General features: G+C 44.9%; 4 protein-coding genes, 1 long non-coding RNA gene and 5 other non-coding genes across 28 annotated transcripts; 4 read left to right on the forward strand and 6 right to left on the reverse strand.

Moving 5' to 3' along the window:
• Positions 1-3,434: 3,434 nt before the first annotated feature.
• On the forward strand, positions 3,435-24,648 carry RCC1 (regulator of chromosome condensation 1). 8 transcript variants are annotated; one of them, XM_055398224.2, is made up of 12 exons: positions 3,435-3,546; positions 8,320-8,464; positions 14,326-14,407; positions 14,945-15,052; positions 16,304-16,491; positions 16,669-16,848; positions 17,639-17,735; positions 17,848-17,970; positions 19,092-19,247; positions 19,517-19,636; positions 19,984-20,136; positions 21,293-24,648. In XM_055398224.2, the coding sequence occupies exons 3-12, from the start codon at positions 14,335-14,337 to the stop codon at positions 21,457-21,459; spliced, it is 1,365 nt and encodes a 454-aa protein (XP_055254199.2). In that variant the 5' UTR covers positions 3,435-3,546; positions 8,320-8,464; positions 14,326-14,334; the 3' UTR covers positions 21,460-24,648. The 8 variants fall into 8 exon arrangements, with proteins under 8 accessions (XP_055254199.2, XP_055254198.2, XP_088700294.1 ...); XM_055398223.2 differs by lacking the exon at positions 3,435-3,546 and adding an exon at positions 4,789-4,904; XM_088844168.1 differs by lacking the exon at positions 3,435-3,546 and adding an exon at positions 4,789-4,904 and having other exon boundaries at positions 14,945-15,010; positions 21,293-24,646.
• A 2,256-nt stretch (positions 24,649-26,904) lies between these two features.
• On the forward strand, positions 26,905-50,953 carry TRNAU1AP (tRNA selenocysteine 1 associated protein 1). 2 transcript variants are annotated; one of them, XM_055397864.2, is made up of 9 exons: positions 26,905-27,023; positions 27,656-27,753; positions 33,813-33,912; positions 34,524-34,576; positions 37,295-37,426; positions 38,712-38,831; positions 41,712-41,874; positions 42,086-42,119; positions 49,383-50,953. In XM_055397864.2, the coding sequence occupies exons 1-9, from the start codon at positions 26,997-26,999 to the stop codon at positions 49,517-49,519; spliced, it is 864 nt and encodes a 287-aa protein (XP_055253839.1). In that variant the 5' UTR covers positions 26,905-26,996; the 3' UTR covers positions 49,520-50,953. The 2 variants fall into 2 exon arrangements, with proteins under 2 accessions (XP_055253839.1, XP_088700330.1); XM_088844204.1 differs by lacking the exon at positions 38,712-38,831.
• LOC129537966 (uncharacterized) lies at positions 50,952-53,832 on the reverse strand. 2 transcript variants are annotated; one of them, XR_016039202.1, is made up of 6 exons: positions 53,521-53,832; positions 53,057-53,094; positions 52,468-52,560; positions 52,095-52,179; positions 51,572-51,765; positions 50,952-51,069 (listed from the first exon to the last, which is right to left on the reverse strand). It is a non-coding gene; the product is annotated as an uncharacterized LOC129537966 (long non-coding RNA). The 2 variants fall into 2 exon arrangements; XR_008682136.2 differs by lacking the exon at positions 53,057-53,094 and having other exon boundaries at positions 53,521-53,830.
• LOC129538767 (small nucleolar RNA SNORD99) lies at positions 51,141-51,214 on the reverse strand. The gene has a single exon (XR_008682308.1). It is a non-coding gene; the product is annotated as a small nucleolar RNA SNORD99 (small nucleolar RNA).
• Positions 51,942-52,067, reverse strand: LOC129538758 (small nucleolar RNA SNORA61). Its single transcript, XR_008682299.1, has one exon. It is a non-coding gene; the product is annotated as a small nucleolar RNA SNORA61 (small nucleolar RNA).
• Positions 52,288-52,418, reverse strand: LOC129538752 (small nucleolar RNA SNORA44). The gene has a single exon (XR_008682293.1). It is a non-coding gene; the product is annotated as a small nucleolar RNA SNORA44 (small nucleolar RNA).
• Positions 52,861-52,995, reverse strand: LOC148778485 (small nucleolar RNA SNORA16B/SNORA16A family). The gene has a single exon (XR_016036102.1). It is a non-coding gene; the product is annotated as a small nucleolar RNA SNORA16B/SNORA16A family (small nucleolar RNA).
• An 8,753-nt stretch (positions 53,833-62,585) lies between the features above and the next one.
• Positions 62,586-66,591, forward strand: RAB42 (RAB42, member RAS oncogene family). The gene is made up of 2 exons (XM_055397700.2): positions 62,586-62,858; positions 63,504-66,591. Exons 1-2 carry the CDS (start codon positions 62,620-62,622, stop codon positions 63,925-63,927), a joined length of 663 nt encoding a protein of 220 aa, XP_055253675.1. The 5' UTR covers positions 62,586-62,619; the 3' UTR covers positions 63,928-66,591.
• Positions 66,592-71,207: 4,616 nt separating this feature from the next.
• On the reverse strand, positions 71,208-96,072 carry TAF12 (TATA-box binding protein associated factor 12). Of its 10 annotated transcripts, none has more exons than XM_055397992.2 (7): positions 95,967-96,067; positions 84,713-84,797; positions 83,768-84,019; positions 82,103-82,180; positions 77,562-77,676; positions 73,182-73,270; positions 71,208-71,696 (listed from the first exon to the last, which is right to left on the reverse strand). In XM_055397992.2, exons 2-7 carry the CDS (start codon positions 84,782-84,784, stop codon positions 71,661-71,663), a joined length of 642 nt encoding a protein of 213 aa, XP_055253967.1. In that variant the 5' UTR covers positions 84,785-84,797; positions 95,967-96,067; the 3' UTR covers positions 71,208-71,660. The 10 variants fall into 10 exon arrangements, with proteins under 10 accessions (XP_055253967.1, XP_055253966.1, XP_055253975.1 ...); XM_055397991.2 differs by having other exon boundaries at positions 95,898-96,063; XM_055398000.2 differs by lacking the exon at positions 84,713-84,797 and adding an exon at positions 91,394-91,504 and having other exon boundaries at positions 95,898-96,063.
• A 3,926-nt stretch (positions 96,073-99,998) lies between these two features.
• On the forward strand, positions 99,999-100,131 carry LOC129538760 (U11 spliceosomal RNA). The gene has a single exon (XR_008682301.2). It is a non-coding gene; the product is annotated as a U11 spliceosomal RNA (small nuclear RNA).
• Positions 100,132-119,084: the final 18,953 nt, after the last annotated feature.

The following is a 119,084-nucleotide window of genomic DNA, read 5'->3' on the forward strand; positions in this document are numbered from 1 at the left end:
AAGATGAAGTATTCTGTAAATGTCAGTCAGTTCACATCCATTGAAAGTGTCGTTCAAGTCTATCCTGGCTGGTTTTCTTCCTACCTATCAGTAATATTGAGAGTAAGGTATTGAAATGTCCACCTGTCTTTGTGGATTTGTCTATTTCCTTTAGAAAGTTCTATCAGTTTTTGCTACACGTTTTTGGGACCTCTGTTATTAGTTGCATATATTTAGGATTGTGCATTTTGATTTTCTCCTTTACCATAGCAAAAGTACTTTCTTTTTTTAAATTTTTAATTGGAGGATAATTGCTTTACAATATTGAGTTGGTTTGTCATACAACAACATGAATCAGTCATAAGTATACATATGTCCCCGCTCTCTTGAACCTCCCTATCATGCCCCCCCAACCCAAACCCACCCCTCTAAGTTGTCACAGAGAACCAGGTTGAGTTCCCTGTGTTATACAGCAACTTCCCACCAGCTATCTATTTTACATATGGTAATTCCCAGGTAATGGAAATGTAAAGAATCCATCCACCTGCCAATGCAGGAGAAGGAAGAGATGCAGGTTCCATCCCTGGGTTGGGAAGATCCCCTGGAGGAGGAAATGGCAACCCACTCAACAACAACAATGTATATGTTTCAGTGCTCCTCTCAGTTCCTCCCTCTCCCTCCCCCACTGTGTCCACAAGTCTGTTCTCCGTGTCTGCATCTCTATTCCTGCCCTGCTAATAGGTTCATCAGTATCACTTTTCCAGATTCCATATATATGCATTAATATACAATATTTGTTTTTCTCTGACTTACTTCACTCTGTATAACAGACTCTAGGTTCATCCACCTAACTACAACTGACTCAATTCTTTATTTCAATAATACTCTGCTCTAAAATTTACTTTGCTATTAATATAGCGCTCCAGCTTTCTTTTGATTAGTGTTACCAGAGTCTCTTTTTCTGTCTTTTTACTTTTAATCTATTTGTGTAGAGTTGACCCTTGAACAACAAAGGGGTGCTCCTGTATTGGCCCTCCATATCTGTGATTCTGCAACTTCAGGTTTAACCAACTTCCGATTGTGTGGTACTACAGTACATAGTTCATATTTATTGAAAAAAATATGAGTATAAGTGGACCTGTGCAGTTCAAAACTTGTTCAAGGGTCAGCTGTGTTTGTTTATGTTCAATGTGTATTTCTTGTAGACAGTGTGTGGTTGGGTCTTGCTTTTTCTATTTATTATGATAATCTCTGTCTTTTATTTGGAGTGTTCAAACCACATTTATTTTTCTTTTTTATTTCATTATTTTTGTCTGTGGTGGCTCTTCATTGCTGCACTCAGGCTTTCTCTAGTTGCGGTGAGCGGGGGCTACTTTTTGTTGCAGCTCGAGGGCTTCTTGTTGCGGTGGCTTCTCTTGAGGAGCACAGGCTCTAGGGCACAGAGGCTTCAGTAGTCGAGGCTCGTGGGCTCTAGAGCACAGGCTTAGTAGCTGTGGCGCACAGGCTAAGTTGCTCCACTGCATGTGGGATCTTCCCAGACCAGGGATTGAACCGCCGTCTCTTGCATTGCAAGGTGGATTCTTCACCACTGGACCACCAGGGAAGCCTCCAGACCACGTTTATTTTTTATCACACATCTGTTGGCTTATAGTTTATAGGTTTATAGTTCGAACATTTTTTACCCATTATTTCTTCATATATTTTAAAAAACAAAAAGCATTTTATTTATTTATTTGGCTGCACGGGGTCTTAGTTGTGGCATGAGGGATCTTAGTTCCCTGACCAGGGATTGAACCTTGGCCTCCTGCATTAGGAGCATGGAATTCCAGCCACTGGACCACCAGGGAAGTCCCCTCTTCATATATTTTCTTTTCCCACTTCCTCCTTATTTTCAGGGTCTCCAGTTACCTGTAGAGTAGGCCACTTATTAAAGTTATTCATAGTTCACTCATACTCTTTTCACTTAAAATTTTTTTCTATGTTTCATTTTGGATAGTTTCTTTTGCTATGCATGAGGTTCACTAATCACTGCTTTTCCAATATCTAATCTATTATTAATCCCATCCACTATATTTGTCATCTTAGATATTATCAACAAGTTCACTTTGGATCTTTTTGTATCTTCCATGTCTCTACTTAACTTTTGGACATATGGAATACAGTTAGAATAAATTTTAATATCATTCACTTCTAATTCTATCATCTGTGTCATTTCTAGGTCAGATTCAATTGACTATCCTCCTTACTATGGTTTATGTTCAGTAAATAAAATACAACAATAATAGAGTAAAAATTAATATTTATGTTCAAAGAAGATAAGATAAATGGGGCCAAAGAAGGCTTCATGGAGATGGCAAAATTAATTTACCCTTAAATATATATATATTTGATGTATATGTAAAAATATATATATATATATAAAGAATTCAGCTAGACAGGAAACAAAGCACTGGTAGGAAAGGTGAGAAAGGTAAGAAAGTAGGAATGAGCATGGGCACGTTGAGAGGACAGTGCAGAGGCCAAGGGGGAGATGGGAAAACAACAGCTTGGGGCATTTGGTGCTCCTAGCACAGCAGTGAAGAAATATGTAAGTCTTCAGACTTAGAAAATGAGCTTATGGATGCCGGGGAGAAGGATGGGGGGAAAGGATAGCTATGGAGTCTGGGATGAACATGTACACACTGCTATATTTAAGATGGGTAACCAACAATGTCCTTCTGTACAGCACAGGGAATTCTGCTCAGTGTTATGTGGCAGACTGGATGGGAGGGGAGTTTGGGGGAGAATGGATACATGTATATGTATGGCTGAGTCCCCTCACTGTTCACTTGAAACTGTCAAACATTGTTAATCAGCTATATCCCAATACAAAGTAAAAAGTTAAAAAAAATGTATATATATATGTGAATCTTTACAGATTTTTAAGCAAGTCAAAGTCTCATAGTCATGATTTAGGGAGACTAACTTGGGGATCTTGATGGAATGAAATGAAGGCCAGGAGGGTGCTGCTTTAGACCAGAGGGGCAGAAATAAAACATGGAGAGGAAAGGGAAGAACCAGGAAAGATATTGAAGTTTGAATGAGAAACTTTTAACCTTGGCTTGAAGGATGAAGGGGGGGATCTTCAGCCGTGGAAAATGAGTCTTATTTGGTGTATTGAGTCTTCTGCGTAGAGCCATAAGACTAAAACATAGCATAGAGGTCAGTACCAGACCAGATGGGCTGTCCTCTCAGTTAAAAGGTGGCGGCTCAGCCCTGAACAAGATTTCTGAATTTCCACTTGTGTCATGACCCCAAACAACTTGTTTAACTTCTTTTTTCCAACTGTCAAGAGTTTTGTGAGGAACAAATGGACTAATGGATGGATGTGTATCTGAAGTTCAAGTTAGAGGTTTTACACAATAGGTAATAATACTTATTTTTATAATTACATCAAGCCATGTGAATGAATAAGATCTTGGAGGAAGACAGCAGAGACAGAGATCCCAGAGTTAAAACTTGGAGGAATTTCACGGCATCTCATCCAAAAGGGGAGTCTGTGATGGAGGCAGAAGTAAACTTGAGGAGGTAAGAAACCCTGAAAATGGGGAGTGCTTTGGGGTGGGCTCTGTATGAAAGAAATTCAGCTGGTAAACACTCATCAGGAGCTTCCCTGGTGGCTCAGATGGTGAAAAAAAATTAATTAAAAAAAAATCATCTGCCTGCAATGTAGGAGACCTAGGTTCACTCCCTGGGCTGGGAAGATACCCTGGAGGAGGAAATAGCAACCCACTCCAGTATTCTTGCCTGAGAAATCCCAGGGACAGAGGAGCCTGGTGGGTTACAGTTCATGGGGTCACCAAGAGTCGGACACAACTGAATGACTAACACTTTCACTTCAAACACTCATCAAAAGTGTCCATCTAGAGTTCAGGAATGATAGCATGACTTTCAGAGTCAAGAATCTACATGAAATGGAGAAAACATCCTTCTGCAGAGGTCATTCCTTTGACCTGGGAAACCCCCAGACACAATGAATAGGCCTGAAAGGTGACCACGGGGAACTTGAAATCCTGAAGAACTGTCTGAATCCATCCTGAAGAAGGAGCATGTTAACACGAGAAGGGTAGGCAGCTAGCGTTTTCCATCACTAGCTCCCAACCCCAGTTCACACCCTCCTCTTCCTTCTTATCTGGCCTCCCTGCCTCACTCTTGGTTCCCCCCATCCAAGCCCATTCTCCATTTTGTTCCAAAACAAAAATCTGCTCCCATCACTCCTGTGCTCAGATCCCTTCCAGAGTTCCCTGTTTCCCCAGGATAGAGGCTGTCTCCTTAGATGAAACCGCTAAGTCCCTCCCACGGCACCCTCTGCCCACAGACTTGGGCAGATCCCCAACCCACCAGAGACTCTTACCGCTCCCTGCCCTCGCAAGGATGCTTCCACTAGGATGCCCTGCCCTCTTAAACTTAACCTGGAAAGCCTTCCTTAAGTCCGGCTCAGCTAGATAACCCCGTGTGTACCCTCGTCACAGCAGCAGTTGTTGACAGTCTGACTTCTCATCTTTCTCTGACGGAAAGCCCCTTGAGAGCAGGGACGATCAGTGTCTCTTTTATCCGTACAGTCCCTTCCATACCATATTTTTGTCCCAGGCAAACCCTGATTTCAAGCAGTCTTTCTGGTTGTCAGTCCACTCGTTGCAATTTAGAGCCTTCAAAACACACACCCGCTCTGTAACCCCGGGCCGGGGCGGAAAGAGCCTGGTGGCGAGCGCCTTAGCCGGATCGCGCCACCCGCTCCTCCCGGGGCGGCCGCCAGGGGGCGCCGGGCTCTTTGTTTTCTTTTCTGGCCCGGGGTCGGGGCCGGAGGCCCGCAGAGCGCATGCTCTGGGGCAGTTCGCGGCCGGGCCGGCGAGCGGAGGAGTTGCTTGTGGCGGACCTGCAGCGAGGTAGGTCGCGCAGTCACGCACGGAGGGTCGGGGCGGAGGGCGGCGCGCGGGGCGGGCACAGCCCGGGGGCGCCGGCGCGCGGCGACGGGCCGGGGCCGTTGCCCGCGCGCGTCCGTGAGGCGCGGCGCCGGCCCCACGTGAAGCCAGCGCGGCTGGGAGGCGCGGGTGCGGGCGCGCGGGTCTGCGGCCCCGCGGGGCGCCCCGCAGCCAGCCCGCCCGCCCGGGCCCCGCCTCGCCCGAGCGAGGGCCGCGCGGCTCCTCCGCCGCCGCCGCCGCGCCTCGCACGCCCGGCCCGCGCCGCCCGCGGGGGCGGGAGATTCAAACGGCCCGAGCGCGGCCGGCCGGGGCTTTGCGCGCGGCCGCGGTGACCTCGGCGCCCGCGGTGCGTAGAGCCGCGCGCCTCCCGGGCCGGGGCGGCCGCCCCGGCGGTGCCGCGTTTCCGGAGCGGGAAAGTGATTTTCAAAAGTCCAGCACTGGTTTGGAGAATGCGGTTTGCGGAGCGGGGTGGGAATCCCGCCCGGCAAGGGTCGACTCGAGGAGCTCGAGGGTAGGCTGCCGAGGGTCTGCGTAGGGAGCGAAATCTCAGCGTCAACAGGCACCGCCACGACTGTTGACCAGTGGGAGAGGTGTGCCGGGAACTCCGCATCAACTCATCTGTCAGCAGATTAATCGCTGGCGGTCTCCTCCGTGCCGCGCGTGCAGGGCTGGAGAAAATGGTGAAAGGGCTCCGGGTGGCCGTGATCGAGCTCCCTGCCTCCCCTGGGGAGACCGATGTGGGGCCACAAACACTGTCCAGGGTGATCCCCAAGGTGTGCCCATGGAGCCGGGGCGCTCGCTGCTCCTGGCAGATATTAACCAAGGTGCTCCGAGTGTGACTTGAGTGCCTATAGCAGAAGTCGAGTGTAGGGAGTGTGGATGGGGAACTCGGATGTTCACCCAAGCCTGGGCAGGAGGATGAGTGATGGCTTTCCAGCCGAGGTGACTCTTGGCTAGGGTTTTGAAAGAACAGAGGAGTTATTCAGGCGGACCGAGGGTGGAGGGCTTCTGGCAATCCAGGCAGGGAACACAGCACGTGCAAACGCAGGAAGGCGTGGGTGAGTGTTGTCATCAGAGGTACCACGGTGTTTAAGTCTGATTGGCGCACAGGGTACCAGGAGAGGAAGAGCAAGATGATCGAGCAGGGGCTGGGTCTCCAAAGGTCTGGAGTGCAAGTGCTGGGTGGGGCGGAGAAGGCAGCGACGATTTTACCCAAGAAGGGCGTCAAGAGTGGAGTCTGGAAAGGTAAACTAGAGTTCTCCGTGCTCTTGTTGGGAAGCCATCCCAAGAGCAGGAATCCTGTTCAACTTTGCAACTTCCTAGTTGGCTACCCCTGGGCCATCCACCTAACCCCCCTGGGCCTTGTCCTTACCTGTAAAATGAAGATAGGAGAGTTACTCATATCCTGTAAAACTGTGGTTCTAACACTTGGGGTAAGGTGTAGCCTCATTCTGCTGGGGAAAATGAATTCTGCTAGGCTTCCCTCTGTATTTTGGGGCTTCCCTGGTAGCTCCGTTGGTTAAGAATCTGCCTGCGATGGAGGAGACCCAGGTTTGATCCCTGGATGGGCAAGATCCCCTGGAGAAGGAAATGGCAACCCACTCCAGTATTCTTGACTGGAAAATTCTATGGACGGAGGAGTCTGGCAGGTTACAGTCCATGGGGTCACCAAGAGTCGGACACGACTTAGCAACTTAAACCACCACCACCCCCTCTGTATTGAAGGGGGATCCTGGTAAGGAGCTCTTGGGTGAGGTCTACCAGTTCAGTGCCTGACATCAGGCAGGAAGGAGTTGCTCCCCCATTGTTTGTTGACAGACAAACAGAGCCTCTCTCCTCCCTTCCCTCCCAGGGGACTTCCCTCACAAAGAGATTCTTCAACTATTGCGTCTGTCTGGCAAGTGTTTGCCTCCTGACATTGGGGTGGCTGGGTGGGGACAGCTGCTGTGGTTGGAGAGGAGAGGACGCTGTCTCCCTTTGCAGAGATGAGGTCACAGGGGGTCACAGCAGGAACACAAGGGCCCTGTAGACTGTCTAGTCTACCAAATGAAGAAACAGGCCCAGGGAGAAGTGGGAATGGGGGATGCTCTGGTCCTGGTGGGGAGTGGTCGGCAGACCTTGGCTGTCACCCCACTTCTGTGTGGCCTGGGCCCCCTTCCCCTGAGCCTTCACTTTAATATCTATAAATACCAGGATGTTCACACCTCTGAGGGCAGGGTGTGAATATTCCAGGATTGACTGGCACATGTTGTTCAGTCGCTAAGTCATGTCCGACTCTGTAACCCCTTGGATTGCAGCACGCCAGGCTCCTCTGTCCTCCGCCATCTCCCAGAGGTTGCTCACATTCACTTTCATTGTGTTGGTGTTGCTATCTAACCATCTCATCCTCTGCTGCCCCCTTCTCCTTTTGCCTTCAATTTTTCCCAACATCAGAATCTTTTCCAATGAGCCAGCTCTTTGCATCAGGTGCCCAAAGTATTGGAGCTTCAGTTTCAGCATCAGTCCTTCCAATGAATATTCAGGGTTGATCTCCTTTAGGATTGACTGGTTTGGTCTCCTTGCCGTCCACAGGACTCCAGAGGGTCTTCTTCAGCACCATAATTGGAAAGCACAGTTCTTCACCTTAGGAGCCAGTTAGTGGAAGTTGACTCTGTATCTCACTTACTGAGACTGTATGAACTCCTTGAAGGTGGAAGCTGTGTTTGTCTGTTGGGGAGTGAGGGGTGGGGACAGAAGACTGGGACTTATACCCAGCCCAGACTCTCAATGTCTAGTTAAGAAAACACCCAGGGACTTCCCTGGTGGTCCAGTGGTTAAGACACCACATTTCCACTGTAGAGGGCGCAGGTTCAATCCCTGGTCAAGGAACTAAGAAAAATAAATAAATAAAACCCAGAGTGGTTAGAGAGGAAGTCTGTCCAAAGGAGTGATTTGTGCGGTAGAAAACATGCATGCAGGTCATGGGTACAGGGCTCCACCTTTCAGAAGATGCCCTTTCATCCCCTGCGTTGCCTCCGGGGTTGTTCATAGACACTGCAGTGCCTGGAGTCCTCCCTTTGAGAGATGAAGACTCTCAAGTTCAAAGGGGACTCGGGTGGGCTGGCTCTGCACCGCGCCATGGAGCTGTGCTTGTGGTCCTTCCACACGTGCTTCAGCAGATTGTCGCCCTCCTGGCCCACTCTCCCAGGCCCTCACTGCTTCCGAGTCTCCCCTTTGCTCTCACCCAGCGTCTTATCCCTTTCAGCAGGCTCCCACCTTCTGCTCCTTGCCTTTGGCCAGGTTCATAGGGGATCCTGGGGAGCCCTGTCCAGGCTGCCTCGATCGCTGCCTGGATCATGACCTGCCTTTAGCCAACTGTTCTTTTACTTTTAATTTTCAGATATACCTGGATTCCATTCCTGGCTCTCTTTTCCGGCTGTGCCAACTTCAGCAAGTAAATCTTCTCTGCGCCCCAGTTCCCTCAGCTGTTAAATAAGAGTGATAGAGCCCTCTTCAGCTTGTGAAAAGTTAAAGGTTGTTAGAAGGTAGGTGTGGCCAGTGCCCCAAAGAGACTCATCTGAAGGAGCAGATTGGTTAAATAATTATGATCCAGTCTGTCCTAATTTCTCGGAGAGAATGATTCCTTTAGGATTGAGAGAGGGATCCGAGATAGTGTAGCTGTGGAGGCAACTTTGAGTAGAAGTTCTTGCAGTAGCATAGGGCTGGGGTGGGATGGAGATGTACTTGGTAAGGAGAGAAGAGTAACAGTCTAAGACTGTGAGAAGGGAGGGTGTGACAGATAAGATGAGGCCAGAAGTTGTGTCAGTACCAGACCCTGGAGGTCTTTTAAAAAAGATCATGAGTGTCTGGTAGAATCATATATATATATATTTTTTTTTTTTTGGTTAATGATCCATGACACCGAATACCTCCTATAGACTTTGTTTTTCTGTCTCTACTCCAGGCCTTTCCCACAGGTCAACCCAACGGCAGCACCAATGTGCTGATACCATTCTGTTTCCTGTTGTTTTTTTTTGTTTTCACTTAACTTCTTGTTGTGAGTACTTTTCCAAGCTCCTTCTCAGTCTCCCTCCCGAGCAGAGCTGACGGGGAAATACGCCTTTGGCGGGACAGGGCCCCAGACCCAGTGAACCAGTGCCAACCTGGCCAAGGGTTATGAGCTGTTTACTGGAAAGAGTGGGTCCCTGTTGTATCCCACAGTCCTTAACCCATCCAGCTCTGCCACCTTAACATCCCTTCTTGGTCAGCTCCTGCACACTTCACACTTGACAAAAACTCGAGGTGGACCTTTCAATCTCCTCCCTGTTCCCCAGTCTTCTCAGTAACTGGAAGTCTACCATCTACCTAGTTGCTTAAGCCAAAGCCTACGAGTCCTTGTGTTGGACCAAGTTCATAGGGGGACCAAAGGGGCTCTGCCCAAAATCCCCTGGGTTTTTTAGGATGAAATAGTCATTCTGGGTTCCTCCCCACCCTCATTCCCTACATCTAATCCACTGGCAAGGCAAGTCTGTCTCCTAAATTTTGTATTTTTCTTTGTTGCCTCAGACCAAATCATGTCACCAACTTCTCTCATTTGGATGCCTGCAATCGTCTCCTCTTCCAATCCCTTCCAGAACAATCATTAATGAGACAGTCTTCTTAACGTTTGCCTGTTTTCCCTACTAGGCCTTTTTCGACCCGGCCCCTGCTCCCCTTGTGCCTCTGATCCATCACTGTCCAGCTGCAACCTTGCTGATCTCCCCAGGTTCCTGAGTACATCACATGCTTTTGTCCAGGCCTTCCCCTGCTGGCTTTCTCTGCCTAGTATTTCAAGTCTTAGCCCAGATGTCACCTATCTGACCTATATCTCCTCCCCATCCCGGTTACTCTCTTTTTTTTTATTGTGATAAACTATACATAATATAAAATTTACCGTTGTAGCCATTTTTAACTGTACATGGTTCAGTGGCATTAAATACATTTACATTGTTGTGTTCCTGGAATATTCCTACTATATCACCTTGCCTATTCATCACACCACACTGTCTGTAATAATACTCTCTCTGTGTGTGTCTGTGTTTCTGTCTGTAAGCTCCACGAGAGCGGGGAGAGGGTTAGTTGCCTTTTTCCTTGCGACCCCTGGCCCAAAGCCAAGCAGTGGTAATAAGCATTCATGGAATTGAGTCCATGCTGCTACGTACCGTGTGCTTGGCACTGCAGAACCCTTTACAGACATTTCATTCCTTCTGGACAGCAGCCCTTGAAGTGGTCATTGCATCCCTTGTACATGAGGATACATACAATTCAGAGAGGCTAGAACTGGCAGAGAGGCCAAACATGGTTGCACAAGCAGGGTTGAGCAAACCACAGCTCTATCCCTGATGCAAAGAACTGGCTCATTGGAAAAGACCCTGATGCTAGCAAATATTGAAGGCAGGAGAAGGGGACGACAGAGGATGAGATGGTTGGATGGCATCACTGACTCGATGGACATGAGTTTGAGTAATCCGGGAGTTGGTGATAGACAGGGAAGCCTGGCGTGCTGCAGTCTGTGGGGTCGCAAAGAGTCGGACACAACTGTGCAACTGAACTGATCCCAGTGAAGGTGCATTTCTAGTGTGGGAAGAGGGGTCTCAAAGAGGCTGGTTGGAAGGGAGGAGTGCCACCCTGGGAGAATAAAAGTTAGGTGAAACACAGAACTGCCACCTCAACAAAGTCAAAACTGGGCCGGTCTCAGCCTGTAGAAGCTCAACCTGCAGAGGCTCAGCCCACACAGCCTTGGGGCATTCTAGGCCTTTGGCTGCTTCCTTGTCTTCGGCACTTTGTTCTCCTCCCCCAGGGCAGCCAGCAGAAATGTGCCTGGAGGTTCCTGGCCGGTGACCTCATGTTCATATACTGTGGAATGGGGACCTGGAGAGGCCGAGGCTCTAGGACCTACTGGAAGGAAGGATAAGGTGCTGTTTAGGCCCACAGCAATGGCAAGCCACTCCAGTACTATTGCCTAGAAAATCCCATGGATGGAGGAGAGCCTGGTAGGCTGCAGTCCGTGGGGTCGCTAAGGGTCGGACACGACTGAGCAACTTCACTTTCACTTTTCATTTTCACACATTGGAGAAGGAAATGGCAACCCACTCCAGTGTTCTTGCCTGGATAATCCCAGGGACGGGGGAGCCTGGTGGGCTTCCATCTATGGGGTCACACAGAGTCGGACATGACTGAAGTGACTAAGCAGCAGCAGAGCCTGAGAAGGGTTCTTAGAATTCTCTTGCCATTTATAGCCTTGGTTAAAGTCTCCATCCTTTTTCTATAAAACGGAGGAGAGGTGGTTAGATTAGATTAGCTGTGCCTAAGCATTACCTGGAACAGACTCTAGATGTTTAAACACCAGCATTGATTTATTGAGCCCTTACCCTACCCTGTAATTGTATGTGTGCATGCTAAGTCGCTTCAGTCATGTCTGACTCTTTGCGACCCTATGGACTATAGCCTGCCAGGCTCCTCTGTCCATGGGATTCTCCAGGTCAGAATACTGCAGTGGGTTGCCATGCCCTCCTCCAGGTAATCTTCCCGACCCAGAGATTGAACCACCCTGTAATTACTTTTACAGTATTGGCTCATTTAGTCATAGTCATAACAAGGTGTAGGTACTGTTGTTGTTCAGTTGCTCAGTCATGTCTCTTTGCAGCCCCATGGACTGCAGCACGCCAGGCTCCTCTGTCCTCCACTATCTCTCGGAGTTTGCTGAAATTCATGTCCATTGAGTCAGTGACACCACCCTTACGGCAGAAAGCAAAGAAGAACTAGAGCCTCTTGATGAAAGTGAAAGAGGAGAGTGAAAAAGTTGGCTTAAAGCTCAACATTGAGAAAACTAATATCATGGCTTGGTCACTTCATGGCAAATAGATGTGGAAACAGTGGCAGACTTTATTTTGGGGGGCTCCAAAATCATTGCAGATGGTGACTGCAACCATGAAATTAAAAGATGCTTGCTCCTTGGAGCCTAGACAGCATATTGAAAAGCAGAGACATTACTTTGCCAACAAAGGTCCATCTAGTCAAGGCTATGGTTTGTCCAGTAGTCATGTATGGATGTGAGAGTTGGACTATAAAGAAAGCTGAGCGCCAAAGAATTGATGCTTTTGAACTGTGGTGTTGGAGAAGACTCTTGAGAGTCCCTTGGACTGCAAGGAGATCCAACCAGTCCATCCTAAAGGAAATCAGCCCTGAATATTCATTGGGAGGACTGATGTTGAAGCTGAAACTCTAATACTTTGGCCACCTGATGTGAAGAGCTGACTCATTTGAAAAGACCCTGACACTGGGAAAGATTGTAGGCGGGAGGAAAATGGGATGACAGAGGATGAGATGGTTGATTGGATGGTATCACTGACTCAATGGACATGAGTTTGAGTAGGCTCCAGGAGTTGGTGATGGACAGGGAGGCCTGGCGTGCTGCAGTCCATGGGGTTGCAAAGAGTTGGACACGACTGAGTGACTGAACTGAACTGAGTCAGTGATGCTATCTAACCATCTCATCCTCTGCTGCCCCCTTCTCCTTTTGCCTTCAATCTTTCCAAGCATCAGGGTCTTTTATTTCATGGCAGCACTCACCATCCACAGTGATTCTGAGTAATTACTATCCCCATTTTACTGAGGAGGAAACTGAATGGTGAAGAGACTAAGTGACTTTGTCCAAGGTCAAACAGCCAGAAAGTAGCTGAGTACATAGCCTGGCTCCTCTTAACCACCACTTACTCTACCGCTTTTGCATCTGGATAGCTGCAAATTGCCTGGGCCCTGCTGTCGATTTCCAGAGGGATCACAGAGTTTGGGAGCCTTAAGGCTTAGACAGCCGTCTTTCATAACCTTAAAAACCAGGGCTCAATAAAGATTTCAGAAACTGCTTATGTGGAGGAAAAAGGGCTTTTGACCCAATTTGGGCTGGGTTGAAATTGAGACAGTAGGGCAGAGTGTCTGTTCTCAGTGGCCTTGAGAAGGCCACAGCAATTAGTTGAAGCAAGGAGGCAGTCAGGGCTGACGGCTCAGCTGCCCTGGATCGTGCGAGCTGCCACAACCCTTCATGTCACCCAGAGGTGATTTCCTTTCCCTCTTTTGTAATGTTAGTGTTAGTGTATATACAGTGTTTGTCTCTTGTTGGATGGGTTTAAATGAAAGCCAGGTTCCTCCTAGGAGTGGTGGCATTTTGGATCAAAGGGCACAGATGGTTTTGTTTTTTAAATGTATTTAAATTTTGGCTATGCTGGGCTTCCCTGGTGGCTCAGTGGTTAAAGCGTCTACCTCCAATGCGGGAGACCCGGGTTCAATCCCTGGGTCGGGAAGATCCCCTGGAGAAGGAAACGGTAACCCACTCCAGTATTCTTGCCTGGAGAATCCCATGGACGGACAAGCCTGGTAGGCTACAGTCCACGGGGTCGCAAAGAGTCGGACACAACTGAGCGACAGAATGGAACGGAACGGGTTTTCATTACTGCCTACAGGCTTTCTCTAGTTGCAGTGAGTCTGGGCTACTCTGTTGCGGTGCATGGGCTTCTTATTGCAGTGGCTTGTTGTGAGCGTGGGCTCTAGGGCATGTAGGCAGAGTAGTTGTGGCACATGGGCTTAGTTGCCTCACAGCATGTGGAGTCTTCCCGGACCAGGGATCGAACCTGTATCCCCTGCATTGGCAGGTAGATTCCTAAAGACTGGACTGTGGTTGAGAAAGTGGTCTGGTTTGGTTTTATTTAAGGAAAATAGCTGTGAGTGTGTGTTTGTGTGGTCTGATTATAACAGTAATGTATCACCGGAGTTACTAGTGGTTATGTTGGAGTTGGGAGGAGTTGTGATGTTCATTGAATTTTTTAATAATAAAATTTTAAAATACATGTCATGCTGTTTGTATCTTAGATTAAGATATAAAGAAAGAAGTAAAAATTGTCCATAATCCCATTTTCCAGAGGTTACCGTTATTAATATTGAACGTATTTCCTTCCACATATTTTTATATGTGTATGCTTTTTCTTTTCCACAAGTAGGATGATGGCCTGTTTTTCAATCTGCTTATGTTACCTGGCAATGATTCAGTAAATAAATCTCTGAAAACATCACTTATAATGGCTTCGTACTGTTTTATCATCAGTATACCACATATTATTTAGCCAATCCCCTACTCCTAAGTACATGGGTTGCTCCATTTTTTGTTGTTTTTGTTTTTTTAATGTTATGAAGAATACAGTAGAGAATATTAGTGGAACTTAATCTTTGGGTTTATTTATTATATGGTTCTTCTCAGGTAAATTCTGAGAAGTGGAATTGCTAGGCATTTCTTTTCACTTTTTTTAGGGTTTTTGATAAATATTGCCTGAATAGAGAGCCATTTCTGACATGGAGTCTTTGCCTGGTTTTTCAGGACAAGAAGATGCCACCCAAGCGTATAGCTAAGAGAAGGTCTCCCCCAGAAGATGCCCTCCCCAAAAGCAAGAAGGTGAAGGGTAAGTTGGCCCTCAGTATGGTTGGCCTCTTGGCATCCCCAGAATCTGGAACTGGGCTCCTTTCTCCCTGAGATTTGAAGCCAACGGGCCAGGAAGTCCAGGAACTCCACCCAGCTGGAGGGTCTCCTGTAGCTCACCGATACCCACCCTCTGAGAATGATAAAGGGGCAGAGACTTGCTTAAAAGCCCTCAGGTACGGTGAAAAACTGGACCCTATGGCTTTGCCCTAGGCAGTAATGCCTAGTTAAGACCACTGACCTCCAGACTAGGTTTAGGTCCTGGCTCTGCCATTTTCTAGTTTTATAGCTGTGGCAAATCACTAACCTCACTGAACTTAGACTACCCCATTCATAAAACGGGCAGTCTCACCAGGCTGCCATGAGGCAAATGAGCTCTTGTCCTGGTTAGCGTTCGAGAGAAGTGCCTTTGGTCTCCTCTCTGCGGGACCCTGGAGGGAGTCAGGGAGGAGAGCCACCCCTGGTCTGGGAGGGTGGGGGGAGTGTGGACCCACACTCAGACAGTGTCTGTCTTTTGCAGACCCTCGTAACCAGGCAGTGAGGGCCGTTGCCTCCCGCCGTGTTCCAGGCGCCCGCTCCTGCCAAGGTGCCTGCGGGCTGTGCCCTCCTGACCAGAAGGCCCAACCAGGTGGCTGCCTGCCCAGAGCGCCCTCTGCGCAGCCGCAGCAGTCCTGGCAGCCGTGGCCACACCCCTAGGGGGAGGAGCTGGACGCCATTGGCTGTCCGGGGCGCTGGTGGCCACACCCCCCGTTGGCCGGCAGATGGCCCAGCGCCGCACACTGATTGGCGCCTACCTCTTCGCAAATACCTGTGCGGGTCTCTTACTCCTCCCTTTCCTCTTCAGCTGCCTGTCTGCTCCCCCACAGAAGTGGAGTTGGGGTCTGTGCCTGTGTCCAGTGGTTAAATCACAGCCTGAGGATGGAGACTAGGGACTGTGCTCTGACCATGTAGGCCTCCTCGGTTTGGTTTCGCTGCAAACTCTACTCGTTATTAGCTCTTATGACACTCTCTGAGGCTCTGTTTTCCTTTTCTATAAAATGGGAGCCTGAAATGGAAGGCCTACAGCATAATGTGGGGGGCTGCAAATCAATTTAACATTCGTAGAGTAGGCAGTGTTAGATGTCATTAAGCCCTCTCTGTTAGTTGGTTCCTGACCAACAGCCAATCAGAAAAGCTATCTTGTGCCCCACTTCTCCTCCCCACCTGGAATTTTTTCTCTATATCAAGTATATTATTGCCATTTCCTTCCACTCACATTAATAATGTGCTTAGGTGGGCACTTTCCTGGTAGTCCAGTGGCTAAGACTCCGTGTTCCCAGTGAAGGGAGCCAGGGTTCCACTCCTGATCAAGGAACTAGATCCCACAGGCCACAACTAAGGACCCTGCATGTTGCACTGGGACCGAGCATAGCCAGATAACAGATTCTTTTTTTTTTAATGTGCTGGAGTTTTTTGGTTTTTAATTTAAAATTAAAAATTTTTTTATGTGAGTCATATTTTAAAGTCTTCATTGAATTTGTTTCAGTATTGCTTGTTTTGTGTTTTGGTTTTTTGGGTATGAGGCATGTTGGATCTTAGTTCCCCCACCAGGGATTGAACCTATGCACTCTTCTATTGGAAGGCAAAGTCTTAACCACTGGACCACCAGGGAAGTCCCTAAAGTGCTCAGTTTTTAATCTTCACAAACATTCTATGATTTAGGTATTTTTCTTACCCTCGTTTCACAGATGAGGACGCTTAGGCTTGGAGAGGTCTGGCTAATGTTCTGTGTCAGGGCACGGATTTGAACCCAGGTCTGTGTTATCCCACAGCCTGTGCAGCGATCTCTCCTCTCTCTTATCATCCTGCACGCTCAGGGGCTATCTTCTTTACCCCTCAGTCTCCCATAGGTCCCACGGCACAGAACCAGGTATGGTGCTGACACTGGGCCAGGGCGACGTGGGCCAGCTGGGGCTGGGCGAGAATGTGATGGAGAGGAAGAAGCCGGCCCTAGTGTCCATTCCAGAAGACATCGTGCAGGCTGAGGCTGGGGGCATGCACACTGTGTGCCTAAGCAAAAGTGGCCAGGTAGGTCAGAGTGGCACCAGATGGGACAGGACCTGGGACTGGGGGCCTTGGGGAAGGAGCTCTGAACCATGTGCATTACTCTGTAGAGATGGAGCTGGCTAGATAAACAGGGAGTGGCCTAGACAGGAACATACTGAGAGGCCGGACCTTGCACTAACTGGGGCATCCTCCGCACAGGTCTACTCCTTTGGCTGCAATGACGAGGGTGCTCTGGGAAGGGATACGTCAGTGGAGGGCTCAGAGATGGTCCCTGGGAAAGTGGACCTGCAAGAGAAGGTGGTACAGGTGTCAGCAGGAGACAGTCACACAGCAGCCCTCACCGAGGATGGCCGTGTCTTCCTGTGGGGCTCCTTCCGGGTAAGACTGGGTCTGGAGGGTGGCTGTGGAGCTGGTGAGCAGAATTAAACACAGCCATGCCCCTGTTGTGGAGAGATTGAGACCCTGGGAAGAGCTTGGACCGAGACCTAGGTTTCTGGTTCTTCATCCAGGCCTGTGCACACTATTGACTGTTCCTGTGACTCTGAGGTTATGATGTTGTGTGTCATGGAAAAGGAGTGGGTCAGGGATTCCTTTGGTCTTTGGCTGAGCCAAGAAGCCTGCTGACCCATCTTCTCCCTTTTAACGCCCCCTCCTCTTCCCAGTCTCCTTCCACAGTTCTCAGAGGCATATCTCAGAATTTTCAAGACAGGAGAGTGTGGTTTAAACACAGATTCAGCATTAAAATTGTTTTGGTACTTTGTTATTCAATCTATTTTGAAATGTCAGAAATAAAGGAATTTGATATTTCCTCGTTGGAGCTCTTTTAACACTTTTTAATGGAGAATTTCAAACATGTAAGAGTAATCAGAATGCTATTTTGAACTCTTACTTACTTGCCTGAACAATTATCAGCTTATGACCAAACTTGTTTGATTTTCACTCCCTTCCATTTACCAACTCCTTTGTTATATTTTAATGCAAACCACAGACCACGTATGATTTCACTCATGAGTATTTCACTGTGTGATCTGGCTCCTGTGCACCTCTCCATCCTCACCTGGCACCAGTGCCCTTCACCACGCAGCTCTGGGGGTGCCTGCAAAGCTGGATCTGGCTGGTATGAGACAGGCAGGGCTGGCTGAAAACTGACCCCCCCCGCCCTTTCCAGGACAATAACGGTGTGATCGGGCTCTTGGAACCCATGAAAAAGAGCATGGTGCCTGTGCAGGTGCAGCTGAGTATGCCTGTGGTGAAGGTGGCCTCAGGTGAGCCTGGGTTCTTGCTCTGGGCAGGAGTTGGAGACCCTTTTTCTGGGTCTGGCCCAGCCTTGGGCCTTACAGACAAGCCCTGCATCCCCTGCTTTCCTCTCACCCTCAGGAAACGACCACTTGGTGATGCTGACAGTTGATGGCGACCTCTATACTTTGGGCTCCGGGGAGCAGGGCCAACTGGGCCGTGTACCTGAATTATTTGCCAATCGTGGTGGCCGTCAGGGCCTCGGTAGGTGTTTGCTTGTTTTTATTTTTGTCTGTGCTAGGTCTTGATTGCTGCATGGGCTTTTCTCTAGCTGTGGCAAGCGGGGGCTGCTCTCTAGTCATGGTACTCACCTCGTTACAGTGGCTTCTCTTGTTGCGGAGCACAGGCTCTGGGGCACGCAGGCTCCAGCAGGCATAGCTCCTGGGCTCAGCAGTTGCGGCTCCCAGACTCTAGAGCACAGGCTCTATAGGTTACGGCATGTGGGATCTTCTGGGATCAGGGATTGAACACAAGCTTCCTGCACTGGCAGACAGATTCTTTACCACTGAGCCACCAGGGAAGCCCTTTGGTAGCTGTTTTGTCAATTTAGTTTCAGTTTAGGTTCAAAGGATTCATTAACAAAAGAAACCACTCATCACACACAAAAAGCTGTTGTTTTCACCTGTGCATCATAAGATTTCCTCTGACCTCAGGGCGTTGGCCAGACCTCCAGGGGCTTAAGAAATTCCAAGACCCACTCCCTTTCTTAAGTGTCACTTGACTTACTGGTAACAATTGGTGTGTTCACAAGTAGGCATGTAGTCCAAGCAGGGCCCAGCAAGGTCAGATGTCAGTCAGAGGCCTGCTCCCCTACTTCTGAAGCCTGAACAAGACTACCTCCACTTTAATTTCCCTAACAGTAGGTAACTTAGGTTCCTCTGGTGGGGCAGGTTGGCAAGCCACTCCCTGCTGAAGGTCAAAGGCAGAAGGGCTTCTCTTGTGTTCAGGCTTGCATCAGGTGGACCTGCAGTGATAGTTAAGGAATCCCCAGACTACCTCAGAGTTGAATCTTGGCTCTACCCCTTACTGGCCGAGGGCCCCCAGACACAGTTTCCTCATCTCTAAACTACCTGCCTCACTGGGTTGTTGTGAAGTGAGCGGAGTTCATATGGAAGGCTGTCTGACACACAGTTCCATATAAATGTTACCTCTATGGCTGTGGGAGTCTGAGTGAGGCACGGGCCTCAGTTTCCTCTTCTGTATTCTACGGAGAAGAGTCCCTGCTTTCGCTGTCTGTGAGGGCTTCAGCAGTGAAGGAGACACAGTGGGGCAGAGACAAGAGGCCCTGTGTGTGTCGCTGACCCTGACCTTCTCTCTGCCTGCAGAACGACTCCTGGTTCCCAAGTGTGTGATGCTGAAATCCAGGGGAAGCCGGGGCCATGTCAGATTCCAGGATGCCTTCTGCGGTGCCTACTTCACCTTCGCCATCTCCTCTGAGGGCCATGTATATGGCTTTGGCCTCTCCAACTACCATCAGCTTGGTGAGTCCCAAGCCCATCATCCAGCGTAGCCCAGAGTGACTTGGGCTGCAGTCCTGCCTCCACCACCCATTCCTTGTGTCCCCTCCGTGTGGGGGTCCCCTAACCTCTCAGAGCCGCAGTTGTTGTGGTTTTTAGTATCTGTTTTTGGTTGTGCTGGGTCTTCGTTGCTGCACTGTGGCTTTCTGTAGTTGTGATGAGGGAGGGGATGAAGAAGGCAATTCTGTGGATAGTGTCACCCCTGACAGCTCCATCCTGGCCTTTCTCCCCAGGAACCCAAGGCACAGAATCCTGTTTTATACCTCAGAACCTAACATCCTTCAAGAACTCCACCAAGTCCTGGGTGGGCTTCTCTGGGGGCCAGCACCATACAGTCTGCATGGATTCAGAAGGTAGGGGGTCTAGATCCATCTCTGGGCTGCAGGTGAAATGTTCCCTGGGCACAGGCCCGACCACACTCCATAAACAACAATTCTTGGAACCTGGGCGTGCTCCATGGATTGGGCTAACTGTGGGTCTATGAGGGTCACCCCACCCGCCAGCATCCTGGTGGGTCTTCCACCTGGGAGTTCAGTGGGGGCCTGTGGAGGTTCTCCCAGGCCTCCCTCCATACTGAAAGAGACACTGCAGATCTCCTCACCACCTTGGGATTGGGGGACCCTCTCCCATGGATATCGGTACTCACCTGGCCTACCTGGAGCATGCCCTCTGCTATTTGTCTCTCTCCCTCCTCCCACAGGAAAAGCATACAGCCTGGGCCGGGCTGAGTATGGGCGGCTGGGCCTTGGGGAAGGTGCTGAGGAGAAGAGCGTGCCCACCCTGATCTCCAGGCTGCCCACGGTCTCCTCAGTGGCTTGTGGGGCCTCTGTGGGGTATGCTGTGACCAAGGATGGTGAGTGGGACCACCCACAGCCAGTCCAGTTGGGGTCTGGGGGTCATGATTCTTACCAGAGTGCCTGGCAGGCTCCATTGCCCACCATTCGATGGAACTGAGACGTGGAGAGCAGTATTTGTGATGATGTTATTTTTGTCCTGATTATTAGAAGTTCTGGCTTCAATGACATAAAGTGGGTAAACACATTATTAAAATTATTTTAATATGTTGGAGCCAAGGGGATATATTAATTACTGAGGCCCAGATAGGCAAGGCTTCCCGGGTGGCTCAGTGGTAAAGAATCTACCTGCCAATGCAGGAGATACAGGAGTCGTGGGTTCGATCCCTGGGTTGGGAAGATCCCCTGGAGGAGGAAATGGCAATGCACTCCAGTATTCTTGCCTGGAAAATCCCATGGACAGAGGAGCCTGGTGGGTCACAGTCCATGGAGTCACGAAGAGTCAGATACAACTGAACACACAGGCAAGGACAGGCAGAAGGACTGGAACCCAGGTCTCCAGACTCCTAACACGGGCATGCCTTTACAGTCTGTACCTTGGTGACCCTTTTATATACAACCTAGTAACCGCCAGCTTCCAGGGAGTTGTACTTATAATATCATTAGGAGAAAGTAGGCTTAGTAGTTGGGGTCCTGGCAAGCACAGCAGAGGACGATGTGGACAAGTGATCGCCAAAGCCTGAGGGAACAGACTTAGAGGCCTTGAGAAAGTGGGCTGGCAGAGGTGCTTGATCCAGGACTATCTGGAAGGAGTTCCTGAGGAAGTGGGGCTTTTACTGCACCTTGAAGGTTTAGTCCTTAATGGTAAGAAAAGGAGAATGTCCAGAATAGTTTCAAAGGCAGGTGGTTCAGGGAATGGAGGTGATGTAGGGGTTTGGGGAATGATCAGTCATTGTCAGGCCTTGAGTGCTGTGCCTAGGAGCAGGGAGAAGTCTTTGTCAATGCGTAAGGGCTGTGGTCTCTGGTTGACAAAGCTCTTTCTTGTCCATCGTCTCCTTGCCTCCTCCCAGCTTCTCTGAACTCCCTGGAGGCTGGGATAGTACCAGGCTGCCTCAGGCCAACCCCAGAAGGCACCCTCATGTGCCAGGCTTCTCACCCTGCAAAAAGCTGGGGCTGAGGATCCTCGAGACAGCTGCCCGTTTCTCTCCCCTGTAGGTCGTGTTTTTGCCTGGGGTATGGGCACCAACTACCAACTGGGCACAGGACAGGACGAAGACGCCTGGAGCCCCGTGGAGATGACAGGCAAACAGCTGGAGAACCGTGTGGTCTTAACTGTGTCCAGCGGGGGCCAGCACACAGTCTTACTAGTCAAGGACAAGTAGCAGCTGGTGAAGCCTCTGAGGGCCTGGTTCCCAGCCCCCAACTCCTTCGCGGAACAGGGAAGCCGTGACGACTGCGCATTCCCGCAGCCCTCTCCCAGCCCCAAGTACTCTGTCACCTCCTGCCTTTTCCTCATCAGCAGAACAGAATCCTTCTCCCCTCTGCGCCCCCCTCTTTTCTGGAATCATCCTGGGACCTACAGGATGAGAGTGGGATAGATGAAAGAGAGGGGAGGGGTTTTTATCAGAAGGAACATTGCTCACCCCACAGCCATATGGTCAGACCTTCTCTGTCATCCCTACTTCCCATGGTACTGGCTGACCCTGGTTTTGCCTCTCCAGAACCAAAACTTCCTCCCCTTTGTGTTTGGTGACCATATACGTTAAGAAGTCGGGCTCCATCAAGCCCTGCTCTAGTCCTGTGCCACTCTTCCCGTCCTTCACGACTCACAGGCGGACACATGGTACAGTCATCAGACCCAGCTGTCATGGACCTATGCCTGGGGGAAACTGGAGAAGGGGCAGGGCTACCCAGCCATGGGCAACCCCAAGCCAAATATTTGGCCCTGAACAGGTGCCCATGGGGCAAAAAGAAAAGCAGGGCTCCTCCACTTAATCAAGAAAAAAGCCAATCAGCCTTTCTCCCAGAAGCACAAAGCTTTCTGTCCTTCAGGCCTTGTCTGCAGTCTCCCCCATCCAGCCTGCCTCACCTGCAGCCAAGGGCCTGAAATCTGGAAAGGCAGCTGTGCCTGCAGGGCAGGACTTGCAGGGAGAGGGGAAGGAGGGCTTTTATAAACATTTACAGCAATATTGAGAGTAAAGGGTTGGAGGGGTGGAGGCTGGTCCCCGAAAAGGGTTTTCAGTGGCTGAAAAACAGGAAAGGGTTTTGATTTTTTTAATGTAAAGTATTTTGGAGGGGAGAGTGAAGTCTTTTAACACTTTGAATAAATTTAGAGTTTTATAAAACAGGCCACTTATTTTCTACGCACTCCCTGCTTTTTTAAGGGAGCACCTGCTGTGTTGGGAAGGGCAGAATGACCCCATGCCTGTAGACCTGGGGAAGACTAGGACTTCAGTGATGTCAAGAAGTCCTGGTATGTGCCAGCTGTTCATTTTTTGTTGTTCGTTGTTTTGTTTTTGTTTTTTGTATGGAACAGTGGCTGTTCTAGACAAATCAGAGAGTTGATTGGTTTTTGTTAGGTATTTATGTTTCAAGAATCACTGGATTTTTAAAAAATTATACGGTATGTGAGACATGGGATGGATCTTTTAATATCCTAATTTGAAACCAAGATTTTTGAGTACATCTCTCGGAATACTTATACAAAGTTTAACGATGTATCATTTCAAAAGCTAGTGTAACTGATCAAACATGATTAATTGCACAATAACAACTTACACATAATGATGTAGATTTTCACAGGCATTTGAGCAACCAAATCATAGAGCTGACCTGTCCAGTATGGTGGTCAATAGCTACTTGTGGCTGTTTAGATTTAATTTAAATTTGTAAAAATGTAAAATGAACTTTCTCAATTTTACTAGCCACATTGCAAGTCCTCAGTAGTCAAAAGCAGCTAGTGCCTATGGTTTGGGGGCTATGCAAATACAGAAATTTATAGAATGTTTCTATAATTGCAGAAAGTTACAGTGGACAGTGCTCAGTATAGGAGATCTATATATGTACAGCAGGAAAGTTTTATTAACACCAGGAGGATTCTTGATGTCAGCTACTCTTGGAAAAATGAATATGATGTAAAATAACTTAAAATGTATTCTGTGATTTTTTTTTTTCCCTCAAACTTTTAGTTTCAATGCAGATCCTATCCTGATAAGAAATTGACTTCTTAGAAGGGAAAAAATCACCACTTTCGACTTTAATATTTTCATTGTAAAGAAGCACTGTGTGTCTGCTCTTCCCTTCCCCCTCCCCCCAAAAAAGGCCATTTGGATTAGATTTATTGACGTTTTCCCTTTTGACATACAGCAGATTGAAAGTACCCTCTCCTTAAAAACAATTCTTGTGAATTGGAACTTAAATGGACCAGGCACTGTACTAAGCACTTTGCCCACAATAATAGCTCATTTCGTCCTCACATCAGCCTTGTGAAGTCAGAATTGCTGTCCCTCAGGAAGATGTCCCTGGGAGTTCAAGTGACTAACTTGAGATCAAGCTACCTTTCTTTTCCTTGTAGTGAAAGTCACTCAGTCGAGTCCAACTCTTTGGGAGCCCATAGGCTATACAGTCTATGGAATTCTCCAGGCCAGAATACTGGAGTGGGTAGCCTTTCCCTTCTCCAGGGGATCTTCCCAACTCAGGGATCGAACCCAGGTCTCCCACATTACAGGCGGCTTCTTTACCAGCTGAGCTAGCAGGGAAGCCCTGATATGTATTGTATGTAACAGTTATAAAGCTCTCTTTAGGTGCTTTATGTATATTAGAAAAGTATCAGGCACAAAGTAAAGGCTCCACAAGCCTCTGCTATTACAACCGTTGCACATTTCAAAACTCCCTGTGGTTCATAATTGCCTTGTTTTTCACATGCTTACATTTTTGGTATAAGTATTGTTCAATAATTCAGTGTCAGAGTCTATCAGAAGTGTAAATCTCATTTTTTAAGTTTAAACGTATCAAGTACTCTTAAGTTTTACCTTTTCCCCTATCCTCCTCCAACCTGAATTGGTTACCCCAAAACAAATGTAATCACCACATATGGCTCAGCTGTAAATACTGTTTACAGTCATAATAATGTAGCTGTTCAATGGTTTAACAGATTATAATCAGAAGACAGAAAAGTGTGTATGTCTGAGGGACATCCCTAAAATATCTGAAACTACAAATGAATAGAAATTATATTATTGAGGGCTTCCCTGGTGTCTCAGTGGTAAAGAACCTTCCTGCCAGTGCAGGAGACACCGGTTTGATCCCTGATGGTGGAAGATCCCACATACTGCAGAGCAACTAAGCCCCCACTACCACTATCGAGCCTGTGCTCTAGAGTCCTGCGGCCCCAACTACTGAAGCCCTCGTGGCCTAGGGCCTATGCTCCGCAACAAGAGAAGCTACCACAGTGAGAAACCTGTGCACTACAACTGGAATGTAGTCTCCACTCTCCTTAACTAGAGAAAAGCCGGCACAGCAACAAAGACCCAGGACAGTCAAAGATGAAATAAAATTATCTTTTAAAGTATATTATTTAGAAATACGCATATTTTAGGGGAAAGGTTTGGAAGTGGTTGCCTCAAGGGACTGGGAGTTTGGGGTAAGGGATAGGTGGGGTAAGTAAGGGACAGCTGTTTATTGTTTGACATAAAATCAATTTTTTTTTTCTGGTGTCTCAGTTCAGTCGCTCAGTTGTCTGACTGCAACCCCGTGGACTGCAGCACACCAGGCTTCCCTGTCTATTACCAACCCCCGGACCTTGTTCAATCTCATGTTCATCGAGTCGGTGATGCCATCCAACCATCTCATCCTCTGTCGTTCCTTTCTGCCTTCATCCTTTCCTAGCATCAGGGTCTTTTCCAATGAGTCAGTTCGTCACATGAGGTGCATCAGTCCTTGCAATGAATACTCAGGACTGATTTCCTTTAGGACTGATTGGTTTGATCTTGCAGTCCAAGGGACTCTTGGAAGTCTTCTCCAACACCACAGTTCAAAAGCATTTAGCCTTATGGTCCAACTCTCACATCCATACCTGACTACTGGAAAATCCAGAGCTTTGACTATATGGACCGTTGTTGGTGAAATTAAAAGACATTTGCTCCTTGGAAGAAAGCTATGACCAACCTAGACAGCATATTAAAAAGCAGAGACATTACTTTGCCAACAAAGGTGTCTAACATATCCCCAACATTCTTGTGGGAATTTGATTAGAAACAGCAAAGAAGGAATCCTGTCTGATAAAACTTAAATTTTAAATTAAGTATGTAAAAATCTTCCACATGTAAAATGAAATTTAAAAATAGTAAAAAGCACAGGGGGTTGGCAGATAATGTTATTTATCAGTTACAATTCAAAGGCCTCCAACTGCCATGTTGGAGAACTTATTAGAAGCCAGGCATTAGGCCAAATGTTTTTCCAACTTGTCATTTTCTCTTCACAACAAACACGGTTTGGGACTTCGCTGGCGGGCCAGTAGCTAAGACGATTCCAATGCAGGGGGCATGGGTTTGATCCCTGGTCTGGGGATTGAGATCCCACATGCCACACTGCTTGGCCAAGCAAAACATGGCACAAGGTAAGCACTGCTATTTGTTGTTGGTTAGTTGCTAACTCAAGTTCGACTCTTCGACCCTATGGACTATAGCCCATCAAGTTCCTCCTTCCATGGGATTTCCCAGGCAAGAACACTGGAGAGGGTTGCCATTTCCTTCTCCAGGGGATCTTCCCCATATATGGATGGAACCTGTGTCTCCTGCATTGGCCAGTGGATTCTTTACCACTAAGCCAGCAGGGGAACCAAGTGCTGCTGTTACCCAAAATAGTGAGGAGGGCTGGAATTTGGGCTCTGTTCAAATCTATAGTCAAAGCACCTAAACACTACACTACTGTGGAAGTGAATAGAATAAAACTGGAAATTTGGCAACTTGTGGTTAGATCTAAGACTGGATCCACCAGTTCTTGACTTTGGGGCCAAACAAAAGTTTGGGATGTATATACATACTGTCAAGGGCTGAAGGGACCCATCAGCCCAGAAGGAGCCTCGGAAATGGATCCTCAAGCACTGTTAGAGATGACAGTTCTCATAGACGTTTCACTTTCTGGGAAATAGGTATTAAACTGAGGTGAAGGCCTGGGACACTCCCAGGATTGGGAAGTCAAATTGTCAGGATTATCTAGAAATGGTGTTTACTGAGGGCCTTCTGTGGCAGGTCACTGTTTTGGGACAGGTTAAAACTGGCGGTTTGGATTAGTATCGGAGAAGTGAGACGCTAGAAAGTGACAAGACTTGGGGACTGATTGGTTTGAGATGACACAGTTGCCCCAATTTACACTAGCTGTAATTCTGCCCTCCCTGCTCCCCAGGGAATGATGGAAGAATCCCAGCGCAGCAGTCAACAGAAATCTCTTGCAAACTGGGAAATGCAGTGTGAAGGGGTGGCTGGAGCGGACCAGTCAGTAATTTGCCCGAGTGAATGGAACTGAATCGTTAAGACTCCCAAAGGAGATCTTTCACTTGAAAAAAAAAAAAGTGCTTACATTTGCAATTTTTTTTTTTTTTTAACAAGGAGCGTAAAATTCTGTAATTTTATCTATACGTGTGTGTTTAAATAGAAACCCGAGAAAGCCAGTCACCCGCTCCACCCACAGCCCGGCGCTGAGCAGGGGTCTGCCCCGCCCCTCCCGCGGGCTCCAGTCTGGACCCGCCCGCAGCGAGCCGGAAAGACCCGGAGCGGCGCGTGGGCGCGGGCCTGGGCGCCGAGCTGCGGAGCATGCGCAGAAGGCGGCCGAGGCGCATGCTCCGTGGAGGCTCCAGCCGCGCCGCTCCCGCGTCCGCGCCAGCCCGGGGGGCCCACAGAGTCCCGGCGGGGCCGCGGGCATGGCGGCCAGCCTGTGGATGGGCGACGTGAGTGAGGGCGGCCTCCCGGGTCTGTGGCGCAGGAATGTTAGCGTCGCGAGGAAGAAAGGGGCCGAGCGGGGAGGGCCCTCGAAGCTCCAAAAGGGTGGACGGTGAATGGGGAGGGGAGTTGTCTTAGGCGACGCCGGCGCGACTGCCAGTATTTAGGTGCCGAGGGGCCAAGACTGAGGGGAAGGGTCCTCGTTGGGTCCTCAAAGGGTGGAAGTGCTTGGAGAGGGGCAGTTCTCGCAGGTGTCGCCCAAGTGAGTCCCAGCGTGCAGGTGAAGGGGCCCCGCCTGGGTTCGCGGAGGGGAAAAGGAGGATTTGGGGGCGGATAGAATGGGAGGAATCCTAAGGGTTGAAGAGCGCCCCTGGTTCTGGGACTGGAGGGATGGATTGCTCCATCCCAGGGGGGCGGCTTCTACAAAGGAGCACATTTAAAGGGAAAGAAGGCGAGGGACCGGGAACGCAGGGGTTCAGATCATTCTGCGCATGGAAACCTCTTCCCCCGCACCCCCAGGCCCACTCCCGCCCGCCAGCAGCGTGCAGCCCACCCCGGGCTGAGGGTGGAGGGGCTCCGGATCCGGGAAGCGAGGAGTCTGGATGCTGGCCCTACCCGCTCTGCTCTTGTGTTTACGCAGCTGGAGCCCTACATGGATGAGAACTTCATCTCCAGAGCCTTTGCTACCATGGGGGAGACAGTGATGAGCGTCAAAATTATCCGAAACCGCCTCACTGGGTTTGTCCTCTTCAATCTTCGTTCTACTTTATAGATCGCGCTGCGTGTGTCATCAGGAGGTTAACATCGCGGAGGGTCAGGGCTTCTGACCTAGTAATAGTTGTCATAATGATGTTAACATTTGGGAGCGTACAGATGACTTGAGCCAGTCTGGGTTTGAAAGCTCTTGTCTGCTGTGTGTGACTTTGACCAAGTGACTTAATCTCTCCCTCTTGACTGTAAAAATAGACATAATGAAAGCACCTACCTCATAGAGTCCTGGTGAGGATTAAGTGCCATTAATTCATGGTCAAGTTTTACCACAATGTCTGGTATGTGGTAAATATAAATAGATTATGATCTGCTAGGTAATAAGCACTTTAAAATCACAAAAACCTCTGAGCTAAGTACTGTTATTAGAGAAGCTTAATAGCTGTCTTAAATTTACACAGCTTTTAAATGAGAAGCCAGGACTTTAATTCAGCTGTGTTCTCGAAGTTTATGAGTACCCTTAACTCTCATGTGAAACATTACCTATGTGCTGCTGTTACTAGATTTCCTGGACACATGACTGAAATAACCCAGAAATAGTCCCTCTTCTCATGGATTTTACTACATTCTAATAGGGGAATGAGACAGTAAATACCTACACGAAACAAAATGTGAGGAATACTTTCACAGAGGGAAAAAAAAAAAAAGACTGTGTTTAGTGAGTATTTACTCTGTGCCGAGTACTAAAGCAGCTTGCTAAACCATCAGTCAGTTGAAAAATGATGGGAGATATGAAGTGCAGCCTTGTCTTTGGCTGTTTGGTAAACAGGTACTTTCTTATTCTTACAGAAAACCCTGATAAATCAGCTACTGGCATGAAAATACATTCTGTAATACTTTCCAAAACACTGACATAGGTTCTCATGTTTTAATCTTTATGAAGAATTGGAATCATCCTTTCCTGCCATTGGGCTTCCCTGGTGACTGAGTAGTAAAGAATCTTCCTGCCAATGCAGGAGACTCGGGTTCAATCCCTGGGTCAGGAATATCCCCTGGAATAGGAAATGGCAACCAACTCCCGTACTCTTGCCTGGGAAATCCCCTGAACAGAGGAGCCTGGCCGGCTATAATCCATGGGGCCACAATAGAGTAGGACATGACTTAGCAACTAAACAAGAAATAACAACCATTGATTACTAAACCCTAGCTGTTTTTTATGGTGGCACCAACATACAGATTACATGTGCTCTCTGCCTTGTAAGAATACTGTAAAATAAATAAATGTAAATTAAAAACAAAGAACAAAATACAGGGAAAAAATAAGACCCAAGAAAAAGTAATGCACAATAAAGCATAGTGCTTAAGAATGTAGTGATCGTGACTTGCCATAACCTTTTCCAATGTTATGTAATCCTTAATGACAGTTTTTTAAATTCAGCAAAGAAAAATATATATACAGTCGCATGTGGAGTAACCACATCTCTTCCATCACTGGTGGGACTAGAAAATGTTACAGCCACTGCGGACAAGTATCTGGCAGTATCTTTTTATTTTTTTCCTTTTAAAAAAAAACACAAAACTTGATTTTTGGCTGCGCTGGGTCTTTGTTGCTGAGCACGGCTTTCTCTAGTTGCTGTGAGTGGTGGCTACTCTCTGGTGCATAGGCTTCTCGTTGCAGAGCAGAGGCTCTACTCAAGTGGGCTTCAGTAGTTGTAGCACACGGGCTTAATTGCTCTGAGGCATGTGGGATCTTCCCTGACCAGGGTGGATTCTTAACCACTGGACCACCAGGAAAGTCCATACACCTTCAATACATCGGCCTTAGCAAGTCTTGCTGCTGCTGCTAAGGCACTTCAGTCGTGTCCGACTCTGTGCGACCCCATAGACGGCATCCTACCAGGCTCCCCTGTCCCTGGGATTCTCCAGGCAAGAACACTGGAGTGGGTTGCCATTTCCTTCTCCAATGCATGAAAGTGAAAAGGGAAAGTGAAGTCGCTCAGTCGTGTCCGACTCTTAGCGACCCCATGGACTGCAGCCCACCAGGCCTCTCCATCCATGGGACTTTCCAGACGAGTACTGGAGTGGGGTGCCATTGCCTTCTCCTTAGCAAGTCTAGTCCTAGGTATTTACTCAAGAGAAATGAAAACGTGTAACTACCACGAAAAGGACTTGAATATGTATAGCACATTTTGTGTGGGTGTGTGTGTGCGCGCGCGTCCATGTGTGCAAGCTCAGTCACTCAGTTGTGTCCGACTCTTGGTGGCTTCTCTGCCTACGGAATTTTCCCGACAAGAATACAGGAGTGGGTTCCCATTTCCTACTCCAGGGGATCTTCCAGGCCCAGGATTGGACCCGCATCTCTTGCATGTCCTGCATTGGCAGGCGGATTCTTTACCAGTGTACCACCTGGGAAGCCCCATAGCATGTTGGACAATGGCCCCAAACTGCAGTCCAGGTACCTGAATAGGTAAATATATAAATACTGGTATAGTCATACAGTATATGACTGGTGTACACATACAGTTTATGTATATGTATGGTGTACGTGTACAGTATACGACATACAATTTCCAGAATTTGCTTAAGTTCATATCCTTTGAGTTGGTGATGCTATCTAGCCATCTTATCCTCTGCCACCCTCTTTTCCCTTTGCCTTCGGTCTTTCCCAGCATCAGGATCTTTTCCACTGAGTCAGTTCTGAAATACACAAAATTAATCTGTGGTGGAAATAACTCAGCATTTAGAAGAATTTGTGCATTTCATTGCACGTAACGTAAAAGGAAAAAACTGTACATAGTAATTGAACTCTAGTTAATAATAAGCATGTTAAAATAATTGAGAAAAGTGTACTAATATCTGCAACTTACTTTGAAATGTATCAGAAAATAAGGATGATACCTGTATTTTCCATCTCCTGCAAATGTTATCATACTTTCATTATTTTTAAAAAAAATAAGAAAAAATATCAACAAAAACAAAAGATGATAAATGGGTAAGGATGTGGATGGATGGATTGTCACTTGGTAAAGTAAATATTAAAAAAAAAAGTGGTGGGTGTGTGTGTATATATATATATATATATATATAAAGGTGTTTGCTATGGCAGCTGTTTTAATTTTTATGTTTAGAATTTTTCATAATAAACTGCTGGGGAAAGAATACAGTCAGATTATCCTGAACTCAAGTCCAGCCTTTGGCAAGTACCAGCTGTGTAGTTTAAGGCGTATTGTATAATCCTGAGTCTCAGTCTCTGCATCTAAATGGGAGCAGTAGTTTGCTTCCCTCATGGAGTTTTTCTGTGAGGATTAGATGAGATGGTGCATATGAAGTGGCGAGCACGGTGCTTGGCCTATAGTGACTGCTCAGTAACAGTCAGCTCTTACTGGTGGCGGTCTTTACATCGACTTAAATTCTAGCACACGCAAGACAGAAGACACTTTGCCCCACATTCTTCTAAGCATTAACATTTATGGAGCTCATAGACTGTGTTCTTAGATCCCTGGGCTCCGGTACTTCCCTTGCCCATACCTTTTGGCTTGGTGTCCATAAGGTTATTTGAACTGAGTGTCATAGTTCCAGAAAAGTCTGATTTATTTCACTGGTGATAGATTTAAGAATGTTGTTAAGGAAAACAGTTTTCAGTATAAATCTCTTAGGAGAAAGGAATATCAGAGGATCTAGCCACATCTACCTACTTATGTCCCTTCAGTTCAGTTCAGTCACTCAGTCATGTCCGACTCTTTGCGATCCCATGAACTGCAGCACTCCAGGCCTCTCTGTCCATCACCAACTCCCGGAGTCCACCCAAACCCATGTCCATTGAGTCGATGCCATCTAGCCATCTCATCCTCTGTCATCCCCTTCTTCTCCTGCCCTCAATCTTTTCCAGCATCAGGGTCTTTTCAAATGAGTCAGCTCTTCGCATCAGGTGGCCAAAGTATTGGAGTTTCAACTTCAACATCAGTCCTTCCAATGAACACCCAGGACCAATCTCCTTTAGGATGGACTGGTTGGATCTCCTTGCAGTCCAAGGGACTCTCAGGAGTCTTCTCCAATACCACAGTTCAAAATCATCAATTTTTCAGCACTCACCATTCTTTATAGTCCAACTTTCACATCCATATATGACTACTGGAAAAACCTTAGCCTTGACTAGACGGACCTTTGTTGACAAAGTAATGTCTCTGCTTTTTAATATGCTGTCTAGGTTGGTCATAACTTTCCTTCCAAGGAGTGTCAATTTCATGGCTGCAGTCACCATCTGCAGTGATTTTTGGAGCCCAGAAAAATAAAGTCCCTTATGTCCCTTCAGTTCAGTTCAGTTCAGTCGCTCAGTCGTGTCCGACTCTCTGCGACCCCATGAATCACAGCACGCCAGGCCTCCCTGTCCATCACCATCCTTATGTCCCTTCAGTTCAGTTCAGTCGCTCAGTCGTGTCCGACTCTCCGCGACCCCATGAATCACAGCACGCCAGGCCTCCCTGTCCATCACCAACTCCCGGAGTTCACTCAAACTCATGTCCACAGAATCGGTGATGCCATCCAGCCATCTCATTCTCCGTCGTCCCCTTCTCCTCCCGCCCCCAACCCCTCCCAGCATCAGAGTCTTTTCCAGTGAGTCAACTCGTCTCATAGTGATGCTTTAAAAATAGACCACCAGGAAACTCACAGATATCCCCCCAATTAGGTCTGGTCTGTGGATTTACTTTGTCCAACTAGATTTTAAGTTTCTTAAGGTCAGGTACCATGTTCTTCAACTCTGTATCTGCCTGGCTGGTGGTAGGTTATCAAAAAAACTTTTTAAATTAAGAAAAATTTAAATTTACAAAGAGTACAATGTACATTCATATAACCACCACCTAATTTAAAAAATTGTTAATATGTTGCTATATTCTCCTTATCTAAGTGTCTATAGAGATTTGAGTAGATCAATGTTTTCTTTTTGCTGAACCACATGAAAGTAAATTATAGGCATGATGACTTTTCTCTTCTAAATGTTTGAGTATTGTTTTTTTAATGAATTAGGATCCAGTCAGAGATGAGATCCTCTATTGCATGTGTCTCTTGTTAATGTAGAAATGCCCACTTCTTTCTTTTCTCAGAATGATGACTTTTTGAAGAGGTAAGATTGTCTTACGTTAGGTTCTACATTCTGCATTCTGGTCCTACATTCTGAATTTATTTGTTTCCTTGTCGTAGTGTTCTGTTCATTCTGTCCCTAATATTTCCTGTGAGCTGGACATTAGATCTGAAGGTTTGCTTGGGTTGCATAGGAGTATTTTTTTCCGGCTGGGCCAGGTCTTAGTTAGGACACACGAGATCTTCATTCTTCACTTGTGCAGGATCTTTAGTTGTGGCATGCAAACTCTTAGTTGCAGCAAGTGGGATCTAGTTCCCTGACTAGGGATGGAACCCACGCCCCCTGCTTGGGATCTTGGAGTCTTAGCCACTGGACCACCAGGGAAGTCCCAGGAAACATTTTTGGCAAGAGTTCTTCATAGGCGATACAATACATGAATAAATGATTTACTAAATGAGTCTGGTACTGGCCCGGATTGGCAATTTATAGACCTTATACTCAGGTCTATAAATTCTGAACTGGAGTACAGCATGGAACAAAAATAATAATGGGCTGTCATGAGAAAAACATTTTTTCCTGCCCTCTAGCCCAGACTTAGTCTCTCATCTAGGTGTTACATCTTGTGTGTGCGTGTGTTTCTGTCCATCTGGGAAAGCTTGAATTACTCTTTGTTTCAATTTTTTAATGGGAGGAACATTGCTTTACAGTGTCGTGTTGGTTTCTGCCATACAACAACTTGAATCAGCCATGATTAAACATGTATCCTGTCTCTCCTCCCTCTTGAACTTTCCCTCACCCCTCCTTTTCTTAAATATTTATTTATTTGGCTGTACCTGGTTTTAGTTGCTGCATGCAAATACTTATTTGCGGCATAAGGGATCTAGTTCTCTGACCAGGGATGGAACCCAAGCCCCCTGCATTGGGAGCTTGGAGTCTTAGCCACACGATCACTATCAAAGTCCTTAGATATCAGATCTTTAACCATTCCCTTTTTCTGTTTTCTCTCCAGGATCCCGGCTGGCTATTGCTTTGTAGAATTCGCAGATTTGGCCACAGCTGAGAAGTGTTTGCATAAAATCAACGGGAAGCCCCTTCCAGGAGCCACACCTGTAAGGACACTTAGATAATGATAATGTTGCCATTTTTGTTACCATGGATAACTGTCATTTGTTGAATCCCTACCATATATTTTATTTAATCCTATAACAACCCTAAACAGTAGGCATTGTTATCTTTGACAGACCAGGAAACTGAAGCTCAGGGAGATGGAATAACTTGCCCAAGGCAACACAGGTAGTAAGTGGCAGAACCAGGATGCAGGCCGAAGATTGGTTGCCTCTAAAACCCATGCCCTTTCCACTCTGCACCGCTGCCTCTCTTCACAGAAGACTTGAACCTCTAGACCTCTTGCTTGATTGACAAAGTAGAACAGGCTGGCAGCTGTGAGGACACGTTTCAAGAGAGTTGCATTCTGCTCTTCCCACAGTTACTTAGCTTACAGCTGCACCACGCTGGCACACCTGGGCTCATAGAACCATGGAGCTGGCAGTGCTCTTAGCGGTCATCCGTGCATCCCCCTCCTTTTAAACAGGAGAAAAGGCTGAGGCTTAGAGAGGGGGAGATGTTTTGGCCAAGGTAATTTATTTCAGTTTTTTTCCAAAAATTGTTGATTCTTGAAACACCTTTCTCTGTTTTAGTTTGTTTGTTTTTCAATTTTCAGGCAAAGCGTTTTAAACTGAATTATGCCACTTATGGGAAACAGCCCGATAACAGGTAAGTAGAGAGTACTCACAAGGTAGCTTCAAGTACTGGGAAATGTCTAAATAGAGACAAGATGTGTTCACTGTGCTGGTCACTTCTAGAGAGGAGGATGGGGAGCTGAGTTTGGCCCCAGTTTGCTTCCCTCCTGAAGACCAACCCCTCCCATCCCTGTTGGGGGATGCTTCTAGTTTGCTAATGTCAAGGCCCTTGTCTTCTCTGTATTTGCTCCCTCTCCTAGTCCTGTGACTGCCCATGGTAATGACATTTTATTCAGTAAGAATTGCTGTAGCAACATAATTGTATTGAGCATTTCAGATTGCTTTGAAAGCTGGAGAACAGTGTATCAAAAGCTTTAGATAGATTTATTCCCTTTGAACCCATTTTCAGAATTTATTCATATGTGTAAAGATTATTCCTAGGTGGCACTAGTGGTAAGGAACCCACCTGCCAATGCAGGAGACATATGAGACATGGGTTTGATCCCTGGGTTGGGAAGATCTAGAGGAGGGCGTGGCAACCCACTCCAATATTCTTGCCTGGAGAATCCCATGGACAGAGAAACCTATTGGGCTACACAGTCCATGGAATCGCACAGAGTCAGACACAACTGAAGTGGCTTAGCACGCATGTGTAAAGATTGGCCTTGAAAATGTTCGTTGATGCTGGGAAGGATTGGGGGCGGGAGAAGGGGACAACGGAGAATGATGCTGGATGGCATCACCGACTCGATGGACATGAATTTGAGTGAACTCCGGGAGTTGGTGATGGACAGGGAGGCCTGGCGTGATGTGATTCATGGGGTCGCAAAGAGTTGGTCACGACTGAGCGACTGAACTGAACTGAACTGAATATCACTTATATGTGGAATCTTAAAAAAGAACTTACTTATAAAACAGAAATGGAGCCACAGATGTAGAAAACAAACTTATGGTTACCAGGGGATAAGGGGACGCAGTGAATAAATTGGGAATTTGGGATTGACTTGTACACACTGCTGCTGCTGCTGCTGCTGCTAAGTCACTTCAGTCGTGTCCGACTCTGTGTGACCCCATAGACGGAAGCCCACCAGGCTCCCCCATCCCTGGGATTCTCCGGGCAAGAACACTGGAGTGGGTTGCCATTTCCTTCTCCAATGTGTGAAAGTAAAAAGTGAAAGTGAAGTCGCCCAGTCGTGTCCGACCCTTAGCGACCCCACGGACTTCAGCCTACCAGGCTGCTCCATCCATGGGATTTTCCAGGCAAGAGTACACTAGTATATATAAAATAGATAACTATTTAGGACCTGCTGTATAGCATAGGGAGCTCTACTCGATGCTCTGTAATAGCTTATATGGGAAAAGAATATACAAAAAGAATGGATATGTGTATATGTATAAACTGATGCACTTTGCTGTACACCTGAAATTAGCACAACATTGTATATCAAGTACAGTAAAAGTCTTTTTTAAAAAGAGAGAAAATGTTCATTGAGATACTACATATAATGGGCAAAATTGGGGGAAAATCCAAGTAATCTAATAATAGGAAAGTGGTTTAAGTTACAATATGTTCAGTTTTTGGAATATTGTGTATCCATTAACGTGTCATGTTGTAGCAGAATACTCACATGTCAAGATGTTGGTGAGATGCTGTAAGTGAAAAAAATGCTAGAAACTAAATGAGTTGTATCCAGTTTTCATAAATTCAAAGGAGGAAGCTAAAGCAGAAGGACAGAAATGCATATCAGGGTGTTCATGGTGATTCCCTTTGAGTTGGGTTGTTGGTATTTTATTTTTCTTTGTCCTTTTATATATTCTGATCTTATACAAGGAATATGGATCATACTTTAAATAAAATAATAATGAGTTTATTATTCTATTACAGGGATTGGCAAACTGTGGCCTAATTTTGTTGTTACCTGAAAGCTAAAAATGGTTTTTACTTTTTTTTTTGGCGGTCCCTCAGAGTTTGCAGGATCCTAGTTACCCAACCAGAATTAAACCCAGACCGTCGGCAGTGAGAGCACAGAGTCGTAACCACTGGACCGCCAGGAAATTCCCTCTGTATTTTAAATTATTTATTTATTTATTTGGCCATGCTGCTCTACTTGCGGGGTCTTAGCTCCCTGACTGGGAATCAACTCTATGCCCCCTGCAATGAAAGTGAACCACCTTAACTACTTGAGTAACTTAACTACCGGGCCACCAGGGAAGGCCCCTGACCCCTCTTTCATTTTTAAAGGATTGTGGAAACAAAAAAGACAAAAAGACAGCAACAGAAATCAGAGGTGCCTCTAGAGAGCCTACAATAGTTACTGTATGGCCTTCACAGAAAATTTTGCTGACCCTGTCCTGAAAGTTAAGGGATTTCATGTTAGCCCATCTCTAGAAGAGAAGGTTCAGTTCTCATGCTCCCTGTACTTTTCACCGTTTGGCTTAAAAGTATGCAGTGAATGCAGAATCTCTGACTTTATCTTTTGAGCATCTCTGACTTGTCCCCTGGTCTGCACTCATGTAATGCTTGAAGCCAGACAGGTTTTTTTCAGTGGGTGAGGGGCTTGGGGCAGGAGTCTCCCTCCGAAACTCTTCTACCAGGACTGCCAAATCAAAACAAATGAGGACTTGGTTAAGGACCCATCGGATGTGTTGTTCTCCGACGCGGCACGGAAGAGGTTTATCTAGAATGGGCCAAGAGAGCTCACAAGAGCAGAAGCTTTCTTCTTTGTGTCTGAATCTCGTTCTCTCTTCTCAGCCCTGAATACTCCCTCTTTGTGGGGGATCTGACCCCAGATGTGGATGATGGCATGCTGTATGAGTTCTTCGTCAAAGTCTACCCCTCCTGTCGGGGAGGCAAGGTGGTTTTGGACCAGACAGGCGTGTCTAAGTAAGGCCTTCCTTTTATTGATGCCTACCCTGTTGGTTGCAGCATGAATCTCATAGCTGAGGGTGTGATAACAAGGCCGTGTTGCATGGTGGTGAAGAGCTCAGGCTCTGAAGCCAAACAGCCTGGTGCAGATCCCAGCCTCAGTACTGCCCAGGGATTATGCAGCAGACAAGCTACTGAACCTTTGCCCCTGTTTCCTCATCTGTGAAATGGGACTGATTAATAGCCTCTCATGGGGGTTGGTGTAAGGATGAAATGTTGTAAATAATAGAAAATGCTTTATAGGTATTTCCTTTTTTATTATTGTTACTTTAAAAGTAGAAAGACCTCAAGAAGGGTTTATGTATATAATTTTTCTCCATTATGGTTTATTACAGGATATTGAATATATGTAGTTCCCTGTGGTATACAGTAGGACCTTGTTTATCTATAGTAGTTTATATCTGCTAATCTCAAATTCCTTCTAATTTATCCCTTTTCTATCCTCTTGCACTTTTGATAACCATAAGTTTGTTTTCCGTGTCTGTGAGTCTCTTTCTGTTTTGTAAGTTAGTTCATTTATATCATATTTTAGATTCCGCACATAAGTGAGATCATATGATACATGTCGGGAAAGATTTCTTTTTGATCTCAGTAGTAGCTATGAGCTTGGACTTTGAATTCTGCTTCTGGTATGACTTTGGGCAAGTCATTAAACGTCTTTGAAGTTTGGTTTTGCCTTCAATAAGATGTGGATACTCCCTTCATCAAGTTGTTGAACAGTTTATTGAGATAACTCTGGGAAAATACTCAGTGTATTGCCTGGGAAATAATAAGTGGTCATTAAATGTTATCTGTCATTCATTTATCCCCAAGTGGGATATGAGTTCAGGAGGGCAGGAACCTTGTCTGCTTGTGACTGCTGAGTCCCAGTGCCTTGGGTAGCACCTGGCATGCAGGGCAGGCTTGGTAAATACTTGGCCTTCTATGACTGTTACTACTGCTGTTTCTACTGTAATAATAATAATAATGATGCTTTCCAGTAGATTGGGAAGGAAGCTCTTGTTTGGGGAGAAGCCACATCAGGATGGCATGGAGGAGGCTGGTGAACCAAAGTGGGCTCCTCCAGTGCTGGGGTCTCACACTGCTCTGTGACACCCCTCTGTTTCATGGGGCGCTCAGGCCTGCCCATGTGGTTTGATGGGCGCGCTCTCCCTTCTCAGCTTCTTTTCCATTCTTTGGTTTTACCTGTATCACATTTGTGATCTAAATAGTGCGTGTGTATGTGTGTGTCTTTTTCCTGCAGGGGTTATGGTTTTGTGAAATTCACAGATGAGCTGGAACAGAAGCGAGCCCTGACAGAGTGCCAGGGAGCCATAGGACTGGGGTCTAAACCAGTGCGGCTGAGCGTGGCCATCCCCAAAGCGTGAGTCCTGCGCTGGTGTGGGAACCGAGATATGCCTCGTCGGTTGCTGATAATCAGGGCATCCGCTTGCTGATTGGGAGGCTGCCAGGAGACTCAGTGCAGGCCACAAATAATGAGTGCCTGGTATTTGCCAGGCTGGGTGCTGGAGATGAGCCAGCATCACTGTTACCCCTGCAGAAGCTTACAGCTGAGGAGAGAGCTATGACTGGGGGAGGCAGGCACATTCAAAATCGCCATAGCAATGCTGGAAAAGCAGCTGGGCTCTGCAAACTTAGTTTATGTGCTCTTTGCCCAGTAGAGCTGCTGTTGAAACATACAAGCCTCTTATGAGTGCCCCTTGCTATGGGAGTGGCTAAGAATTAATGATATAGGGAATATGGTATAGGAAATTACCACAAGCCACGCCTTGTGGCCAAAAGAAAAATAATGGTATAAGTAGGATAGAATATTATATACATCACTATTGTACCTGTCACTCTGGGCAGAAAACCCTTCCTCCTGTGCATATCCAAGCATGTTTTATACTCAGATATAAGAGTTTTTCTCTGCATTGAATCTTCCATCCTTTGGCCCAAGCAGTGGTTCTCAACTTGAGGACATTGGCAACACCTGAAGATAAATTTGATTGTCACATCCCATACTGGGAGAGGGGAGCCTCTGGAATCTAAGTACAAGCCAGGTATGCTACTAAACATCCTACAGTGCACAGGACAGCTCCTGGAACAAAGAATGGTCTCCTCTGCCACCCAAAAGTCACTTTTACGAAGGCTGAGAAACTTCGTGTTAAAGTATATAAATGGATACACTCTTCGGGCAGAACTTCCAGGTGGCCGTGTTTTTTAAGACAGCAAAAGATTTGGAGGCTCTTTGCAGTTTAGCCTCAGCGATTCTCCCCTCCAAATGTTAGTTGTTCTAAACTCTACTGTATTATGTAAAAACAGTAAAGAAAACATTGAAAAGAAAGAAAGTTCCTCGTTACTCTCAAATGACCGCTTATACTTTCTGGGTTCCCTTTCAGGTTTTTCCATAAGCTTCTGTTCTGTATAAATGTAGATATTGATGTAGATACACACACACTGCATGCATATGGATCAGTTTACATGTGGTAGATTCATTGCTTTATTCATTTTTGATTACAATAACAATGCTCACTCTTTTTCTTCCCCGGTTTACTCAATATACACACTCACTTTGCCATAGAGTTGCATAGTTGTCATCATTACAACATTTTTAATAGCTGCAGAATATTCTTTTGATTGCATATTCTGTCTAGCTCGTCCTCTGATATTTACTATTTTGGTGGCTTCTGCTGTGTCATCCTTTATTCAGTCAGTGATAACTGAGTCCCTGCCCTAGGCTTTGAAGTTGTAGCTATAAACAAGAAAAACAAAGTCCCTTCTGCAGAGCGGTTATATTCTGTTACATCTGTTTCTTCATTGAGCATTGTTGTCAGCATTTGATGCCTGCCTCTGGGGAGGTGCCCTCATGCGCTAAGAATTGAGTTATAAGAGTTGAGTGATAAGAGAGTCAGACTTGTGAGAGCCGAGTGTGGAGAAGCGGAAATGTGTAGCCCCAGACCCTGTGCCTTCAGTGGCCCGAACGTGCCATGAGGGTGGCAGACTCTGTGGACACATGGGTCCGGGGGCGGGGCCATGGAGGCAAACACGAGCAGTTTTCAGTGTGGCCGTGGGCAGGGAGAGGAAATCTCTGCCATCAGACTTCATTGAGCCTCCCCATTGGGAGGTGATGCTAAGGCAGTCAAATGGGGCCTAACTGCTCTGGCTGAGTCCTCACCAAGCCGACATTGAACACACGAGGAACTTGGGAAGAGCTCATCACCTGTGGTTTTTTAAGGTTTTCAAAGCAGTGGATCTTTTGCAGGCTTGACATTCTGCCTTTCTTTAGCAGTGGCTGGGATAGCTGTGGAATCAGAAGAAAGCTTTCTGCTGACCTTGGGCCTCAGCCCTGGTTGGAGAATGCAGGAAGGGGGAGATGGATAGGAGACTTGTGTCTGCAGGGCAGGTGCTGTATGAACTGTGTTGTGGTAGGGGTGCAAGCCTTGGAGTTAAAATTTGGCTCCAGTCCTCTGTGTGGTCTTGGGTAAATCACTTAACTGTTCAGAGGCTGTGTTCTCATATTTACAGAGGGAATAATAAATAATAGCTCTGTCATAGAGCTGTGCAGGACTTAAAGTAGGAGACCATATATGAAAAAGAATGGGCACAAATCCCAAGTACCTACTCCACAAATGGTATCTCTGACTACAGTTCCAGGCTCCTGAAACACTTTATATTTTTGCACAGAAAAGGTGATAAGATATTTTGTAATTTGAAAATGCTCCTTGGATCATTCTAAATCCAGATTATCCAGGCCATGTTTATCTGAGCCTTTGTGGCTGGCAGAAAAACAGCCCCCCAAGATCTTGAGAAGGGGAGAAGTCAGTACTAATAAAGTTTGTAAGGGAGACAAACCTAACCATTGAAAGTGCCTTTTTTTTCTTTTTAATTTGGTCATGCTGTGTGGCCCACAGGATCCCAGTGCCCCGATCAGTGATTGAACCGGGTCCCGTGGAACTTAAAGTGCAGAGTCCCAACCATTGGACCACCAGGGAATTCCCAAAAGCTCCTATCTTTAAAGCTGGGTTCTGGAATCAAACTGCCTGGGTTTGAATCTCTTACTCAGTATGACTTTGGACAAACAATGTAATCTCTCTGTACCTCAGTTTTCTCATCTGTGAAATAGGATTAATTATATATTTACTGTATAGCACCATTGTGGGGATTAAACGAGTTAGTCTGTATAAAGCACTTAGAACAGTCCCAGTCATATAGTATTATGAAAAAGTTTGCTCATCTGTTTATTTTTCTTTCTTCCTTTAAGGAGCCGTGTGAAGCCAGTGGAGTATAGTCAAATGTACAGTTACAGCTACAACCAGTATTACCAGCAGTACCAGAACTACTACGCCCAGTGGGGCTATGACCAGAACACAGGCAGCTACAGCTACAGTTATCCCCAGTATGGCTACACCCAGAGCACCATGCAGGTAACCATGATTTGGCCAGTCTGGCCCCGCATCCTCTAGAGACCTGGGTGATTGATTCTCCAGGACCGGGTGGTTGAGGACAGGAGCTTGCGCTTCAGAAAGACAGAGGGACAGATGAAGCAGCTTAATTCCTCTTGTTAAAAAGAAGCCATCCTAGTCATGGGCCAGGCTTTCACCGTGCTTCTCACCCACCTCTCTGGTCTCTTGGCAGACGTATGAAGAAGTCGGAGATGATGCACTGGAAGGTAAGAAAGGACTTCCTTCACTCAGTGTAAGAAGTGAATGTCACCTGAGTGGGGGGTGCGGATCCCAGATCACCCCAGGGAGCAACAGACAGATGAGGGAGCCCAAGGTTCCCTGGACACGTGGTGGTCTACCGCAGGATGTAGTTCTGGACCAAAAACTCCATTGCCTTATATTTGTTTCACCGTTTGTCAGATTCATGTAAAATAATTTTTAATTTCACTTTTTAATTTTTCTCCAAACTTTTTGGCTATGCTGAGTCTTTGTTGCCGAGCCCAATAGTCTTTCTCTAGTTGCGCAGCACAGGCTCTATAGCATGCAGGCTCTTTATTTGTCACACGTGGGCTTAGTTGCCTGTAGCATACGGAATCTTAGTTCCCTGACCAGGGATTGAACCGGAGACCCCTACATTAGAAGGCAGATTCTTAACCACTGCACCACCAAGGAACTTCTCCCATGTATCTTAAATTACATATTTTCCTCACTTTCAAGTAATAGTTATGATTGAAAGTTTGGAAAATACAGTAAAGTATAAGGAAGAAACTAAAATCACCCCCCATTTTTGCTACATGGTAATAGCCATTATTGCTTATTTAAAATTAAAAATGTTTGTTGTTATTTTTTACTGAATTTAACAGAGCAAAAGTAAAACCAAAGTAATTACTGACCTTCAGACAAATATTTTTTCAAATAAGATATTCATACTTTTAAAGGAGTCTAAGGTTTGAAAAAATTATAAAAATTTTTTTTTTCATTTTTTTCAACATATTTCTGAACAGAATGTTAGGTTTAAGGTTTAAAGAAGTAAAATAAAATCAAACATTGATTTCTAACTAAATAAAGCTTTATTTTAAGGTACAAAAAGACTCTTAAGTCTGTTTTAAGAATTATTCTTTAAGAGAAGGTCATAGGGAAAATGTGATGTGTAAGCAAAATATCCTTTAAAGGAAACATCATCCGTAGCCATAAAACAAACTTCATAGCGTTTTAAAGCACTACACTGAACGTGTTGTCATCTTATTCTGGCAGCAATGATCATAGGGGTGGGCTGGGCAGACACAGCTCCAGTAGAGGGATGGTGAGCTGGAGATCCACGTGGTCTTCTCAGGATCACACAGTGAGTTAGGAGCAAGGTTCAGCCTGGAGTCCCTGTCTTTCTAGCCTTAGTCTTTTGCCTTTTCTTGCCTCCTTTTTAGAGAAATTACCCTAATTATAACCATATTTGTGTGTAACTCCTTAGAGTTTTTCTATTTCTTCATCATCCATTATTATAGCCAACACTGCTATAATAGTTTTGCAGGCACTGCTGCCTATCAACACTTTGATGAATAGGTAATTTTATAAGTCCCATTCTACAGAAAAGCTTAGCCAACAGGTTTTACTATGTGCAGGGCACTTTTCTAAGCACTTTTACAGGCATTAACTTATGTGACGTTCACAATGGTTTTGAGCTAAGTACCATAATTATCTTGATTTTACAGAAGAGAAAACAGATTTCCTGTTCAAGGTCAGCGTAGTTGCAACATCCTAGCAAGAGGTGGACTGTCTTGGAGCCTGCAGTCTTGCCCCGCCTTCAGGCTCTTTCCCACAGTTATAATGCCTCCCTCTTTTTTTTTTTTTTCGGTGGCCAGATCTTAGTTCCCCAATCGGGGATTGAGCCCACACCTTTGGCAGTGAAAGTGTGCAGTCCTAACCACTGAAACACTGGGGAAGTCCCTAATGCCTCCCATTTTAACCTAATAGCCACACAGAGACGGGGCCCAGGAGGGATTGTCATCCTTCTTCATCTGTACTTTGGGTTCAGCAGTCTATCTTCCAGGCCCTGTCATCCAAGTGAGGAAGGGTGCTATACTGTCCATGCGTCCATAGACTTTTATACACCCAAATACCTGTCCAGGGAATTCCCTGGCAGTCCAGTGCCAGGTGCTTTCACCACCATGGCCTGGGTTGAGTCCCTGGTCAAGGAACTGAGATCCCTAGAGCTGCATGGCTCGGCCAGAAACACCCAAAACAAAACACAGCAGCAGCAGAAATGCTTGTCCTTGCTGGAGCCTCTTGCTAATCTGTTCCCGTATGCCATTACCAACACTGAGTCGAGTGGCCAGACTGGTCGTGCTCTGCTTTCCTAGAGTTCCCATATGGAGCCGCTGTACATGCTCAAAACCTCAACTCATAATTTAGGTGAGAATTACTAGAGAGAGTCCTCTGGTTGCAGAAATGAACACAGTACTTACGTGAAAAGATTCACCACTGACTGGCTGATTCAGCACTGTTACGGTCCTTTGATGGACCGGGACCTGGTGGTCTGGAGTCAATGATAAGAAGGTGAGAGAGAGAGCCGGAGGGAGGGAGGGAGAAAGAAAGACGCGGGGACCCAAGTTCTGATGGAGCAAAGGTGCTTTAATGATCTTTCTGTGAGTATATATAGGTCGTTGTACAAGACGTTTCTTTCGACAGTGATAAAGATCAGAAAACCAAACGTACAGCAACCGTTACCAAGGGAACAAGGGATTAATAATGGTCACAAGGTCAGGAGACAGTCCACATCTCAAGAAAAAGGATCGAAACTAAGCAGTTTTGTCATAAGGAGAATGTTTACAGAAGGCGATTCAAGCCTGTCTCATCCTATGACCTCAGTCTTGGGAGCTGTGTGCCGTTCCACTGGTTTCTGGCAACAGAAACTGATAAGGAACACAGGATTTATGAGAAACAGCGCGTAGAAATTCTCCTGTTAAACATTCCCTGACACAGCACTAACTGGCTGATTCTTACGAGTACCTGAGAAAGCTGGAAACAGTTCACAAAAGAAGCACAAATGGCCTATAAACCACAAGAGGAAAGAATTTAAGCATATACTATTTGTTAGTCAAGATTCTCCAGAGAAATAGAGCGGAAAGGATACATGTATTTATAATCTGTGATGTGCTTCAGCAAGCTGGAGGCTCAGGCAGGATTTCTGTATTAGCACCTAGAGGTAGAATTCCTACTTTGGGAATCCTCAGTTTAAGGCCTTTAATTGATTGACTAAGGCCTACCCACATTATTGAGAATAATCACCTTTACTTAAAGTCAGCTGATTTGTAGATGTGAATCACATCTACAGAATATCTTTATCTAGACTGATGTTTCACCAAACAACTGCTCACCGCTACCCTGACCCAAGTTGACACAAAATGTAACCGTCACACTGCTAATACTAGTACTTAAATACAAATTAAAATATACTATCTTTCTACAAAGAATTCTTAAAATGTTCATATGCATGAAATCAATTTTACCTGAAAGATTTTATCCCACAATGATATCAGTACAGATAAACATCTAATAATAGATTTACTAAGTATTGGTAAGATTTTAATTAGATTTTTTTGTTTTATTAAGTCATGTCTTTTTCTAAGAATATTGATGTAGAAAAATGTTCTCAATGAAAAAAGTCTTGAAATACAATAGGATATACAGTAATAACTCGGTTAGGTTTTTTGGTTTTTATTTTGGAGGATGTAACTCACATAACATAAAATTCACCCTTTTAAAGTGTACAGTAGTTTTTAAAAATAGCCACAGAGTTGTGCAGCAGTTACCACTGTTTAATTCCAGTGAAGAATCCTGTGAAACCAAGCAGTCACTCCAATATCCTGTCCCTGGCAGCCACTCACCTACTTTGGATTTACGTATCCTGAACATTCTAAATGGCAAGCCACTCCAGTACTCTTGCCTGGAAAATCCCATGGATGGAGGAGCCTGGTAGGCTGCAGTCCGTGGGGTCGCTAAGGGTCGGACACGACTGAGCGACTTCACTTTCACTTTTCACTTTCACACATTGGAGAAGGAAATGGCAACCCACTCCAGTGTTCTTGCCTGGAGAATCCCAGGGACAGGGGAGCCTGGTGGGCTTCCGTCTATGGGGTCACACAGAGTCGGACACGACTGAAGTGACTTAGCAGCAGCAGCAGCAGCAGCAGCAGCAGCAGAACATTCTAAATAAATGGAGTCATATATGATATGTGGTCCTTTGTGAGTGGCCTCTCTGACTTAACTTCTGATTTCTCTGTGTTATAGCATGTCATTCCTTTTTATGGTTGAATAATATTCCATTCTGTGGATATCCATTTAGTTGATGGACATTTGGATTGTGTCCATTTTAATTGTTATAAATAATGTTGTTATGAACATACGTGTATAAGTTTTTGTGTGAATATAGAAAAGTTTTCAGGGACAAGTTTTCAGTACTCTTCAGTATATACCTGGGAGTGTATTGCTGGATCATATAGTAAACTCTGTTTAACCATTTGAGAGATGGCCAGACCTGTCCAAAAATGTCCATTTCTCCACATTCTCACCACCAGTTCCTGTTTGTCATTTTGGCTATCATAGTGGCTTTGATGGCAGATTGCCACTTCATGGCAGATAGAAGGGGAAAAAGTGGAATCAGTGACAGATTTCTTCTTGGGCTCTGAAATCACTGTGGATGGTGACTGCAGCCATGAAATTAGATGATTGCTTCTTGGAAGGACAGCTATGACAAACATAGGCAGTGTGTTAAAAAGCAAAGATGGCACTTTGCTGACAAAGGTCTATAGAGTCAAAGCCATGGTTTTTCCAGTAGTCATGTATGTGAGAGCTGGATGTGAGAGTTGGACCATAAAGAAGGCAGAATGCCTAAGAATTGGTATTTGCTAGATAAGACTCTAGAGTCCCTTAGACAGCCAGGAAATCAAACCAGTCAGTCCTAAGGGAAATCAACCCCGAATACTCATTGGAAGGACTGATGCTGAAGCTCCAATACTTTAGCCACGATAAGGGCCAACGCATTGAAAAAGACCCTGATGCTGTGGAATACTGAGAGCAGAAGTGGGCAGCAGAGGATGAGATGGTTGGTTGACATCACTGACTCAATGGACGTAAGTTTGAGCAAACTCAGGGAGACGGTGAAGGACAGGGAATCCTGGTGTGCTGCAGTCCAGGGGTCTTACTTGGCTGCACCAGGTCTTAGTGGTGGCGGTTGCAGTATGCAGAATCTTTAGTTGTGGCATGTGGAATCTAGTTCCCTGACCAGGGATCGAACTAGGGCCCCCTGCATTGGGAGTTCAGTCGCTCAATTGTGTCCAACTCTGCGACACCATGGACTGCTGCACGCCAGGTTTCCCTGTCCTTCACCAACTCCCAGAGCTTGCTCAAACTCGTGTCCATTGAGTCGGTGATGCCATCCAGCCATCTCATCTGCTCTGTTGTCCCATTCTCCTGCCTTCAATCCTTCCCAGCATCAGGGTCTTTTCCAATGAGTCAGTTCTTCGCATCAGGTGGGTAAACTATTGGAACTTCAGCATCAGTCCTTCCAATGAATGTTCAGGACTGATTTCCTTTAGGACTGACTGGTTTGATCTCCTTGCAGTCCAAAGGAGTCTCAAGAGTCTTCTCCAACAACACAGTTCAAAAGCATCAATTCTTTGGTGCTCAGCTTTCTTTATAGTCCAACTCTCACATCCATACATAACTACTGGAAAAACCATAGCTTTGACAAGACGGGCTTTTGTCAGCAAAGTAATGTCTCTGCTTTTTAATAGGTTGTGTAGGTTGGTCATAGCTTTTCTTCCAAGGAGCAAGCATCTTTGCCCAAGAAAAGAAAGTCTGTCAGTGCTTCCTTTGTTTCCCCATCTACTTGCCACGAAGTGATGGGACCGGATGCCATGCTCTTAGTTTCTTGAACGTTGAGTTTTAAGCCAACTTTTTCCCTCTCTTATTTCACTTTCATCAAGAGGCTTTTGAGTTCCTCTTCACTTTCTGCCATAAGGGTGGTGTCATCTGCATATCTGAGGTTATTGATATTTGTCCTGGCAGTCTTGATTCCAGCTTGTGCCTCATCCAGCCCAGCGTTTCTCATGATGTACTCTGCATATAAGTTAAATAAGCAGGGTGACAACATACAGCCTTGACGTACTTCTTTCCCAATTTGGAACCAGTCTGTTCCATGTCCAGTTCTAACTGTTGCTTCCTGAACCTGCATACAGATTTCTCAGGAGGCAGGTCAGGTGGTCTGGTATTCCCATCTCTTGAAGAATTTTCCAGTTTGTTGTAATCTACACAGTCAAAGGCTTGGGAGTGCAGTCTTAGCCACTGGACCACCAGGGAAGTTCCTGCTGTTCTGAGTTTTGTAGTGACAAAACTTCCTTCTCTTTATAGGTTTATCGCATAGATATACACCTCTGAATAGCAGGGTTTAGTTTCACCTGGTTTTGAATGTTAATGCCGTGCTGTATATACTGTCTTGCGTCTTTTATTCAGTATTTTATTTGTGAGATTCATCCCAGTTGGATGCAACGGAGGTTCATTTTCAGTGCTCAGTAATATTCCCTTCTAAGAATAGTTTACTTGTTAGGGGTTTAAAAGGAAACTGTTAGGTATTTTGTCATGATTTCTGGTGAACAAATACCACTAATTGCAATCAAGAAAAAAAATAAAAAAAATACAGAACTTGGTGTTTCAGCTTGTGTATTTGACTCTAGCTCTTTCATTAGACATTCATTGTTCTTGATTTAGTAATCTTGATCAGGTTTCCCCAACCCAAATTTCAAAAAAGGACCACACCAGAAAATCTGAGACATGTGACAGCTACAGGTATGTGTAGTGTTTAATAAACATGGAATGACAGCCAGAACTACTTGAGTAGTAATTACGTGCTACACTCTGTAAAATTAGAGTTAGACCCTTGATTAACTTTACCATCGAACCACCAAGTTGAGCCCATAGTAAAGAGTCTGTCTGCAATGCAGGAGACCCTGGGTCAGAAAATCCCCTGGAGAAGGAAATGGCAACCCACTCCAGTGTTCTTGCCTGGGAAATCCCATGGAGGAGTCTAGCAGGCTACAGTCCATGGGGTCACAAAGAGTCGGACATGACTGAGCAACTTCACTTTCTTTTCTTGATTAACTAACGGGCTTAGGGCCTCCTGCCAGCCTCCATCATAAATCCACATGTAACCTGTAGTCAGCCTCCTCTATCTTCCATTCCTTCACATCCTTGGATTCAGCGAGCCGTGCATTGAATTGTGTAGTACTGTAGCGTTTACTCCCGAAAACCTCTACACGCAAATGGGTCCAGTGCTGTTTGAGGGTGAACTGTCCACTACCCTGTTCTCAAAAACCCTACAAAGGCAGCAGTGCTGGCAGACCCGGTGAGGAAGGAGGCAGCAAGGAACTGAGTCTTCCGTGGCTGCTGAGTGCTGTTCCCCTCTGCGCCCCCTGAACCCACCCTTGCTTCTCTTCCAGACCCCATGCCGCAGCTGGATGTGACCGAGGCCAACAGGGAGTTCATGGAGCAGAGCGAGGAGCTATATGATGCGCTGATGGACTGTCACTGGCAGCCTCTGGACACAGTGTCTTCAGAGATCCCTGCCATGATATAGCCAGGACAAGGGACAAGCCAGAATGGACTTGTGAGGGAGAGAAGAGACTCCTTTTTTAAAGTTGCTGCAAGACTTTTTTTGAAATATTTCATAAAGATTTTAGTACTCAACCATTCCTGCAACTATATTTCTCCTCTAACACTGCTGCCTTCATTTGAGTTTGAAAACCCAGAAATGAGTTGGAAGAGGGCTGAATGAGGTTCATCTTTGAACAGTAATCTCATTTATCCAGATAACGTCACCTGCACTCCTGGACATAATGATTAACCAAGGTGGGTCATAAGTTACTAAGCCAGCTTCCTAGGAAAGTTCACATTTAAGGTTGATTACCTGCTGGGATAGTGTCAAATGGTGGGCAGTTACTTGTTTTCAGGTTTCCCTTTCCCCCTACAAATTTGCTTCAAACCTGGTGGCTAGGAATTCACTATATAAACTGGGGGGTAAATTACAGTGAATAGTGGCTCAGACAGTAAAGCGACTGCCTGCAATGCGGGAGACCTGGGTTCGATCCCTGGGTTGGGAAGATCCCCTGGAGAAGGAAATGGCAACCCACTCCAGTACTCTTCCCTGGGAAAGCCCATGGACAGAGGGGCCTGGCAGGCTACAGTCCAGGAACGACTTCAATTACCATTTTCATCTTAAATGGTCGAAGTGTTCGGGCTTCTCTGTCCATTAAATTTTCCAGGCAATACTGGAGCTGCTGCTGCTGCTAAGTCACTTCAGTCGTGTCCGACTCTGTGTGACCCCATAGACGGAAGCCCACCAGGCTCCCCCGTCCCTGGGATTCTCCAGGCAAGAACACTGGAGTGGGTTGCCATTTCCTTCTCCAATGTGTGAAAGTGGAAAGTGAAAAGTGAAAGTGAAGTTGCTCAGTCATGTCCGACCCTTAGCGACCCCATGGACTGCAGCCCACCAGGCTCCTCCATCCATGGGATTTTCTAGGCAAGAGTACTGGAGTGGCTTGCCATTGCCTTCTCCGAATACTGGAGCAGATTGCCATTTTCTTTGAGGGGATTTTTCCCACCCGGACATCAGAGCACGTCTGGTTACCACTGTGCCACCTGGGAAGGTGGACGTGTTGGAGCCAGTTTATTCTAGACACAAAAGGCCTAGACTGTTTTAGGTACAAGATGGTGCCATGTATGTGCCAATCCCACCTCTTAAGAAAATGTTTAACTGCATAAACTATATTAAACTAAATGGATGAGTCTTATTTACAGATAGGAAATGGTAATTCAGAAAGGTAGTCTATGAGATTATCAACCATCACCAAATCAGATCTTGATGACTGTCACATCTGTTATATTTTCCAAATAGGAAATCCCATTTACCAGGGCCCAGAGATTGAGACTCTTAATTCATCCTGGGTCTTATGCAATATTTAAATGAGAATAAGCAATAAATTGAAAACATCAAGAAACTGACACAAACATACATCCGTGAGTCTTTTATTGGTCATTTATATGCCAAGTAGCAGCATCACCAAAAACAAAAACAGCTGTTTCCACCTGAAAGCGCCCCCTGTCTTCATTTGCCTTTTTGTTTCTCTCCTGAAAAGGAAGTATAAGCCAGTGTGTTAGTAATGCCCCAATTAATCAACGCCCCTCCAGATCGTCCTAAGAGCTGGTCTCAGTCCCATATCCGCGTTTATCATCCACAGATGTCCACTCAGATTAGGTTTCATCCTAGACCAGTCTCCCACTCTCAAAGGAGGTGTGGGTGACTCCATGGTTACTCAAAACCACTGAGCATGAGCAGCAGTCAGCCCTCACAGTCCTCAAGTAAAGACTTACAGCTGCTACATTCTGCTCTGGGGATGTGCTCTTGGCCTTAGTGCAGGCAAAGCCTAGCAGACCAAGTCACAAAGTAAACTTTGTCATCTGGTTATGAACAGCCAATAAATACAGCTTTCAAGGAAAGCCAGATGTGAATGATATACTTAAAAGACAGGACTTTTACACACACAGTATCTATCTATTGGCTGCACTGCTCAGAATCTTAACAAGTACAAATGGAAGTTGTGATAAAGCTTCAGCTAGACATTCAACTCACCCAACTCTGTAGATCCACACAGATGAAGACAGCTTTACTGGCAACAGGCCTTCCGTTCCGTTCCATTCTGTCGCTCAGTCGTGACTGACTCTTTGCGACCCCGTGGACTGTAGCCTACCAGGCTTCTCCGTCCATGGGATTCTCCAGGCAAGAATACTGGAGTGGGTTACCGTTTCCTTCTCCAGGCAACAGGCCTTAGGGGGAGAAAAATATCAATCAGGAGGCAAGAAACCTATTGGTATATCCCTCCCAAATACAAAAATATTAGCCAGCAATTACTATAGCAACTGCCAGTTTCACATAGTCTCCCTTTAAGCCTAAGATTATTCCATTTTAAGGGGTGGAGAGAGCAAGTTCCAAGAGAACTCAGCCTTGTCTGAAACTAGCTCACATGCCATACAAAGCACACTACGAGCACAATTTCAGTACTACTATTCCTCCTCTTACGACCACCAGGACCAGGGTTTAGATCCGATGGGAAAGGGAACTGGAGGGTCAGGCTGTCTCCAATACCCAACTTTACCTTATTCTAAAGCACGGCTCCAGCGACAAGCTGGTGTTTTCAGTTACTTCAGTATCAGGCAGTGCCAGTTAAAAAACGGGACAACCTGCAAAAAAAGTGTGGAAGCTCTAACCAAAAATTTAATGTGTACAGAATGTGGTTTTGATGGAAACACACGGATTCAAGTGGAAGACTTCCAGCCCAAATCCCAAGAGATTATAGGAAAGGCGAGTGGCAGCTGCAGGTATTATGCTGACCTGTGCTGTCAAAGTCTCTCCATGTTGCTCTTGCATGCAGTTGGAGATCCCATGGCCACAGCAAGCCACAGCCCTTGGAAACATGCTGTACTGCCCCACCAGGTGGCTCCCAAGTTACATCTTTACAGAGAACCTACCCGGTCCTGAGGCTTGCGTTCCATCACTGTCATGTCCTCTTCACTCGCCAGAAAGGTCAACGTCAGTCATCCTGGAATCATCTTCTGCCACAACTAAAATGAGAACAGCATTGTCCTGAATGACCTACTCATTCCATTCATCTGGTTTTCAGAACAAGGTTTTGACTCGCCTTTGGGCTGATAAGGTTTTCAGGGCAAAGACCCAAAGCATGGCCACAACCTGCACCACTTGCCCCTGGATTTCCCCAGCACAGGTTATCTAACCCACCCATATCTGTATCTGCATACTGGTTCTTGGCCTCTGCAAGCCACTTCTCAAAAGCCTTATTCTTTCAATGACACATTTCAAATAATGGTCTCTGGTTGTACCTGAGAAATGGCAAGTACAATGGGAACTGTCTTTTCCTAAAATGTTGCAGATCAGTTACGGCAAACAGAACGGCGACCGTCAAGGAAAACTGTCACTTTGGGCTCCTTTTTGACCACAGCAGCTATATGGAAGCAGCTGCAGCTTCGATAAGGGCCACAGGGAGGACGGGGGGAGATCTAGGTCACAGGGCAGACCCAACACTGCAGCCCTCAGACTCACCTAAATCCTGTGCGTCACGACTTATCTGCTGGGACATTCTGGAAACAGAACAGACATCCTATAGGTTCTGATCACCTTCTTTTACTATGTGCCAATGGTTTGTTTCATTTTATCTTACGGATCGTTTCATCAACCCCGTCTTACATCAGATTTAGGCTTGTTATTTGCCAAAGTCCCCATCAATGGAGAAAGTGACAACTTTGGGATTCAAATCAGGATCTGAAGGACTGTAGCCCGTCCTCCATAAAACCTTGTCCTTATACCCACCAGGGTGACTTCCTTATCATGTGTTGTGCAGCCAGATAATTTAGGAGAAGGTCGGCAAGTTAATATGCCCAAGGTCACAGAGCAACTGTCACAGGCCTATTCAAGGTCTGGTTGACCCCACCACGTGGTCTCCCCTAACTTAAGGCACTTCAGTCCCAAAAACGCCATACACCCGACCGCCTGGCCATGTTACTCACCCGTCACACCTGAACACAGGGCCGCGAGGGCCTGCGCTTGGAGCAGGGCGTGGCGCACAAAGGGTCCGGCTTCATCCACTGCGCCTGAGAACCACGTGAACTTCCGGATCTCGGCCCGACTAGGCCAGTAAGCCTGGATCCTCCGTGCCGCGCTCAACATCCCGCCGCTAGAGGCAGCCCCGGCAGGTGCGGCGCCCGTGGCAGCCCGGCTAAGGCAGGGTATGGCGGAGGATGGGCGTGGACCACTGCAGACAGAGAACCCAAGACAGGACTACGGCCGCGCGGCTGCCAGGAAAAAGGACGCTTGTGAGCCTGGACGGGGTTTATATAGTCGCCGCCCCTCGCAGCTGTGCCTGACGATTGACGCAGCGCGCCGCGCGGAATGATGGGAGTTGTAGTTCCTTCGCCTCTGACGAGCGGCCGAGCATCTGACTCGCAGTCCCAATCGCGTGTGGTGGGGAACCCTTTTCACTCCGTTGGAGGAAGCTTGTGTAAGTGATTTCTTCAGGATCCGAACAGATTCCTCCGCCATCATTCAGCACTCAGTGAATATCCAGTAACCCAGGACGCCGCTCATAAATATCACCGACTTTCAAAATCGGGAAATTAACCTTTAACCCAGTGAGCTGAGCCAGGGCTTTTGGTTCAAACCGCCTGAGAGCACGTCGAGGAGCAAAGACTGAACAGGATTTCGGCGGAGGGATCTGGGGGCGGGCTTCCTTTCCAAAAGGAAGAGGTGACAGATTACAGAACTCATTAGAAGAATGCATTCTTTGTTCGGGCTTATCTCTTCGCATAACAGATAAAAAAAACTACTGAGTGCTTACTGAAGTGACTTAGCAGCAGCAGCAGCTTACTAAGTAATGCTCGATTATCTCAGCTAGTTTTCAAAATAACCCTGTGTATGGGAATTACAATTATGCCTCTTTCACAGATAAGGAAACAGAATGGCTTACACAGCAAGTTAAGACCTGAAATGCGGAAGGTCACCCATTCGCCACACTCATATAATCACTGTGCCATGTACAAGTTTTATCCATAGAATGAATAAGCATCAACATAAAAAAAGTAATGGGACTCGGAGGTCTTCATGCAGGGGCCCCAGTTTCCATCCCTGGTCAAGTAACTAGATCCCACATGCTGCAACTAAAGATCCCACCTGTGGCAACTAATACCCAGGCGTCCACACTCAGCCAGCTCTGACCCAGGTTCATCTGTCCATGGGATTTTCCAGGCAAGAATATTAGCATGCATGCATGCTAAATCGCCTCAGTCGTGTCTGATTCTGTGCGACCCCATAGACGGCAGCCCACCAGGGTCCTCCGTCCGCAGGATTCTCCAGGCAAGAATACTGGAGTGGGTTGCCATTTCCTTCTCCAGATTCCTAGTAACCAGTGCATAAAAGGATATAAGATGGATACCATAAGTCACCATGCTGCTGCTGCTAAGTCGTTTCAGTCGTGTCCGACTCTGTGCGACCCCATACAGGGCAGTCCACCAGGCTCCCCCATCCCTGGGATTCTCCAGGCAAGAACACAGGAGTGGGTTGCCATTTCCTTCTCCAGTGCATGAAAGTGAAAAGTGAAAGTGAAGTCGCTCAGTCGTGTCCGACTCTTAGCGACCCCATGGACTGCAGCCTACCAGGCTCCTCCATCCATAGGATTTTCCAGGCAAGAGTACTGGAGTGGGGGGCCATTGCCTTCTGCCAGACCAAAAAATTAAACAAAAAAGTTTTAATCTTATATCTGATTAAAGATCACTTCAGTTCAGTTCAGTCGCTCAGTCATGTACGACTCTTTGCAACCCCATGAATTGCAGCACGCCAAGCCTCCCTGTCCATCACCAATTCCCAGAGTGCACCCAAACTCATGTGCATCAACTCAGTGATGCCATCAAGCCATCTCATCCTTTGCCATCCCCTTCTCCTCCAGTCCCCAATCCCTCCCAGCATCAGAGTCTTTTCCAGTGAGTTAACTCATTGCATGAGGTGGCCAAAGTATTGGAGTTTCAGCTTTAGCATCAGTCCTTCCAATGAACACCCAGGATTGATCTCCTTTAGAATGGACTGGTTGGATCTCCTTGCAGTCCAAAGGACTCTCAAGAGTCTTCTCCAGCACCACAGGTCAAAAGCATCAATTCTTCGGTGCTCAGCTTTCTTCACAGTCCAACTCTCACATCCATACATGACCACGGGAAAAACCATAGCCTTGACTAGATGGACCTTGGTTGGCAAAGTAATATCTCTGCTTTTTAATATGCTATCTAGGTTGGTCATAACTTTCTTTCCAAGGAGTAAGCATCTTTTAATTTCATGGCTGCAATCACCATCTGCAGTGACTTTGGAGGCCCCCCCAAAAAAAGTCTGACACTGTTTCCACTGTTTCCCTATCTATTTCCCCTGAAGTGATGGGACCAGATGCCATGATCTTTGTTTTCTGAATGTGGAGCTTTAAGCCAACTTTTTCACTCTCCTCTTTCATTTCATCAAGAGGCTTTTTAGTTCCTCTTCACTTTCTGCCATAAGGGTGGTGTCATCTGCATATCTGAGGTTATTGAGATTTCCCCCATCTATCTTGATTCCAGCTTGTGCTTCTTCCAGCCCAGCGTTCCTCATGATGTACTCTGCATATAAGTTAAATAAGCAGGGTGACAATATACAGCCTTGATGTACTCCCTTTCCTACTGGGAACCAGTCTGTTGTTCCATGTCTAGTTCTAACTGTTGCTTCCTGACCTGCATACAGGTTTCTCAAGAGGCAGGTCAGGTGGTCTGGTATTCCCATCTCTTTCAGAATGTTCCACAGTTTCTTGTGATCCACACAGTCAAAGGCTTTGGCATAGTCAATGAAGCAGAAATAGTTTTTCTGGAACTCTCTTGCTTTTTCAATGATCCATCAGATATTGGCAATTTGATCTCTGGTTCCTCTGCCTTTTCTAAAACCCGCTTGAACATCTGGAAGTTCACGGTTCACGTATTGCTGAAGCCTGGCTTGGAAAATTTTGAGCATGACTTTACTAGCGTGTGAGATGAGTGCAATTGTGCAGTAGTTTGAGCATTCTTTGACATTGCCTTTCTTTGGGATTGGAATGAAAACCGACCTTTTCCAGTCCTGTGGCCATTGCTGAGTTTTCCAAATTTGCTGGCATATTGAGTGCAGCACTTTCACAGCATCATCTTTCAGGATTTGAAATAGCTCAACTGGAATTCCGTCACCTCCACTAGCTTTGTTCATAGTGATGCTTTCTAAGGCCCACTTGACTTCACTTTCCAGGACGTCTGGCTCTATTGAGTGATCACACCATCGTGATTATCTGGGTCGTGAAGATCTTTTTGGTACAGTTCTTCTATGTATTCTTGCCACCCCTTCTTAATATCTCTGCTTCTGTAAGGTCCATACCATTTCTGTCCTTTATCAAGCCCATCTTTGCATGAAATGCAAATCTCAGAAATTACAGAATGATCTCTGTTCATTTCTAAGGCAAACCATTAAATATCATGGTGATCCAAGCCTACGCCCCAACCAGTAATGCTGAAGAAGCTGAAATTGAACAGTTCTGTGATGACCTATAAGACCTTTTAGAACTAACACCCAAAAAAGATGTCCTTTTCATTCGAGGGGACTGGAATGCAAAAGTAGGAAGTCAAGAAACACCTGGAGTGACAGGAAAATTTGGCCTTGGAGTACAGAATGAAGCAGGGCAAAGGCTAATAGAGTTTTGCCAAGAGAACGCACTGGTCATAGCAAACACCCTCTTCCAACAACACAAGACATCACCAGATGGTCAACACCGAAATCAGATTGATTATATTTTTTGCAGCCAAAAACAGAGAAGTTCTATACAGTCAGCAAAAACAAGACCAGGAGCTGACTGTGGCTCAGATCATGAACTCCTTATTGCCTAATTCAGACTTAAATTGAAGAAAGTAGGGAAAACCACTAGACCATTCAGGTATGACCTAAATCAAATCCCTTATGATTATACAGTAGAAGTGACGAATAGATTTAAGGGACTAGATCTGATAGAGTGCCTGATGAATTGTGAATGGAGGTTCGTGACATTGTACAGGAGACAGGGATCAAGACCATCCCCATGGAAAAGAAATGCAAAATGGCTGTCTGAGGAGGCCTTACAAATAGCTGTGAAAAGAAGAGAAGCGAAAAGCAAAGGAGAAAAGGAAAGATATAAGCATCTGAATGCAGAGTTCCAAAGAATAGCAAGGAGAGATAAGAAAGCCTTCCTCAGCGATCAATGCAAAGAAATAGAGGAAAACACCAGAATGGGAAAGACTAGAGATCTCTTGAAGAAAATTAGAGATACCAAGGGAACATTTCATGGAAGAATACTCGAGTGGGTTGTTATATCCTCCTCCAAGGTTGAACCCCTGTCTTCTGCATCTCCTGCATTGACAAATGCGTTCTTTACCACTGAGCCACCTGAGAAGCCCAAGATTCAGGTAGCCAAATAAATAATGTTTTAAAAAATATCCATTATATATTTTAATAAGAGACAAATTGCGAGAGAATAGTTGCAAAACATGCAAAGAATAGGGGCCTTGCATCTAGAACGTAAAGAACTCTTAAGGAACTACCCTGGTGGTCCAGTGGTTAGGAATCTGCCTGCCAGTGCAGGGAACATGGATTCCGTCCCTGGTCCAGGAGGACCCCCATGACGCTGAACAGCTAGGCCCGTGGGCCACAACTACTGAGCCTGCGCTCTGAAACCTGTGTGAGCCACACCTATGGAACCCATGTGCTGCAGTTACTGAAGCCCAAGCTAGAACCTGTGCTGTGCAACAACAGAAGCCACCGCAATGAGAAGTCTATACGTAAATAAATGGCTCTTAAAACTCCACAGTAAAAAGTAAAACCACTCCATTTTTAAAACGGGGGAAAAGAACGGGGGGGCACAAAATTTGAAAGACACCTCACCAAAGAAGATACAGATGCAGAGAAACAGGAATGACGTTCAGTATCATAACACCACAGACACAGTGGAAGGGTTAAAAGTTAAGAAGATTGCCAATATCAAGCAACGATGGGAAAGCAGAGCACATGGACATTTCATACAATATTCAGGACTGTAAACCGGTGCAACCACTTTGGGAAACGATTTTGCAGCTTTTTTTTTTTTTTTTGCAGCTTTTAAATAAGTAGAAATGCACCTACTATCTGACCCAACCATTGCAGTACTAGGTATTTCCCAAGAGAAATGAAAAGCATACATCCACACAAAGACTTGAATATGACTGTTTGTAGCAGTTGTATTTCTAATAGCCAAAGACTGAATATGACACAAGTGTTCTTCAACAGGGATTGGATAAACAAATTGTGGTATATTAATACAGTGAAATACTATCATGTTGAGTGAAAGAAGCCAGACTATACGCTGTATGATAAAAATTCTAGAAAATACAAACTATAGTGGCAGAAAGCAGATTGGTGGTTGTCTGGGAGAGGAGGTCAGGAGAAAAGAATTAAAGAAGGACATGGAGAAACTTTTGAGAATAACAGATGTTCATTATCTCAATTGTGGTGGCTTTGTGGATGTACACTTATGTCAAAATGCATATTGTACATTTTTAATATGTGCAGTTTACTATCTATCAATTACATTTTAATAAAGATGCTAAAAACAAAAAAGTAAGCAAGAGAAAATTCAGATCATGTAATTCACCTGCCCCACAATCACTGACTTCTCAACACATTTGGAATAAAGCTCAGTCCCCACAATAGCCTCTGAAGCCACAGGTGATTTGGCTCCTCCTCCTCTTTGCTTTCATTCCCTGATCCCTGGTCTCGGAGGATCCCACATGCGGCAGAGCAGCCAGGCCCTCGTGGCACAACCGCTGAAGTCCACACGTCCTAGAACCCATGCTGTGCCACAGGAGAAGCCACTCCAGTGAGAAGTCCACACACTGCAATGAAGGGTAGCCCCCGCTCACAGAAATTCGAGAAGGCCCAAGCAGCAACAAAGACCCAGAGCAGCCAATAAACAAATAAATTTTAAAAATTAAAGAAATAAAATAAAACTAAGATCTGATAGCCAGTGGGAACCTGCTGTGCAGCACAGGGAGCTCAGCCAGTTGCTCGGTGATGACCTAGAGGGCTGAGACGGGGGAGGGAGGGAATAGACGTGCACGGAAAGCTGATGCACTTTGCTGGGCAGCAGAAACACACACTGTCACGCAATGATATTCCAATAATAAAATTCATCAATTACAAAATAAACAAAGGAAAAAACACTAAGCTCTGTCTAATGCAAATGCGCACCTGCTATATGACACACAGTCACCCCCGAACTGCCCTGTGAGGTGGATGCCATGATTTGTCTCACTTCGCAGAAGGGAAGCGGATCTGGGGAGGAGAAATGATTCGCCCCTTGGGGAGTCACATAGGCAGTCTATGACAAAGTCAGCTGACAACTGGATTCCAGTGCCAGGTGCAGTCAGGGGCAGACACATGACCCCAGCCCACAGCAGGAACATCCAGGAGAGGAAGTTCGAGGGACCCGATGCTGACAGTGCACTCTGCCCACATGCTGACCACAAAGGCTTCGGGGATGTCTGGGTCAAACTCCCTTTCAAGCTGTTCCATGCCTCTCTGCCTTCACCCACTGCCCTCCCCTGAGTGCCCTTCCTCGCTTACCTCCCCAGCTCCCACTGTCCTTGGAGACCCAGCTTCGGCTTCAGCTTTGCCAAGAGGTCTTTTCTGACCCCGTGGCTCCCTGGGTCCAACTCTGTCGCGGTATTCGTGTGAATAATGAGTGACTGAATACATGAACAGCACATCCACTTGTATTCATTCACTCAACCATAACTATTTACTGAGCCAGGCGCTGAGGATACAGCACTGGTCCTTGTCCTCAAGGGGCCTCAGACATCACAAAGCACAAAAGGGCCTGTGACCTCACTAGCCAGTCAATGAGGGGCTTCTTGAAGACATAGATTTTTTTTTCTTTTTATTTAATAAGTGGTACAAAGCACAACGCCAAAAACATTAAAGTTAAAATTTCACCAAATGAAAAAATACTATAGAATACACAGTTGTAAAAAGCTACATTAAGTTGTTTTACAACTGCCTCAAGCTGCAAAAAGAAAAAAACCCAATACCATACCTAAGTTATCCCTCTCTCAAAGTAATGCCATCTATGTTATAAACCATGAGCACCCCATCAAAAGACGAGAACTGCTTTTGTTAATTCATATATATATATATATATATATATATATATATATATATATATGACTGTATCACTCTAACTTGGTGTAAAGCCCCAAAGGTCTGTTACTTATTTTTATTTTATATTGTACCATATTTTATTTACAGTGTTGTGTTTGTTTCGGGTGTATAGCAAAGTGAAGAGATAGATCTAACCTAAAGCCTAAAGTTGGGGTTAGTTACCCTTTGGAGAGCAGAAGGGGAGTGTTCTTGGCATTGGACTGATAAGAAGAAAGATGTTCAGCACGGCTGGATCAACAGTGGTGGGGAAAGAAGGGAGAGGGTGGAAGGAGGGGAGACGGCTCTGCACAGGCCAGATGCAAAAACTGTCTTTCCAGCTGAACAGAGCAAGGTGATGAGAACATCCTGATGGAAACCTCAGAGGGGCAGGTGGGACTGGGGCAGATTCTCCTGGTGTGGACAGAACTGTTAGGCAGGAGACCTCCCCCAACACACACACTCTACCTGATTTTCCTCTTTCTCTCCTGGAGTGGGGGTGAGCGTAGATTTGGGCCCCTTCAGGCTAGCGCAGTGACCGAAGGGCAGAGTTACTAGGAGGCTTAATAAAATGGCTTCTCACTGATTTATTTAGGAAACCTGGGCCTTCCCAGGTCCCCAGATTGTCAAGCCAGAAACAAATTTGGCCACTACTCTGTCTTCTGTGCTGAGTGATCTTAGGCTGGTTACTTAACTGTTTCACTCATCTGTAAAAAGCCAGGCAGACTAGCATCTACTCACAAGGTTGTGTAAGGAGGAAATGATATGATATGATGGTCTGCCTTAGTGAGAACTGCTTCCCACTGCCAACCTGTTAAACTACAACATCTACCCACTGTGGGTTAGTGGGATTAAACCAGCAGACAAGCTATTTGGGACCAACCTTGAGCCTTGATGTCCTGGGTGTTCAGAAGACCAGACTGGAAACAGTGGAGATCTTGAATGCTGGAGCCTCTGCCTTACCCTTGCCCCTAACCCACTTTGTCCTGGTCCTTTGGGAACTTGCTTTCCAGTCCCCTTCTGTGGCATCAAGGGTAAGCCACACACGTCAGATGTGTGACAAGCCGCACATCTGAGCCTCGGTCTCCTGAGCTCTAAAATGGACACACTATAGCCTTCTCAGAGGGTTGCTGTCCCAAACCATAAGAAACTGACCATCTCACCTCATAAACATTAGCTGTCCAGTCCACAAGCCAAATGTACTCTCTCTGGAATTGCAGTTGTCTGTCTACCCTGCCCCCTCTACCTGACTGTGTCGAGGTCTCTCTCTGGACCCTGGGGCCCAGCACAGGCAGGCAGCGGGGAAGCAGTGGGGCCTGCTGAACCGTGGAAGCTGAACACTGAGCCGGAAGCTCTAGACAAGGGCCAGTAGGGCTACAGGAAAGGGGCATCTGGGTGAGAAAAGTTCATCTATAAACCATCAACTTTCTCCTGGTCCAGCAGCAGGGGCGCAACGCGGGGACTAACAGAGAGTTGGGGCTGCAGAGAGAAACCACCCCAGTGAATGAAGTGGTTGCTCTGGCGCTGTTAGTCTCAGGCCAGTGCACGTTGGGTGTGGTGATCGGTCCTCTGTAGCCCTCCTCCCCACATTATCTAGTTTAATCTTTTCCTCCTTGAAGTAGAGATTATCTCCATTTTACAGAGGAGAAAACTGAGGCTCGGAGCGAAGAAGTGACCTGTCCAGGTGTTTCCACCAGGCCGGGTGGTTTCCTCGGCGCCTGGTTGCTGAAGACGCCCCAGCTTCTGCAGTCCCGGGTCTGGGTGTCTCTGGGGCCGCCTGGAGGCGGGGGGCGGGGCCCGGAGACGGGGGCGGGGCCGTGGCTGCGGGGCCGGGGCGGGGTCGCGCAGTTGGCAGCCGGGCCTCGGGAGGCGAGACGCTGGCCATGGAGGGGGCTCGCTGCCGCTACCAGTTTCGTATCGCGCTTCTGGGGGACGCGGCCGTGGGCAAGACGTCGCTGCTGCGGTGCTACATGAGGGGCGCGCCCGGGATCCCCGAGCCCGAGCTGGAGCTCGAGTCGGCGCCGACGGTGGGCGTCGAGTTCTATACCCGCACTGTGCAGCTTCAGGCTGGGCCGCGCGTCAAGCTGCAGCTCTGGGACACGGCGGGCCAAGAGCGCTTCAGGTGCGCGGCGGGTGGGAGGTGGGCCGGGGGAGGGACGAGAAGGGTTTCGGGTGAGGGGTTTCTGGTTGGGGCGAAGTGACCGTGGGGATCCTTCAGAGTCGCCGCCCTCAGTGGCCCAAGTAAAGATCTGCGGGGTCCCTGCCCTGGGCCCGGGTCCTTCAGGCTTGAGTCATTCATCCTACAAATAACAGCTGGTGGGGTAAGCCCCTGAGCTTGATGCCTGAGACATGGCCCGGCCGACCCCAGTGCAATAGTCGACATTGAAACCTAGAGGGATGAATGACCTGGGTGCTGAGAGGGCCCACAGAAGCGCAGAGAGAGGTGTCAGGGAGAGGTGGAAAGAAGAGAAATTTGTGTTGGCTGTGAAGGATACGTAGGAGTTTGCCAGGGAGAGAACGGGGAAACCTGCGATCAGGAAAACATCAGGTTTTCTCCAGGAATGGTCGGGAGAGTATGGGAATCAAACTGCTTCCTGACTGAGGAACACACAGTAACTTGGAAGAGACACAGACCCCGGGGAAAAGGGAAGCGGAGGGTGGTGTGAAATGAGCTGAAATGGGGGTGTGAGGCCGTCATGGATGGAGGACGCAGGACCTGGTGTGTTGAAGGCATAACCCTCTCCCACCTTACTCCCCTCACCATCAGGTGCATCACCAGGTCCTTTTACCGGAATGTGGTGGGTGTCCTGCTGGTCTTTGATGTGACAAACAGGAAGTCCTTTGAACACATTCGAGACTGGCATCAGGAGGTCATGGCCACTCAGGGCCCCGAGAAGGCAATCTTCCTGCTGGTTGGCCACAAGAGTGACCTGCAGAGCGCCCGTTGTGTCTCAACCCAGGAGGCGGAGGAGCTGGCTGCCTCCTTGGGCATGGGCTTTATGGAGACCTCCGCCAAAAGTAACTGCAATGTGGACCTGGCCTTTGACACCCTTGCCAACACCATCCAGCAGGCCTTGTTGCAGGGGGACATCAAACTGGAGGAGGACTGGGGGGGTGTACGGCTCATCCAGAACACCCAGATCTCCAGGCTGCCCAGCAGGATGCAGCACCCGGGCCCATGCAGGTGTTGACTCTAGAAGAGAAAGGGTTAAATCAGTGCTGGTGGGATGGGGCATGTTAGTATCTCTCTGGAAGCCAAATGGCAGAATCTATTCAGACAGTTATTACAAACCATATCCTGGCACAGTCTTGCCTCCTGGATTTTGGGGTCTTGGAGCTCAGCCCCTTTTCCACCAGAAAGGTCTAAGAGGCCAGGTGTGCAGCTTCCTGTCCTGGAGACTGTTTCCTCTGTGGTCAGAGAAGCTCTTAACAGACCCCACTCACGGGGGGTTGTGGGCATGACTGAGATCATGGATGCGCTATGCTCAGCCAGAGCCAGAGCCTCCCACATGGTGAGAATCGGACAGCAAGAACTGTCATCACTGCTGCTCTTTCCTCTGTTGGCCAGGATGTGGCCATTTCAGGCAGCGTCCCTGGGCTCGGACGCCGAGCTGCTCAGTGCGTGGACGCTGCTACACAGGTGAGGAGGGGGGCAGGGGCTTTCAGGCTGAGCCAGGTCTTCAGGCTTGGATGAGAAAGTGTGTCCTAAAACCCGGATTGCTGCCCAGTGCTCCTACTCCAAGGCCACGGATCGGAGAGGCAGTGATGAATATGAACAGCTCTCTGGCTGGGCGCATGGTGGACACTGTTGGTTAGCCACCAAAATCTCCCCTTAGGGCTGAAGAATCCATGGTCTCCTCCCCACCAAAGCTTCTAGCTGCTGGGAGTGCTGTGTGGTGGTGGAGCCCAGGTTGCTGTCTCTGGGAACTGCCTGCTCATCTGGAGCAGCCCACAGTCCAGCATCAATATATCAGGTCTGTTTGGGGTGGAGGGAGTGTTCAAAGGCCTGGCCTTCTTGCCTCAACTCTGAAGGAAACACCCGTCTTCATCACTCTCCATGGGGTCGAGGCCACTGTTAGGACAGCATCACAGCTAAATTCTCCTGCTCAATCCTGCTTTCTTCCCTTCCTCACCCCCAAGCAGGTATTGATCTCAAGAATCTCCTAATAGGGACTTCCCTGGTGGTTCAGTGGCTAAGACCCTGAGCCTCTGATGCAGGGGGCCTAGTTTCGATCCCTGCTCAGGGAACAATTACCCACATGCTGGAACTAAAGATCTCACATGCCCCAATGAAGACTGAAGATCCTGCCTGCTGCAGCTAAGACCCGGTGCAGCCAAACAAGTAAATACTAAATAAAAGTCTGCACACTGATTTTATTCTCAGAATCTGGCTGCTGGGGAACTTAACCTGCCACAGAAGCTGCTAGGCACAAAATATCCAGTGGCAATGCAGGAAGGCTTTATAGAGAGGAATCTTTACACTTCACTGAAGGCAGGAGAAGAGGGTGACAGAGGGTGAGATGGCTGGATGGTATCACTGACTCGATGGACATGAACTTGGACAGGCTCCGGGAGACAGTGAAAGTCAGGGAAGCCTGGCGTGCTGCAGTCCATGGGGTCGCAATGAGTTGGACCTGGCGCCTGAAGAGCAACACAGCAGGTATAAGGGGGTGTCTGGTGATCTCATTGTGTCAGTGGGCATGGGCAGGGCAGTTGCCATAGCAAAAACAGCACAGCCGTTTTACTCACTTTGTGACCTGGGGCCAGTTACTCTCCCTCGTGAGTCTCAGATTCCTCCTCAGTAACCTGTCACTGAAAACCCCTCCTTCCTAGGGGTCTTGGAAAGTTTTCATTCAGGGTGATATTTAGCTTCCTCGCCATGGCGCCTGGGCCAGGAGGGACCTCGCTGTGCTCTGCTTCCTCCCTGCCTTCTCTTTTTAAAACATCACTCATTCTTCTGACCATCTTGCAAGGTTGGCACGACTATCTTCATTTCGCAGATGAGAAAATGTAGGCAGGAGAGGGAAATTATTTGCTTTAGAGTTATCATTCCTTCATCAGAAATGTCTTAAAATGAGCATCTGCTCTGATCTGGGCTCCAGGGATATAGCAGTGAACAGGACAGAAAAGCAGTCCTAGGGCTGACATTCTAGTGGAAGAGAAAATACTAGTAAGTGGGACTAAATGAGTCCTAGCTGTAAGTGCTATAAAAGCCACAGATCCAGGAGATGGGCCTGAGGGTGATGGGGGCTCTTTTAGAGCAGATGGTCAAGGAGGGCCTCTCTCAGGAGATGGCCTTTGATTTGAGAACCTAGATGAGGAGGAAGAACCAAGCTAAAAGCAGAGATCTAGGCAGAAGCAACAGTGTCCAGCTCTGACTGGGCACTTCTTATGTACCATTTGCCAACCAGTTTGCCATTGCTGTCTCAGTGCAGCCCCGCCCCCCCCCCACCGCCGCCCCGCCAGCCAATCTTTAGTGTAGATTGTATCACCCATCTTGAGGGTCTCAGGCCTGTTGGATGTGATTTAGCATCCACATTGCCCCAGGGGATCTTTTTAAAATGCAGATTTGACCTAGCTGCTGGGCTCTTGGAATCCTTCCCTGGCTCCCCATTGCCTGCAGGGTAAAATCCAAACCCTTTCCCCCCAAGTCCAATCTGATCTGGTCCTAAGGAATCTCCACCTGCTTTGCCCAGGTTCCCAACCACCTATAGCCCTGGGCTCTGCACATGCTGTTCCCTTTGCTTGGAAGACCCTAGCACTTCCCCCCTCCCTGTGTTATCTGATTAGCCTGCAACACTCAGAATAATATGGCCTCCTCTTAACCACTGCATTATCCCAGCTGCCAAGAATAGGGCAGGCTTTTGGTTAAACCTGGGTTTGCATCTCAGCTCTGCTATATACAATTGTGGGACCCTGGGGAACTCATTTCAGCTACTAACTCACAAGTTTTAGAAAGGATCAAATGACAAACCAAAGGCAGTACTGCTCACTAGGCCCTAGGAGTTCAAAAGGTGGAAGTCCACTTCTTCCCCTGAGGGTTTTGCTCTTACGACTGTTAGGGAACAGAGACTGCCAAAGTACATACTTTAGAGAAATAAAAATTCCAGATGCTAACGAAGTTCTTAAAGGTCCTGACCCCTTGCAGAGATATGGGTTGGGCTTCCCGCAGGCTACTTGGCCTCCAAGCCTTTCCATGAGCTGCTTCCTCGTCTGGAAACCTTGCAACCCAGGCCTGAATCCCCTGTGCCCTTCAGAAGGAACAGAACCGAAGGTCTGCCACCCAGGAGACCCTTTCTGAAGACCCTGCCTATTCTGGGAGCCGCTGAAACCTGGCAGATGAAGAGGGAAGGCCCGTCCTACCCACTCTGCACAGGCTGGAACTGGAGCCTTCTGGGTAGATCTTTCCTCCACCTCTGAGCCTCAGTTTCTTCATGGTAAAATCGGAATGATTCCTACCTCACAGTTTTGTTAGAGGATTAATTATGACGTGGATTGTTAGGTTACTTAACACTTAATAAATGTTAGGTTACTTCTGCCAACAAGCCCCCTCTGGGTCTTTCATGTGTGATCCCCTTGCCTGGAATGTCCCTCCTCCATCTCTGACAAAACTCTAACCAAACCTCTTTCTTTCTCTGAGCCTTCAGGGCACTTATTGGAACCGTTCTCTTGCAAATTTCAGGCTCTGCTGTACCTTTTTGCCCCACTAGAGGGCAGCTCTTCAAGACTGGGCTGATTCCCTTGAGGAAGCTCTCGGGCAGGGGATCACTGGGCTTTCTAAGACCATTAGGGAAAATCTGAAACATAACCAAGAATAAAGAAACTAGTATAGTGTGAAGAACTTCTTGTACTCATAACTGAGCTTCAAGAAATTGCAGCAGGCCCATCCTGTTTTCCTCCCCCTTTTCTTTATGAAAGTTATTCTTAGATCCTGGCCCTGGTGGGTGACAGATATGGGAGGATCTCTCTAGGACCCCTGGCTGGGACGTGTCCCACAGGAGTCCCAGTGTTGGGAGAGGTAAGCCTCACACCGCACAGCCCGCGCTCTGGAACTCAGGTCAGCAGAGGGAAGAAAGGGGTCAGCACATGGGGCCTGCAGGGAGGGCATCTTTGCCAAGGGCGTCACCCAGGCAGTGGAGGTGGACTTCTCCGAGAGTTTTGTGGAGGCAGAGCCTAGGGGTCTAGCTGGCCAGGAAAGGTCCTGGGCTCAGCCCCTGCTCTGCCTTCTATACCACCCACCCTTGAGGGGAGAGTCCACCCATCAGAAAGGGAAGGGGTGGGACTCCCCTGGTGGTCCAGTGATTAAGGATCTGCCTTCCAATGCAGGATTCGATCCCTGGCCAGGGAACTAAGATCCCACAGGCCATGGGCAACTAAGCCCACGTGGCGCATCTAGAGAAGCCCATGTTCCTCAACAAAGACCCAGCACAGCCAAATTTTTTTAAACAAAGAGGAAGGGAAGGGGCCTTTACCTGGAAAATAAAGGACTACACTGGGGGACTGTGGGGAACTTTCCCAACTATAGGGAACTGTGACAGCTCAGTCCAGCACTGCCCTCCTTCTCCCTGCTTTACCCCATGCAGGAGGGACCCTCTCCAGGATGGCTTCTTGATCCCAGGTGGCACCTTCTAGGTCCTCAAAACTCACCCGTTTTTGTGACCACCCCCTACAGCTGCCTTTTGGTTGATTCAAACTTTTTGTTTATATGCCTGCTGTTAGCATCAGAGGGCTTCCCTGGTGGCTCAGCTGAAGAATCTGCCTGTAATGTGGGAGATCTGGGTTCGATCCCTGGGTCGGGAAGATCCCCTAGAGAAGGGAACAGTATTCTCCAGGATTCTGGACAAATCCATGGGGTCACAAAGAGTCGGGCATGACAGAGCGATTTTCACTGGCATCAGAATCTTGTCAGATGGGATCTTTCCCACAGTCCTAAAATGCTCCAGTCTGAGAGAGGTAATGCTCAGGCTGAAGAGGGGTGGGAAGCCCAGGGTCAGCCGGCTCCCCACACCCTCCCAACCCCCTGCAAGACGCACACATGGCAGACTCCAAACATGGGCACTGGACCCCACCACTAGGCCTGAGGGCTGTCCACCCCCAGGCTTACTCTGCTCACCTCTGACCGTTCTCTGCTGACGTAGCGCCTTATGCTTCAGCCACGTTGCTGAGGTGACTTCTTCACACCTCCAGGCCTTTGCATGTGCTGTCGCCCCCCTCTCTGTACCCCCACAGGACTTGGGGAGAGAGTTTAGGGCAGTCGGGAGAGCAGGTTCTGGAGTCAGAGGGACCTGGTTGGAACCTGAGCACCATCACTACCACCTGAGTGATCTTGAGTAGATTAAACTCTCTCAAGTTCAGTTGCCTCACTGAAATTTGGGGTTACATGAGATTATTGCCAAGTGCTGAACACTTTTTCTTCAGGCTTGTTGGGGAAACAAGCTTATTCACAGAAGGGGCTCGGCACAGCGCATGGCACCTAATGAGTTCTCTCCGGAGCCGAATTCATCGGCCCTGTCCCCGACTCCCTGGGCTGCTCAGCAAGCATTAAGTCATCTGTGTGCTCAGTGTGCAGGGCTCTGGGAATCAGATGTGCCTGGTTACTTAGCTAGTGAGGCAGAAGGCCTTGCACCCAGGCTAAGCTGCCCAGACGCCAAGTCAGGAGATCCCTTGCAGATGCTTGGTGACCCCTCTCTCCCCATATCCAGGCCCGCGCGTGCACCACTGAGACAGCTGTCAGATCCCCCTTCTCTCCACTTCGTTACAGCCACTTCAGTCCAGGCAACAGCCTTCTTATGAACCTCTGCTTCTACAAACATTTTCTTATCCCCTCCACTGTCTGGCCAGAGTGATCTTTTCAAAACACCAATCTGACCATGTCACATTTCTGCCTAAAATCCTTCAGTGGTTCCTGCTTCCTGGGTAAAGCCCACTCTTCTGAGGCCTATAAGACACCGCATGACCCGGCCTGACTCACGTCATCACACTGCACTGGGGTTGCAAATACACAGCTCTCTCTCCTTCAAAGTGGCCCTGCCTTCCCATGGATCCCTTAAATTACAGCTCAGCTGCTCAGACGCTCTCCCCTGACCCTGGGGGCCTCTGCTTTGTAGTTCTTGTCACGGAGGCAGGCTCCCTTTCCCTCAGTGGAAGGAACGCCCACTGTGTTCATTCATCGTCGTTGGCCATGCCTGGCATAGGCAGGGGCACAGCTTATAAACACTCGCTGGATGAACAAGCCTCTCAGGAAGCACACAGGACAAGATGTCTCAGCTGGAGGAATGCACTCACCTGTCACGCAGCTGATCAAGAACTGAGGTCTTTTGATTCAACCCAGCTCTTGCCATTACACTGCCCGGATTCCCTGCCCCCTTCTGTCCTCAATGGAAGTTTCAAAACTAATTCTGGATTCCTTCTTGGCTGCCGAGGCCAATGACTCGCTCCTACTGCAGGAACTTGGTGGGAGGCTTTTTGCAGCTTGGTAATCACCAACAGAACATCCTATAAGTTTCCCCCAGCAGCATCAGAAGGTTCTGGAGAAAGCACAACCCTTCAACATCCTCTGCTTGGTGGGAGGCCACAAGAGTGATGACTGAGCGACAGGTGATGCCGGAGGAAGGCGAGAAGCTGGCTGCCTCTTTGGGTGTTTATTATGTTGAGACCTCAGCCAAAAGCAATGGTGACATCCAGCACAGGCTTTAAGCTGCTCACTCAGGAGATCTATGAGCTATGAAGAGAGGGGTCATGGGGCCAAACTCAGGGTGCTGCTGCTGCTGCTGCTAAGTCACTTCAGTCGTGTCCGACTCTGTGTGACCCCATAGACGGAAGCCCACCAGGCTCCCCCGTCCCTGGAGGGGAGTGAAAAGCAGGATCTCACCACAGACCAAGTCTCAGGAGGCAGAGACCCAAAGCAGGGCAAGGGAGATGTGTCCATGCTGGTGGCCCCTGGGTGGGCAGCCACACTCCCTCAAGCTCCTGGAAACTTCATGATCCACAAAGGTCTCTGTCAGGCACAGAACAGGATGCTAGGTGGCACTGAAGGTCATGACCCTGAGGTCTCAAAGCACCTGGTTTCCTCTGTATGACGGTGAAAATACTAGGATCTCCACAACTACAAATAGACAGAAGCTTGCACGGAAAGGCCTTCCCCTAAGTCTATTGCTATCTTTTCTCAGCATCAAAGATGAACTCCAGAAGTTCCAGAAAAGCAGATCAAAAACAATTTCCCCAAATCAGGATGCCTCTTCAGTTTGGGGCTGATAAGAAAAGGTCACCCTGCTCAATTGTTATGGCAGAGAGACTGGACTGAAAGTCCTGATGATGGTAAGGTCTTTCTTGGAGTAAAATAATGGAAAAATCCCTGGGTTTTTTCCTCCATCACAGAAATGAATAATAGTGCTGCCATCTGCTGACTAGAGGCCTACATTCAGCCTTGCTTATCCTCTGGCATTTCAAAGGCTGTAAGCCATGTACCCTGTTTCCTTTGATTAATAACTTCTTTATTCTGGAAAAGCAAATGAAAGTCATATTCATATAAACACTGACATTACAAAGTACAAGGAGAAGGGGGAGGGAGAAGGGAACAGAAACCTCTACAAATCCTGCTAATATTAATACTCTCTCACCAAACAAGACCATAATGCTTTGTCCCCTATTCAATCACTTATATAATAAACCACAAATAAAATCTTCTCTGGAAGATACACTGCTCTTCTTTGAGACGGCAGGGAACAGGGACTGGAAGTTGGGGTAGGAGGCTTTATTCTTTTGGCAGATCCTCTCAGTCATTATAGATATTGCTGCAATGTTAATAAAAAATATATGCTTCTCTGTAAAGCATTAAAAAAAAAAATCCAAGGATGAGATGGCTGAGGTCTCAGCTCAAGTATCTCCAAATACATTGCTGTCCATCCCCTGACCTTCCCATGCGTTATTTCTTGGTTGTTTTCCGGATCAACGCCATTCTCTGAAAGGAGAGAGAAATAAGCAATGACACAGGTTAGAGTGAGGAACTTTCCAGGAAACCGATGTGTGGTTACCAGGCAGCATGGTCTATGCCACTCCTGAGGCTGGAGTCCTCAGGAACTTACAGGCACAGGGCAGCTTAGCAGACTCCTTCTAACTAAAGTGCAGTCTGTGGGGCCCTAAGAGATGTTTATATTGGCCAGCAGACCCATTTCATTGACCGAAAGACTCAAAAAGCCCTATGCTAGCAGGATGGCAAAAAAAAAAGTTAAAAGCAGAAGCTGACATTTCTTGCCTTTTGGTGATTTAAGGGACAGGCCATCAAAATATGTGTTTTCTAGGCTTACTCCCCCTCACCAATCTCTTCCTGATGATGGAGAAAATAGGGAAGAGGCCTCTGTTTTGACCCTGTTGCCAGCACACAAAGGGAGCTGACATTTCACACTTGATGACCTGCAATGGAGGAAACTGACTCTAATAATTTCCACCATAACCCATCAGGGCAACATTCAGATCACGGGTTTCAAATCTTCCTATTACCAGCCACTGGCCAAATTAACGACTTGCTTTGCTCACTCTTTTTGACTATGAGATTGTTTTAACATTATGATATTTGCTGACTGATAAATAAATAGGGCTAAAAGTGGACAATTTGATAGCAGAACCAAATTGACTGTCCACTGCCTTGAGGGACTCCCTTCTGAACAACACTGCACTTAGGCTATTAGCAGTCTTCTTATAGAGCTTCCTTTGTGAGCTTTGTAAACATACCCATCCAGAGATCCTAATCTATGGAAAAGCAAGGTACACTCAGTCAGAACTGCCCAACTGTGGCCATCTAAAGCTTGCAAAAAGCCCACTTTCAAATCAGAGGAGCCAGTTTAATTAAGACTTGTCAAATGGAGGCCAATATTGCTATGAGACTGACTAATGACTGGAACAGCTTGTTCTCCAGCAGAAGTGGAGACAGATTCTCTTACTGACCCCTCAGTTCTGCAGTAAGAGGGACAGAGAACAAAGGTTAAGCTGGGGCAGAGGCCAGAATGCCTGGCAGAGCAGCCTGGGTGCTACCTCCTGGCATAAGTATAGCATACTTCTTTCCTTAAACTGCCCTTTAGTCAGGGGGTCCTAGATGATGTTCAAATCAGCAACAATGAAAGATTTCATTAAAGAGATGTGGTGGGGGCAAGTTCCATCCATGTTAGAAGAACCTAGAATCAACAACTTTAAGCAACACCCACAGACACTCAGTTTTTTCTCTCATCAGAGTTGAGAGAAAAAACAGATCCCACGTGAGAACAGCAAAGTACCAAGGAAAAACATGTCTGATGTGCCATGGGGACTTGCTGCCTCCTGCCCTCTCTGACATTTGGGGGAAATGACACCCCAGTCATTTCCCAGCTACAGATGGTAGCTGTGTGCCTTCTCTACGAGACACAACTCAAGGAATCAGCCGTAGCAGCCTTGGGCTCTGAAGGCTTCTCACCTGTTTGTGAGCTTCTGTGGTGCAAGCTTTTTTGTAGGGTCGGATTTCTTCAGAGCCAAACCCTGGGATCCACATGTTCCACTGGCGTTCTGTAAGGAAGAAGCCCACACAGAGATAAGGGGACCAGGAAGAGTGTCTGGGGTGCAGTGTGACTCTCAGACAAGGGTCAGGGAGCACTAACCTGGGCAATCCACTGTACTAATAAACAGTAACTCTGAAGAATGGCTCTATGGGACCCAAACAGGTAACTGCATATGGTGCCTTAAAGGTTTAAGAGGACACTGTTTGATGTTCTTGCAAGGAAAAAGGAGGTAAATGAGTCAAAATTTTGAGTGTGAAGCCCTAAGGTTTTCTATGTAGCTTTTCAGGAAAGTTACATGTTTCTTCAATCATCTCACCCTTATGCTCAAGGCAACCCCTCTCAAACCTAAAGGAGGAGTAGGAACAGAAAGGCACTCTTAGCAATCTGGAGTGAAGAGCCAAGACCTAGCTCTGTTGCTTCACTGTGGAGCAATATAATGTTGGGTCTTGGTTTCTTGACCTTTTATATGGTAGTAACAACAGAAATACTCATTGGAAGCTGAAGCTCCAATACTTTGGCTACCTGAGGCGAAGAGCCTACTCATTGGAAAAGACCCTGATGCTGGGAAAGATTGAAGACAGAAAGAGAAGAGGGCGGCAGAAGATGAGATGGTTGGTTGACATCACTAATTCAATGGACATGAAATTAGGCAGACTCCAGGAGGTAGTGGAGGACAGGGAAGCCTGGTGTGCTGCAATCCAGAGGGAAGCAAAGAGTTGGACACAATCTGGTGACTGAGTAACAACAACAGAAATAACCACCTGATAGGGAAGTTGAGAGCCCTCAGTGGCATACTGCAATCCCAGAGCCTGAGACAAACACGCAGAAATACAGATACTGAAACAGGTATGTCCACGCCACAGCTCCATGTCCTTTTGCCACTGGATGACCATGGCTGTAAAACTGCTACTCCAAGTTACCAGAGGGCAGACATTTGGTTATTCTCCTTTATCAGAAACTGGCATAGCTACATGGACCCCTCAATCCACGAATAAAAGTGTACTGCACTTTAAGTACATCAAATGTAAAAAAATCACACATAAGATTTAGTTCAGTTCAGTCGCTCAGTCGTGTCTGACTCTTTGCGACCCCATGAATCACAGCACACCAGGCCTCCCTGTCCATCACCAACTCCCGGAGTACACTCAAACTCATGTCCATCGAGTCTGTGATGCCATCCAGCCATCTCATTCTAGGTTGTCCCCATCTCCTTCCGCCCCCAATCCCTCCCAGCATCAGAGTCTTTTCCAGTGAGTCAACTTGTCGCATGAGGTGGCCAAAGTATTGGAGTTTCAGCTTTAGCATCAGTCCTTCCAATGAACACCCAGGACTGATTTCCCCCAGAATGGACTGGTTGGATCTCCTTGCAGTCCAAGGGACTCTCAAGAGTCTTCTCCAGCACCACAGGTCAAAAGCATCAATTCTTCGGCGATCAGCCTTCTTCACAGTCCAACTCTCACATCCATACATGACCACGGGAAAAACCATAGCCTTGACTAGACGGACCTTGGTTGGCAAAGTAATGTCTCTGCTTTTTAATATACTATCTAGGTTGTTCATAAGTTTCCTTCCAAGGAGTAAGCATCTTTTAATTTCATGGATGCAATCAGCATCCGCAGTGATTTTGGAGCCCCCAAAAATAAAGTCTGACACTGTTTCCACTGTTTCCCCATCTATTTCCCATGAAGTGATAGGACCAGATGCCATGATCTTTGTTTTCTGAATGTTGAGCTTCAAGCCAACCTTTTCACTCTCCTCTTTCACTTTCATCAAGAGGCTTTTGAGTTCCTCTTCACTTTCTGCCATAAGGGTGGTGTCATCTGCATATCTGAGGTTATTGATATTTCTCCCAGCAATCTTGATTCCAGCTTGTGCTTCTTCCAGCCCAGCGTTCCTCATGATGTACTCTGCATATAAGTTAAATAAGCAGGGTGACAATATACAACCTTGACGTACTCCTTTTTCTATTTGGAACCAGTCTGTTGTTCAGGGAATAAATCTCTACTCAAAAGGAGTACATATTGAATATATATTCAAGTAAAACTAGTTAGAAGATACCTAAGTTAATCAGTTTAGTAACCCTGAATATTTACATTTATTTAAACCTGAAGATAATGAATTAGTATGAATGTACACTCTATAGATAAATATATTTAATGCAAAAAAAAAAAATAAAGATATGAAGACCATGTCAATCAGAAGGTGAGGTTATTTAACTATTCAAGTATAGGAAATAGCAAACACTGGCAGTATCCATCCCAGCCTGTCTAAAAGAAAGCCATCAAGGTTTACAGCTCCACTGGCAAACTTATCCTTGCTAGGGCTAGGAGGAGGGGAGGTGTGTGCAGCTGACCTAAATGGTCAACACCAGGTTCCCTAACTTCCCATGCTCTGATCCCATGCCTCCCAGCAATCTTTCTTATGATTCAGGTTCCTTTAGGCCCCCTGACAAGAAGCTATTCTGGTCATACAGAATTTCAAGTATTCATGTCTGTGATAATTATTTCTTACCTGTAATGAAGAAACTGACATTTCAATTTTATTTTCAACAATCAAAATACAAAATACTTTTACAAACAGGAATGTTAAACTCTGAAAGTAATATAAACTGTGTGGGATTGTTTTGGGGAGGGTATGATAAAATATACATAAAATTAACCATTTTTAAGTGTATGGCTCAGTGGCAGTAAGTACATTCACACAACCATTACCATTATCCACCTCTAAAACTTTTTAATCCATCCAAACCTAAACTCTGTACACATTAAACAATAACTTCCATTGCTCCATCCTCCTAGCCTCTGGTAACCACCATTGTACTTTTGGTCTCTATGCATTTGTGTTGTGGTGGTTTTAAAGTATGTCTTCTAGTAGTGGAGTCTGTGATCCCTCCCCTTGAACCTGGACAGGTCTTTGTGATTGCCTCATAGAACAGAATTCAGCTTCCCAGGTGGCACTAGTGGTAAAGAACCTGCCTGCTAACGCAGGAGATGTAAGAGATGCTGGTTCAATCCCTGGGTCGGGAAGATCCCCTGGAGAAGGAAATGACACCCCACTCCAGTATTCATGCCTGGAGAATCCCATGGACAGAGGAGCCTGGCGGGCTATAGTCCTTGGGGTCGCAAAGAGTCAGACACGACTGAGCGACTGAGCACGTGCACATGCAATGCAGTGTATCTTCAGAAGCTAGTTAACAAAAGCCATGCTGTTTCTGCCATGTTTGTTACACAGTAACAGGTAACTGAAATATCTGTCTCTGCTATTCAGTTCAATTCAGTCACTGAAGTCGTGTCTGACTCTTTGCGACCCCATGGACTGCAGCAAGCCAGGCTTCCCTGTCCATCACCCACTTCTGGAGCTTGCTCAAACTCACATCCATGGAGTCGGTGATGCCATCCAACCATCTCATCCTCTGTCATCCCCTTCTCCTCCTGCCTTCAATCTTTCCCAGCATCAGGGTCTTTTCCAATGAGTCAGTTCTTTGCATCAGGTGGCCAAAGTATGATGTGAAAGTATGATGCAAAGTCTTCTGCTAATAATACCAGCAATGTTAACCAGAAGCGTGTCATTTATTCCACCCCCAGGACCAGCACCTTCTGAGCAGTAGCTCCCTGATACCGAGAAGGAAGCCTTTCAGTCATGGGATGATCTGTACTGAATCCCTTAATAACTGTGCCCCATTCTCTTGGCCTGACTTTGTAGTCACAGATTGTTCCCTTCCTTTTGATAATACTGCAACCAATGCAGCAGGGGTGGCTTATTCATTTCCAAGTGATTATGATTATCAATGTTAGATGAGTATCTCCCAGAAAAATCCAAGCTCAAATTTAGTGTCTATTAAGTAGAAAAGCAGAATACAAAATTATATGTGCATTAGGGATAAAATGTTCTTGGGAAAAATACATCAATAAACTAAAAACTGGAAGGAAAATACCATTATATGAATGATGGACATATAATAACTTCACATACTAAGCTCATTATTTTGTGCCAGTCACTTTACAAACATTATCTATAATCCTCACAATGACCCTGTAAGGCGGATATTATGATCCCTATTTTATGAATGAGAAAATCGACTTTAAGAGAAAGTAAGTGGAAAGGATAAGGTGGTACAGTTAGAAAGTGGCAAACCCAATGCAGGGCCCATTCCCCTACCATGGATGGATTTCTCTTTCCTGTTTAATGTTACTATTGAATGAACATATAAATACCAGAGCCCTAAAGTCTGATCCTGGAAGGTAGGTTCCTGAAGGAGCAACAGTGTGGATACCTCAGGGAGAAACAAGACCACATACCTAGATGCAACTGGACATCTTTCACCTCCAGGGTGCTGGACTTGCGATGCCGAGCAAGCTGGCAGGCAGCTGTCACCACACTCTCAATAAAATCATCAGCAATCTGCAACAGCATCTGGGGGAAAACCAATGGGGGAGAGTAACCACAGCATGGCAGGGTAGGTGCCTGTTGCTGAGACACCTGTATTTGCTTGAATCACATATCTAGTCAGGCTTTCTATTACAAGGGCTGGAATCAGCATTTGAGTGAAGGTAAGGAGGAGGAGTGAGGACAAGAGAAACATACCCACTCGTTAACCAGGCTGAGAGAAATTCACACCTGTCTGAGGATGCATTTTCTGTACTTTCTACCTACCAGCAGTCCACCAGCCCAAGCCCTACCCCCTCTATATCTTCTTCTGAATTGGGGAGGAACATAAAAGTGAATCATTAAATCCTCATTTTCTCATTAAATCCTTCATATTCTCTTCCTACTACTGCTAAGTCGCTTCAGTCGTGTCGACTCTGTGCAACCCCATAGACGGCAGCCCACCAGGCTCCCCCATCCCTGGGGTTCTCCAGGCAAGAACACTGGAGTGGGCTGCCACTGCCTTCTCCAATGCATGAAAGTGAAAAGTGAAAGTGAAGTCGCTCAGTCATGTCCAACTCTTCAGGACCCCATGGACTGCAGCCCACCAGGCTCCTCCGCCCATGGGATTTTCCAGGCAGGAGTACTGGAGTGGGGTGCCATCATCGCCTTCTCCGCCTTCATATTCTCTTAAGCATTTTTATTTCCATTATCTCACCGAGTCCTTATAATAATCCCATGGGGGGAAAAATGCATAGATTTTATCCTAATTCTATAGAAGAGGACGCTAAGATTCATGGAGACTAACTTGTTCATAGCCATGTAACTACTAAGCAGCGGAAGGAGGATTCGAGCTCAAGGTTCTGAGTCCAAATCCTAGATTCTTTCCGCTTCATTATCCATTATTTGTAGACTATGTAAAGAGCAAAATCAGAATTCTGAAGTTAAAAACGTACAATTAAAAAAACCTGAAATTTTGATAAGTGAATACCTTCCTCATGTCTTCCTCTGGAAAAAAAATAAAATAAAATTACAGCCATAGTTATAAACATTACTTTTTCTGCTAGACCATTAATATATTGCTATCTTTCCTATGGAACCAAACTATCTAAAAGAAAGATTTCAAATGATTAAACATGGTAAGTCAACTCCAAAAATGACCTCTCCTTCCCTAACCCAATAAAATAACAAGAAAAGGGTGGCGGGGGGAAGATATATAAATACACAAAGACAACAAGAAAAGGAGAGAAAACCTTAATGGGCAAGAGATTCCAATAAACTTTTACAGCAAATTTTTGGAAAAGAGGTAACAAAGAAAGAGTGGGAACTGACCTAGCAGACAGAAGGTATAACACAAATCCCTGTAGAGGGGACACCAATGAGAACTGAACTGATTTGCCAGATCCAGGATTTGGAGCTATCATTAACCAGAGAAGACTTGACTGAGATATGGAACTAAAAACTGAAGAATTGTTACATGTCTATATTATAGAACAGACTTCCAATCCTCATCTTCAAAAGCAGCCAAGCGACTTTTCCCCACACACACCAGGATTACTAGACATCTGAAGAAAACCTCCAACACTAAAAAGAAAATAAACAAACCAAAGGGGGATTAGGGGATCCAGAGGAAACAGACAATACAGGGAAAAGAAGAAAATGTCAAACAACATAATTAATATCTTCAGAGAGAAAAATAGAAGAAGACCCTAATAATCATAAAATAAGAACAGAATGGCTTAAGGGGAAAAAAACAGTCAACAAGAAAAAGTTCATGGAAATTAAAATTTTTATTAAAAAAAAAAAAAGTTAAAATTTAGAAGATAAACTGAGGAAAATCTCTCCAGCAAGCAAAACTTAGAATTGTAAAGAAATAAACAATAGAAAAGATTTAAAAAAAAAACAACCAAAACTAAGCAGAAGATCCAACATCCAACTGTTACTGTTATAATAATCTTGTGGAAAAAAAAATGGGGCATGGATTTTATCCTAATTTTATAGAAGAGGATGCTAAGATTCATGGAGACTAACTTGTTCATAGCCACGTAACTACTAAGTTACATGGACAACTGTCATTCCAGAAAGAAAGAACAATAATAGAGAAGAAATTATCAAAAAACTAATATTAAAATAATGGAACCCTCATAACAGCTGGTGGAAATGTCAAAGGATGGAACACTTTATAAAAACAGGAAATTCCTCAAAGGAAAAACACAGTTACCATATGACTCATCAATTCCAGTCTTAGGTATATATCCAAAAGAAATGAAAATGTATGCCCACAGAAAAAATTGTACATGATTTCAAAAAAAGAAAGGAAAGAAAAAAAAAAAACCTGTACATGAATGTTCATGGCAATATTAGTGATAATAGCCAAAAAGTGGAAATAATCCAAATGTCCATCAACTGATAAATGGAAAAACAAAATGTGGCATACCCATACAATGGACTATTATTATTATTCAGTCGTAAAAAGAAATGAAGTATTGACACCTGCTACAACAGGATGAATTTAAAAAATATTATGTTAAGTGAAAGATACTAGTCATATAAGACCAATTATTATATGATTCCAATTATTTGAAATATCCAAAATAAACAAATCTAAAGAGACAGAAAGTAGTTTAGTGGTTGCCAAGGGTTGAGGGGGTTGGGGGAAAATGAAGTGACTGCTCCTTTTAGGGGTGCTGACAATGTTCTAAGATTATGCTGATAGCTGTACAATTCTGTGAATATACTAAAAACCAATGAACTGTGTATATTTCAAATGCATGAATTGTGTGTTACATGAATTTTATTTTGATAAAACTGCTATCTAAAAAACCAAACTCACATAGTGAGGACAAATATTTTCCCTCCAGATAAAAAAAAAAAAACATAACAGTGAAATTATACTGTTTTTGCAACCTGCATTTCCCTTCTCTATCACTACATATTCCTCAGAAAAGGAAAAGAAAAAAAAAAACAATATCATCTGTGAATTGAGGCATGCAAGTGTCTAAAAGAAGCCAGTAAGAACATAGCACAACAAAAGAAAAAAGATACATATAAGGCTCATATGAAAACTCAAAACAGGAAAAAATTTAGACCCTAAAAGAACTGGGACCAGAATAGCCTAAGGTTTCTTAGATTTCAGAAGACAATGGAGCGATGCCTTCATCACTAACAGGAAAAAAATAACTTCCAAATAGAATTCTAAATTCAGCCAAACTAAAAACTAAGTGTGAGGTTAGACTGCAGATATTTTCAAACGTTTTACCTATCATCTAGCCTTTCATAGCAAGTAACAACAACAAAAAAATCTAGTCTAACAAAATGAAGGAGTAAAGTAAGAGGATGTGGGATTTAGGAGACAAGACATCCAACAGAAAAAGAACAAAAGGAAGGGGAGGTGTCTGTGTAAGTGGATTAAAATAAATCAAACCGGAAGAGGATGGAGGCTTCTCAGAGTATGATCTCCAGGAGGGAGAAAACCCAAATCAAGTATTTTTCCATTTGGAAAATAATGTTGATGGGGTATAAGATAGCTAATAGTGGAAGCTGAATAAAAAAGGCACAAAGAAAACTAAGTAACTAAAAAGGGTCAATTATCTACTTCAAGAAGATAAGTTATACCAAAAAGGAAAGGTGGTCATAGGCATCACTTGGCTCACTGGTGAAGAGTAAATAATTAAATAGCCAGAATAATGTAAATACTGATTTCTGGGCTATGGAAAAATTGTAACAAAACGATACTGGAAAAATGAGAGAAAGGAAAGCAAGCACGGAATGTATGTGAGTGGTTTAACAAATTCTTGTCTACCATAACAGTAAGTTTACAACTATTAGAAAATTAATGAATCAAAGAATATCTGTTTAAGTATATTACTCAGAAATTCAGTGGAATGGGGACTTCCCTGATGGTCCAGTGGTTTAGGCTCACCACTTTCAATACAGGGAGCATGGGTTCAATCCCGGTCAGCGAACTAAAATCCCACAGGCCCCAACAGTGTGGCAAAAAAAAAAATAATAATTAAAAAAGACATAGAAGAAACAATTTAAATTGTTGAAAGTGCCTGCCTATGAGTAGCAGACTACACCCTTTTTGATAGGCAAAAATAGCAGTGTTGTTAAGTATAAGCGTTAAACATTCTCTAAGGTGATTTGTGTAAGTTATTCTGCTGAGGCTGCTGCTAAGTTGCTTCAGTCGTGTCCGACCCTTAGCGACCCCATGGACTGCAGCCTACCAGGCTCCTCCGTCCATGAGATTTTCCAGGCAAGAGTACTGGACCCTCACAAAAACCCTGAATAACCCTGTAGATAAATAATGTCATACCTCACCAACACAGGAGGAAGCTGAGTTTTAGAAAGCTTCACTAACACACCCACAGAGCCAAGTCTCAAATTCAGATATGTCTGCCTCTACAGTCTGTGCTGTTAACAGCTGTGCGACTTCTCAGGGACACAGACTCTGGAGTACCCAGTCCCACCTTACCTCCTCCACATCTTCATCCAATTGCTCATTAGGATCCACTTCTCTTACTAAGTCCTGTAACTTCTTCTTGGTCAATACCTAAAGTTAATTGGGAGAACAGTTTTCAGCCAATTTACCGTGTTTGATTTCTACTTTCCAAAGAATTATCAATCTGGCCTACTTGGAGCTATTACTGGAAGACTATATTCTAGAGATGAGAATAGCCTAGGAAAAGGCAGAAAGAGCAGCATGGAGGAGAGGCCAACATCTGTCAAATAATTTTAGGAAACTCTGTATTAATTATCAATTTTCTGACCACCACAAGTTACGTAACTCCTCTGCTGCCTTTGGACAAGCTCTTCTATCCTTCTTCCCACCTGCTCAGCTCACAGAGCCTCCTTTCTGTGCTTTCCTAGGCTACCCAGGTAAAAGCAACCACCTCCTCCTTCGGCCTCTGTCGAACCCTGTGTACCCTTCCATCATTGGGTTTCTTTCCTTGTTTCCTGACTTAATAGCCTAAAAGCTCCTCAATGGCTGGGAACATGTGTTCCTCTCTGTTTAACTGAATATTTGTATAAGTATGTACAACTATGATCCCCTCTTTCATAAAGGAAAAATTATATCATGCCACTAAAGAACAATCAAAAGACACACACTAAAATGTTTACCACAGTTACTTTGGGGTGGTAGTAGAATTACGGACTATTTACTCTCTTTTTCTAAAATTTCATGAAAAGCCTGTATAACATTGGAAAGAGGAAAAAAGAATATAATTTTGAAAATAAATATTTGTTAATAATGTCTCAGATCTATCCATTCTACCATTATTGCTTAATTCTTTACCACATATCGTGATTTACGGCAAGAGTCTCAGACTTCCTCTCAGTCTGCCCCCTTTCTTACCTTTCTTGTCCCCTTACTGTCAAGTTAATCCTCCTAAGATACTTTATTATGTTATTTTAATGCCTCATTGAATATTTGCAAAGACTGTTTATTAACTAAAAGTTCCAATGGAAACTAACACAGGCCCAGTATGTTCTGCTGTAATCCCACCGATACAATTTTAATTCCTGCTCTTCTCCAACTCCATACTCAGTATGGTAATCAATCTCCTGACTATCTGCCTAACCCATTCCTCATTCTCTTGAACTATTGTCTCCTTATCCTGTTCTACTCAGCCTACAAGGCCCAAGTCAGAGATTATACTTATTTTTTATGGCTCTGGAGGACAGAATCACGATCATGGGTAAAAAGAGGAGGTCAGATTATAGAATCATTGCAGAAAATGAATAACGGCAGCAGCTGGATGAACTAGAAGGTGAAAAGACTGGAAGCAAGGGTACTTTTATTATAGGAATAATGAATAATGAAGCCATTAATTATTTACCTATTTTACTTTGCTTAACAATTATATAGCATATATTTATATATAAATATATAAAAACCTGTCATAGGCAAGGTATCGTATTAATGCATGCATGTGTATATATATATACATATACACATATATATGTATACACACATATATCCTACAAAGTAAAAATTCATAAATGTACATGATATATCAATAAAGAACTTGAGAAGTCTGAGAGGAAGAGGCAGAATCTGAGATGGACTTCTCTCAGAGTATCACTGCTTTAAAGAACAGATAAGAAGTGCCCACAGAGAACAAAAAGAGGATAATACCTGATTGTTTTCAGGGCTGAGACGCCCTCCTGTCCCAGGAGTGCCTGGGATCTTTACCACTGCAGTGCTATTGGCCATGGAGCCTTGTGGAGGGGTGCTAGCTGGTTCCGGTTTTATTGATGAGAAATTGGACAGGTTGATTAGGGCTGAGGGACCAAACTGGTTCATAATCTGTCTTGCTTTGGACTTCAGCTCATAGAGCTTATCGAGATCTTGTTTCTTTTTGGAGCTATGAGGACCAAGGCCAATCAACTGGAGAAGAAAAACAAAAGAATTACTTCAGGAAAGACATGTAATAAAGGATGAATTTTAAAAGTAAAATTCTATGAGGTCTGTTGGACTTTGAAGAGTCTTCATCTGACACCTGCACATTCAAACTGGTATAAAGAATATTCACTGCTCTTACCTGATATTTAGAAACCATCTCTTTCTGAAAAGCTAAATAGTTCACACAAGTGAAATAAGAAATTAAATGAAATGAGGACTCTTATGTACATAAATAAACTAGAATGAGCAAGACATTTTTGAAGATTTTGTAAAAACAAAATACTTGGTTAAGTAGTACATGCATTATTTTTGAACATCAAATAACACTAAATTCAAATAAGTCATGGCACAATCACATACTTGAAACCTAGTCACAAAACTTCAAAAAACAGATTAGTTCATTTCAGCATTTCAAACATGCTTAAATCTACGTCAGGGCCTGATAAACACAATAAATTTAGCAACTGTTAAAAGTAAGCTCTTCTCTGTCATCAAGGGCAAATTTTCTCTGAGTGTTAGCAATCTTTAAATACATGCAGAGTCCCCAGCCTGGAATAGCCAAGACTTCTAAATTTTAGAGCCATGAAGTTGACTCGGTGGACCTCAGCTTTGGTGTCATCAAGATCAGAAGCACATTCAAGGAGTTCTGCCCACAGTGACCTCAAGGAGCTTACTTACAGCTATCTGAGTGTCTAGATCTTTAATTACATCAGCAACGGCTGTGAGCCCGGTGAAATGAGAGGCAGCCATTTTCAAAAGCTACCTGTAAATGAATAACTGGCATCAAGCACCACCCTTGTAACAGAACCATTTCAGTTGCATGGCCTGCATGTCTTCAAAGACCAGGATGCAGGCAAACTGGATGCAGAGAAACGTTTCCTTATTCCTACTGTGTACCAAGAAAAACATCTCCATCTCTTTCATATATAACTTTTAAAATTAATTAATTATAACAATAGTAACATTAAGACTCTCTTCCAAAAAAATGAATGCTCTACTGTTAGGGATAAACTAGCAGCATATGAAACATTTTATTGGCCAAAATTACAGAATTTGAACCTGCAAGAATCATGGCAAAGTTTTCAAAACCTGATAAAGCTTAGCAACCCAAATGAGTATCTTCATCTACTCTTGCTCCTATTGCTGAGCTCCTCTTCAACAAAGTGTCTAACTCTAATGGCAGAAATCATCTTCTGCTGGTTTACTCTCAATAAAAGCAACTAGTTAAATGATCAAGAGAAACTTTGTTGGCCAACAGTTGGCTGACCAGGGTAGCATAACATAAAGATTACTTTTTTAAAAAAACACATGGTCCATGTTTCCTTCTCCCTTACTCACAAATGTTACCAAAGAAAGAATCAGGAAAAGAAAAGGTTGTTAAATGGTAATAATTCTTCTAATTTTATAAAAAGCAAACTATTTTCCCAGAGCAAGTTCTATGATAAAGTTTTATTGAAGATTATCAGTATGAACATACTCTGTTCTGAAATAACATTCCCACAACATTCAACAGACTTACTTCTCAAATAGCACTGAGTATTGCGCAAAGTAAGTGGAAGAACGTTTTTGTATTTCTGAATAATGGAAATTTCCCTATTAAGAACTTGTAGATAGGGACTTTCCTGGTGGTCCAGTGGCTAAGATTCCATGCTTCAATGCAAGGGGCATGGGTTTGAACCCTGATTGGGGAATGAGATTGTACATGCCACAACTAAGAACTGGCACAGCCAAATAAATAAATATTAAAAAAAAAAAGAACCTGGAGATTTAAAAAAATAGCTATCTACACGGTGCCAAATATGAATAATCATATAGGAATTAATCTTAAGGAATAGCTCTGATGGCTACTAAGAAAATAAACTGCCTTAATGAAATAAGTGGAATCTGTATAACGTAAGAAAGATCAAAGTTTCTAAGACAGGACTGAAATTTACCGTTCCCACTGATTCTGTTGAGAAACAAATGATACTTCTAACTTTTCAAAAATTCTGGGTTAGTGAGCTACTTCTTCCATTAAAACAAAACAAACAAAGCAGATGATAACCAGACACCCATTTGCAGCCTGGCACTGCTCTGAGTTTCCTAGATCGCTCCTTTGGTTGGTTGGATTTAAAGCACCAGAACATGCCTGGGTGGGTGATGGTCTCATGGGCTTACACACCTGTCAAGCTCATCACACTGAATATTTAAGATCTGTGCATTTTAAATTATGCCACAATTAGGGACAATAAACCAACCCCTCCCCCAAATAGGTAAAAAATGACACTCCTAGGCATTTATCTCAGAAAACTGAAAATTTATGTTCTCACACAAAGCTATACACTCATGTTCATAGCATGTATCAATAGAGAAAAGACAGGTTATTGAATAAATGGTGGGGTATGACTGAGTATATCTGGAAAACATCCAGTTTCATATTAAAAATGTAAATAGTTGATCAATTTGCACTGGGGGGAGTTATAAATTTTCCCTTTCATACGCTCCTCCATTCCAGATGGATCAGATATTTAAATTTTAAATATCAAATCACAGATAAAATACAGAATATCTTTAAAGAATATTCTGAAACCTAAAATTTACACTTTATACAAAAATTAACTCAAAGTGGATCACATATATGTAAAATGTATAACTACAAAATTTAAAAAAAAATGAAAGTTTTCGGGCTTTAGCTAGGCAAAGCATTCTCAGACATGACACCAAAAGCATGATCAATAAAAGGGAAAACTGATAAACTGGCCCTCATCAAATATTAAAAGTTTCCTCGGTGAAAGCCCATGTAGAAAAGATGGAAAGACAAGCTACAGACTAGGAGAAAATATTTACAAACTATAGATCCAACAAAACTCTCAAAACTCAATAGTTTAAAAAAAAGTAATTCAACTCGAAAATGGACAAAAGTCACACCAGACATTATACCAAGGAGGATAAGCAGAGAGTCTAAGCAAATTGAAAGTCATTAAATCAACAACATTAGTCATTAAAGAAAGGCAAAGTAAAACTATAATGAGATATAACTACACAATTATCAGAATAACTAAAATAAAAAATAGTGACACCAAGTGCCAATGAGGATGCAGAGAAACTGGATCACTCACATCTAGTGGAAATATAAATGGTGTCAGTTCAGTTCAGTTCAGTCGCTCAGTCGTGTCTGACTCTCCGTGACCCCATGAATCACAGCACGCCAGGCCTTAGCCATTCTATAAAACAATTTCTTAAAAATCTAAATATATACTGTCACTGCTACTGCTAAGTCACTTCAGTCGTGTCCGACTCTGTGTGACCCCATAGACGGCAGCCCACCAGGCTCCCCCGTCCCTGGGATTCTCCAGGCAAGAACACTGGAGTGGGTTGCCATTTCCTTCTCCAATGTGTGAAAGTGAAAAGTGAAAGTGAAGTCGCTCAATCGTGTCCGACCCTTAGCGACCCCACGGACTCCAGGCTCCTCCATCCATGGGATTTTCTAGGCAAGAGTACTGGAGTGGCTTGCCATTGCCTTCTCTGATATACTGTCACAGAGGAGCATAAAAAGACATGAAGACTAAGTAGAAAAACTAAGACCTGAATAAACCATGGACTTCAGCTAATAATGATGTATCAAAATTGGTTGATTAGTTGTAATGAATATACTATACTAACGTAAGATATTAACAATGAAGTGCATTATTATAGTAACTGGGTGCAGGGTATATGGGAGCTCTGTACTATCTTCTCAATTTTTCTATAAATCTAAAATTGCTATCCTGGTAGGACCTCCTAGATAAATAAATAAAACTCCTCTAAGAGTTTATTAAAAAATGGAAAAGAAAAAAATCACTAATACAGAAAACAACAGGAATGAATCAAAATATTTTGGTAGAAAAAAAAGACAGTCTCAAAATAATATATACTATGATCCCATTTATGTGAAATTTTAATATCTAATGATCTAAACACAAGTCTCTAATGATAGATGAGGCAGAGACTGACTGCAGCAGGGCAGGGTGGAAGTTTTCGAGGTGATGTAAACGTTCTATATCTGAAATGGGGGGAATGCTAACACAGCTGCTAATTTATCAAAACTCACAGAACTATATGCTTACAAGGTATACATTTTATTGAATCCAAATTATACCTCAATAAAGTGAATCTGGAAAAACAAAAACAAAAAACCACGCAACTACTATATGACCCAGCAACTGCAATCCTAGGCATTTATCCTAGAGAAATGAAAACTTATGTTTACACCAAAATCTGTACATGAATGCTCATAGTAGACTTACAGGTAATAATCAAAAACCGCAGTCAATTCAGATGTCCTTCAACAGGGGAATCATTAAACAAACTGTGGTAGATCCATACCATGGAATACTACTCAGTGAGAAAAAGGAACGAACTACTGATATGCACAACTTGAATGAACTTCCAGAAAATTATGCTGAGCAAAAGCCAATTCAAAGAGTGCACACTGTATAATTCCATTTATGTAACATCTTCGAAATAACAAAATTTTACAGAGGACAGATTAGTGAGGTTGTCAGGGACTGGCTGGGAAGGAGGGAGATATGGTTACAAAGGGGCAACGAAGAGCCCTTGTGATGGAACTGTTCAATATCTTAATGGTGATGATGGATAAATTAACCCATAAAAAGTGATGAAATTATGTAGCACTTAGTACATATATACATATAAGCAAACAAGTGCAGGTAAAACTGGGGAAATCTGAATAAGATTGGTTGTATCAATGTTGATATCCTGATTGTCATATTACTCAACAGTTTTGTGAAATGTTATTGGTAGAGAAAACTGGTGGTGCAAAGGGTGCTCTGTATTATCTTTTACAATGTTACACAAATCTAAGTTATCTCAATTTTTAAAAACTGGAAAAACAATATTCTCAAGAGTAAATAATATCCTTTTAAAGAAATGAAAGTTCAGGAGCCATAAAAGAGACTAATATGTTCAACTACACAAAAATAAAAATGTCTGCATGGCAACAAATGTAACAAATAATGTTAAAGGACAAAAGACAAACTAGCAAAAATATATGCAAAATGTATCAAAGAACTAATTTATTTTATATATAAAAAATAACTGCAAATCAGTAAGAACTAACTACACAAAATAAATACTATGAAGAAACATGACAGTACAAGAGAAATTCAAATGGTTCTTAAAACAATGAAATGATCCTTATTCTAATTTATAATAAAAATACAAATTAAAACTACAAGGTACTATTTATTTGCCATTTGGCAATGATGATATAGTTACATACTGTGTTTGAAAATTTTATGGAGAAATAATCATTTCATAAGTTGCTGGAGATAGGGGAATGAAAATTAGTTAGAGGTCTCTATAAAGAGCTACTTGGCCATATCTATCAAAATAAGAAAAGTGTATATTGTTTTGATCCTATGGTTCTATTTTTAGCAATTAATATTACAGCTGAACTTGTATATGAATAGAATACTACACATACAAGCAATTTCAACCTAAATGTCTATCAAAGTCATAGTTAAATACACTAGAATATCAAAATATAATGGAATACACTGAAAAAAAATGAGACATGAAAATATTATCTAAGTGAAAGAAATCAGTTACAAAAGATTATATATTGTATGATTCCATTTATATGAAATGTCCAGAATAGACCAATCTATACTGTAGTGGTTGCTAGAGCTGAGGAGTGGGGAGACGGACAGGGACTGACTTCTAATGTTTACACAGTTTCTTTTAGGAGTGACAAAAATAATCTAGAGTAGATTGTGGTGATGGTTGCACAGCCCTCTGCTGCTGCTGTACCATAAAACACTGGACTAGGGACTTCCCTGGTGCTCCAGTAGCTAAGACTCCAGGGTTCAGGTTCAATCCCTGCTGAGGGAACTAGATTCCATGTGCCACAACTTAAAAAAAAGATCCCCCCCACCTCAACTAAAGATCTTGAATGCCACAATGAAGATCAAAGATCCCTGCGCTACAAAGACTCAGTACAACCAAATAAACAAGGAAACCAAAACAATGAATTGTATACTTTTTCTTTTTTTGGCTGTGCCTCATGGCATATGGAATCTTAGTTTCCTAACCAGGTGTTGAACTCCCGCCCCCTGCATTGGGAACATGGAGTCTTAGCCACTGGACCACCAGGGAAGTCCCTGAATTGTATACTTTAAATTGGTGAATTGTATAATATGTGACTGTTTCAATAAACTAGTTTCTAAAAAGCAAGGAAGTTCATGAAATGACCTGCAAGATACACTGTACATTGAAAATGCAAGGTACAGAACAGTGAGGATAATTTGTTATCACTTGTTTTAAAAGACACATAATTATAAATGTAAAAATTATTCTTGGAAAGATACATAAGAAACTGGTAGAGGTGGTTGTCTTGAGGGGGATAGGAGAATGGTAGTATTTGGTGGCCATGGAATCAAGGTGTGAGACTTAATTATATACCCTAAATTCTGTAATATGTGCATACGTAACCTATAAAAATTAAAATAAAGGATATAGGAATAAATTGTGAATTTGGAAAAAAAATTAAAATAAACTACTGTTTGGCTTGTTTCCTCTGAAGAAATAGGTAATATTGACCCCTGTTTTTAAAACCTAACAAAAAATATAGCAGTAGCAAAATAAATCTTGACCTTTATCTCATATCTTATACAAAATACATTCAAAGCTGATCATAGACTTAAAGGTAAAAATGTAAAACTATAAAACTTCTAGAAAACATAGGAGAAAATCTCCCTAACTTTGGGTCAAGCAGAGTTCTTAGATACAACACCAAAAGCACAATCCACAAAAGAAAAAATTGATAAATGGGCTTATCACAATGTAAAACTTCTGCTCAGCAAATGAAAATACAGACAAGTTTCAGACTAAGAGAAAATATTTACAAATCATGGTTCAGCAAACAATTTGTATCCAGGATATACAAAGGACTCTCAAGATTCATTAAGAAAACAACTCAATTATAAAATGGGCAAAAGATCTGAACAGATCCTTCATCAAAGACAAGCAGATGGCAAATAAACACATGAAAAAATACTCTGTATCATTACTCATTAGGGAAATGCAAAATAAAGCCACTATGTGCTTACTCATGTCCAATTCGTTGCGACCCCATGGACTATACAGGCCACCAGGCTCCTCTGTCCATGGAATTTTCCAGGCAAGAATACTGGAGTGGGTGGCCATTTCCTACTCTAGGGATCTTCTCAACCCAGGGATCGAACCTGTGTTTCTTGTGTCTCCTGTATTGGCAGGCGGATTCTTTACCTCTGCGCTACCTGGGAAGCTCCAAAGCCACTATGAGATACCAGAAAGCACCTACTTGGAGAAGGAAATGGCAACCCACTCCAGTATTCTTGCCTGGAGAATCCCGGGGACAGAGGAGCCTGGTGGGCTGCCGTCTATGGGGTTGCACAGAGTCGGACACAACTGAAGTGACTTAGCAGCAGCAGCAGCAGCGGTAGCAAGCACCTACAAAAATAATTAAAATTAAAAATAGACAAGTGCTAGAGAGGATTTGGAGCAACTGAAACCCTCATACATTTATGGCGTGACTGTAAAATGGTACAGTCTCTTTGGTAAATGGTTTGGCAGTTTATTATAAAATTAGATACTTACTATATGACCCAGCAATCCACCACTAGCTATTTACCCTAGACAAATGAAAACTTTTAGTCACACAAAACTCAGTATGTGAATGTTTATAGCAACATCATCCATAATTGCCAAAAACTGAAAACAATCTTTCAACTGGAGAATGGATAAATGAACTATGTACATCCATACAATGGAATACAATTTAGCAACAGAAAGGAACATGGATAATCTCCAGTCCATTAAGCTAAATGAAAGAAGCAAGATTCCAAAGGCTTCTTCCTGTAAGGGTCCGGAAAAGGCAAAGCTACACATGGATGGAGAACAGATCAGAGATTGCCAGGGGAAAGTCTGACTACAAAAGAGCAGCATAAAGGAAATTGGATGGTGCTGGCCCTGTTATGTAACTTGAGTGTTACGGTGCTTACATGACAGTACACACTTGTTTCAACTCACAGAACTGTAACCCGAAAAGTAGATTTTACTGTGCGTAAATTTTAAAATAAAATTTCACAAAATCACAACGTGATCAAAATGGTCCAAATTATCTGTTTACTGACAAGTTTCATTAGCTCAATTGTAGATGATGCTGGTCAAGCACAATGGAATGAAGTGACCGTAAATAACCTGAATTCCATTATGTAACGTACTATGGTTGCTTTTGGGCTACTCAAATCTCTAACTCATTTTCTTAGCATGCCAAGAGGTAGGAATATACCATGGATTAAAAACAGAGGTATTAACTGTAGGTCAGTTTGAGAGAACAAATATAATAGCAAATTCTTTACTAGCCCCTACTATGTTGAAATCATGTGCCTGGATTGACTTTAAAACCCTTTTACCTCTGAAATGTTTAGGAATTTATTATTTAAACAAACATTAAGTAGGGAATTCCTTGGCAGTCCAGTGATTAGAACTCCATGCTTCCACTGCAGGGAACACAGGTTTAATCCCTGGTCAGAGAACTAAGATTCAAACAAACAAAAAACCCCAAACTGAAAGGGGACTACCAGCCTGATGGCATAAAAGCCTTATCACTGTGGTACATGACTTAATGATTTGGGTTTTCTACCTGGCTGTTTCTCTTCTCACTGGTTTCTAGATGCACCTAAACAAGCTCATGGTTTCCAGCCTAAATAAACCACAAAGAATCCATTTTACTGTAGTCTTTGAGATCTGAGAGCAACAGAAATGTGGGAATTTTTTCTACTCGTTTGACTAGTTTTATCCTGTTCAGGCTTTTTTTTTTTTTTAAGGCAATTTTGAATTAGCAGAAAAGCAGTACAGTACAGCAGTCAAGGGATGGACTCTGGTGGCAGTTTCTGGGTTCAAGCACCTACTCTGCCACTTATCAGCTTTACGTCCTTGAGCAAGTTACCAAATCTCTTTATGTCTCAATTTCCTCATCTAGAAAATGGAGTTAATCATAAGGTATACCCCATGGGATTGCTGTGACCATTCACTGAATTTATGTATTCTAAAGCACTTAGAAGAATGTGTGGCACTGGTAAGTACAATTTAAAATGTTTGCTAGTATATTATATATGCTCTCCTCTTTTAAATTTTAATTATAAAAGTCAGTATATTAAGCCTAAAATGTTTCACCCATCCTGCTATGTATTAGTGGCATAATTATTCTTATTACTACAGACATTTAAAAAAGAAAAGTGGATTAAAAAAAAGTTGTGGCAAATGGTCAGCAGCAGGCTGATGAAAGGTACTGTGACACAGGGAAGATGCAAGTCAGTTGGGCTAGGTGCCACCATAGTTCTGCCACTGAGTTATGTGAGCTGCCTTTGCCCAGAGTTTCTACTCCTATAATTAGAAAGTGAAGTCGCTCAGTCGTGTCCGACTCTTTGCGACCCCGTGGACTGTAGCCCACCAGGCTCCTCCATCCATGGGATTCTCAAGGACCAGGCAAATCTAAAGTCTCCTCCAGCTCTAACAATTAGTATAAGATTTAAAATTAAGTCCATATGTATAGATTTAAAAGTTTGTCTTCCACACACTTGTTTCACAGAGCAGGTTACAAACACTGCCGGTGTGTTGCCTCTCAACTACTTTGGGTCAAAAGTAATATGTTCTTTATTCATATTTGCTCTAACACAATGATTTTCTGATCAGATACTTACTTAGAAGTCCTATTCTAATAACTCAATCAATGCTAAAGCCACAAATGAGCGAATTAAGTAATACAATTTGCAAACGTAGATGAGAATGATAACTCAGGAGTAAACTATCATGAATTAAATCATCAGGTACTTTGAAATGGCAGTATGGTCATACTTTACCTCATAATTTGGTGTAAGTTTTGATCACTTGCATTCAGTATAGGCATTTGAAAACAGTATAGGCAAACCCACTGGCAACTAAGTTATTCCGGTTTCCCCAATCATCTAATTTATATTACAATAACTGTAAAGTTACTCCAGTTTAAGTCCTTGTTCTTCACATTGGTCTTTCTTAGCCTCCTAAATTTAAAATTAATATGTCTTACTCCACTGTGAGGAAAGTTCTATACAGGTCCCATTTTTCCATCTTGAATACCTGTGCTTCTTTAAAACACAGGAATTTAGTTCCCCTCAAAAGCACACTGCTTAAATGCCCTAATAAGTTACAGTACTTGATATTAAGAGGAGTCTGGAGGAGGAGGAGGGAAAGCTTTTATTCAGTGCTAGGCTTTGTATAACTTCCATTTTGCTGAAGAGCAAACTGAGACATGGTGAGGAGTCCACTGAGAAAAACAGAAAAAATTATTAGTCAAACAGAAAACTGGATTTGACTGGGGCTGGGTCACTTAGTAGCAAGTGATTTCAGGCAAGGCACTTCACCTCCCTGCACTGATTTCATATATCTGTACAATGGAATTAACAATATTTAACTTGTGGGACTGTAAACTTACTCTAAGTTTCAGCAAAAGGTATTACTGAATAATGAACGTAACTGGTTCTAGTATCCCCATCATCCTTATCTAAAGCAGCCATCTTCACTAAATATTTATGTTAAAAATAAAGGGCACAATTTACTTACCCCTGACTTTCTAAATGACTTACTATATTTTTGAGGGGGAAGGGGCTTCATTTAAAGGTTTCCTAACTTGTAAGTGACACTCATTTTGTCAATGTCAATACAGTAAAAAGACTCAAAATAATAGAATCTGTAAAAACTTCCCTCTTGAGTTTGAAGTTAGAGCAAAGATTCTAGAAATATATTTTCAAGGAATATTAACCACAAGCATCTCCTACCTGCTATGCAGAGCAGGGTACTGTATCAAAATCATGATCTAATCAGTCGTGGCCTCACTGTAATCTTAATCTTCTTTGGATTTTAGCTTCCTTATAGGTAAAAATATGAGTTTAAAAAAATATTATCTTTCCTGGTCCTTTCATCTCCACCATCGTCATTTTTTGAGATGCAGAGATCTGCGCTCAGTTGAGTAGAATGGGATTTAAAGCACTTACTAAGTATATAACTGCTTCAACTTTACACCAGGTGCTTTACCAGAACGAAGCTGAAAAAGAAGATGCTTGCAAGTGGGCTTCCTAGATTGCATCCCACACAAGACAAGCCTGCCAAAAGGTCAAGCAGGCAGCGCGAAGGAGTCGTCGTCTTCCCCTGAATACATCCTTTACCACTCTCGGTTCAGAGACTACGAGGAGAAAAAGTGGATCCCTGTATCTTTTCCGAACTCTCTCCCTTTTACTAAGAGTCTCATTTCCTCACAGCCACGGCCCCTTATCCTCTTTGCTTTTAGGAGTTCGGGCCCTTACAGCCCTGTTCCCTCAGATACTTCGGAGTCTCCAAGCTCCGATCCCGTCCCCACAGAAGTCCGTCTTCACTGCCCGCTCCTGTTCTTCCCAAAGCCGTGTCCTCTTACTACTCCTGCCCCTCAGGAACCGAAGTCTTCGCTGCCCCGTTTCTGAATCCTTCCTCAGAAGCATGGGTCTTCACTGTCCTGCTTCTATCGCTTAGCAGCCTAAGTCCTTACAGCTCGGCTTTTACCCCTTAGGAGACCGTGTCTTCACGCCCCGTTCTCTTCCGACCATTCCTCTTAGGAGCGTGGGTCCTCATAATCCTGTCTGGCCATCTCAGCCCGCTTTCCCTCGGATGCCGGATAATTCACATCCGTCCCCTTTCCCTATGTCCCGTCTGGAGCCCAGGTCCCCACAGCCGTATCTTCTCGGAGCCCCGAGCCCCTCAGTCCCGTCCCAAGAGCCTGATTCCTCACACAGCCCCGTCTCCTCCACAACCTGGCTCTTCAAATACTGACCACTGTGGGTCTGGGTCCTGACTCCTTCCTCCCGCTCTTCTTCCTCAACTGCCAGGGCCCAAGACTCACAGGCAGCAGCGTCTATCTCCCCATGATATGCGGAGACTGCCCCAGTGAAGCGTTCGTCTCAGCAGCCTGTCCGACTGCTCGGCCCTCCCCAAGTACTTCCGGCACCGCTCCCCGCCCCAACCCGGAAACGCGCGGCTCTTCCGGCCGGCGGGCGCACGCCTGGTTGCGCAGGCGCGGACTGCCTTCAGACGCGTGGTGGTGTTCTTGCCGGGTAGCTTGGCTTTGGCGGTTGGGGTTTCTCCTGCTTGTAACTGACTGGTGGTGTGAGCGAGCTCTGCGCCTTCTGTCCCGGCGTTACTAACCCTGACCTGGTTGTTTCTCCCCAAAATAGCTTGTTGTATATATTGCTAGCAAGACCGGTAATTGACGCCGTCGGATGGCTTAGAGGTCTGCATTTTTGGTTGGTGTCTTTGTCGTGTTGTGAGGACAGTAATTGAAGGCGGGAGGAGAAGGTCCCGACGGAGGATGAGATGGCTGGATGGCATCACCAACTCAATGGACAGGAGTTGGAGTAAACTCCGGGAGTTGGTGATGGACAGGGAGGCCTGGCGTGCTGCAGTCCATGGGGTCGCAAAGAGTCGGACACGACTGAGCGACTGAACTGAAACTGAACTGAGGACAGTAATATCTCCTGGGACCAACACTCCATAGATACCTAATTATTGGACGTCAACCGGAGAAACTTGGGGACAAGAAAGAACGGTTTATGGCTGTGGTTTGGCAGTTAACAACAATTGAGCGCTTACTATCCACCAGGAACTTCTTATAAACACCTTACCGTCGCTAAGTCATTTAACGATTTAAAGAAACCTGTGAGAGGGACTTACCTTGTGGTCCAGCGGGTAAGACTCCGCGCTCCCACTGCAGGGGGCGCAGGTACTGTCCCTGGTAGGGGAATTGAGATCCCGCGTGCAGCGGGACGCATCCAGAAGAAAGTAAAGGCGACTTGTGAGAGAGTAACCGAATGCTAACTAATAAGTGCAGGGGCACAACTGAAACTCAGAATTCTCACTCTGAAGCCTGAGCTGTCTAACCATTAGAACTGATGCTTTCGGTTACGTCCTCTATTAAGTGTCAGACGCTTGGTGAGAACTGCTGAATTTTTGCTAGATTCTAGAGCTCTAAAGAAGACCTTATTCCAGCCTGAGTGCCTTCCAGCCCGAATCCCTCCTAGAGACCAGGTCCCCAAACTAAGATGGACGAGAATCCACAGAAAAAAGTAGTGTACAAAGCGCTGTGATACCTTAGTGAGCAGCACTACTGTCAGCAGGAAAAGCTGCCTCCCACCAGGAATGGTTCAGCAACTTCCTCTCCCTGTCTTTATATGTTGCCATCCTCATCCCACCAAATTCCCAATCCACCGGTAACCCTGCCACAGATCTAGATTCACAGATTTCAGGCGACTTCGGGATTAGGCTCCAAGCTATGGTACTAGTCTAATTTCTCTGCCACTGCTCTCTTCATTCTCCTAAGGGTCTGGCATTCCATTTTTGTTTTTGCACTCTGTCCTTTTAAGACCCAGTTTACTTTTTTTCTGGGTCTTAATTATTCTTTTTAATTTTATTTTTTATACAGTTTTAAAGGTTACACTTCATTTAGTTATTACAAAATATTGGCTATATATCTCCCATGTTGTGCAATTCTCTTAGCCTCTCTTAAACCTAGTGGTTTGTACTTCCCACTTCCCCACCCCTATATCGACCCTCCCCTCTCCCCATTGGTAACCACTAGTTTGTTCTCTGGGAGAAGGCAATGGCAACCCACTCCAGTACTCTTGCCTGGAAAATCCCATGGGCAGAGGAGCCTAGTAGGCTGCAGTCCATAGGGTCGCTAAGAGTCAGACGCGACTGAGCGACTTCACTTTCACTTTTCACTTTCATGCATTGGAGAAGGAAATGGCAACCCACTCCAGTGTTCTTGCCTGGAGAATCCCATGGACTGGGTAGCCTGGTGGGCTGCCATCTATGGGGTCGCACAGAGTCGGACATGACTGAAGCGACTTAGCAGCAGCAGTTCTCTAAATCTATGAACCTCCTTCTTTTTTGTTATATTCATTAGTTTGTTGTATCTTTTAGATTCCCCATATAAGTGATATCATACAATATTTGTCTTTCTCTGACTTATTTCACTTAGCATAATGCCCTCCAAGTTCATCCAAGTTGCTGCAAATGGCAAAATTTCATTCTTTTTTAAATGGCTGGGTAGTGTATACATATATATAATCCATTAATCTGTTAATGGACACTTAAATTGCTTCCATATCTTGGCTATTGCAAATAATGCTGATGAGCATCTTGGTGCATGTATCTTTTCAAATTATTCTAGTTTTTTTTTCAGATACATACCCAGGAATGGAATTTCTGGGTTTTATGATAGTTCTATTTTTAGTGTTTTGAGAAACCTCTATACTGTTTTCCACAGTGACTGCACCACTTTGGGTAGGAGGCAAGATAAACACAAAACTGTTAATAGTAGTTTGGGAAAACCATTCTCACATTTCTGTACAATATCAATTCTCACTTTTCTGTACTATATCAATTTTTTAAATTTCTTTTTTATATTAAAAAATGAAACATATATGAATGATTCCAATTTTATGCCTTTCTGGAAAACACAAAACTACAGGACCAGAAAAAAGGTTACCAGAATTGGAGATGGGAGGAGGAATTGACTAGAAAAAGGGACAAAGGAACTTTTTGGGGTGATAGAAATACTGATTGTGATAACAGATTCATGTCTATATGAGTTTGTTAAAACGCATAGAACTGTTTGATAAAAAAGGTGAATTTACTGTATATAAATTATACTTCAATGACCTAACCTTAGGGCTCCCCCTCTGTGGCTCAGCGGTAAAGAATATGCCTGCAGTGCAGGAGACACAGGAGACCCGGGTTCGATCCCTCGCTGGGGAAGATATCCTGGAGGAATGCATGGCAACCCACTCCAGTGTCCTTGCCTGGAGAATCCCATGGACAGGATCCTGGCGGGCTGCAGCCCATGGGGTCGCTGAGTCAGAAAGACTGAAGCAAATTAGCAGGCAAACCTGACTTTAAGAAATGTCAGAGAAATTACAGAAAGCAAGGACTATATTTTTAAAAGTCTTAATTGCACAAGTAACAAAATACATAATAAAATAATCGTTATAGTTTTTAACAAAACATAAGTAAATCTGAAGTTTTGTGTGTCTATGCCCAGACTCCTTCCCTCCTTTCCAGCGTTAATCATTGATACGTATTAATACAAATATGTAGCCATAAAAAATAAAGCACTGGGTTTTGTATGCACACGTGTGCTTTTTATTACATCAATGATATCTTGCGGTACCCTATTCATATTTTTCACTCCATTTTTAAATATTTGTTGATAAAGCACAGTATTTTTTGTTTGCTTACGTTTATGGTATCACGCTGTACCTTATTCTACTGTTTTTATCAATCTGTGTATTTTGATGTCCAATTCACTCCTTGGAAGTGCAGCAGATGGCATCCCACTTTATGAACCCACCACATTCTGCTCTTCCTTTGCTGTGTAGGTGAAGGTTAAATTGCTCCCAGTGTTTTGATCTTACAGTGATCCGGTGCCTCCAGTGCCCGTGTGGCCGCTACGGGGTGGACGCCTAGGAGTAGCACAAGTTGTGTATTTTCAATTTTAATAGGGTGAGATTTGAGTCTTCCCCAGATAGGTACCTGTATCTACCGGAAAGTCAGTCTCGCAGCGCAGCTCACGCGCAGTAGAGAATCACGCTCCTTCCTACGATCCCCTCCCCTACGCCTCCCAAAGCACCCGCAGGCACCTTCCCAGCAAGCACCGCGCATATTTGCATACAACTCAAGTCTCTGTTTTATTTTAAATAAAAATCCAAAGACAGAGGATAGAGTCTCCTTATGAAGTTTTCTCTCCCTTTCAGAAGGGTCTGCTGTTACATCCTTAACTTTGGGAACTCTGAATGGAAAACTGCATAGACTTTATTTTCACCTTTAGCAAAAAAGGGATTAGTCGATACTGCCACCCTGCTTTGGAAGCCGCCAAAGCAAAAAGGGCTTCTGTTGTGAGTGGCACACGTAGGGCAACTCGTTTGCTCTACGTGCGGAATCGACATCAAGAGATTTCGGAAGCATAATTTTTGCTAGCGGGGCAGCTAGTGATCGTTGGTCCTGGCGCCCCCACTTATAGTGTTTCTATAGCAGAATTTTAACAGTAGATGTTGTATTACTTTCTCGTAGCGCGATTTATTTTCTTATGTGGATATTACACATTTTGGTTTTTCAAGAGTTTGAGTAATGTAAGTATAGAAGCTGTGTAGAGTAAAACAATTTATTTTCAGTCTAGATTATGAATTTTTTTCTTTTTCGAAAGGTGGGGGAAAAGTTAGTGGGGTATTTTTCCGCTAAGCCAAACAGCCAGAGAAAATGTCCAAGCTTTTTCTGGTTGTTGGCTTAACAGGTTAATGGAATCATAATACAAAGTTTACTTTGTAAACAATCATTTTTTTACTTACACATCACCAGTTTTTAAATTTGTGTTGATATTTTTTCTGTAACTTCTGTCTTTTAAAAACAGTCACTACTTAAAAACACCAGGTAAGTAGCACGTTACTGTTGAAACCACCAACGTTTTCGGAGAGCAGCTCGTTAAGAAACACAAAAGCCTAAAACCTTCAAAAAAACTAATCTCATATGTAAAATTATGTTTAAGAGGAAGTTTGGGGAATCCCCTGGCGGTCCGGTGTTTTATTTGCAGAGTTGCCGCTGCAGGGGGCGCAGGTGGTCCGGGAACTAGGACCCTGCATGCTGCCTTGTGCGACAAAAAAAAGATTTTGCTACAAGGATTCATGTGTAATAAGTGTTCTGCAATATAGGATGGTCCCTCCAAATCCCTGGAGGCCCAGACGGTAAAGAATCTACCTGCAATGCCGGAAACATGGGTTCGACCCCGCGGTTGGGAAGATCTGGAGGAGGGCATGGAAACCCCCTCCAGTGTTCTTGCCTGGAGAATCCCCATGAGCAGAGGATCCTGGCAGGGTACAGTTTATGGGGTCTCAAACAGTCGTATACGAGCCACTAAGCACACTGTCAGTCAGCTCAGTTCAGTCGTGTGTCCGACTTGCGACCCCACGAATCACAGCAGGCCAGACCTCCCTGTCCATCACCAACTCCTGAAGTTCACTCAAACTCACCTCCATCGAGTCGGTGATGCCATCCAGCCATCTCATTCTCTGTCGTCCCCTTCTCCTCCTGCCCCCAATCCCTTCCAGCATCGGTCTTTTCCAGTGAGTCAACTCTTGGCTTGAGGTGGCGAAAGTATTGGAGCTTCAGCTTTAACATCAGTCCTTCCAATGAACACCCAGGACTGATCTCCTTTAGAATGGACTGGTTGGATCTCCTTGCAGTCCAAGGGACTCTCAAGAGTCTTCTCCAACACCACAGTTCAAAAGTATCAATTCTTTGGCGATCAGCTTTCTTCACAGTCCAACTCTCACATCCATACATGACCACTAGAAAAACCATAGCCTTGACTAGACGGACCTTGGTTGGCAAAGTAATGTCTCTGCTTTTTAAAATGCTGTCTAGGTTGGTCATAACTTTCCTTCCAAGGAGCAAGCATCTTTTAATTTCATGGCTGCAATCAGCATCTGCAGTGATTTTGGAGCCCAAAAAAATAAAGTCTGACACTGTCTCCACTGTTTCCCCATCTATTTCCCCTGAAGTGATGGGACCAGATGCCATGATCTTAGTTTTCTGAATGTTGAGCTTCAAGCCAACTTTTTGGCTCTCTTCTTTCACTTTCATCAAGAGGCTTTTGAGTTCCTCTTCACTTTCTGCCATAAAGGTGGTGTCATCTGCATATATAAGATTATTGATATTTGTCCTGGCAATCTTGATTCCAGCTTGTACTTCTTCCAGCCCAGCGTTTCTCATGATGTACTCTGCATATAAGTTAAATAAGCAGGGTAACAATATACAGCCTTGACGTACTCCTTTTCCTATTTAGAACCAGTCTGTTGTTCCATGTCCAGTTCTAACTGTTGCTTCCTGACCTGCATACAGGTTTCTCAAGAGGCGGTCAGGTGGTCTGGTATTCCCATCTCTTTCAGAATTTTCCACAGTTTGTTGTGATCAAAGTCAAAGGCTTTGGCAGACGCGACGCCGGGCTGCGCGACCAACCACACGCAGAAGCGTGGCCAAGAGGAGCTACCCCACGCCCGAGGTCAGGGCGGCGGCCGAGAGGAGCTACCCCACGTCCAAGTGGCGGTGGCTGCGCGGGTGCAGGAGGGCCGAGAGGAGCTACTCCACGTTCAAGATCAGGAGGGGCGGCTGTGAGGAGATACCCCTCATCCAAGGTAAAGTGCAGCGGCTGCGCTTTGCTGGAGCAGCCGTGAAGAGATACCCCACGACCAAGGTAAGAAAGCCCAAATAAGACGGTAGGTATTGCGAGAGGGCATCGGAGGGCAGACACACTGAAATCATAATCACAGAAAACAAGTCGATCTGATCACACGGACCATAGCCTTGTCTAACTCAATGAAACGAAGCCATGCCGTGTGGGGCCACCCAAGATGGGAGGGGTGAGGTGGAGAGGTCTGACAGAATTGGTCCACCAGAGAAGGGAATGGCAAACCACTTCAGTATACTTGCCTTGAGAACCCCATGAACAGTATGAAACAGCAAAATGACAGGATGCTGAATGAGGAACTCCCCAGGTCAGTAGGTGCCCAGTGTGCTACTGGAGATCAGTGGAGAAATAACTCCAGAAGGAACAAAGGGATGGAGCCAAAGCAAAAACAATACCCAGTTGTGGATGTGACTGGTGATAGAAGCAAGGTCCGATGCTGTAAAGAGCAATATTGCATAGGAACCTGGAATGTTAGGTCCATGAATCAAGGCAAATTGGAAGTGGTCAAACAGTAGATGGCAAGGGTGAACGTTGACATTCTAGGCATCAGTGAACTAAAATGGAGTGGAATGGGTGAATTTAACTCAGATGACCATTATATCTACTACTGTGGGCAGGAATCCCTTAGAAGAAATGGAGTAGCCATCATGGTCAACAAAAGAGTCCAAAATGCAGTACTTGGATGCAATCTCAAAAACGACAGAATGATCTCTGTTCGTTTCCAAGGCAAACCATTCAATATTACAGTAATCCAAGCCTACGCCCCAACCAGTAATGCTGAAGAAGCCGAAGTTAATCGGTTCTATGAAGACCTACAAGACCTTTTAGAACTAACACCCAAAAAAGATGCCCTTTTCATTATAGGGGACTGAAATGCAAAAGTAGGAAGTCAAGAAACACCTGGAGTAACAGGCAAATTTGGCCTTGGAGCATGTAATGAAGCAGGGCAAAGGCTAATAGAGTTTTGCCAAGAGAACGCACTGGTCATAGCAAACACCCTCTTCCAACAACACAAGAGAAGACTCTACACATGGACATCACTAGATGGTCAACACCGAAATCAGATTGATTATATTCTTTGCAGCCAAAGATGGAGAAGTCAGCAAAAACAAGACCAGGAGCTGACTGTGGGTCAGATCATGAACTCCTTATTGCCAAATTCAGACTGAAATTGAAGAAAGTAGGGAAAACCACTGGAGAAGGCAATGGCAAGCCACTCCAGTACTATTGCCTAGAAAATCCCATGGATGGAGGAGCCTGGTGGGCTGCAGTCTGTGGGGTCGCTAGGGGTCGGGCACGACTGAGCGACTTCACTTTCACTTTTCACTTTCACACATTGGAGAAGGAAATGGCAGCCCACTCCAGTGTTCTTGCCTGGAGAATCCCAGGGACGGGGGAACCTGGTGGGCCTCCGTCTATGGGGTCACACAGAGTCGGGCACGACTGAAGTGACTTAGCAGCAGTAGCAGTAGCAGGGAAAACCACTAGACCATTCAGATAAGACCTAAATCAAATCCCTTATGATTATACAATGGGAGTGAGAAATAGATTTAAGGGACTAGATCTGATAGATAGAGTGCCTGATGAACTATGGATGGAGGTTCATGACATTGTACAGGAAACAGGGACCGAGACCATCCCCATGGAAAAGAAATGCAAAAAAGCAAGATGGCTGTCTGAGGGGGTCTTACAAATAGCTGTGAAAAGAAGAGAAGCGAAAAGCAAAGGAGAAGAGGAAAGATATAAGCATCTGAATGCAGAGTTCCAAAGAATAGCAAGGAGAGATAAGAAAGCCTTCCTCAGCGATCGATGTAAAGAAATAGAGGAAAACAGCAGAATAGGAAAAACAAGAGATCTCTTCAAGAAAATTAGAGATACCAAAGGAATATTTCATGCAAAGATGGGCTCAATAAAGGACAGAAATGGTATGGACCTAACAGAAGCAGAAGACATTAAGAAGAGGTGGCAAGAATACACAGAAGAACTGTACAAAAAAGATCTTCACGACCCAGATAATCACGATGGTGTGATCACTGACCTAGAGCCAGACATCTTGGAATGTGAAGTCAAGTGGGCCTTAGAAAGCATCACTACGAACAAAGCTAGTGGAGGTGATGGAATTCCAGTTGAGTTATCAAATCCTGAAAGATGGTGCTGTGAAAATGCTGCACTCAATATGCCAGCACATTTGGAAAACTCAGCAGTGGCCACAGTACTGGAAAAGGTCAGTCTTCATTCCAATCCCAAAGAAAGGCAATGCCAAAGAATGCTGAAACGACCACACAATTGCACTCATCTCACACACTAGTAAAGTCATGCTCAAAATTCTCCAAGCCAGGCTTCAGCAATACGTGAACCGTGAACTTCCAGATGTTCAAGATGGTTTTAGAAAAGGCAGAGGAACCAGAGATCAAATTGCCAACATCCGCTGGATCATGGAAAAAGCAAGAGAGTTCCAGGAAAACATTTATTTCTGCTTCATTGACTATGCCAAAGCACACTGTAGCACACTCCAAATCAGTGCACAGGTAGGGAGTGGGATAGTTGGATCCAGGATCCCCGCCTTGGATATAAAAAATCCGCAGATGTTCAAGTATCTTATATAAAATGGCATAGTGTGTATGCCTGCGTGCTGAGTCATCTCCAAGTCTTTGAAACCCCACAGAGAGTCCGCCAGGCTCTTCTATCCATAGAATTCTCCAGGCAAGAAGACTGGAGTGGGTTGCCATTTCCTCCTCCAGGGGATCTTCCCCAACCAGGGATGGAATCTGTGTCTCCTGCCTTGGCAGGCTGATTCTTTACCATACTTGCAAATAACCTCTGCACATCCTCCAGGTATATTTAAAATCACTTCGAGATTACTTACAATACGTAAAACAAGGTAAATGCTTGTAAAATAGCTGCAGGCGGGCAGCAAAATCAAGTTTTGCCTTTTGGAACTTTATGGGTTTCTTCTGTGTTTTTAATCGGTGGTTGGTTGAATCTGTGGATGCAAAACCCAGGGATACAGAGGGCTGGTTGTATTATTTTGCTCACTTAATGAATGAGAAAACAGAAGCTCTGAAAGGCCCCTAACACAGAGCTAGAAAGTAGCAGGGTCAAGAGATGAGTCCAGATCTTCTGAAAGGAAACTTGCTCTGACTGCACAGAGTAATATCCAAGAAAAATATCAACCAGAATGGAATCTATTACAGAAGGAAGATTTATTGGGAGAGTGAAGCTTTTTTTCTTTTATTTCTCTATATTTTCCAGTTAGTTCTAAGAAAATATGGGGTAGATGAAAAGCTTAGAGAAATGATGAGGATGCATAGTCACTGGAATACAAATGATGAAAAATAAAATCAGAGTCACAAAGAAGCCAGTCAGTAAAGACCATATACTATATGATTCCTTTTACACAAGATGTCCAGAAGAAGCAAAGCTATAGAGACAGAAAGTAGGTTAGTGATTGCCTGGAACTGGAGTTGAGAGCAGGGATTGACTACAAATGGGCTTGAGGCATCTTTCTGAGGTGAAGGAAATGTTGTACAAGTAAATTATGTTGCGTAACTCTATGAGTTTCCTAAAACCATTAAATTGCACACTTAAAATAGGTACATTTTATGATATGTAAATTGTATTTTTAATAAAACTGTAAATTTTCTCTTTTTCAGCAGCCTGTCTTCCTCTCGCATTTTCCCAAAGTGATTCAGTTCAGTTCAGTCGCTCAGTCGTGTCCGACTCTCTGCGACCCCATGAATCACAGCACGCCAGGCCTCCCTGTCCATCACCAACTCCCGGAGTTCACTCAAACTCATGTCCACAGAGTCGGTGATGCCATATAGCCATCTCATTCTCTGTCGTCCCCTTCTCCTCCCGCCCCCAACCTTTCCCATCTTCAGAGTCTTTTCCAGTGAGTCAACTCGTCACATGAGGTGGCCAAAGTATTGCAGTTTCAGCTTCAGCATCAGTCCTTCCAATGAACACCCAGGACTGATCTCCTTTAGAATGGACTGGTTGGATCTCCTTGCAGTCCAAGGGACTCTCAAGAGTCTTCTCCAGCACCACAGTTCAAAAGCATCAATTCTTCGGCGATCAGCTTTCTTCAAAGTGATTAATTCCTCCTCATTCTTTGTGTCAGTTCAAATGTCGCTTCCTCAGGGAGGCCCTCCTTGACTCACCCCCAACAGACTTACTTCTAATCATATCATAGACTCCCAACAGGATGGGTTTACTGCAGGTGGATGATGGGAGGGAAGGTGGTTCAGGGAGATGGATTTTGAGAGGCTATGACACTTTGGTGTTTTGAAGGATGGAGGGGAAGAGAGTGTCAGTTTGTCAGAGAAGTGAAAGTGAAAGTTGCTCAGTCATGTCCAACTCTTTGCACGACCCCATACAGTCCATGGAATTCTCCAGGGCAGAATACTGGAGTGGGTAGCCTTTCCCTGTTCCAGGGGATCTTCCCAAACCAGGGATAGAACCCAGGTCTCCAACATTGCAGGCAGATTCTTCACCATCTGAGTCACCAGGGAAGTACAGTTTGTCAGAAGAGAGGAGGAAGTTTCCATCCTTCAGGTAGGCAAATGCCAGCATGGCTTCTCTCTTGAAACCAACCAAATCTGATTCCTGAGCTCCCCTATTGGTCTATATCTCCAATATTGCAATCAGTGACCACTGATAAGAAATGAAGGTCACACAAAAATTGTATTCTATACACTAACTGAAAAGAAAATTAAGAAATAATTCCACTTACAATAATATTAAAAGAAAAAAAATACTTAGGAATGTTTATATGATACTTAGGAAATTTAACCAAGGAGGAGAAACTTAACCAAGGAGGAGTGTAACTTGTACATGAAAACTACAAAACATTGCTGAAAGAAATTCAAGAAGGCAGAAACAAATGGAAAGATCGTCCATGTTCACAATCTTATTAAGATGCTAATACTATCCAAAGTAATCTGTGGATTCGATGCAAAAAATCCTGTAAAAATCCCAATGACATTTTTTGCAGAAATAGAAAAACCCATCCTAAAATTCGTTTGGAATCTCAAAGGACTCTGTACCAAAAACACTGTTGAAAAAGAATAAAGTTGGAGGACTACACTTCCTGATTTCAAAACTTACTACAAAGCAAGGTAAGTAAAAATATTGTGGTACTGGTGTAAAAACACACATGTAGACCAATGGAATAGAATAGAGAGTGCAGAAATAAATCATGGCCTCAAATGATTTTTGATAAGAATGCCAAGACCATTCAATAGGGAAATGACGGTCTTTTCAGTAAATAGCATTGGGAAAACTGGATAGCCACATGCAAAGAATGAAGCTGAACTCTTACCTTAAACCACATACAAAATATAGATCAAAGATCTAAATTTAAGAGCTAAAACTTAAAAATGCTGAAAAGAAGATAGAAAAGTTTGGGTTTGGTAATGATTTCTTCAATATGACATCAAAAGTACAGGCGACGAAAACATAAGTAAATTGGACTTCGTTAGAATTTACGACCTTTGTGCATCAATAATCGCTATCGATGGGCTTTCCTGGTGGCTCACCTGATAAAGAATCTGCCTGAACTGCAGGAGAGTGGGCTTAGCTCCCTGGATCAGGAAGATCCCCTGGAGAAAGGAATGGCTACCCACTCCTGTATTCTTGCCTGAAGAATTCCATGGAACAGAGGAGCCTGGTGGGCTACAGTCCATGGGGTCGCAAAGAGTTGGAGATGACTGAGTAACTAACACACACACGACCGCTATCAGTAACCACTACAGAATGGGAGAAAATATATACTGTGTCCCAGACCAACTGTTTCCTCTTCTATGGTGTCACCTCCTGCCCATGCCAGAAACTGAAACTCTAGGACTGCCAGGACCAGGCTTTGAGTGGAATCTCCAGCAGGCCTGCAGTGGTAGGATCAGCTGAAGAGTTTATGTTCAATCTGGAGGAGCAGTGGGCTCCCCTACCAGCCTGCTGCGGCCTTCCTAGTACGTGGAGAAGGGCCCAGTGTGACCAGAGCAACCAACTGGGAAAAGGAGGCAGAAAACCTTTTATTTGATATCTCTGGATTTGTAAATGTTGATAAACAATTTAAAACAAAAACTTCAGATATCCTCTGGACCCTATTTATCCATCTGTGAAGAGGTATGACCTATGGGTCCCTAGAAGGATAGCCTCTGGTCCCTCCTCTCTGGTATCTACTTCCAGCCCAGAACACTGTCTCCAGCTGCATGCACAGCTACTAATTCTGCAATTATTTCATAATTTCTATCCCCACTTCCCCTTAGATTCCCATCCCCCCATCAAGCCTGCTTCTTCTCTTGTGTCTTCCACATCTGCGAATGGCACCTCCATCACTTAGTCACTTCCCAGAGACCCGTCTAAGACCACTTCCTCTCTGAATCCCCACTTGGTCTGAATCGCCATCATCACCTGTCCTATTACAACCAGAACCTCCTAAATGGTCTTTTGACTTCCTGTCATGCTGCCTTCTAGTCTTCATTCTTAATTCCTCCAGTGGCCTTCCTGTCCCTTAGAATTAACCTTTAACTCCTCATCGGGGTCTCCAAGACCCTACATGCATTGGCACTGGGATCTTCTCTTGACTTCTGTTACTCTGCTGCAGCCTGACTGGCCTTCTCCAAGGTACTCCAGCATGTGAGGATTTCATGGCCTTTGCCTCTGCTGTTTCCCCACAGAATCCCGAAACACTCTACTTCCGGATCTTCAGCTGGGATCTTCTCATCCTCCAGGCTTTAGCTCCCAAGCCAGCCTTCCCTGTTCACTTAACTATGTCTAGTTAGATCCCCTCCTCAGTCACATTCTCTCTCAATCTCTCTCAGGCATATCTCTTTCATAGCCCTACCATACCAGGCATATCCTGCCCTTTGTCTCTATCCACTTCCCTCCTTTCTCCCCACTTCCCCTATCTTTCTACCCACCTTCCCCCAACATATGCACTAGGCAATAGAATCTTTATGAGAACAGAGACAAAATCTATTTTATTCACTGCAGGACTCCTAGCCCCGGACCATTGCTTGCTACACAGAGAGTACTCAAAAAATCTTTGTTTACTAAAGACTGCCTGTACTTTTGCTTCTAACTCCCCACCCCTTGCAGCTCACTCCACCCTCTGCATCACATTCTCAGAAGCTGATATGGGGACTAAATCAGAAAAAGAGGAAGTTCTTCCCATGGGCGCAAAAGAAAAAACTGTGATGAATCCAGATACAGTCAAGTGAATCACCTCCTCCCCTACACCAGCCCCACCCACCCCTAATGTCCACCACCGCCACCCAAGCAAAAGGCTGACTTTCTGGTTTTGGAGTCACAGAGGACAAGATTCAAGTCCTGCTGACTCTGTGACTTTGAATCAATCTGTCTCAGCCTCAGTCTCCTCATCTGTAAAAGGAACACAATAATGGTACCCTCCTCACAGTGGGGGTTGTGAAGAATACATGAGGTAATCCACACTCACAGAGGGACTGGGAGTCATGTCTGTAATGTAATAAGCACTCAAGAAGTGCCAGCTGGTATTATTTTTAATACTCCAACTGGCACCACCCACCTGCCTTTCAGAACAGAGCCCAGTCATTGCTGTCTATCAGTTGCTCAGTCGTGTCTGACTCTGCGACCCCATGGACTGCAGCACGCCAGGCTTCCCTGCCCTTCACCATCTCCTGGAGCTTGCTCAAACTCCTGTCCCTTGAGTTGGTGATTCCATCCAACCCTCTCATCTTCTGTCGTTCCCTTCTCCTCCTGCCTTCAATCTTTCCCAGCATCAGGGTCTTTTCCAATGAATTGGCTCTTCGAATCAGGTGGCCAAAGTTATTGGAGCTTCAGCTTCAGCATCAGTCCTTCCAATGAATAGCTACAGTTAAGACCCTCTCTGGGCCTAAGTCTCCCCATCTGTAGCTACACTTATTATTATTATTTTGGGCTATGCTGTGTGGCATGCAGGATCTTAGTTCCCCAACCAGGGATTGAACCTGTGCCTTCTGCAATGGAAGCTTGGAGTCTTAACCACTGGGCGACCAGGTAAGTCCCAGGAGCTATACTTATAAGTACATGCTCTCTACCAGGCACTTGGCATATGCACTGTTATGCCTGCTGCTGCTGCTGCTGCGTCACTTCAGTCGTGTCCGACTCTGTATGACCCCATAGACAGAAGCCCACCAGGGTCCCCCATCCCTGGGATTCTCCAGGCAAGAACACTGGAGTGGGTTGCCATTTCCTTCTCCAATGTGTGAAAGTGAAAAGTGAAAGTGAAGTCGCTCAGTCGTGTCCGACCCTTAGCGACCCCACGGACTGCAGCCTACCAGGCTCCTCCATCCATGGGATTTTCTAGGCAAGAGTACTGGAGTGGCTTGCCATTGCCTTCTGTTATGCCTAGTAGAGTCTAAATTCCCTCAGCTGGCAACCAGCTTCCTGCCCAGGGCCAGGGCCAGCATGCTGTGCTGTGCTAAGTCGTGCCTGACTCTTTGCAACCCCATGGACTGTAGCCCCATTCCTCTGTCCATGGGACTGTCCAAGCAAGAATGCTGGAGTGGGTTGCCATTTCCTTCTCCAGGGGATCTTCCCAACCCAGGGATCGAACTCAGGTCTCCTGCATTGCAGGCAGATTCTTTACCATCTGAGCTACCAGGTAAGCCCAGGGACAGCATAGGTATACCCAAAACCTTGCTCTTCACTGTCACTTTAATTTTTAAAATTATTATAAAAATATACTTAACATAAAATTTGCCATGTTTAAGTGTACAGTTCAGGGGCATTAAGTACATTTATGTCATTACCATCACCAATAACTATTCCTAGAACTTTTACACCATCCTCAACTGAAATTCTGTACCCATTATATACACTAGCTTCTCAAATACTCAAATTCTCCCTTTACCCCGGTCCCTGGTAACCACTATTCTATTTTCTGCCTCTATGATTTTGATGATTTTAGTTACTCCAAATAAGTGAATAGAGCTTGGACTTTGGACAGACCCACTGGGAGTGGCAGCTCTGCAACTTCTTGGATTTGTAACCTGAGTTTGTGCCCCTTAATTTCACTGAGCCTGTTTTGCCTCTTCTGAGAAAAGGGGATATCACTCCCTACCTGGAAAGGAAATTCCCTGCCTGGAATTTTATCTATGGAAAAACCTCTAGTACACTGCAGACACAGAGGAAGTGCTCAAGAAATGTTAGTTTCTTTTCCCTTCAATCCTGTCAGCAGCTAGTCTCAGGAAATCATATTGGTTAGGCCATAGCATAGACTGAAGTCAAGAGCCCAGATTCTGGTTCTACCACATACCAACTATGTGACCTTGGTTTTCCTATCTATAAAATGGGGACACTACTAGTACCTTCCAAGTATATTAATACCAAGTGTTTAAAATGGGCTGGCACGTAGTAAACTTTAGCTGTTGTTATCATGCTACTGCTGTTGTTACTGGGCTTGAAATAGACGTAGCCAAGAGCCAGCGGAGCTGCGGTTTTTCCACCTGGCTCTCCCCTAGAGTCATTGAAGGCCATTTTAGAAAATGGCCAGATTTCACCCTCACAGATTCCAGTCGAATTCATCTGGGATGGGGCTCTGGTACGGATATTTTATAAGACTGAGTGATTTTATGTGTGACCAGGGATAGAAGTTCCACAAAGGTGGGATAACTAGGAGCATGGGCTCTGGAGTCAACTACCTAAGTTCAAATACAAGCCAGCCAATAAATAGATGTATGGATGTAAGAAAGTTTTTTTTTTTTCCTTCTTTTTTAGCTGTGTAGCTTGCAAAGAATCTTAGTTTGAACTAGGGATTGAACCTGGGCCCTTGGCAGTGAAAACAGAGTCCTAATGATTGGACCACCAGGGAATTCCCTGAATGTGGGAAAGTTCTTAACCTCTCACGTTACACTGGGTTAATAATAGGACCTCGGAGGCTATATAGATCTAACATGTTTAGAGCAAGCTCTCAGCAGGCCTGATACCACTACCCCTCAGGTTCCCTTCTGTTTTCAAACCATGCAGCTGAGGTGGGCCTATGTCCAACTCACACCTACAGTCTAACCAGGGGGGCCTAAGTGCCTTGAACATCCCAGATGGGATCCTCTCCTCAACTTGCCAGCTTCCCCCAAAGTTATGTTTGGTCCTTCCACTATTTGGCTTTTTTATTCAATCAAAATGAACAGAATTATCCCCCCGCCAAAATTGTCTGCTTAGAAATCAGAGAGACCCGAGAATGCTATAGGGAAGGATGGAGCCAGACTGGCCATTCAAGTATGTCTCATGTTTAAAAGAAGGGAAGGAAAGGAGATAGGGTGGGGTGGGGAGGGGTGGGGGAGAAGGGGGAGAAGAAAAATTATTCTCTGCAATACTTAGGAAACAGTGTTTAAGGGAAAAAGAAGTATAACATGGATCGCATGTTCAAGATAGTTCTTCACGATAAGGAAAAAATGCATAGAAAACAGATTGGAAGGAAATATATTCCATGTTAAATAAGTGGGTTTTTTCCCCTGCTTCTCCATCCTTTTGGCATAGTCAATGAAGCAGAAATAGATGTTTTTCTGAAACTCTCTTGCTTTCTCCATGATCCAGCGGATGTTGGCAATTTGATCTCTGGTGCCTCTGCCTTTTCTAAAACCTGCTTGAACATCTGGGAGTTCACGGTTCACATACTGCTGAAGCCTGGCTCGGAGAATTTTGAGCATGACTTTACTAGTGTGTGAGATGAGTGCAATTGTGCGGTAGTTTGAGCATTCTTTGGTATTGCCTTTCTTTGGGATTGGAATGAAGACTGACCTCTTCCAGTCCTGTGGCCACTGCTGAGTTTTCCAAATCTGCTGGCATATTGAGTGCAGCACTTTCACAGCATCATCTTTCAAGACTTGAAACAGCTCAACTGGAATTCCATCACCACCACTAGCTTTGTTCATAGTGATGCTTTCTAAGGCCCACTTGACTTCACATTCCAAGATGTCTGGCTCTAGGTCAGTGATCACATTATCGTGACTATCTTGGTTGTGAAGATCTTTTTTGTACAGTTCTTCTGTGTATTCCTGCCACCTCTTCTTAATATCTTCTGCTTCTGTTAGGTCCATACCATTTCTGTCCTTTATCGAGCCCATCTTTGCATGAAATGTTCCCTTGGAATCTCTAATTTTCTTGAAGAGGTCTCTTGTTTTTCCTATTCTGTTGTTTTCCTCTATTTCTTTGCATTGATCACTGAGGAAGTCTTTCTTATCTCTCCTTGCTATTCTTTGGAACTCTGCATTCAGATGCTTATATCTTTCCTTTTCTCCTTTGCTTTTCGCCTCTCTTCTTTTCACAGCTATTTGTAAGGCCTCCTCAGACAGCCATTTCGCTCTTTTGCATTTCTTTTCCATGGGGATGGTCTTGGTCCCTGTCTCCTGTACAATGTCACGAACCTCCGTCCAGAGTTCATCAGGCACTCTATCAATCAGATCTAGTCCCTTAAATCTATTTCTCACTTCCACTGTATAATCATAAGGGATTTGATTTAGGTCATATCTGAATGGTCTAGTGGTTTTCCCTACTTTCTTCAATTTCAGTCTGAATTTGGCAATAAGGAGTTCATGATCTGACCCACAGTCAGCTCCTGGTCTTGTTTTCGCTAACTGTATACAGCTTCTCCATCTTTGGTTGCAAAGAATATAATCAATCTGATTTCGGTGTTGACCATCTGGTGATGTCCATGTGTAGAGTCTTCTCTTGTGTTGTTGGAAGGGGGTGTTTGCTATGACCAGTGCATTCTCTTGACAAAACTCTATTAGCCTTTGCCCTGCTTCATTCCGTGCTCCAAGGCCAAATTTGCCTGTTACTCCAGGTGTTTCTTGACTTCCTACTTCTGCATTCCAGTCCCCTATAATGAAAAGGACATCTTTTTTGGGTGTTAGTTCTAAAAGGTCTTGTAGGTCTTCATAGAACCGATTAACTTCGGCTTCTTCAGCATTACTGGTTGGGGCATAGGCCTGGATTACTGCAAAGCCTTTGACTGTGTCGATCACAATAAACTGTGGAACATTCTGAAAGAGATGGGAATCCCAGACCACCTGACCTGCCCCTTGAGAAACCCGTATGCAGGTCAGGAAGCAACAGTTAGAACTGGACATGGAACAACAGACTGGTTCCAAATAGGAAAAGGTGTACGTCAAGGTTGTATATTGTCACCTTGCTTATTTAACTTATATGCAGAGTACATCATGAGGAACGCTGGGCTGGAAGAAGCACAAGCTGGAATCAAGATTGCTGGGAGAAATATCAATAACCTCAGATATGCAGAAGACACCACCCTTATGGCAGAAAGTGAAGAGGAACTCAAAAGCCTCTTGATGAAAGTGAAAGAGGAGAGTGAAAAGGTTGGCTTGAAGCTCAACATTCAGAAAACAAAGATCATGGCATCTGGTCCCATCACTTCATGGGAAATAGATGGAAAAACAGTGGAAACAGTGTCAGACTATTTTTTTGGGCTCCAAAATCACTGCAGATGCTGATTGCAGCCATGAAATTAAAAGACGCTTACTCCTTGGAAGGAAAGTTATGACCAACCTTGATAGTATATTAAAAAGCAGAGACATTACTTTGCCAACCAAGGTCCGTCTAGTCAAGGCAATGGTTTTTCCCATGGTCATGTATGGATGTGAGAGTTGGACTGTGAAGAAAGCTGATCGCCGAAGAATCGATGCTTTTGAACTGTGGTGTTGGAGAAGACTCTTGAGAGTCCCTTATACTGCAAGGAGATCCAACCAGTCCATTCTAGAGGAGATCAATCCTGGATGTTCATTGGAGGGACTGATGCTAAAGCTGAAGCTGCAATACTTTGGCCACCTCATGCGACGAGTTGACTCACTGGAAAAGACTCTGATGCTGGGAAAGGTTGGGGGTGGGAGGAGAAGGGGACGACGGAGAATGAGATGGCTGGATGGCATCACCGACTCTGTGGACATGAGTTTGAGTGAACTCCGGGAGTTGGTGATGGACAGGGAGGCCTGGCGTGCTGTGATTCATGGGGTCGCGGAGAGTCAGACACTACTGAGCAACTGAACTGAACTGAACTCCATCCTTTTAATTTCTTTATGTATTTTGACCATACTAGGTCTTTTTTGCTGAGCTCAGCCTTTCTCTAGTTGCAGCAAGTGGGGGCTACTCTCTAGTTTCGGTGCTTGGGCTTCTCATTGCTGTGGCTTCTCTTGTTGCAGAGCACTGGCTCCAGAGGACACAGGCTTCAGCAGTTTAGGTGTGTGGGCTCAGTAGTTGCGGTGCATGGCTTAGTTGCCCCAAGGCATATGGGAATCTTTCCAGACCAGGGATCAAACCTGGCAGGTGAATTCTTAACCACTGAACCACCAGGGAAGTCCCTCTCCATCCTATGATGTATTTTACAATTTTCTGCAGTGAAAAGGGATTACAGGAAAAATAAGTGAAGAAACAAAAAAGGAAGACCTTCATATGACTTTTTCTCCTGTTAATTTATCATTATTATTTATTTTATATCTTGACCCCACAGAGACTTGCAGGATCTTAGTTCCTCAACCAGAGGTGGAACCTGGGGCCGCTGCAGTGGAAGTTAAGAGTCCTAACCACTGGACTACCAGGGAAGTCCTCTCCTCCTAAAATAATCATCTTGGTGCTTTATATCTTAGTTTCTCCTTTTTGTAAAAAATTTTTGTTGTTGTTGTACAGCAGAAACGACCACTACATTATAAACCAATCATCAGTTCAGTTCAGTTCAGTTCAGTCGCTCAGTCGTGTCCAACTCTCCGCGACCCCATGAATTACAGCACGCCAGGCCTCCCTGTCCATCACCAACTCCCGGAGTACACTCAAACTCATGTCCACAGAGTCGGTGATGCCATCCAGCCATAAAAAATAATAAAAAAGTATATACATACAACAGATGAAAAAAAGATGAATAAATGCTAGAGATATGCCGTACAACATTGTGCCTACAGATAACAATATTGTATTGCACACCTAAAAACCAGTTAGGAGAGTAGATCTCATGTTAAGTGTTCTTACTACAATAAAAAAAACACGAGTCAAAAAATGTTCTTTGGTCAAAAAGTACTGTCTCTACTCACTGTTTCTGCTAATTCTCCTCCTACTTACCATTTGAGCCACTAGAATCTGGCCTCCTTCCTAACCTCAAAGGTGACCCCATTCTTGAAGGATCAGCAGTGACCTCTTAGTTGCCACATCCAGTGACCTTTTTTTCCCTTGCCTGAGCTCTCTGCAGTATCTGGCATGGCTAGTGCCACCCCCTTCTTTTGGAAGCTCCCTGCCTGCTCTCTGGGCTTCGCTCTCTTCTGTCCAGGGAGCTAATCACTCTGACCATTTTCAGTTGATTCCTTTAGTTTCCTCAGGGCTTAATGTTGCCCAGGTTTGGGCCTCTAGGTTCCTTCCTCCTTCCCTGCACACTCTCCCTAGGTGACCCATTCACTCTTGGCCTCTATGATCCATCTAATTGACAAGTCCTCAAATCTAACCCTGGATTCTTGCCTGAGGACAAGTCAATCCAACTTCCTCCTGGAGGCTTTCATTTAGATGCCCCTCAAATATCACAGACTGAAGAAGCTCAAGTGGACTCATCATTTCCACTTTCTCTCAATCCCAACTCTTCCTGCTTCACTCTTTTACCTGGGGAATAGCCTCGTCCCTTTCTCTCAGTCATCACATTCGCTTGGTCAGAGCCATGAACTCTGCCCTGCATGAGGCCTATCTCTCTCTCTCTTGTGGGGAGGATCCTAGTAAGATGATCCTAGTCTCCCTCACATAAGTTTCCTTGTCCTGGTCTTTCTCCTCTCCAGTCTATATCTTATCATTTTTTCTGATTATTCAGTCATTCAATCAAAAAACATTCGCCATGTACCGTATTCTATAGATTGACACAAAATAGGTCAAGAAATAATCCAGAGGGTTTCACGTTGTGGAGACGGCTATGAAAATTAGCTGGAGGTTGGGAGACAATATCTAGGACATGAATATAGGAGCTCTCTCAGATGTGATGCCCTGAGGAGTCCTCCAGTGAACCTGACCAGCGCCCTGATGGAAAGCGGAGCAACAGTGACAGAGCAGAATGTGGCTGGGGACCCCGCTTTAAGGTTGGGAGCCAGGGAAGTCCTGTGAGGAATGAAAGATGAGTGAACCCTGAAAACCCGAGGGAAGAGCTTCCCAGGGACAGGAAAGAGCCAGTGACAAGGGCCTGAGTGGGGGTTCCAGGCACACATAGGGTGTCCAGAGCACAGGGAGTGAGGGCAGAGGAGGGCAGGAAGATCACACTCGGTGGTCCTAGTGAGGGGTCTGGGTTTTATTCTAAGTGCAATCGGAAGCTACTAAAGGGTTTTTAAACACAGAAATCACCTACTTTGTTTCTTTAAAAGGTTACTCTCTAGATAACATTTAGAAGGTGGGTGGACAGGGTTGCTGGGTACTAGGAATTACTTCAATGGTCCAGGTAACTCCTGCGGGCTGGGGCTGGATGTTAGGAGTACAGCCAGAGAGGACTTAAACCTCCAGTGGTCCCCACTCCTTGTAGAATACCTCTTTACTCCTTATGAGGACCATCTGGTCCTGAGCCTCCCTCTTCACACCCACTTGTTCTTTTTGGAATGTTCTGCCCCACTTTTCCCTTCAATGAACTACTAGTCATCCTTTAAAACAAGGTGCAAATGCCCCCTCATCAGTGAAGCCTTTCAGGAATCCTCCAGGGAGTGTCTTTTGCACTTTTTCAGTGCTTTGCTTGTATCTCTACTATAACGCCTATCACACTGTACTGCCTTGTATGTTTACAATTCTGTCTCTGAAGAAGGTAGACCGAGAGCTTCTGGAAGCCAGGGACAGGGTTTTGCTAAATATTCCATGAGTGCACGATGCAAAATCAAAAGATACAGATGAAAAAATATATATAGATGGTATCACTATGAAACAGTTCACAAAGGTCAAGAGTCCAGTCATGACCAGTCCCTATTATATTCAGAATCATCTGCTAATGTGTAAATTCTTGATCATAAGAATAGATATGAATGTGGATACTAAACCTCCTCATTTGATCCTGGAAACAGCCCTGAGAGATGGGCACAGTGAGAAAACTACCTCAGTTTTACAGTTGAGGAAATCAAGGCATAAAGATGTGACTTGGCCAAGATCCCTGAGCTTTGATCAGTTCAGTTCAGTTGCTCAGTCGTGTCCGACTATTTGTGACCCCATGGACTGCAGCACGCCAGGCCTTCCTGTCCATCACCAACTCCCGGAGTTTATTCAAACTCATGTCCCTTGAGTCGGTGATGCCATCTCACCATCTCATCCTCTGTCATCCCCTTCCCTCCTGCCTTCAATCTTTCCCAGCATTAGGGTCTTTTCAAATGAGTCAGTTCTTCACATCAGGTGGCCAAAGTACTGGAGTTTCAGCTTCAGCATCAGTCCTTCCAATGAATATTCAGGACTGATTTCCTTTAGGATGGACTGGTTGGATCTCCTTGCAGTCCAAGGGATTCTCAAGAGTCTTCTCCAACACCACAGTTCAAAAGCATCAATTCTTCGGCGCTCAGCTTTCTTTATAGTCCAACTCTCACATCCATACTTGACTACTGGAAAAACCATAGCCTTGACTAGATGGACCGTTTTTGGCAAGGTAATGTCTCTCGTTTTTAATATGCTGTCTAGGTTGGTCATAACTTTTCTTCCAAGGAGTAAGCGTCTTTTAATTTCATGGCTGCAGTCACCATCTGCAGTGATGAGCTTTGATAACCA

Source organism: Moschus berezovskii, chromosome 2 (genome assembly GCF_049115385.1).
Source record: "Moschus berezovskii isolate FMDL1 chromosome 2, NW_MosBer_1.0, whole genome shotgun sequence".
NCBI classification, from domain to species: domain Eukaryota; kingdom Metazoa; phylum Chordata; class Mammalia; order Artiodactyla; family Moschidae; genus Moschus; species Moschus berezovskii.

Excerpts from the sequence above, each read along its gene's own strand:
- RCC1 (XM_055398224.2), top strand. The coding sequence starts at position 14,335 with ATGCCACCCAAGCGTATAGCTAAGAGAAGGTCTCCCCCAGAAGATGCC. Across the intron at positions 19,248-19,516 it reads CTCCAACTACCATCAGCTTG|GAACCCAAGGCACAGAATCC; the intron begins GTGAGTCCCAAG and ends CTTTCTCCCCAG. Across the intron at positions 20,137-21,292 it reads GTATGCTGTGACCAAGGATG|GTCGTGTTTTTGCCTGGGGT; the intron begins GTGAGTGGGACC and ends TCTCCCCTGTAG.
- TRNAU1AP (XM_055397864.2), top strand. The coding sequence starts at position 26,997 with ATGGCGGCCAGCCTGTGGATGGGCGAC. Across the intron at positions 37,427-38,711 it reads GACCAGACAGGCGTGTCTAA|GGGTTATGGTTTTGTGAAAT; the intron begins GTAAGGCCTTCC and ends TTTTTCCTGCAG. Across the intron at positions 41,875-42,085 it reads ACACCCAGAGCACCATGCAG|ACGTATGAAGAAGTCGGAGA; the intron begins GTAACCATGATT and ends GTCTCTTGGCAG.
- RAB42 (XM_055397700.2), top strand. The coding sequence starts at position 62,620 with ATGGAGGGGGCTCGCTGCCGCTACCAGTTTCGTATCGCGCTTCTGGGG. Across the intron at positions 62,859-63,503 it reads GCGGGCCAAGAGCGCTTCAG|GTGCATCACCAGGTCCTTTT; the intron begins GTGCGCGGCGGG and ends CCTCACCATCAG.
- TAF12 (XM_055397992.2), bottom strand. The coding sequence starts at position 84,784 with ATGGCTGCCTCTCATTTCACCGGGCTCACAGCCGTTGCTGATGTAATT. Across the intron at positions 82,181-83,767 it reads TCAGCCCTGAAAACAATCAG|GTATTGACCAAGAAGAAGTT; the intron begins GTATTATCCTCT and ends AATTAACTTTAG. Across the intron at positions 73,271-77,561 it reads AGATGTCCAGTTGCATCTAG|AACGCCAGTGGAACATGTGG; the intron begins GTATGTGGTCTT and ends TCTTCCTTACAG.